This window comes from Motacilla alba, chromosome 9, assembly GCF_015832195.1.
Source record: "Motacilla alba alba isolate MOTALB_02 chromosome 9, Motacilla_alba_V1.0_pri, whole genome shotgun sequence".
NCBI classification, from domain to species: Eukaryota; Metazoa; Chordata; class Aves; order Passeriformes; family Motacillidae; genus Motacilla; species Motacilla alba.
Window position 1 is genome coordinate 14215158 of NC_052024.1, and position 144179 is coordinate 14359336.

Here is a 144179-nt window from a genome sequence, read left to right on the forward strand (position 1 = left end):
TTAATAACTCCCATTCCAGGACAGAGGATTTCTATTCATGATAATTGCATAATGAAGTGCTGCATGCAAGAAAGTTGGACATTTTCCCAGCCTGCCTCCTCTTGGAGTTCAGGCACCTTCTCTACGGTAAAGGAGGTCTAGGCCAGCACGGCTCCATCTCACCACAGCATCCACCAGGAATTGTGGTGATGACACAGGGAGCTCACACAGACTCCAGAGCATTCCCAGCTGACACAACCGCAGCTTCAGTGCAGAAAAATTTGACCTTCCATGGTCAAGTGTCCTTTCTGGAAAGGACAGGTTCTCTCATCAAACAACTGCTTGAAGAGAAAGAAGGGAGTTAGTTTTATTCAAAATACTCTGGCGCAGGCACAGGGATAATCCATCTGTGGAAAATGCCATTAATGTTTACTGAGCAATACAAATGGAAAAAAACAAGGCATTATTAATTATTTAAAAAAAATAATTTCTGTATATGGGATCAGAGGAATAGCAGAGGATAACCCTCCCAAGAGTCTATTAAGAATAGGTTATATATTGTTCCATTTTCCATGCTCATTACAATCACTGCCCCAATAATAGCTGCATGCTGTGCCTTTCTCTATTCTAGTACAATTCTCCCGTGGGAACTAAATAACTCTGTTTAAATACTGAGCAGAGCTGATAGAAGAAAGCAGGATGGTTCTGCTGTGCTACCCTTAGGTGCAATCTGCATCTTAGGGGGCTGGTTATGACCCTTCTTTCTCATAGCTTGATACAAGAATAAAGGGGCAGCACTGGGGAGGAGGAACATGTTGGGCAGTCCAACTAAATGACATTGTGAAGGAAAAATTATGTCAGACTTAATAATTTTCAGAAATTAAGGCTTTGGTGAATTTTAATTCCTTGAGCTCTAAAATAATTGCAGGGAGAAAAGCAGCCAGTGGGTCCATGTTAGTGCCAGTCCCTAAGCAAGGACTTGGTGACATTTAAGTCTCTATATCCAGCTCCTGGCTTGTCTCCTACCCACAGTGATGCCTCCTTCTTTCCTTTCTCAGAGCTCTGAGTTTCCCTGGGGGATGCTCCCCACGGAGTCCTGGGGGCACCCTGGCCCAGAGAGGGCAGAGCAGCTCCTGCTGGGGCAGCACTGGGAGCCCAAGCTGAGTGTCCTGCTCAGGCTTTCTGCTGGTGCCCCAAGGCAGAGGGGCTCCTCCCAGAGGCCTCCCCAGGGGCCTCATGCCTCCTCCAAACATGCCAGGAAAGACAGGAAAACAGAGCTCATTGTCCTGCTTCCCAGGACCCTGAACTGTGCAGAGCCCAAAGCAAGAACCCCAAAATCTGCAATGCACAGATGTCACTCCCCTGCTGTGCTGTGCCCAGCCTGGGCTGTGGTGCCAGGAGCAGCCCTGAGCAGGGGTTTTGGGGATCACAAAGCTGATGAAGTGATCTGATCACATGATAACAGGACACTGCAAAGGTGAAGAGCTTCTGATTCGACTGTGCCTCACGGGGGTCACTTACACGCTGTGACTCTGACACTGCCACTTATTAATTTTATTTTCCAACTTACTGCACAAGCTGGCAAATCAAATAGTTTCACTCAATTCACCATTAAACAAAGAAGCAAGACAGTGCATAGGGAACAAGCTTTACTTGACATCAACTCAATTTGAAGATCAAAAAGAGGTGTGTTTAACTTTGCATTATCTTCATTTTTTAATTTTCACTGGGTTTTGTTCTTCCTGCTATCAGACAGCACAGAAAGCAGAACTAATAGGAAAAACTGACTTCTGTTGTGGGAGCAGAAAATGTTATCTCACAAGCAGATACTCTGGTATCCCAGCTTAGTTCCTTTGGGCTTCAGATGAGGAGTTTTCACATGAGAATGTAATGAATTTTCACAAGGTCCCAGTTAGGGCACTGTGAGACTTGTCCTTCACTGGCAAGTTCACATGATTCTCCCAACAAGGTCAATGGGCTGCCAGGTAGGACCTAAATCTGAATTCAGACAGTGCATTCAGGGTGTGGAACCAGAACTTCCCAAGAGAAGCTCCCTATGGGTACACAGAGACCTAAATTTGCCTTGGAAAAGGGTCCAGTTCAAATTACCATCTTTGGATTTCACTTTCACATTTGTCCCTGTAAAACCAAACTCAACTTCCAAATTCTATGCTCACCTCTGTATTCTTTAATCTCCAAATTGAAACACTAGACTGTTTCAGAATTTTATTCCATCTGTAGGATTGAATAGGCCTTGTACAAATTGGCAGCATTTAAAATAAGAGAAACACTCAGTATTGACAATATTTAATGGTCAAGGAACACAACAATCTAGCTCTAGACATACCCAAACTGTGGAGTCCACATATGTGTAGAAATTTAACTTCAACTGCTGCAGTTTGATCCCACTTTATATTAATTATGTAAAACCAGTTTTCTGTTCAGAAATATGTTCTTCTGGACAGGCTACTGCAAACACATCAGCAGGTGGTGGCTTCAGAGAGAGACAGAATGGCTGCAGTCCTGAGAGTCAAAGCTGTGGGTACTTTAAACAGAAAGACATGTTCATCAATAAAAGGAAATCTTTCTAAAGTCAACATGAGCTGGTTCCAGGTGAAGGCTTTATCTTTTCTTTGTAAAATAGTTATCTGCTCCTACAGATTTGCAGGAATAATTGTACATCATGTGTAGCTTGTACTAAAACAACTGACCAAAAAAAAAAACCAAAACCAAAAACCACCCAAAACCCAAACAAAAAAACCCCATCAGTTCCATACTGCTACCCACCTGGATTCTGCTTTGTTTTGAAAACTTCAAGGAGTTGAGAATCAAACTCACCCTCAGGGCAACTCCAATGAAATCAGTGTGCAATCCTGGGAATTGATCTGGCCCAAGCCTCATTTTCTCTTTAACTGCAGGAATCAAGGTCATTTTCCCATCTGGATTTTGCAGAGGCTTCTGCACATACTGATGAGTTATACCTTTTATCAAACCTTGACCATCGTTTTCAGGGCTAGAAAATGATTGCACAGTGTCAGAGGATCACAGGAAATAAGATGAAGACTCTTGGTGTTAACATCCAGACCTTATATTTACTACGTGCCACCTCTCCTGTGTCCCCCAAAGTCATATCCAGGATCCTTCCAGAGTACAGTGCAGGAATCTGTCCTCCTTTGTCTCCAAAATGTCACACTTAATGCCAGATGACACCACCCATCCTCTATCTTAACTTCAGGGAAGTTACTCTTTTCCACATCTCTAGGTTTTATGCAACAGGGTGACCAGCATTTTTCTGCTGGCTGAAGGACTAAAACACCAAACTGTAAGTTTTTGGTTTTGGAGGGGAAGTGGATCTATCTGTCTGTCTGTCTATCTATGTCTACAGGCCTGTACCCCTCTTCCCTCCTCAGTAATCCCCTCTGTGCCAGCACATGGGGTGTCTGGGTGGATCTGGCCTGCAGGAACCTCTGATGACAGCAGAACATCATGTAGTCAGCCTGCCTGAGATCCTGACTTGGTCAGCACCTCAAAAACTGCTTTTGAGAATTTGAGGGCAAAGACCTCATGGGAGCAAGCAATTAGAGCAATTATTGCAAGTTCCAAAAATGGTAGGTGGGTCAATAAATGCACCAAGGATTGGCTGCAGACACCCTCTCCTTCTCAAGGTGGTCTGTGTCAGACATGCTGGCCAAGGCTCCACCTGATACATCCAGCCTCATCATGGGAACAAAACATGCCATTCAAACGTGGCAGTGACTGCAAGACAATGTATTGGAGATAAAGGGTCTGCAGAAGCAGTTCCTGACTAGAAGCAGACTGCACAAGGCTATCTGGACATCCCCTTTCAACCCAGACTTGATAGGAGCACATCACCTCCTTGCTCTATAGACTGGCGTGCCAGATGTCTGCTACAAAATAATAACACTGAGAAATTTGTGGTTTGGGATATTTTAATATCCTGAGCAGAGGATTATTTGCTGTTTAGTGTGCTTTCAAATGTTTTCCTTCTGTGCAATTGATAGCTTTACTGCTCCTGGACAGAATAACAAACAGCTGTGCTGCTAAATAAAGGAGATCTTTTGGATCATCTCAGAGCACCATCTTGGCAGCCTTGGAGCCCCAGTGACTTGCAGAAAGGGTGAATGGTCGTGGGGCAGGTTTGCCAGCTGGTGCAGGCACTTGCAGCTGCTTAGAGTTCATGTATAAAAGATTTCATCACAGATTATTAAAGGCAGAAAGGACAGTTGTAAATCAGAGAGTCTGACCTCTTGTGTAACACAGACTGGTGATTTCAGAGCAGAAGTCGGAGAAGAGCCCGACCAGAGGTACTCAGCTGGGCAATGGAAATTCTGCTCTTAGTTCACTGGAATCTCACATGCCTGTGTTGTAATTCCATAATGCAGCAGAGAGTTCATTCAGAGGCTGCAGACCAGGTAATCAGATTCCATGCAGGTTTACTTCTTGATTATTTATTCAATAAGGATCACATTAAAAGCCCACTGGAGGCAGTGAGAGACTCCTGTTGACTTTGCAGCAGCCTAAATCAGACCTGAAGCGTTTGGAGTTTTAATATGCACAATTGGAATTTGGTAGCTTCCAGAGGTCTGTATCAAATTATGAGCTCCCTTTGGAGTAACGTGCTCATCACACTTCTTTACTTGCCCGAGGGTAACCTCTCATAACTTGTTCCAAACAGCTTTCCTGCCTGGATTGACACTTCCTCGGAAGACCTCCGAACTTGGATCACCTACTGACCTCCTTCCATGCAGAAAGGATTTCTTGGCTGAGGTGAAGGAAAGTGTGGCTGGTGAGAGACAGAGCCAATGCTCAGGAGTTAGGAGCAGTTGAGGCAGAGTTGTAGAAAGGACTCCAAATAGCTTTGTGTGAAGCCTCAGCTAATGTTGCCTTATCCCTCTATTTTATTTCCCCTTCAAAACAGGGCACCACAGGCACTCCTTCCCCCCTTTCTCCTGCACCACCATTCTTCTCCAGCAAAACCTGAATGCTGCCTTTTGTCAGAGCTTCTGGGGCTCCTGCAGAGCACAACAGACCACAGAAACTGTCCATATTGGTGGATTCGGGGGTCAAATCTTTCTGGGTGCAGGGCCACATAAGCCAAATAAAAATGTGGTCTTTGATGACCCTTGTTATGTGTAAAAGCACCAAAAAGAATGATCTGTCAATACCTGGACACGTCAGATGTGGAGCCAGATGTGTTATATTGTCTGTTGACCGCTTTATTATCTTCTATCCCATCTGTAGAAGATTAAAAACCTATGTAATTTTTTTTTTTTGTGGAACAGTATTTTTCCAATGAGAAAAAACACAGCCTCTGATTTGTATTCCTCTGACTTGAAATCATTCATTTTAAATGACTGTTTGTTCTGCTAATTTAGAATCCGGGCAGGCATGGAAACAATTTATTTTGGTTTGCAAAAGGAGCTGAGCTTGGTTTTGTTAAGTGCATATGTACTTTGTTGCTTTGGGATGCAGCACAGCTCCCTGCTGGAATTAGAGTTCTCCAGAGGCAGGAGCTCCATAGTGAGCTCCATGATACCCTCAGAGAGGAGCTGTCCTTGACTGAACATCAGATCTGTTGCATTTCCTTTGTCTCCTGCACAAGAGTTTTTTCTAAGAGTCACTTCATGAACTAACCCCTTCATGGCCACCCCGACGGGATGCAGCCCAGACAAGGGATAAGTGCTCACTCAGGAGCCCAGCCTGGCATGGATCCTCTGGCCAAACTCAAATGGGGATTGCTCCACTCCAAAATCCGATGTGACTCGAGTTCCCTGCTCCCATGGAAAGTCCTTGTACTTCTCACAGCCTCATTAGAAACTTGGAGTCTCCTACTGCTGGAAGCATGGAAACCCATTCAAAAAACCAACTTGTGCAGATAAAAAAGGATTTTGACATCTCTAACAACGGCACTACCCCAGTAAATAAATTATCAGCACTCACTTATAATTACTTTTGTTATACTTGTACTTGCTTCGCAGCAAATTTCCCAAGACTGATGTTCTGATGTCTACTAATTTTATTTTCCATAACGTCTAAGCAAAACCAATTTTTTTGAAAAATGCTTCTTGATATTTGAAGCAGAAAAGTAATTGGTATTGAACCAATTCAAAAGCTGGATAATATTATCTTTCATGATATGTTGGGCAATGATGTGGACTACAGCCACATTACATGAAGCAAGAATTTTTAAAAATAGCTTCCATTTTGGTTTGCCACTAAACCTCAGTAAGAGCACATTAAAGACATGTATTTCAGTACCCCAGCAGAGACATTTTGTTCTGTAACTTGAAATGTTTCATCCTGTTGCTCTGAGGACTCCTGCCAGTTGGCACTTTTGCTCATGAGCTAAGTTGCTAAATTTCTAATATTTCCCCACTTACCTGGTTTGACGCTGCATAGGTATGTGAGGCAGAGGGAATTGGCCCTGGGAGTGTGGGCACTGCACTTTTGGGGTTGTCACCCTTACATGGGCACTCTGGAGTCAGCACAGCAACGGGCTCCTTGCAAAAACTGATAAACAACAAAATATGTTAGAAGCTGTATGGATTGAAGCCATAGCCCTCCAACAGCAAAGTAATTTGCAACAGAGGTGGCACCATCAGGAAGAAAAGAAGCCAAACCCAGCTGATTTCCTGCATAAATCATCCCTTTTCCTGCAGAAACCTCATCCCTTTATCTGTGGGAGCAGAGAGCCTTTCCACCACCTCAGCCACAGTGTCAGGCCATGACCTCAGTGCCTGCTGCCCTCACTGCAGACACAACAGGAGGATCCCTTCTCACAGGCCCCTGACTGTGGGAGATTTCTTGCCACTGTCAGATTAATGAGAGTCTCACAGTCCTAGGGTGGCTTTTGCTCTGAACCAGAGGCTTTCCTTTCTCCATTGAATGGTACGAAATTAATGAAAATTAACAACAGCCCATGAACAGAAGCACATTAAAGCTACACAGCTGCTATAAACACACAGAGACAGGGTCATCTCTCCACAGATGGCTGCTCTGAGTAGTTCTAGCACTGTTGCTAACTAATCCTATTAGAGAGAGCCAGGACTGTCCGAGATTTGCCAGCCATGTGTCCATGGGCAATGTGCAGACAGAAATGCATGGCAGACCCCAAGATCCCCTGGCCACGTGTCCACAGGCTGTGTGCAGACGGAATTGCACGGCAGCAGCTGCTGACAGCCTGCCTGGCCTCAACTGCCCGAATTTCAGAGCAGTGTTGTGCTAAGCTGCCAGCTGTGTGCTGCTCTGTTCTGGGTTCACCAAGGATCTTGTTCCAACCACATCTGTCCTGCCAGGTTGGTGCCAGAGCAGGGAGTAAATCCTGTCCAGAGAGTGGCCCTGAGTATCCAAGGCAGGCAGCACAGGCTCAGCTGTCTTCAGAGAGAGGAAAATTGGCTTCTAGAGCCCCTTGCATAAATAAATAAATAGATAAATAAATACAGCTCTTAATTCAAAAGTGAGAGAGGCTTGTGGCCAAAATTTCACATTTTGCAGTATTTCAGAGAACTCTGGTGTTTGTTCCAGGCTGAAACTCCAGCCCAGTTGGCATAAGTCCCATGCGTTTCAGAGCAGCTCAGATTTCTCTAACACACACTGCTGAAAGCTTACAAAAGGTGAACAACTTCTAAGAAATGGGCTAGGGCCAGACCTGGCCTTCCTTATCACTGTCTCCTGGTGTTTTAGTGTGAATAGCAGGCAGGCAGCTGGCGGTGAAAAGAATCCACAGTAACAGCAGACTGCCCAGGACTGTTAGAGACAAAAAGCTCCAGCCCATCTCCTGGCTGAGCTGCACAACATTGCAGTCAGGCTGCCCATAAGATGCTTTACAGGGAAGGAATGGAACTGCACCTCTTCTGCTGAGCTCTTTACCTTTGTGATAATCCAGGAGAGTGAGTTTGAAAAGAACTGGTCCCTGTGTGCCAGACACCATGGCTCTTTCTCCCTGTGGTGAACAACAGCCTACTGAGGATGTCAAATGTCAATTCTGCTGCCTCATGCACCTGAGGGGAAATAAACTGTGGCTAACACATGTGTTTTTCTGAATGACCCCATCTACAGGTGTTTGAATGTTGGAATGAAAATGGCACCTGGCTCTGGGAGTCTGCTCCCACCAGCAGCACCAGGTCTGCCTGCCCTTGCTCTCTGTTCCCACCCACCCTTGAGGGAGCGATTTGGGCTGGTCTTGGCTCCAGACCAGGGTCAGCTGGGCTCTCTTCCCAGCCCTCCTGTGCTGTGCAGCTCAGATCCCTTCTGTGAGCCTCAGGCTCTCTTTCTGCAGCAGAAGAGTGAGCCATAAGTTTGTTTTTGGAAGCTCCAGACAAGCAGTACAAGAGCACAGAGAGAAGTATTGGGGCTCTCCAAGCTGCTGCTGTCTGTGCAATGGCCTGAGCTCAAGAGTTGATGGCAACTGGGCTCCAGCAACCTCCAGCTCTGGGTTTGGAAATAAATTTCCACATTGATGAAGAGGCACAAATCTAAATCTCCTTCCTCCTGTACTCCTGCCCATTCTCTATGGTGCCTCTGAAAATTACAGTTTTGCCATTTGAAAACAAAAGTGCTTAGTTGGCAAGAAAGACTCCATAAAGAAAGCAATGGAAGCTGTCACATCTGCACTGTCTGAACACCATCTGTCTCCCAAGTTTACTCTGAAACAAAGAAAATCCCATCCAGTCCTCCTGCAATATATCAGTAAATTGCTTAGCAGTGGCACTTGGAGAAGGAATGAACACATTTCAATTAGACAATGGCATCATTAAACACCAGCTCAGTAAATAAAAACCTGGAGGTTAACATTTGTAGAGATTAAGCAATCTGTTAAGTAAAGTTTACTGTGGCATGTTAGGGTTTTTGTTACACATGTAGCATCCAAAACAGCCTCCTTAGCTTACTTTTAAGATTGTTGGCTTTGCTTTAAGCACATGTGTTACCTGAGAGTTACCTGAAGTCCCAAGACTGCTTTGGAACTGTAGGTACCTGCAGAAATAGGTGTATCACTTATGGTAGAGAAAGAAAGGTCAGCAGAGTGATGGAGAGGAAAAGTAAAATCACAGAACGATTTGGTTTGGAAGAGACCTATAAAGATCAAAAAGGCAAAATCAAAAAGATCAAAGCAAATAAAAAAGATTGCTTTAGGGGCTGATGATAAATGCTGAAAATGGGATGTAACTGCTGCAAACAGGCTAGTTACCTTCAGAAAATCCTAATTCCAGGTTTGGTAGAATTGAAAGCTGGGATAACACCTAGCTGGAAAGTATGTATCACCTCTGATTTCCAAGCCTTCACAACCACTGTGGTTATGACATTTTAATTTACTGCTTCCTACCCTGGAAATCTCAAAATAGCCTCACACATGTCTGGTCCTTGAAGAACTGTATGCACTGCAAGCTTAAGCTAAGAGGAGGACCCACTGTTTCTCGGCTGATTTTACAAACATTCTTTGCATCCAAAGCAGAGTAAACCTGGGCAGGCTTCAACTTCTTCCTAAATCAGATAAATGTTTTTGATTAAGATAAAGCAGTGCAAATCCTTAAGAAGGCTGCTCCTGCAGAGTGCTCCTGCAGGTCCCTGCGTGCACAGGGAGATCTCACTGTGCTTTTCAGGAGTGGTTTGTCAGCCAGCTTCAAGGACTCTATGAACAAGACTTGGGGCAGAATTTGTTTTCAAAGGACTTTGCGAATACTCAGTGTAAAAAGTGACCAGCACATTTGCACTGCAGTGAGTTGTGCCTCACAAACAGCCAAAACCAGTGGTCCCACGTTAGGTGGGGATAAATGAGTGTCAGGCAAACACAGCCTGTGATGATGCACCTTCCACTGCACTCCCCGAGTGCTGCACCAAACCCACCAGGTACAAACAGCCCAGAGAGCTGCTGAAACCTGCTGGCTGCTGAAGCGCCCCTGGGCTACAGCACTCTTGCTCCTGTGCTGCCAGCTCTCCTTCACTGTCACTTCCCTCCTCTCCTTCAACATCACTGCCCCCCCCACGAGCTGGGAGATTATCCCAATTATTCCAGCTGCTGTGCCACACCTCACTGAACATGATTAAAGCTAACAGAGCACACCTCACTGGCTCTGCTGTCATCTGGCACTGAAGGCTGAGGATCCAAATGGGCAGGGCTCAGGTTGATGTCATACTTGAGAGAGTTTGGCAGGGGAGAGGGGGAAGAAAACAAAAAAAAGGTGTGGGTTTTGCATGGCTGTTTTTATCATTTGAAAAGTTCAGCGGAGTATTGATAGGGTGGGATGATACAGTGATTCTTGGAGTTTATTGGTTTTGATATCTTTCTGAAATGCAGACTTCTTAGACAAATATTTCTAGGTATACCTTGGATTACCAATGGAGATTTACCTGCAGCTGTGTTCATAAAAGGTCCTGGATAGACTTTCAAATCCCATCACTTGTGCTGATACAGGCAAGATGCAGTCTTCTGCTTTAACACCATGATTAACACAGTGGTATCATCAATGCATCCACCTGAAACAAAATGGAAAGAATAAGAAAGAAAAGACTGCAGTAGAGCCCACATTTTACCCACTTCCAGCTCATTTCCCTAAGCAGAGAACTCCAGACTCACCAGCACCAGGGTGGATGATAAACAAGGGCCATGGCCTTTGGCAGAGAAGTGCATTTGCTCACCCAGCTCCATCCAAACTTGCAGCAATCAGTGCACAAAGGTGATCAAGTAGGAAAGAGGAATGGAAATAATTTACCAACAACAGTTGGGACTGACACTGGATCCTAACCCAGTGCCCAGATGGTGAGAACAAGCACAGATTAGGCAGGACCAGCAGCTGAAGATGATCTATTCTCCAGGCCTTGCTTATCTAACCAGGCAGAGCTTCGAGAGCCCCTGCCAGTGGCTTACAGGCTATGGTCACAGTCCACTTCTACATTTTTGGCTGCTAAGTTTTGCTGCAAGCAACTGAGAATACACCAGATGCCCATAAAATGGCGCTTCCCTGCCATGGCTGGTTTTTCAGGTGCTGTTGGGCTCCACATCCCAGCAGCTGAGAGCAGCTCTCTGAGGGAGAAACGCTAAAAGGGGATGCTGAGGTCATCTCCAAGGACTAAGCAACAATTTCCAAACCACAAAGGACTGAAACTCTTCACACATGGCCCCACTCCTACAGACTTCTAAGCCGCTTAGTTGTTTTTAAAAATGAATGATGACATTCACTTATCCTCTCCTAATGCCAGAGAGGCCAGAAACTTTGCAGGTTTTCATGTGATGGCACTTCAGCAGGCTGAGAAGCATTTCTGGGCTTCTCAGCATGTGAACTGCAGCTAACTTCTCCCCATTTTCATCTTCAGTATTATACCAGGGATGTGCATTCCAGAGGCATTCAGAGCTTCCTGAAAAGCACAGAATAATTTCCAAAATCTAGGTTTATGCTGAATGAAAGAAGGGACTCCCTGTCCCTCTGGTACACAATCAAAGAGGCCAGCCTCCATCTCATATAGAGCAACACAACATCCACAGAGCAAGCTTTGTGCAAGATTCATATCCTGAATATACAAACTTCTCTAAGATACCATCCAAAAGTGATAACCACACGCAGAGCTCACGTAACACCCAGCACCTAAATTGTTAACACAGCACAGAGGAAACCATGTAATCCCTGAAATCAGGACAGTGCTCCAAGAATGGATCGATCCAGGGTTGCCCTTCAGTACCCAGCTGCTGACAGACAGCAAATTGATCAGTGTGGTTTGAATTCCTCTGCTGACAATTGAGGCAGGAGAGGGCCAGGAGCTCTGTAAATGCATAATCTGTGCCTGGCACTCGCTCGCTGTGTACCAAACAACGATAAAACCTTTGGGGCAAGCTGTTTCCCCTCCAGTTGGTTAACATTTGTATCCAGCTGAACTCCTGGGGTGATAACTACAGCAAACCTCCTCCTCTGAGGCAGATAAATAAAACATACTGTAGAGAAAAGTACAGGCTATTGGCACGTCTCTCCCACAGGCTGTAAGCAGCTGAATGCCGCATCCCGGTGAAGGCAAGGAGCCAGCGGGTTTTTCCGGGGAGGCTCTGCTCCCCCCGTTTTTCTCCCTGGTACTGATCCATTTTTCTGTTCCCCCTTCCCCCTGGCTGGTGCACAGAGCCGTGCCCCGGCACAGGACACAGCAGCACCGTTGCTAATTCTCAAAGTGCCACCTACAGTTTGTGCGAGTGCATGTGTGCGAGCAAACACAGTCCCCGGCAGAGATGGAGACATCCTACAAACGATATATTTATCTCTGAGTGCTGAGACATGATCAAAGCAGCCCGTAGCTCTCACATGAGAGGACAGAAATAATCTGGAAATGCTTCTGTTCTGGGAGCAGGTCTTCTGCCTGCGGGGGAAACCAGGCACGGAGCACACAGACTCTGCAGGGGCACAGCAAGCCTCGCAGGCTCTGACTGCACCTGCTGTGCTCTGGGAGTGGTCCTCCATCCCTAGCTCAGAAGAATTGCCACAAAACCGGAACAGGGATGCAGGACCTGTTTCCCCCCAGTGAAATACACCAGTGGATGTGGCAGTACCAGCTCCTCAGAGGTGCCACGAAAACGGTGGTAGGTGGGGGCAAGAGCTGGAGTGGAGCAGGGCAGTGGCTCCACAGTCCCAGTGGCTCAGCAATCCTCAGCACCACTGCCACCCCACTCCCCAGCCCTGGAAAAGGGCCCTGCACAGTGCAGAAGCTTTTTTTACACTGTAAAGAAGGCAAACAGGGCAAAGGAAACAAATGCAACAGCTGAGAGGCTTAGGGTTTAATCAGAGCTGGCTTTCACTGCTCGCTTGCTTTCTTCACTTATTTTCAAAGGAAAATGTCCATATCTATAGAAAATACAGAAAATATAGAAAACCCTCAAACCCAAACAACTATTCCCAGTTCCCACTGTGCAATTGAACAATTGAAATGGGGGGGGAGGGGTGTTTCTTTTTTATTAATTTTCTTGCAGAGGTAATTTAAAATAAATAAGAGAGGACTTCACTGGTCCTGTGTTGTCACACGGCAGTCAGGCTGGCTCGGGAGCTCACAAAATCCATGCCTAGATCCACAGGAAAACCAATGGCCAAACACACTCCCAGCTGGAGGCTTTCCTTGGAGTTTTGCCTCCCTCACCTGTTTTCTTTGGGGGGTTTTGACAGTTCTGTGCAATAGCTTTGTCTTTTCCTTGGGGTTTCATCCAGCCCATAGCAGTGTGTGATGGACTGCCACCATCAGGGGAGTCCACTGACCAGATTTCCACTGGTGTTACGTGCAGAGCTCAAACAAACTCCCATGGTTTGTTGAAGAGCCTGATCCTGGCTGGAAAAACCCCTTCTCAGGCTTGAGCAGATGTTTGAAGAAGGAGAAGATGGAGTGCTCTGCTCTGGAGCTCCTCATCCTTTCTGCCCCCTGCCCCAACCAACCCCAGAGAACCCAGCAACAGCCTCTGTTTGGACACAGGTACGCTTGAAAATGGTTGTTTACAGTGATTTCACTTGGACTGACAGGAAAACAGGAACACAGAATGGTTTTTAAATACACCCTGTGGCTAAAAGCCTGGAAGCAGCTGGCCTCTGGCCAGGCTGTGAGAATGAACAATGATATTTTGGGGCAGAGACGGAGGCGAGCCCAGATTCTTCCTGCTATAATTGGACTTTTTTGAATGTACTTAAATGGAGAGGTTGTTAACTAATCGGATGTCTTTCAGTTTGACTCTTAGCTTTGGCTCATGATATAGCAGATACACAAAGAGCACATTCCCTATACACCCTTCAGTCATCAGTTATTCCTCTTACCCATCAGCTTCTTTTCCTTTTATATTTTTTTAATGTTTCTTTGCTGTATGTTTAGACCTTTTGTGAAAAAGGAACATAGAAAAACTTTTCTTCCTTTCTGTTCTTGATAAACACTTTTATTCTGCATGTTAACTGACTTCTTGGCTTCTGAAGAAGTAAATAAAAAGTTGGGAAGTAAAAATCAAAGATGAAATATTGAGGTTATCCAGACTTCTTGTTTCCTTTACAACTCTACCACCAACCATTTGAGATTTTAATTTCTGTTCCAAAACAGCAAGCAAGAAAACAGTTTACAGATTCTTCAGAACTCCCACAGAAATGGGAAAAAACAGACTTAACCATCTAGACAACTATTCTGTCTGCTCCAGCTCATGGCTGTCAGACCCCAATCTTCTCCATCCACAGGTGATGGGACCACACTGACTCCCCACGAGGCTGTGGTGCTGTGAGACTTGTCCTGCACCATCCTGTGTGACAGAGGGCACAAAGTCACTGAGGGCTGGCCCAACACCATTGGGAATGGCACAGAAAGCTCCTTCAGGGTGGGTCTGGCAGTATTTAGGGTTGAAGGAGCACTTAAATCACTGCTGCTGAGACAGGCTCTCAGCTCTTTTTAACAATACAAGAATAACTAAACAGGCCTATGATTATTTTTAGGGTTTTTTGATCAGCAGGTGGTCACTCATCTGGCAGATCTTAGGTACACTACTCTCCTGATCCTGAGATGTTTGTTGGGGGTGGAGAGAAGGAAATTGAAAATGCAAAAGGAAAACTTGACCAGACTACTCCCACTCTTTGAAAACCCAAAGTACATGTGTGCAGGCATGAGCTGCTAGATGGGAGATAAATCCCAGCTGTACGTGGAGTCACCCAGTAATATCCTTGTTTGTACTCTTACTTCTTCCCTCCACTGAATTCTGTTGCCTTGGAGCCTTGCAGCAGGTTGAGGAGAGCCCCAGAGAATGGGGGGAACTGCCTGGGGATGGTCCCACAGCCCCACACTTGTCTGAAGGAACCTGCTGCCATCAGGAGCTGGACCAGGACTGGCAGGTGCCACAGGTGGCTCTGTAGCTGCAGGTCCCCTCAATGTTTAATTACAAGTGGGTGGGGAGCCTGCTTGTTGCCCGAGGGATAAAAGGCAGAAAGACAGAAAAAAACAGTCCTGTGGCAAGCTTGGCTGCCCTTTTCATGAGGAAAACACAATTTTGGCAATCCTGCTGCAAGCCTGTACCACTTTGTTGAAGCCAGTGCTGCGCTGTGACCAAGTATGTTTGAGTGGTAGAGGGCAGGCAGATGAGCCTGCAAATAACTCTCTGGGTATGAGAGACCACAACAGTCCTTCAAGCAGGGGACACACTGCAGAGATGTCAGAAGCGGGACACTGGGATGGACAACAATCAAAATGCAGTTTTTCCCTTAGAGACCACAGCCAGCCAGCTGTGGCAAACCAGCCCAGAGGAAACCACACCCCATGAACTCCAGCTGTCATGCAGGGACTCCTTATTCTCTACACTTTTCCATAGGTCTGAAACACCCTTGCAAAGGAGCAGGCTCAGGGGGTGAGGTGGAGAATAAGGTGTGGCACCACTGCAACAGCTTGATCAAAAGAAAGCAGGGGCCCAGTGAGCCCAGTGAGCTGGACTCAGACCCCCGTGGGGCCATGGAGCTGCTGTGTGGGTTTGCAAGGACCCTCCTCCTCCAGGCTGCCAGCTCACACCTTTAGCTCTAACTGACAGGGATGCAGTGTGCTAGCTGTGCCTTGCACAAGAAAATCCTCCTAGAAACTGCCATCAGAGCACTGCTGAAATGCAAACAGAACAACAGGGCAAACAGGGGGACAAGGAAATGGTTGAAGGGGCCCATTTTGCATCAAGAGGCAGCAGGCTCCATGCACTGCCTGCTTGCCACTGCTGGGCTACCAAAGCTGGCTTTCATTGGCAGACATTAGCCTGCCTCCCTCGTGGAAATGACTCCCTGTGTGCACGTGTCCAAGCAGCTGGCAGGGTTGTGACCCTGTCCCCTGCCTCCTAAGACACCTACTGAGTGTGCCCTGGGGAGCTGTGCAGATAACCAATACATGAGGAAGTGTGTGAGGAGGAGTGTGCAAGACAGGGGCAGAAAAGAAAGGAGAGTATGAGAAACCAGACATCCAACAAAGAAGGAGGAATGATGATCAGGGAAAGCAGTGAGATGAGAGAGAGAGTTGTTATTAGAGGCAAGAAGTGAAAAGAGGCAAATTAAACACTGGTTCAAACCAGAGTAAAAATAGCACAGGAGGAAAAGGAAAAAGAAAAGCCTGCAAAGGAATACAACTGATGTCTTTCAGTAGGTGCTATCACACTCACATACCTGCTCTGCCAGCTTTGCAGAGAAGCACACCCTGAAATTAACTGCAGGGCAGCAGGATGGCCCTGGAAACAGCACTGGCTGTAGCCCTCATGCCCTCCAGCTGGGCCAGCTGAGATTACAAACTTGGGGACTGCTGCTGGTCACTGCAGTTAGTTATTTACATCAAGAATTGACCAGTCACTGCAAAAGAACTTGGCTCTGTGGCTGCTTTTTGAGACATCTGCATCTCCCTTCACCCACAAAAGCAGATGGGGTCTGTTCCATGGAGCTAAATCCAGCTAAAATCCAAAGTTACAACCAGATACAAAATTAATTGGTGCAGAATTCCTCACGTTGCAGTGTCAAGAAGGATGTCACTATTAAGATAGGTCAGAGAGTTAAGACAGACTCAAAGTCCATACATTTATACTTGATTTCCATTCCGGTCACAAAATTAAAACTAGGGATGAGGTCAAGATCAAAACTTAATCTCAGGCCATGACCCCGCTCCTGTGCTCCCTGTCCAGCTGGATCCACACAACGAGCTGCATGGATCTCTGAGGACAGCAAAGAAAACTGAAAGCAGAGCAAAGCAGGAATTGATGTGTAAGAAAGAATCATATGACAGGGTCCAAAGCAATGATAATGCAGCACTGAAAAAGTCACAGCTGATAAGATGCATCTTGGGGCTGTCTCCCTAGCCCCTTCCCAAAGCAGGCTTTGTCCTTATCCTGGATGCCCAAATTCACCACCAAGGGTCACCAATACACATCCCAAGAATGCAGCTGGTGCCACAGTACCTGCTGCTGCCACTCAGACATCTGAGGAGGTGTAGGGCACTGGAAAGGTAAAAGTGAGTCACTCCACACCTGTGTGCCTGCCCTGCTCAATCCTCATTCCCCCCAGGATTATCCTCCAGCACAGGAATGTCTCTAAAGTTTTAGGAAAGCTGTCCTGCTCCCTTTCCCGCCTTCAGTTTTCCTGCCTGACCTTCCCCAGGTGACTGTGCAGTTCAGCTCCCTCCCTGCAAAAGAAGGATCACAGAACCACCCTGCTCCAAGACAGCACTGCAAGAATAAATGCATTGAGAGTTGCATTAGGCACAAAAGCAATGAGGGGTCGGATGAATATGAAAGATTACTGCACATTTGATTTCTGATGTTACATCCCTGATCAGACCAAGTAACCTGACTTTATCTAAGTGCCACTCATGCTGGCAGCCTCGGGAGAGCAGACAAGGCAGCCTCCTCTGAATAATCTCAAAACCTGAGTGGAAAGACCAGCCCTGGCCACTCTTTGGTTCTGCTGTCAGTTCTCTTACAGTGTTTCCCCACATTTCCAGGGGTGCACACACTCGGAGAGCTGGAGATCTGAGCAGAATGAAATACCAAGAGGAAACAAAGCCCTAGGGCACATATTTATATGCAGTCATAAAAACACAATTCTTGCTTTGATTGTGTATAATCCTGACAATCTCCAAGTGTAAGTACATGCTTCTCCAACTAATCTGAGGTGAATACAAATGTTAGTGCACCATTTATTTGCTTTAATATGAATATAGGTCTTTGGAGAAAAGAGAAGCTGTGTTTGTGTGCCTGTGTGATAGGTGGGTTTGAAACATTGACTAAACATTTTTGTGTAGGTAGGATTCATGCTATGAACTCTTTAAAGAATCATGGTTTTACTCCGAGAGGGTGTTGCTCTCAGTGTCGCTGCTCTGCTTTGGGAGAAGATTTCTTGATTCAGACAAGGAAGAGCTGAAATAATAAGGGAGCAGGGGAGGAAGGTCGAGCTGCCCTTGTGCTGCACACGCCGTCTGGGCTGGAGCCTGCTGGGGACCAGCTCCGTCTGCCTGACACCCCCGTGGAAAGCTGCTGCTGCTGCTGGAGTTAATATTCACACCCACTCTGTGCAGGACTTGCAAGTACCCAAGGAGCAATTAACCTGCCACAAATGCTTGTTTAGTCATTTTTAATCCAAGGCATTGACAGGAAAACATAATGTTTTTTTCCTGCTTGGCTCAGAGTAAGAAGCGATGATGTCTACAGATTTAGTGATGAAAAGCTTCCTAAAAGAAATCTTCAAACAATGAGCCCTCCAAACAGCCTCTCTTTACCCTCTGGCTTTCCTGCAGTGACAAATTTAGATTTCCTATGACTTATACCTGCTTTTGTGAGGGAAATGCCCTTTTAAAACATGCCAGTGCCTCTTTACTGGTGCAGTTGCCTTGCACTTAGAAAGAAACAGTTAAAAGAAAGACATTAAATTTTATGCCAGAGCCAGACCTGCTGTCTCAATTCCTTTGAGTCAATCAGCACATTGGTAGAGCTGTAAATCAAAGGCAATTCTGCAGTACAACACCATTTTGCGAGGCAGGTACTGCCCTGCAAAGGTAAATGCATATGCATATTAACTATCAGAATTTATTCAAGGTTCATAATCTCCCAGGGTTTTGCTTATAGTCCAAATACTCAAACACATTATTTTAACTGACACATTTAAGTGAAGTGCCAAAGACATATGTAAAGGGCACATACTATAGATGTGTAGATACATCACACATACATATTTATTTCACTACACAAGAAGATGGAATCATTGCTGTATCTCATGTAAGGCTGGGTGCTGTTTTCTGTAGATCATGATGACAGCCTCAGTTGGAAAACTACAGGAAATTAGCCTTGAATACTCTGCATAAATTCTCAGCTTTTGAGGAGCTGCAAGAAATCAACTTATATTCAAGTTAAAACTGTTCCTCAAAAAACATGCACATTCTGAAAAATGTGATTTTCCAAGCCAGTTTAACTAAAGACTGTGAAGCAGAGGAAATGAATGTGCAAAAGAAAAGACTTGAGAGCACCCTGAGAATATTTATATTGTTAATTACCAGATACGAACAAAATATTAGTGTGTCTTGTTATCACTGTATGCTTCAATATCATAACAAAAATGAAACAAGGCTTAAAATTGTAGAATGTTTTCTCTACAAACCAGTAGTTTACTATGAATTTGTTACCACAGTTCTTGTCCTTTTACTAGTAAAAGGGACACTCAGCTTTTCTGGAAAGCCAGAACATGGCTGAGATACATTTTCTGATTTAGAATTTCAAATGTTTTAAAAACTAGGTCCAATCCATCTCCCACTTTCTGCAGTGCAGGCATGTGAACGCACTACTTGAAGCCCCGTACACCCTGAGCACCAGCTCAGAGTCCTCAGAAATTCTTGCAAAACCCAGCAGGGAGTACGAGCTGGCTCGCCCAAAATGAAAGCGGGATCAGCTGCTGCTTTCTTGATGGAACAGCACAAGCCTCACCCCACACAAACTGGCAACTTTATCATCTACCAGGCCCTTTATGTGCTGATGAGCAGGAATAGGCACAGCTGTAGAAAAGCTATAGTGATCAAGAGATGGCTCTCAGAGCACCTCTCACTGGACAAAGCAGTGAGGTTCAGCTGGATAAGCTGAAGGTTCATGGCCCCAAGGATGAAGCAGGGCACTTGCCAACTTTCCCTTCAGTCAGTGCCTGGGGTGCTGCACTGATTCCTTGTACCTATCACAGGAGGCACCTTGACTGCCAGGAACAGGGGCAGCTGGCAATAAATCTCTGTTACAGGGGCTGTCTGAGGCAATTGGCAGGTTTGTAAGCACAGAGACTTGCATGTATGTGCTCTGTGCGCCTGCACTGTGAATTCCACACTGGATGTTTATATAGACATACATCCAGTACATAAACAGACCCAAAAGATGCAATTTTCAATATAACCCATGGCCATCTCATGTGACCTAAATAATTCAAGGGCAGGAAAGCTACATAACATAGCATCTTTGTTGATAACAAAGCAATAATCCCCTTTCTGTGAGGAAATGACAGGTTTGAAATTGCCTTGTGTTCCCAGACTTTAAACTTGGCAGCATGTCGCTTCTTGTAAATGTTTCACTCCAGAAGAGTCTGGTGATCCATTATTAGCAGCTAATTCACTGTCAAGCATGTGGGCAACAACATTTGGACAGGAGTGCTGAAGCATCAGCTGTTAGTCTGCTGCAACTCCCCAGGTGTTAGAGGTGGGGGGATTTTCTGACATAGGAACATATTTCATGTGTTGTGGGTCACTCTTCTGGTGAGAACAGCAATTCAGACAAAGTCTGGGCTTTGCAGAATTTCTTCTCCCTGCCTGAGGCGAAGTCCTGCAGTCCCCTGTCCCATGGACAGAGAGAAAGGAAGCTCTTTACAATAAAAAGAAAAACATGATGAAAATAAAAATGTGAGTGCTCAAAATTCATGTCAGCCTGAAAAATCACTGTTGGTTAAAAGTACATGTGTCTGCTACTTCCCGAATGTTCCCTGGCAGGCAGCTTGCAGGGGGCATTCTGATTGATGATAATTTCCAATGCAGTTCAATTCTTTCATAATGCTGTCTCATTTTTTTTAAAAAAAAACAAGTAATTAACAGTAATGAACAATTAAAAATAGCTTTACAAATATCACCATGCTCTTACACAGGAAATTACTAAACTCATTGTATGCTTATCTGCCACAAAAAAGATTCAGTCAGCTCTTCTATTTATAACAGCATCTCCCTCAACTAATTAGCAGCATTAGCATGCACAGGCTGCTCACCAGGAGGATCCAAAGACCCTTGTTTCCTGGTCTGGACCTGGATATTTTGCATCATATTCCCATTAGCTCATGGGGACTTTCTACTACCTGCATCCTCAATAAGTCAAGATTCTCTCATGTCTTGTCTGTACTTTTGTCACAGCCAAAGCAGATTTTGCCAGGAAATCACAGCTCTGCCTGTGGGCACAATGGCACACAGCACAAAATTCTGGCAGAACTCCCCCACTGTCACCAAGCCCTCAGTCCTGGTGGCTGCATTATCTCCAAGTCCCTTGCAGAGCCATCATAGCAGGAAAGAGCTGTTCAGCAGCAATAATAATATTATTTTTGCCTATGCCTGGGTGACAGAGAGAAAAGAAAAATCTTTCCAGAGCAGAGGGGGGAAGTCAGATTATTCTGAATATTTGTGAAGAGCGGGAAAGATGCTTTTTAAAGGGGTTTTGATACCAGATTGAAGAAAAGAAAGAAAATAAAGAGGATTATGCCCTAAAATACTTCTCCCTTGCTGGGCTGTTTGTCTTCTAGGAAACAGCAGACTGAGATTGCACTGGGAACCCAGCTCAAACTGCAAGGGGAAAAGCTGTGAAGTGAGAAAGGTTGGCTTGGGGAGAGATCAGACCCTCTGTGGAGCTGGCAGTGATGCAGTAAAGGGTGGGGGGAGGAGTGGGGGTAGAAATCCCATCCTAGATTTGACACTTAGGGAACTGCAAAGCTGTGCATGGAATAGAAGTCAGGCAGATCTTCAAAAATAGGCTGGGAAATCCAGCAAAGATACAAGCTGTGCTGGTGGCTGCTTCTGAAGCCAGGACCTGTGAGGAAAGGGCTGTGAGCATTTGCATTGCCAGGAGGTGTGCAGAGAGCATTGCACCGTGCTCAGACTATTCACACCATGATTTTCCTGCCTTTGGGAGGTGCTCAGACTGCCCCTTTGAGAAACTCATTTTGTATTTATAAGGCTTTATAAACTTGCAAAATCGTTCAGAACTTCTGCTCTGTGTGTAATTTCCCGAGCTTTTCTTCAAGTGCTTTTCTTCTCCATAACAATGTGTTATTAACTTTCAAAATCTTATTGCATGACTATAAAATTCATGTGAGGTTTCAGAGCATTGAGTTTCAATGGAGCAAACTGATCCATCAGAACCAAAGGAAAACATGTTCTGGGAAACAGGAGAGAGCAGGAGGGCTACAATAATTCTTCATATGAAGAAGAGAAAGTTGGAGTTGTTTAATAAAGGAAGCACACAGCCACGTTCTTTATTCACAGGGGGAAGGGAAAGAGAAAGAGAAAGGTACAGTGAATGTGAGGATCAAAAACGGGAAGAAAACTATTTTTTGCCTTCTTCAAATTGTCTCTCATACTGCAGACTGGGTGCTGTGAAACCCATCTATGCATGTCCTCAGGACATATTGTTTCACAGCCAAAACTTAATCTGCAGCCAAACAAATGCACACAAGCATCCAGACTTTCCTTAATATGTTGGTAGGTTCCCAGTGGGAAGGTTTGTCACACATCTTGAAATGCAGCCCACAGACTCACTTCTCAGACATCCCATGTTCCAAAGATTTGTGGATGCCAAAGGCAGAGCAAAGCATTCGCATTTTCTGTGTGATACAGACCACAAGATACCAGTTAGCATATTTTAGATCAGTAAAATAATTCTCACTAGTATCAGATGATCAGAAGGAAAGTCATGTAGTTGTAAGAAAAAGAAAAAAAATAAGCTAAGGAGAATCTATTCTGTCTCATCTGTCTCAGTATTAATGACCTTCTTGCTGAACAGTTCAGCTCTGACTTTAGATTCAATTTTTCTAGATTTGGAAATTGTGAAACTGCCTGGGTGAGACTCTCCAACCTTTGTGATAGAAAGGAGCTGACATTAGCTGATTATAACAGCATTTCTAGCTCAAGCATATCTGCATCTCTGAAAATACTATGAATTTTGACAGGTTTTCAATACATTTGTCCACCCACAGAGCTGATGTCATCTCACTTGCTGGAGGAAACTGTAAAGGATAGATTTCCTTTGGCTCAAAAGAGATGTCTGAGTAGTGCAAAGTCTGTTCTTCCACAGTCATTTCAATTAGCAGGGAGTAGCCTGAGAATCCACGGGCTGTTACAGTCAGTCAGTGGCCAGAAACAATTAGGGAGCCTGGCTGGGTGTTTCCTCATCCCGCATCCCTCAGACAGCCCAGCTCTCATGGTGGGAAGAGCCAGAACTGCCTCTTGCTGAGCTACATGATTTAAAGGCATCCTCTCTTCACTGGCACGAGGTCATGATGGCTGGGAGCAGGATGACATTCCTAGTGGACCAGAGGGGGTGAGGGCACTGGTGAAGCCCAGATCAGTGAAGTGAGCCAATCCCCAGCTGCTCCACCCCTGCCCACAGTGCACAGCCCAGCTCAGTCCCACTGCTGTTCCCAGCACCTTCTCCTCCCATCACATCCTTTCCCCTGCAACACCCCCCTGGAGGGGCACCCAGAGAGGCAGCTCTGACACCACGTGTGTCTGTCTGTCACTTGTTGCTCTGGGTGAGGGGCTCTGCATCTCAAAACAAACCCCTGCCTTCACCCCCACACTGCATCCTACCGTGCTCCTCACCTGCAGAAAGAACGGCAATACTGGGGCATCTCACTTTTTGTGACATTACTTATGGAACAAGGCAGAAACCCCAGCACTGCCACACACCTGGGGCATGCACCCCTGGCCCCAGGCTCCCGGGAGCCCTGCTGGAAGGCAGGTTTCCCAATTTCCCTGCAGATAACTCTTCCAGCCTGTTTGGGAAGGGGGGAGGAAAGTGGGGAGAGCTGTAAAACAAATCAGTTGGTGAAATTTTCCTCTGTAGGAGTCACAGCCAGTGGAATAAGCATTAGAAAAAGATGGATGTGGCAGGTCTGATTAATCCAGGTGCTTTTCCTGAATAACGATAATTGGGGTTTAGCGTGGCTATACGTATAAAATCAAATTTAATCAGCAAATGAACTGCCTCCAAACTCACTGCCAACCCACCCTCACATTTATCTAGGTCTACTGTTATAATTTCATTGAAATTGAAGTTTTCACCCTGAAAATTTATTCTTTCACCTTTGATGGCATTTTAATCCTTTCCTTTGCGAAATACAAAGTCGGCCTTTCACTCTAAGAAGTGGAGCTGCATGTTCATGTGCCTGGTCCTGTCAAGAGGCATGAAAGATCAGTGAACTTTACCTCACCTATGGCCACAGGACTCAGTTAATTCACAGCTTAGAAAGAGGAAACAGCAGGGCAATGCACTGAGTGTCAGCTGGAGCTGCCAGCAGGAAAATTTACCTGAATAGCCAAACCAGAGGAACAAACTACACCAGCTCCAGGAGCAGCCCTGTGAGCTGCTAATTGTGGTTGGCCTTTATCTCCATTGGCTTTCTTAGTTACAGCAAATGCAATATGGCTCGTTAGTACTGCAGCACACAGACACAAGTGTAATTACAGTAATTCCTTCTCTCAGCTATCCCAACCATAAGTGTCTGAGCACCATCCCTTTGGATAGTCAGAGGACCTGAAGAGGACACTTGAAATGCATCCTGCTCTTGTGATGACATGGAAGATCCTCAGAGATTCTCCAAGTGGTTGTGAGGCAACTTCAAGGCATTTAATATTACCTTGTTATTTATCTGATGTATGAGGTGCCATGGGTTAGTAACTTCTGCCTCCCAACACCAGGGCAACTCAGACTGTGCTCCAGTCCTTGTGACTGTGCTTGGTTATCCCCAAAGAAGGATACCCCAGCAAACCAGAGCTCAAACCTCCCTGGCCCACAGTTGGTAGCTGTGGTTGGACTCCAGCTCCCAGATCTGCTCAACAATATCCCTGGCATCCCAATGTGCCTGGCTTGGCTCTGCTCACCGACAACAGACAGAGCTTCTTGACCTCCAGCCAAGCCAAGTTATTGCCTGGCTTGCCTGGCTGGGATCATCAGTTCTGAACTCTTTGAGTTGTTGCCTGCCGAGGGAAATGTTTGCATGGTGGAAAAGTTCACGGGGACAGGCAGAGGCTTCCGTGGATTAAATCTGGTTTTGCCGTGCAATGGGGGAGCAGTTCTGCAGCAGGTACACTCCATGGTGGCTGTGCACTGGCACAGTGACACACACTGATGTAGCGCAGCTCTGCCACTGCTTGGCACAAGAAAAACCTGGTCCAAGCTAGGATTTCTACCCGAAATCAGAAATAGCATCTCTTCCACCCAAACAGGATATAAAATTCCAAACTACATAAGGGAAGAAAACCCCCAGGTTTTCCTTAAACTCATCAGACATTAATTGTATCAAGTACAAGCTGAACATTTTTTCCTAGGGCTTACAACTTTCACAGAGCCATTCCCGTGCTTCATTACAGACTGGCCTCTAAAATAATGCTAAAGATCAAACCACAAAGTCTGCATTTTCCTTTAAGCAAATTGCATTTCTGTTGAGGGGCCTGGAAGAGAAGAGGAGAGCTGCCAGCACTGGATGGCTTCATCATTTCCTGAAGCTTCTGCTGGGGGCTGCAAAGGATTCAGTGCTGGTTGTGTTCCAAGAGATTGACTTGTGCAGCACCCTGCCCGGGGCAAAAGGCTGGCAGTCTGTGCTCTCTAAAGGGCTTAAAAGCAAGAGGAATCCTTTATCATCTGCCCTCAGGGAAAGCTTCTTTATCAGGTGCTTCAGGGCTTGAGTCAGCTGTGAGAGCAGAGGTGGTGACAGTGCCTGGGACTGGAGTCACAACACTCATCAGGGAAATCCTGTGGCAGCAAGGATCCCTTCATGGAAATGCTGTGGCCAGTGCAGTGGAAAATGCTGCTCTGGGCTGGTGATCTCTGCTTTGTAAAGGGTGTCCTGAGCTGGCACCAGTGGGGGATGCTCCCCTCAGCCCATTGCATCTGCAGTTCAGAGCAAACCTCTTAACATTCAATCTGAGTTTAAATACAAGAGAAACAAAAAGCATGTGATGATGGCACAAGCAGATCCTGCCTAACAGCTGACAGAAACCAGGATAAAATGTTATTGCTTTGGTTATTGGGACAAACTGGCCCTGTCTGTGAGCTCAGCCACAGCCGATGATACAGAAGGATCACTTGAAAGTACTTCAACTTCTTGAACCTGAACTAAAACTGGAGAAACAGCAGTCAAAGGAAGGAAGCACAGGGTTGAATGATGTATGTTCAGATGATAAAGTGCATCACAGAAGGCAGCAGGCATTTCTCTCTATCAAAATGTCCACTTAGATGGAAAAAAAAATCATAAAACTGCACAATGTAGCATTGCTGAAAGAGTCTCCAAAAACCTTTAAATGCAGCTGGAATCTGACTTGATGATTCTTGAGCTCAGACCACAGCTTCTCAGAACCACTTTGCAGAGTTTTTGTTTATTAATGGCTGGAGATGCTGTGTTCGTCTTCTCATATTTTTTTTTTTTCTTTCCTTCTTAGTTTCTTTTTTTATTATGTGTACATATGTGTATATATATATATATATATATATATATATATATATATATATATATATATAAACAAAATCCTTGCCTTCCTGGATGAATGATGGGATGCCTGTGATTACAGCAAGAATCTTGCACCCTGGCAAAGACATACTTGTAACGTGGAGCTCCAGAGACACCATCATGCTCTGAGGGACCACATAAAGCTTCTCAGTATCACAAAAACTGCCAGTGGAGAGGCAAGCTCTTGTGATATGGTCCCTTCCCTGCTAGGAATCAGGCTGAGATAAAATCACCCTGGAAATTAATCTCTAAAGTTCACTTAAATTAAATAATTATCTGTGCTAAATTAGAACACTTGAAACAGTATAGCATTATAATTTTCCCTCAACTTGAGAATAAATATTCATCATTCCAAGATCTACAGAACACTTCTCCAAAGGTGCTATCCCCATATTTTAGCTTCAACTGCTGCAAAACGCATTTATTTCCTACTATAAAAAATACATATTTTTTAAAGCAAAACCCACTGGATAAATACTTTTTTTATGTTTTTCCAACCAAAACAAATTTCTCCTGGCTTCACAGATCTTCCCCAGGAAGATCCTTTAATTGTAAACCTGGACTTGTACAAGCCTTACTAATTCAACAGTGTCAAAGGACATGCTATTTGATTATATGAGTTTGCTCTTCAGTGGCACAACACTCAGCCATTATACAAATAGACAGAGATAAGTTATAATTAGAGACTTCAGGAATGTTCTGAAGATCACTTGTAATTGGCAACAGCAATAAAAAAAACCCTAATTCATTTAATTAGGCATGTGATAGATATTATGACTTGTAAAACCTATCTAAGCTTATTGATAAGAAATAATTATTAAAAGTGGCTTCTGTTTACTGAAGGAACAGCAGCAGATACATTATAAACAGTGTCAGATCTGCAAGTCTCTGATTAGTGTGGGCATTGCCATTTCTGCTCTCTTTTGTTCTGCTGCTGCACGTGGAAGGATCTGCATGGTGGCAATAAGGGTGACACTGGACTTCTGCAAAGATTACAGGCTGCTCATGACAAATCAGCTGAAGATCAGGTCCAAAAGCTCTGTCAGTCCCGTGCCACAATAACACCCACATGCTGAAAAGACAAATTAATGTGTGAAAGCCCCTGGGAGAGAGTTACCCCAAAATGCCAGGTATGATGACCCGAGCGTTCCTATTTCAAGTTACTGAAGGATATTATCATTTGCACAAGGTCTGGAAATTGGTCTCACACTGTGCTTTTAATGACAAGGGACTATCATGATTTGGAAATCTAAGCAACTCACCAGGAGGCTGGGCTCTTAAATGACGTTTAAATTGAATGGTGGGTAAGATGTTCTCCAGAGCATCCTCTATCAGCTTTATGTTTTGAGTTTTGCCAATCTCAGGGTAAAAACTATAATTAATTTCTCCTTTTCAAACATTTAAATTATAATTAAAGACAACATACATAATAAGAAAGTTTTCTCTTGATATTACATGCAATGTTGGAGTTAATTATTATAATTTTAGCTCGTGGTTTTTATCATTCAGAATGTTAATCTCCCTGTTACTCTGAGAGATTGAGGGAAAACTGGAAAAAAACTTTGTAATTGGTTTTTTAAAAAAAAAGCTTCTGTGCACAAGTTGAATGTAGCATGCATCTAATTATGATGAAAATATTTAATTGGCAATGGCTACAAAATAAACTTTGTTCTTGTTCTCAAGAGGTTTTCTCCCTTTTTAAGAAGTACTTTTGGTAATTAAACAAAGGTGAAAGAATATCATACACAAAATTGCATTAGCTCATCAACTGAGTGGTACAGATTCAGCTGGATAGAGCACTGCTGGATTTTAGCCTTGATCACAGAATCACAGAATCTGCTGAGCTGGAAGAGACCCACAAGGATCATCAAGTCCAACTCCCTGCTCAGCACCATCCCCAAGAGTCACACCGTGTGCCTGAGAGCATTGCCCAAACACTTCCTGAGCTCTGCCAGGCTTGGGGCTGTGACCACTGCCCTGGGGAGCCTGTTCCAGCCCAGCCACCCTCTGGGGGCAGAACCTTTTCCAAACACCCAACCTAAACCTCTCCTGACACAGCTTCAGGCTGCTCCCTCAGGTCCTGTCACTGGTCAGCCCAGAGAGGAGATCAGTGCCTGCCCGTCCTCTTCTCAAGCACGAATGCTCCCTCTGCATCTTCCTGCCAGGGAGCAGCTGCCCAGCCAGGGAGAGCCTCTGGGAAGCTCAGGTTAAACAAGTTTTCCAGTTTTGCAGAATGGGGACCATGGTTGCTCTCTGGGAGCCACTGAATCACAGTGTTTTAAGAGAAGCAGGTCGGGTTTTGCCCTCTTGGCAACCTGGGCATGGACTCCAGGTGTCTGGGCATTCTTAGTGCCTGCACTTTGTGCTGGTACTTCCAGAGGGGTGACAGACACGGCTGTGATGCTGCTGGGGCAGCAGGGGAGACGAAACACCCAGGCTCCTGCTCTGCAGTGGGAGCCCAGATCCCATCCCAGGAGGTGTGCAGGTCTTTTCCTCCCTCAGCATCAATCAGAATCTTGCCGATTGTCCTGAGCTGGCTCTGCCTTGGCACTGTGACACCACATCCCCCAGCCCTGCTCAGCTCCAGGCTGGCAGTGAGCCCTGTGAGCCAGCAAGGGTAGGCAGAGGGACTCAGTGCTGCCCACTGTTCCAGGCTTTGCTCCTGTGCTTCTGTGAAGTCCAGGGGTGCTCACAGAGAAAATTATAAAGGCAAGAACAATCAGAACCCATCCTCGGAGAAACAGCTTGTTTCTCCATTGTCACACACACATTATCATGCACAACCCAGGAAGCCTATCAACAAGCAGGAACAAACCCCATATGTTGTTTTATTCTAGCATGGAATATTATTCATCTTTTTTCCCTTTCAGTGTGAATACATCTTTGTCAGGAAAAACACTGTTGCAGCATCTGTGCTGCAAATGTCCGCATGACCTGGGTTGTGGAAGGAAGCTACACTGTTGCAGAGTCTAAAATCACAATTCAGAGATCTTTTTTAAGTCCTTCCCATGCAGAAGAAGCTTCTCCAGACAGAGGCAGGCGTATTTACTACACCACATTGGCTACATCACACGCAGCAAGGACTTAAATCTTCACACACACACAGGTTCTGCAAAGTCTCCCAGGATCTGAACCTGAACCAAAAGGATGGATATCAAGCTCTGGTGTAAAGACATGAGAGATAACACTCAGGAAGAGAAAAATAACTTGGAAAGAGAACCATGAAATATTGTCTTGAGCACAAGAGAACAACAACTTGCAATTCAAACACAATTACTTTTTCCAGCACTTAAAGAAAAATTGCTTTGGCAGTGCACAGTGCTGAGAAGTTGATTGACACAATCTAGCATTTCATGGACATAACCTGGCCCAAAATTCTTTCTTTTTTTTTTTTTTTTCTTTTAGAGCAAGTACCTATAAATCTACACAAATACACTTCGCTCTGTTTCATCCTATCCAAAAAAGTCCTGTCACTGGAGAAGGAAAGAAGAAGAATAGGAGTTCACAACTACCACAATTTACACCTTTGTTCTAGAAAAAATCCTGCTTCAACTCTACTGGGATTTGTGCAAAAAACCAGATTTCCTTAGATTTTGGTGCTGAGCATGTGCTTAAAGAAAAACCTATTTGAGGTTCTTGTCCAGGAGCTGAGCCACAATCAGCTTGCTCGTTAACCTGCCATTGCCATACGAAAACTGAGGATGTGACACAGCAAAGCCCAGTACATGCTGTAAGTTATTGAAAGAGATTTGCTGCAGGTTTTTTTGGGCTCTTTGGCTGATGTCAGTCAAGCTGTTTAAGGTTTGGGTCCCACAGTGACTGAATTATTTCTACAACAGGCTGCAAGGATTAACCAAGGCAGCAGAGATTAGCCATGCCATAAAGCTTATTTCCCCCCAGCCTTTCTCCACTAATGGAGGTGTTTGCAGTTCAGATTTTGCAGCATGGCCTTATGAGCAGCCTGGTCATGGCCATCACCCCTGAAAAGCTCTGAAATATCAGGATGCAAAGTGTGAGCCTATCTCTATTTTAAGCCTCACAGGAATTATTCCTACTTGACTTTCCTCTGTTTATGCCACAGTTGGAGTGGCCCATCATTCAGTGCCACCCTGCTTCCCATGGGAAGGAAAGGTCCACCAGAGCAGGAAAACACAGCATGGGTTTAGCAAGCAGGTTATGACTTCCATGTGGAGCATGGGACTGCCACCTCCCAGCCCTGGGTCAATGAAGCATATGTTTCCTCAAACTCTGAAAATCCAAGGTTTCCTAAAAACAAAATTGCAGTTTTGCCTTCTAACCTGCTGAAATAAACAAGGAGCTTTAGGGTCCTTCTCACTTCCTCCAGCTTGCAGGGTCACACATCCCACTCTTCACTTAGACTTTATTTAGCACATCGTCTGGCATCCATCCTTCCAAAAACAGAAGGGGACATGTTTCAGATCACCACTCACTCCCCTGCACAGAGAGATGGAATGGCTTGGGTTGGAAGGAACTTGAAACATCATCCAGTTCCAAGCCCCCTTCCATGGGCAGGGACACCTTCCACTATCCCAGGCTGCTCCAAGCCCCACCCAGCCTGGCCTTGGACACTGCCAGGAATGGAGCATCCACAGCTTCCCTGGGCAATCTCTGCCAGAGCCTCACCACCCTCACAGCAACTCCCCCCACTTCTGGGTTCAATCCCTCTTCGCAGCACCCTGGAGTGCCTTCTTTCCCTGAACTGAGCTTTCCAAGTCCAGCTCCATGCATGACATTTATGAAGCATCCTGGTTTATCTGTCTGAAAAATAATGTTTGAGGCAGTGCCTCTGAACTGAGTGATTTGTCAAGGTAACTGCAAGGGGAGGACAGAGCAGTGCTGGGAGCTAATGTATGGCTGTCCTGATAGATTCATGCTCTTAAACTATCTCCTGACATTGCTGGACCTCTCAGTGGAGAAACTGCCCGGACCATTGAGAATGCCATGTTAAAATACTAGTGTTTATCACTTGCAGGTTCTTTATAGCCTCAGATCTATTTACAAAAATTAACCAATGCATCTCCTCCCATTTCTGTGGTGAGAACTCCACATAGCTAACATTGCTCTCGTCTTACAGCAGGGAAATATGAAGGGCTCATGAACTGGCTGGGTACCCCCAGATCTGGCTGAACACTCCAAGAGTAACAAGAAGAGTGCACGTGAGACATAAACCCATAAACACCAAACTACAGTGAAAACATTGGTCAGAAACTACATTAAATTCTGCTTTCTCCCAAAGGAATGTGGAAATATGCCTTTTGTTTTTAGACATGTGATACTGTACCTCTCAGTTAGGAATAAGGGTGGAATTCTGAACTCTTAGTGTTTTACCTGGTGCCACAATACAAATCCTATTTCTGATGTGCTATTGACCTCTTTGCTTATTAGTACCATATGTTACAGCAATTCAGTGAAAAAAGCAATGCAGTATCTGGACAGAATTTAAAGTTAATTTCTCTTGTAACTTTTGTGTCAGTCCTAGAACTTCACAGCAGACAATCCCTTCTTTCAGAGATCTCACCAGTACCACCTTTGCAAGTAGCAAGCTTATTTTAAGCCTAGATTATAAACAAGCATCTTGGCAAAGCCCAACCTCCCTTGACTGCCCAGTGACTCCCTCTATGCAGAAAAATGGAAAATGAGTCTCCCTTGTAGGCTATCAAAGCACTGGCAGCGCTGCAGGGCTGTTTGTACGTGTTCCTCTCCAACGCCTGATTTCAAAGCTGAGTTGTGCTCCTGGGAACTCCCACACACCAGTACAAGTGCTGTTTGTATTACTTAGGAAAATAATGAGGTAATTTCTCCTTTGCCTTGTCCTTCCAGCTGTCACTGCCTGCAGAGGCCATTCCCTCCAGCCTCTGTGTGCTCCTGGCTGTTCACAGGTGCTACCAGAGCAGCTCTGCCAGCTGACATTATCATTGCCTGGCACTTCCCTGCTGTTTTCCATTTTCAAATTGCTGCATTCCTAATAAAGGTGAGGAATTGAAAGCAGCCAAAGAGGACATTGTACTACAGTCTAAGGGGTCTTCAAAATGAGAATTAAACAACTAAAATTCTGTCTGTGCTTGTGGTAAACCCCTGCCCCCCCAAATGAACTATTCAACACAGTGTTTTTGACATTTGGAAAGGAAAATACTGAATGGCCCAACCTTCCTCACCTTTAATGTTAATACTGACTTCCCTTAATCCCCACTCTTGAAAAATGCATCAGGCATATGTCTCTGTTTGCAGAGGACAAAACCTAAACCAATCAGCCCAGCATGGCTTTGATCTTATTTATTGAAGTTGTCTTTGTGAAATATGTTCCTTTTAAAACTCAGTTATTAGAAGTTCAGAATAATGAGACCATTAAAATAACTTAGCACAGTCTGGGATCAATTAAAATAAATGGGTAGGAATAAGGACTTGAAGAACAAGTTGCTTCATCAGGGAATTCAGCACTCAGCTGTGTCTACCTTGGCTTCAGTCTTTGCCACGTGTACATTCATAGTGCCTTGATGCAGAGCTACACACAGCTCGATGTCTTGGTTATTGATCAACACAAATGTGCTTTTTTTTCTTTTTTGAAGGTAGAAAGACTGTTTTTTCTGCTTTTTAAAAACAGAGTGTGTGTCAGTTCACTGTCAATGACTCTTTAGTGGTCTCTTTTCTTTCTCAGCCAGATGGAATTCCTGTACAAGATCTCTGTGTATATAAACCTATGCTTAAGTTTATTTTGATCCAGTAAATCAGGTATTTAAGGACAGACTATTCACAGGGCTGTATGCCTTTCTGTGGGATTTGGGGAATTTAACCTCCCTTTGTTGAAAATTGTAACCAAAGTACGGAACTGAATAGGGATCAACGAGCTTAACTGGAGTTTTTAGCTCACCAGAGGTGCTGCTTTCTTCCCAAACTAGTGCTACATCTAAAGAAGGGGAGACATTGCTGAATATACCTTACACAAAGAGAATTTTTTCTGATGAAACATAAGCCTAGATTTGAAAGCACTTATCAGCATGAAAAAGGAATCTAGAAAAAAAAATACAGCAGGAAAAGAAAAAAACCTGTAACAGGTTGACAGCCTGTCTTGTGGCATGAAAGTAGATAGAAGTTCTTTCTTTTCTGTTTACACTAGAAATGGTAGAAAATGGTAGAATGGTAGAATGGAGTGCTTCAAGATCTGAATATTTTCATATCTGAGACCCAGCACCTTTCCATTCTAGAGGTTAATGCACCATATGGGGATTCAGGAGAGCCCAGTAAGGCTTGATTTTAGCCAGTGATTTTTTTTAGCCAGTGATTTTCAGTGCAAGGAGTCAAACAACCAGACTGACCCCAGATTTTTTTCCCCATTTCTTGTGACTCTTTTTGTCTGTTTTTTGGTATAATCCTACAGCCCCATGACTGCCCTTCACTGAATTGCTGCCAGTGAAGAAATGTTGAGCCCAGGCTGCATGGGGCTTTGAGCCACCTGGTCTAGGGGAAGATGTCCCTGCCTTTCCTGTGTGCTTTTAAGAAGATACATTTGTTTTAAGCATATTTAAGCCTAATTTTACAAAGCCATTGCTTTCCAGCAGTCTCCAGCTGTCCAGCTACAGCAGGTTTTGTTGAAAGGGCTTCCAACCTTATTATCAGATGGTTTCCAGTAACTCTGCCTAAGCATGAATGTCATCTGAGCAGGAACTTTGCATCACAAGAAACTGCATCTCAATAAAAAGCTTACAGCAAGCAGCAGTTCTCCAAGGCACAGAGTTATTAATGTATTGGAGCATGCTAGTTAAGCAAGGTAATTAATATATCTCTGAGCATTAGGTATGCATGGCCAACTCTGATACCTGTCAGCAAAACATAATCTAGGCAATTTCTAGCATATAAATTGAATGCATTTTTGAAAAACAATTTCTAATTATGAAGACTAATTAATTTTGGGGAAAAGCTTGCTTTTGTTTAATTTGAACAATAAATTTAATTACGATAACAAACACCCAGTGGACAAACCATTCTGAAGAACATTATCTCTGTCCACAAAAAATCAGTTTTCTTTTATTGAAAACCTGATCCTGGAATGTCACCAAGAAAAATAAAATATCTGCTTACTGCAAACACCAACCTGATTTCCTGTGTCATATTTAGGGATACATCTGGCATTGCAAACTCACTTGCAATGGTGCCAACTGCATACACAGTGAGGTATCACAACCAGCTTGATGCTCAGAAGTGTGGGTGAGATATTCAATACCACAGGCAATTGATAAAAAACAAGTAGCTAGAATAGAAGGGGGTTTTTTTTATTATTATCAGCTTCCAGCAGCCTGGGTAGTGCACAGAAAGCAGTGGAACAAGACCAAGGGGAAAAAACTGAGCTGTGCCAGGCTTTCTCTTTTTCTCCTCAGGACAGCAGTCACCCTTAAAAACTGGCAAGGTAGGAACCAAACCCTGTCCTTCCTTGTCCCCCTTGCATTCAGTAGTACCCTGTTCACCCTCTCACAGCAGGTATTTTTGTGGTCCTAGTCCAGCCCCTTGAGCAGAAGTTGCTGGTGAGCCCATTTCAGATAAAGCTGAGTCAGTAATGCTCTCACAGCTCTCCCTGTGCTCTCTTGTTTTTGTCCATTTTCTCCTCTCCCCTGGGCGATACGTGTGGACTTTTGGAGCAGGAAATTCAGTCCTTTATCACAACACAGAACAAATATTCTGCTGAGTGAATCGGGCTGTGCAGGCCAAGGGAGGAGTTACACTGTGATGACCACGAGGCAGTTTCCAAAATAAAATATCCTGCTCTTGCCCATGGCAGAGAGTTGTTTTTATTGACTCTGAAGTGTCACACTCCGCCCTCGTTTGCTCGCATGGGATTTGAGATTAGAAAGTGAATTTCAAGCAGCCAGTTAAAATTGCTGAGATTTGGAAAGGGAGCAAGCACGAGAAACAAGGATTCCCCTGAAGAAGGACAACAAGCCTTTGAAGTCTTTTTCATTCGCTCAGCCATCTAACTTGTGTGCAATGCATGGCCCCTGGGGTTAAGATTTTTTCAAGTCTTTAAGAAAGACTTGAAAAGTAGCTGGTTTGAGGCACTCACACTTGGAATCCAGAGACTTCACAGCCTTCATGGAGAGCTGCATCACATTTCTGGGAAACCTATATAACCTTGGTGCTAAGGAGTTGCTCCTGTCACGAACCCTTCATACAGCGCTGAGTCAGGTGAAACATCAGCAAGGATGTGGCAAACTTGCTTACTCTTATTTTTCTTCATGATCGTTGCTTTCCCTTGCTGAGTACCTGGCTTATCAGGGCAAGTTCTTCTCAAAAGAGTGCTTCAGCAATGAGACATGCATTCAGATGACATAGGAAAGGCCACAAAACTATTAAAATAAAATAAAGGGAAAGAGAAAAGGGCATTTAGTCTGTCTGAATTTCTCCTAAAGGCAGTTTGGAAGCACATAGGTCCTTTAAAAGACTTGAGATGAAATGCAGTCTCGACTTTGAAGTACTGTGTATGTGAGCTAGGGATCATCCTGATTGAAAGATAAATACAACCTTCATCCTCTCTCAAAAACTTTCTTCTCCATTTATTGTTGTACTTCCTGCTGCATTAACCTCATTGCAGCTAGAAGTTTCTGAGCTGTATTCCTAGGAGTGAACTCAGGAAGAATTGTCTGGTTTGCTGTTCCCATGTTCAGTTACAGGGGCAAAGCAGGGGTTTGGGAAGTGCTTGTTACTCATTCCAGCTCTCAAATGGTCTCAGGCAAGTCACCACAGAGGGGGAATGTGAAAACCTCCCAGAAATGCCAGAGCCCAAGCAAAATAAGAAGTTTAACAGCTGATCAAGCCAAGCAAAACTTGTTTGGTAAAGAGGAGAATGAGATCAGTATGTGTCAAATCCAGCTGGGTACTTCTGCTGCACTGTGAAGCTGCTGAAACCCTGACAGGTAAACCTGTGGGGGCAGGCTGGGCAGCTGAAGAGTTGGCTGAGCAAACACACTCAGTGTCACAGAGCAGCATCACGGTCCAACAAGCCAGAGCATAGGTAGCTGCAGCAGTAAGATCAATCTAACAGAAATCCATTCTCAAAAAGAGCAAACGGAAAGAAAAAAAATTTTCTAACACTTGGCATAAAGCATCATCATCCTGACACCACAAGTGAGCGCAACAGGAACGAGCAAAATTTCTGTCACTCTGCAGAACACAGAGCCCTGCAGCTCCCAGCTTTTCTCATGGGAGCAGGGAATCCCTGCAGAGGCACAAATAGCAGCATCTGGCTCTGGGTTGAATTCCCAAGGTCACTTTTAAGCAGAGCAAGAATTTCGCTGCTGCTGAGACTCGAAATGCGGCACAAAGCGCCAGGCTGGGCTGGCAGGAGCCCTCGCACTGTGCCCCTGCAGAGCTCTGCCAGGGAGGAGCCGTGCCAGGGGCAGGGAGTGCCACACTCAGGGAAGCCCTCCTGCTCTCTCCCCTCACTGGAGCACCGTGGCACTGCCAGTTCACAGCTCCAGCAGCCCTGAATGGACTGCCAGGACACTGTTCATCCAGGCAAGTACCCAGGAGTACACTGTGGGGGTGGAAGGAGATGAAGGATGAAGATTTTATCATTAAGACTGTAATTGCATTTAATCATTTCACATTATAACTGAGTAACTGGCTTTCAGGTCATTGCCTTACAGAGGATCTGCTGCACAGGGAGTGCTGAGACTTGACTGTTTTTGATTAAAAGTCTCTGCAATTACAAGATTCCTGGAAAATATCTAGTTTCAAGACAGCATTTTCTGATTGAAAGCACAGTACAGGGCAATTCCAACCAGCACAAATGGTGATATCCCCTCTCTGTAGAGCAGGGATCCAAGGCATAGGAGGTGATTTTCACTAGGGAGTTTACAGCAAAGCAAACTGCAGGAGGAGAATCCTGACTGCAGTGTTTGCTTCAGGTACACAAGGGCGATTCTCATTAGCAACAAAGTCATTATTTAACATAATCTTTATCTTCTCCTTGAAGAGAAAATTGGTACGTGGCCAAAGGTTTTGTTTCCCACCCATCCACCTGGCTCAAAATCCATCCTAAATTTTCTCATTAGCTTTCCTGCCTGACTTTTCCACCACAGGATTTGTATGCTTCATAAAAATTAATGAATTAACTCTGCCAGCAGCTCTATGACAACAGAAAATATTACCCCCACTTTACATATTTTAAAGATGCAGACAGCACAGGCTTGCACTGGATGTCCAGTATAAAGGATGGGAGTCTGATGGATTTCTAGGGTGCCTGATATTTTTATGCTCTGAGAGGAGTTCCAAGAAAATTCTGTGAAAGATACAAATATAAAATACAGATGGGATTTATCTCCATCCTATCAGTCAGGCACCCAACAGAAACTAAATTAGACCTTTATTTGCTCTAATATTCCTGTACTGTCTCTGAAGAGAGGCAAAGCAGCTTGTGTCCACATGGCTGTGTAATACCCACCCTGGGTCTCCTCTCTCCATATATTTTCCTCATAATTGTGGAATGAGTTTTCTGAGATGGAATAATGAGCACATTTCCAACAGATTTTGTGGTTCAGTTTCCTCTAGCTCAGCACTGCTTTGTTGCTCTTACAGAGTCAACAGGGCTTCCAAATGGCTGCAGTGCAGCACTCCCTCTTATTGCTGTGGTGCACTTGTGCACCTCTAGTTTGGATATTGCACAAGGCTGCAATAAAATGTCAATCTGTGCTCCGACACACTGATAATTATAAGGGAGCTACTTATCTGTCTAACAAAAGAGTGATGAGGATAATAAGAAGATCTGGCCTGTGATACTGTTCATTTATCACAGAGATGTTAATTAAATTTTGTTAAATCTTTGATGATCTGGCTATTTGCAAAAGAGGGCCATCACTGTTTCTGGCCATGAATGTAAGGTGTGGTCTCTAGGAAGGAGTACCTTTTTCCTGAATAAGCATTTTTTTAAGCCTCTGGATGTGCATATGCCAAGCCTTGGTTTGCAAAAGCACGTGAGGGCAGCAAGTGCCTGTGTGACTGGAATCATTGCAAATGCAAGAAACTCAGCATGCAAAAGGAATGCATCAAAGAGTCCCCACTTCTTCCCTGGAAACACAGACCCAAGGAGCCACTTGCAAAACACAGCCTGAGATCTTGAGCTGCTGCAGCTGCCATCTGCAGACTGATTTCAAAATGTAATAAAATGCAATTTGAACAGGAGGTAAAGAATGTGATATGTGCTTTATAGCTAAATGATTAACAAAATGAATTGAAAAGACTGAAATATTCATAGCTTTAAATATTTATAAATTAATTTTTAAAGTCACTATGGAGTATTGACTTGTCTTTAAAAGTCTGCCAATCTAGGACCTCTCAGTTTCATTTCTGCTTGTTATTACAGTTATTAATGCTCAAAAAATGACAGGTGCTTGGCAAGAGAGATGAAATGCAGCTTCCAAAACAGAAACAGCAGCTAATGGTTCTGCACTAGTGTAGGGTCAGCTACTCTGCTGGCAGTCACTGGAGGAAACCCAGCTCCTGATCATCCTGAGTGGATGTGCCCAGAGCCAGACAAGCCATGCTGAGCTGTGCCAATAAATCCCCCAAAGCAACAATTCCTGGCCCCATCAGCATTAGCAGCAGCCTGTTGCTGACTGTCTGATACAGGGGCAGTAACAACCCCCCTCTGCCTGGGGTCCTTGCTGGCCACTCCTCAGCGTGGTGTGCCTCAGGGAGAGCAGAGAAAGAGCAATTCAACAGACAGCACTGGCTGAAGCTGTGTCTCGTTCCTCCTTGTCCCCACAAGGACAATTCCTGCGCACTGTAGCAGGAATTTCACCTGTCCTTATTGTCCCAAGATAAATTAAAAATATTAACAATGAGGTTGGTGACATTCCCGTCGGGCACCATATTACCACACAGGAGGAGAGCCCTGTCTGCTCTCCTACATCACTACCTGAAAACATTCCCCCTGGAACACAGCCAGTTTGCTGGACATGCACAGTCCCCTCATGCTCACCGATGCCACAGACTCAAGAGCACCTCAGGTTCCTCCTGCATGTCCCCTTTGCAAACACAGAGTAACTGTGGCACAAGAGCAATGATCCTTGTCAATACTTCTGCCTTATGTTTCTCCTTCACCTCCCTTTCATACTTATTTCTGATAAATACTCATATTCATGTAGCAGCAGGAGACCATTACCCTTTGACAAGAGTCTGCTTCCCTTGACATCTCTAAATTATTCTCATTTGATGTGACTCAGATGGGTTACACTTAAAGGGCCTTACATGGTAGTGACAACAACAAAAATTGTCAGACTATTTTTTAAAGACTATTTTTTAATATCACCTAAGGAAATCATTACTCTTAAAAAAAAAAAAAAAGAAAGAAAAAGGTATTTCAATATTTGTGAGTGTGCGAATATCTGGAGTTTTTATCTTTCCAGAACAAGAAAAATGAGAGGTCAGCTTATGAGTCACAGAAGAAATAGTTTAATCTAATTTTCTTAGGAGGTTCAATAGTTTAATCCAGAGCATTTCTTTAATCTTTTGCTTTAATTTAGGACTATACTTCAAATAGAGCTGAGTACCATAATGGAATGGATAATCCCATCTATGAACACTTCCCAAATGGGACATTATGGGACATAACCAGTGAATAGGATAGTTTTATAAAGATACTTCTCAAACCAGAAGATTATTCCTCTGATCAGCCAATGTTGTTGCATCTGCTCCTGAGCAGTTCGGGTCCATCACAGCCCATGCCATGGGGAGATAAGCATTTAAGAGATGCAGATCACCATGTATCTGGTGATGCAGATTACCTGAACTTCTCTGCTATTCACTCACACTTTTCTGGCAATTTCCTGTCTTGACTTAATCTTTTAAAAAGGACTCATTTAAATAATGATCCTTCTCTAACAGTCAATTGCTTTCTCGAAGTGAGCTGATGTAAATCGAGTGGGTGGCTTGTCATCACATCATAGAAACATCAGAGAGATGCAGCAAACTTCATCAGGCTGCAATTAGTACTTTCAGAGCAATTTATATGGTTCATTTTGTAGTGCCACTGCTGGTCCTACACAGTGAGAGTTTCTCTTCATGATTACAAATGTTACTCAAAACAGTTATAAAACTTCTTCCATTAGAATCACTCAATTTTTGGGATTATTTATTATATATATGGGCAACTGAATAAATCAGAAAGAATTTGAAAGGCAAAACATACCCTTTTCCAGTTCAGAAAGTGTCTGTGTAAATAATACCATCTTCTCAGACACTCTGCACAAAATTATTGGTTTGTTTATTTATAACAATAATGACAGCCTTGCAGCTTGTTAGTGAGAAGCCTGTACCAAGGATTTGGTATTTGAAGCCTGACCTTTGAATGGGAAACAACAGCTGAAGTGATTATTTCTTGTCTTTGAATAAATTAAAGTACTCCTTAGAGCTAGGACTGAAGAGCCCCAGAAGGTCTTTCTGCAAGTCTCAAAGTTTCCATCACAGCAAACACCAGTGGAGAGCTGCCTGTAGTTATTCTTGTAATAACTGTTCATTTCAGCCCAGGGGAGCCAAAAACAGGCGGGCACTTTGGGGCAGACAGTCTGCAGAGGGAGCTGGGGGAGCAGAGAGCCTGGGAAGGCAGGGCACAGGCACAGGCACCTCCTGCTCCCAGCCAGCTCCCCCCTGGGACCACCAGCACGAGCCCCCTGCAGCCTTCCCTGCCTCTCACCCTCACAGGCATCTCTGCCAAGGATGATTTCTTCCCAGATCATCACTGAGGAGGTTTTGATGCAAGGAGCTGTCAGAGGAGATAGTTTAGATGCTGGGAGGATAATCCCCATCTATCTGCTTTAAAAGGGAAGTAAATAAAAATGCTCTCCTTAAATCACAGAGGCACGTGGGTTTATTTGGCTGAACATCACAAAGGCATTTGCTCCTTGATCTGAAGGCAGAGCTTAAGGGCAGCAGTAACCTGGGGCAGGGGGAATAACAGCTACAATGGGCACTGATGACATTAAAAACAGCAATGCCAGCATCCTGCAAAACAAGCCAACACTTTATATCCCCCAATTTACTCTGCACTGATGCCTTACTAAGGAGTATCTCATAAAATAGCCACCTAACAGCAAATATTATCAGGGGAATGTGTGACCATGGGCTATTTCATTCTGCTGAATACTTAGGTGAGCTAGATTTGTGGTGAGACACCTAGCTGCACGATCACAAGTCAAAGAAATAACAAAATCACAGTTGCTGTCACTCAAGGAAAGAAAAAAGCATACTGAAGTGAGATGTTCAGGAGTTCAGGTAAATAACCATGGGAACAGAACACCTGGGGAACTGCAAGTGGGAGCTGCACAGCTTTATAAAGAAAGCCAGTCTAGTTCAAATGTGAGCTTACTTTTGTTTTAAAGTTATAAGTTTGAGGAAGGTATAAATAATGATAAGGTTTCTTCTGCTTTTTTTTTTTTTTTTTTTTTTTGCAGGTCAGACCACGTTGCTAAAGTGGCTGATCCTTTCTTTGAAATCAATGATAGAAACAACCATTTTTACCATCTAGTCTGACCTTGGATTTCTTTGATAACAATGGTATTCTTGGTTGGAATAAAATGTTAGAGAAGTTCCAAGATGTTAACATGTCAGAGATGCCTCAGAGAATGTGATCTCTCCCTCACCTGTGGCTGTGCCCATCTCAGAGCTGGGTCAGAGGCTGCTGGAGAGGCTGAAAACCTAGAGATGATGCCCTCTGAAATATCTCTTGATTTTCAGATGCTCTGTCTTTGCTGTCAGGCTCTTACAGCATCTTGCTGTAGTCAAACCTGACCTGACTCTGACTGACACTCTTGAGCCTGTCTTGGTGTGGAATTCCAGAGATGTTCTTGTGTTACAAGAACATTCCTAGATTAGAATTTCAGCCTGAATTTCAGAACTTTAAAAGGAGCCAATTTCTTGCAATTTTGCAGAACATTAAGACCAAGCTTTCAAATGTCCCAAGGCATTCCTAACACTAAGTTTTACTCATGCTCTACAAAGTTTTGCATTCAATGTCCATTCTGCCCCGATGAAAAGCAGATACAATATTTATTTGCTTATGTAAGACTGTCTCCTCTAGGCACTGGGCCCAAGTATAACAACCATCCTCTGTTGAGAAGATGGCTTTGAACCAAGCCATCTTGATGAAGTATTTCTCATAGCCTCATTTACAGCTGTGCATCAGCCAAACAACCCAGCTACAAACAGAAACTCAAGCAGGAATTGCTTAAGTACCCTGGTACTTTGGAATCTAGGTTTGGCAGAAGAATAAAAGCCAGAGAGAGATCCTTTGTGCTGCTGTCTTTTGAGCTCTTTGATGAAAACTGAGGCTTGCAGGGTAATTTCAAGCCATGCAACACACAAGAATTGCTGTTGATAATGCAGACAAGTCAAATTAACAAGCTAAGTAATATTAGAAACAAAGACATCCATGGGTGTATGTCTACTCCAGCCATCTAGGCTGAATACCTAATTCATGCCAGAGCTGGAGGAGGAATCAATATTATTGTTATTTATTTAATTTAACTCACATTATAGCAAAGTTCTTGGAATGAGATAGACAGGGGTGTTTTCTAGGGCATTTTGACAACATCAGTCATAGAATTTATTAAGAAGAAGCCTCCCATTTTTTGAAGACTATTTTAGACTTTTAAGTGAAGCAAATTTTTTTTTAAAAAACTATATATTTTAATTTTTTTCCCCTCCAGAAAATGGACGTTTTCTCAAATTTTTGTTCTAGTGGGCAGACACTGAGAAAAGTCTGGATGTGTGTTTAGATGTGTGTGACCCTTTGCTGCACTGCTTGGCCTATTCCTTGGGAACCTCATACTGCACAGCCTGCTGAGACACAAAAAGCACACCTAAAATGTGGAACTCAGGACTACTTTCCATGTCTGGCAAATATTTCCTGTGCCAGATGTAGGGCTCCATGGAAGGAAACCAGGGCCCACAGGCAGCACTACACAGACCTGGCCAGCTACCTGATTTGGATTTGAGAGAAGGCCAGTGCCTCATCCCTGCATAATAAAAGCTCTTTGACAGCTCTGATCTAACCTGAAAGCATTTGCAGCTCCCAACATCACACAGCTCCTCCAGCACTAAGCATTTCCTGAGAGGAGCCTGCAGAGCAGGGAGAAGGAGCAATTCTAGTGAGAATAAAGATGAAAAAGGCTGAGAGCGAGAGCACGGAGAAGAAACCCTGTGTGGGTGCCGGGATGCAAAACACAGCCCCCTGCTCTCCTTTATCAGACTCCTTTTCCTGGCGTCCAGAAACACCCAGAGCAGCAGCAGCTGGTGCCCTTCCCTCCCTGTGCTGGAGCAGCCCTGCCTGGCCGCAGCAGGGTGAGCAGGAGGCTGCTGCCATCTCCTCCCTGCACCAGCCTCCCAGCCCCTGGTGGCTCAGCAGCAGGTGGCAGTGGCAGTGCCACCGATGAGAGGGGATGCTGCTCATCAGGTGCTGCTGTGTGAGCTGCCACAAACCTCGCTGCGCTCCTGTGGAGTGCAGACAGGAGGGGTTTGAATTGCCTCATGCCTCAAGGACGCCAGTCCTCACTCAAAGGTCAAGAGCGTCCAAAAGCAACCCGTTCCTGATGCAAGCAGCTCGAAAAAGATGCAGAAGGGATTAAGCCACAGTGCCTGGCACTGACAGGCAGGGGAGGGGCAGGGTTGGGTGTTTGCTGAGATGTGGAAAATGCAAAATTGATTTTCTTCTTCATTTAACACGTTTTTCACTCTCTTCCCCCCTTCCCCACCCCTTTATGATTAAATTTAAAAACAACAGTGACTTGAAGAGGCAAACACACTTAAAAGTTTAGAGGGGAGGCATGAGGAGAGGTGTTTGAGAGAGGAATCAGCCTCAAAGAGAGAAACTTCTGGATGAGGAAAGCTGCAGGGATGCAGACATGGTATGAAAAGGAATTCCCTGAGGAAAGAGGAAGGAAATGGTCATGGTTTCTGAACACTCCAGAAGATCTGAGCTCCTGATTGCTCTGAGAGAAGGATGACATGAGCACAGCTGATAAGTCAGTGGAGAACACGCCCTTGGTTTATTTGAATTTGCACAAGCCTTCCTCATGTTCATTTTACTTCAGATACAGAAAACAGGAATTAATTAGACATCTTATGGAAGAGGAAAAATACATCATCAATTTTAAATTTAACAGACTTTTCACTTTCTTTTCACCTGGCAAAAAGCTGGGAATGTTCTGCAGGTCTGTAATGTTACCTTCATTTACTGCACAGCAGGAATGTTGGGGATGTATGTGTGTGAAATAGGATGGGAATGCTCTAAATTGCAGCTATGAAAGTGTGTCTTCAAATAGCACAGAGCACTTTCCAACTTTCCTATCTAATTTACCATTCAGTTCTGTTTGGACATGCAAAACAAAATGAGAACAAACAGGGTGGACGTAAAGTTTTAGCTTTTTTTTTTTTTATTGCTTACACACACCATTACTGATCAAAACATCTCGAAAACAGGAGAAGTTGAAAAGCCACATTCAGCTACAAGCCTGCAAAACAAAAACACCTTTTCCCTTTGTATTCAACACCTGTACTACTGGGAACAGTATTTTTAAAGCTTCCCTTAAACTCATATTTCCCCTTGCTTGCCTTCTTTATGGCGGTTTTTGCAATCTCCAAAACTTTTGTTTGGAGTAGCTGGGGACATCCTCACTCTTGTGGCAAATGAGCCCCCAGGCCTGTGCCATCAGTGCCTCTTTCCACACTTGGCATCCCTATAGATGCTCAGTTTAATCCAGTGCAGGTTTTCCCCAGCCATCCAAATTAGTCCAGAGCAGACAAGCTTTGTGGTGCTTATTAATCATCCAAATGCACGTGCACACTGCCAGTGCTAAGCTGAAAATCTCACCTACAGGAAAGGCAAGAAAAAGTGTAGAGGCAAGGGAGGTGACCTGCACTGTCATCCTGAGGGAACAATTTGTTGTAGGTCACTTCTGGCTGCCCAGGGGTGCAGTGGTCCCTTAGACCTGAATTAACACAGGTCTACCATCACTATGTCATCAGAAAATGATTAGTTATTTTAAATTTTGCAAGCCAGGCTAGAGTCCTCAGCTAGGTTTGGCTCTACAAATCTTCTAAGAAATGAACATCTCAACAAGGCTTTTCAGGGCTTTCAGCAGAGCATAGGTGATTATTAGAAAAGCCCACTTCCCAGAAATTTAGCACAGCACTGCCTGGTTTTTAACACCAGCATAAAACACAAACTGTCAAAAGTCTCATTTCATTTTTTCAGCTGCAGTTTAGAAACTATATTTCCAAAGGCCCCTGCACCATATAAATCATGCATGAAAAATTACAGAAAGCAGGGAGTGACTGGACATGGATGTGCCCCGTGGAGCCCCAGGACACTGCACCATGTCAGCCATGGCTGCCCTGGTGGCTCAGTCCCTTCCCACGTCACAAGAATTTGAAATAATCTGCAACCTGGAAATTGGAAAGTGATGCCATCAGCTACTTGTTAAACATGGAATGAGTCTACATTCTATTCACTATGTCTTTTGTGAGAACCAAGGTAAGGTCAACTTCAAAGCCCTTTTTACCTTGTTGGACCTAGAATAGAATTATATCAGAGAAAACCTGAATATGGCAAGACATAACTCATACAATGTATTCCACTGAGTCTGGTTGGTGGGGATTATGGAGCTAATCCTATGCTCCATCCAAATCCAGACAAAGATGAAGAAGTTTTCTCTTTGTAGATGTATAGTCTGAACTGGAACTGTCCAGCTCACAAGACTGTAATGAACTAAGCTGCTCTGGATTTTCAAAGTTCTGGTTTAGGAAATATTTCATAAAGCTTCCTGGGAAAAAGTGTTTTCCACACTGCATGAATTGTGTCAGTGCAGTCACAATGTTCAAAGTCTGCTCTGTCCTCCAGCTTGAATTTCTGTACAAGGATCAGCTCAGAGCTTATTCTTGGCTCTGCCTCAGGATCTGCCTTGGGATTGCTCTGCCCATATGCTCCCTCCTCTTTTCCCTTGAGAGCAGGAGACACACAGGAGGCAGCAACCTGCTCCAGTGAGCCAGCAAAATCCAAATCCAGTGAGAAGGTGGGAGGTTTCTGGCAAAGAAGAGCCACATCAAAGCACTCTCCAATATTCCCCTGCCAAAAAGGATTTCGGTACCCCTCCTCTTGCTCTGTGATGATTTACTTCTGCAGCAAGGGGAGTTTTCCATGTGCTTATTGACTGTCTCCAGGAGGCTTTTGGCAAATTACATTGCCATCTTCCTCCCTGAATGCATCCCTCTGAAATCTGTATTCCTGTCACCTGCCCCCACCTCTCTTGGTGGCAGCTACTCAGTTCAGCTCTTCTTCCACTCTGCATTCCCGTTAGACTAGCAATATCTGCATAATATCTTTGGGGGGAAGAGCATTTGAAACACAGCTTTTGTTTTAATGACAGAACAGCATATGCTGTCACTCCTCCAAGCATTTTCTAAGTGGTGAAAATGCTCTCAACTTATTTAAGTACAGTATTTTTCCACCAAGGCTCTTTGTGTAACAATGCTCCCACCTCATTTTCTTTCAGTAGCAGTGGTTGCAAACAGGGCACATGGAAGCCAAAACGATACAGGCTGTAATTCAGACAAGAGCTACTCGGGGATGGTAACAGACCCAAAAAGCTAGACTCAAAAATAAACCAGGAGGCTCTGATATTAGGAGTCTTTGGAACGGCTACAAAGACAACAAACTTGCTGTCCTTTTGCATTTTGTGCACACGAAATGCCTTTGCTAATGGATGCTGTGTGCAACATTCACTGAAGCTGCACGACTGCCTTTTGTGCCGCGTGGTGGCTGGATATGAAAGTGCCCTCAGACTCAGGGCAGATTCCCTGCCAGCTCACCAGATGCTGCCTGCCAGCCCAGAGTCCAGGCACAGACCCACCCGTGGCACTCTGCCCCGTGGCCGCCTGCCTGTGCTGCCAGCATGTGGAATCACTCCCAGAAGTCAAGCCTAGAGGTGTCCCTGGGTGAGTTCAAGGCTGAGACATCCACCCTGCTCGTAAGCCATACAAAAAAGCCCTGTGCTTGGGTTTGTACCTCTGGCACAAGGAGCACTTTCCCCTTGCCAGCACCTGCACCTGTGAGCTGGAACAAAACTCATGCAGCACAGAGATCAAAGGGCAGAGGTTGGTCACAAGATGGAAAAGCTCAGAAGCCACCTCCACACTGCCCAAGGAACTTCCCATGGCTCACTTGTGCGCCTCTCCTGTTTGACAGCATCTTTCTGCCTCTTCTGGCTGTGAGAACAACTGTGATTCCAGATGGCATCTGCTCCCATGTGAGTCCCACTCAGCGTGCTTGCACACGTGTTTTGACTTGTTTTGTTTAGATTTGCAATATCATCCCTGGCTGGACAAATGCAAAGTGACTTATTGGCAAAGAGTTTTTTTAAATTATTGAATTATTTACTTGCTCATTAGCTTTGATTACAAGTGACCATGAGTTATTTAAATCGAATTTGACCTTTGAATTCAAATCACAGAAATGACAGCAACAACAAACCCAGCAACAATGTTTGTCAGTCCTAGGCCTGGCCAAAGGAACACAGGGCATGAGTGACCTTTTCTGCAGAGGGAAAGGGCTTCCTTGGAGTTTTCATTTCCCATGTCAACAGATGTTTGCTTATTTCCCCAATGATTCCAGGAGTGAACAGGTAGAGCATATGCTCTAGAGAATCCCATTATAGCACACAAAGGCATCAGAGAGAAGGATATTCCTGCTTTTTCTTAAAATAAAGATGAGAAATCTCCATAACCAAACAAGCTCATTTATATTCCCAGATTTGTTTTTGAATGAAGGTGGTTGGTACCTGTTCCAAGAGACTGCAAATCTCCCAGCTCTGCTCGGGTTTGAAGCTGCCACCCCCTCTCAGACATGCAGCTGGTTCTAGGGCTTTTGTTTATTTCAGAAAATTGTTGAAGTAGGAAAGTGTAGACAGAGACTGGAGCAGTTCCAAAGGCCTCAAAATGTCACCCTTGTTATTAAAGCAAAAAAGAGAATGTAGGAAACTGGCTGAGAAAAAAGGTCAAAAGTTTTTTTGTGAAAGAATCAAATTGCTCTTTTCTTCTCCAGCTATTACCTGCAGTGTTGTTGACACTTTCACTAATAAAATGTGAGGACTACTCTGGATGTATCCCAAAGCAAAGCTATGTTTTGGGAAGATGGGATTTGCTCCATCTGATGTCCCAGTAAGGAAACTTTCCCACCCCATGGTCGTTTTTGGATGTGCTGCCCACATTAAAAGAGATGACTCAGGAGTGAGTAGAGGAAGGTGTGGAGTGACTGGAGGTGGTGCTAGAGTTGCCACCCCCAAGGCTCTCCTTTGCAGGCAACTGTAGGCTGATGAAGAAGAAACAACCACATCCATCCCCACCAGGGTGACTGGAGAGGCAGCTCCTCAGCTTAGAGAAAATATCCAGCTTGGATTTGCAGTCAGAAGTAGCAGTCTGTGCCATTAGAGGAAAGAAAAAAAAATTCCATGCTCTGGAAAGGATTTGGCTCAGACTGGTCCTGGCAGAGCTGCATGACCCAGAGATGCAGCAGTCAGGCAGTGCAGAGGAGCTGGCTAAAGTCAGGCAAGGCTGCTCCAAATAAGTGCTCAAATAGAGTCACTCAGAGTTTATTTTTTCTATTTGCTCTGTCTATCCCCTTCTAGGGTTTGTCTCCCTCGAAGAGTTCCCAGACAGATGAAAGAGAATAGTACAAGCGTTGCAAAGAAATCTGATTTGTTGTCTAGACCATCCAAAAGAAGGGCTGTATTTTTTCCTCTTTATTCATGGTACACCTTTCTCCAGGTGGGAGGTCTCCCTGCCTGAATAACACTCAGGTGGGACTCAGAGGTGGTGTGGCTCAGGCTCCTTTCCTCTCCTACAAATCTCCCTCAGCTGACACTGACCCTGACTCCCTGCGTGGGAGGCACAAGCACCAGCAGGTCCTGGAGATGCCACAGGTCTGCACTGGCTCACTTCAGGGTTTTACAGCTCCGAATTAAACCAAAGAAGTAAGCTGTAATATGATGGAAGCTAAGGCTTCCTAATGGCAGCTGGAGTCTGGCTTTCCCCAGGTGGCAATGCCTGCGGGCACAGCCCACCAAACCCACAGTGAATTGCCCCCTCCATCCACCCTGCCAGGAGAGAGCTTCCTGCACCTGTAGCTGAATTCTTAAACAACCCTGAGCAATGTAAATATAAAATAGACTATTTTTCCTGTTGTCCCAGCAATATTCCTGAGCAAATCCCAGATCAGCCAGACATTCCCAAGGGAAAGCTGCCTAGGTGGTTTCTACCTCACATAAGGCTGGTTCTTACATATATCCCCAGTCCAGGCCCTCACACAACACCCTGAGAAAGATTATAAATGCTTGATCTACTTTCTTAAATTCATGTTACTTAAATTCATGTCTCCCTGCAGACCTATTCCAGGTCTGTGATCACAAGGCATTGCCAAGCAGAAGAAGGGTACCATAAACCTGCCAGTTTCCAAAACCAGTTTTAAAATCCTGTATAGAAGTTTGAAACACATCTATAACAGAACTGCCTGACATAAAATATTCCTGTTCCATTAAATCTGTCCCAAACTGGACTCAGTGATTCAGTCACGGATATTCCATGTGAATCCTTACATGTAATTGTACACACCCCAGTGTTGTCCCTAAAGCAGAGGTCTTTTAACCTGATCTACAAGAGCCAGTCAACACAGAGTTAAGCTGTTTGGGGTTTTTTTATACCATTCAGTAGAACAGGATGTTAGGCACCTAACACCACTGACAGACCTTCTAGGAGACATGCACAGCGTGTTATACAAAAAGGTAACAGAGAAAGAATGATGCAAGGACAGATGATGGCACATGTGCACTTCTGTAACAAAATTCTTAATGCATGTGTGGTCTTGGTCCAGTTCATTCTACTACAATTTGCACCCAGAAATATTCCTGGGTGTGTGAATTTCATTATTATAATCACCTAATGTAACTCTAGGTTATATTTTCATCCTATCAGCTACCACCAAGCTATTATTTAACCTTATGCTTTATTAAAGTTTCTGCTCGAGTCTATTTGGACAACAAGTTGTGAACAAAACAAGGATTGTTAAAGTATTCTGTTCCTGTGGACTCCTCAGTCCTCCATTGCTCTGGCATGTTGTTGTCATGGTTTCAAGACCACCCCATCGTTGCTGTGAACCTTTTTATCTGGCTTTTTAACTTCATTTGACATCACGGAGGTAGCAGTTTCAATTTTGGATTGCCCAGGGTGTGGATAGTTGAGTGAACTCGAGTCCTTCCCCTGCTGCACAAGGCCTCTCCATGGCTCTGAGCAGCTGCTCTCACATCTATGTGAAGCTGTGCCTGCCAAGAGGACTTTGGTCTTCACCCATCTGTGCACATACACTGATTCCTTCTTCAACAGAAGCTGAACTGTTTGTATGGGAGGTACTTTTGTGGTTGCAGCTGTAATTTAGAAAAAACATAATGTCTCTCCCGAGACAGAGATCTACAGCTCTGGGGCTGTGTCTCTCGGGTGTCTTCTCCATGCTCTGAAGCTGTGAGCAAGATTCTCAGTGGGTAAAAGCAGATGTGCTGCCACGTTCAGGAGCCAGCAGAGCTCTGGGGGCAGGTGCTCACCTGAGCCTAACAGGTCCCAGGCTTGGTGCTGCTCAGTGGCACAAACCTGTGCTGTGCCTGGGCTGGCCCTGCCGCACAGGGAAACTCAGCTGTGCAAGACTTGGGGAAAAGAAGTCACTGGGGAAATTGTCCCCTGTGGGCAGCAGCCAGGGACCTCTGGCTAATGCCATCCCATTCCCTCCTCCTGGTAGGAACAAGCAGGCACACATCCCTGCCCAAAAGGTGAAAAGATAAACACCTCTCAAGTGGGTTTCATCTCGCTTTCCCCCTAGGCAGGAGCAGCAGTTCCAGGAGCAGGAGTCCATGCGCGATCGCAGTGTGACATTGTGAAGGGCACTGGGGGAGCTCCTTTTGTGCCTCAAGGGTAAAATCAAATGCCAGACCTTAACAGCAGCTTGTCCTTCTGCAGAGATAGGCAAAGGAGGCAGAGCCAAGTGGCTCAGAGGGGCTCACACCACGAGCAGATCTGACTCCCTGCAGGCTTTCCCCAGGTCACTTCTCCTGCAGTGGAGCCTCATTGCTCTGCAGCACTGTCATCTATCCCACAACGGGAAACTGAGGCATGGAAACACAAACTTTTTTGGCACCAGGATTCATTTCTCACCTACCTCCTAGCCCTGCCACAGTTCTCCTGCAAAACATCACCTCAAACCATCCCCATCCATGGGGAGCCAGGGACTGGATTTTGCAACTTCCCTGGGGACGTGGCTGGGATAAAAGTTTTAAAAGGTGAATTAGCCACCTTCCTGAATCATACCAATCTCCTTTTTCCTATGGTAGGCATCTAAGCCATTTTCCAGCCCTTTCTTTTTCTCCCTCTTGCAACTTCTGAAAAAAAAAGGACACTTATTCAGACAGACAATTGGAGGAACAGCAAGTCCCCGCTAGGTTATATGACAATTTGTCAGGGTCCCGAGGCCCCCAGGAAATGGTGCAGGGATGATGGATGAAGGTGTGAAGCAGAATTGTCACTCCACAGCCGAGGCATTAATCAACTGTCAGGGTGGCTGAGGAGTGTGGCAGGCGAACCTGGCAAAGGGGGCACCACGCTGCCAGCAGGGCCCTGCTTCTGGCACCTCCTGCAGAGGGAAAACACTCCGGGAGGGACTACAGCTCTGCACAGGCAGCAAATGGTCCTGACAATTCCCTGGGCAGTCATTCCTCGAGGAAGCACTCATTCGTTCTTGCGTTTCAGAGAAATTTGCTCGCAAGCCCCACTCTGCTCCCCAGAGCCATCAGCAGCTGTGGCAAGTGACGCCAGCTCTGCCAGTGGGAATGCTCAGGAGCGAACCCAGCACCCACTCCAACCCCCTTCTACTTATTAAATATTTTTATTTCCAGGTTGTTGTAAATTGCATTTTGATGGTAATTTTTAAAGAGATTTTAAAAATATTTATATTTTTTTCTTAGTTTAGGCAATTTAAAAAAAAATTAAAAACCATGTTTCAGCATGAACTGTGTCCTTCCTCTTTAAAAATAAACCAAAATGCTTTGTCACTTGGAAAAAAAAAACCCTTCCCTTTATTTTGTAGAGAAGTTATTCAGCAAGAGCTAATTTCACAAAGAGTTTAGTTCCTCCTCAGCTGTTAGTCAAGATCCCTATATCTCAAAAATATCAGCAGATATTCAATGAGATGAGTAGAAGGCAAGCTCAAGACAACTTGTGGCTCCAAGCAAGTGTTACCCTGATCACTATTAAGCTGCTCTTTTCTGTTTCTACCCTCTTCATGTCTCCCTACTATTCATATCCATCTTTCCCCCAAGCTCACACAGCTGTAGCTTCCCTCAGCAGCGGATGTAGTGCTCCCACCAGCCTCCAGACTTGGATCTCTGGTGCACTACAATAACAGTCTGTGATAGTATATTTGAAATTTCTTTTAAGACATTTGCATTCAAAACTCCCCTTTGAAGAACAGGAGGGAATGAAACCTCAATACATGAAATTCCAGCCTTTTTTTTCTGGAGAATTTAACCTGGGTTGTTAAGTCAGTTAATGTCCACTGCTGCAGGCTCAACCCTGCTTTTTTGATGTTAACAGGACTTAAGGGTGGGATTTTACTGGGACCTTAGGAACAGAGATCTCCTGCATATTTTATAATATTAAGCAGACATCTGTGCATGTACATTGATTACAAGAAATTGCCAGATCAAAAGCTGTGAGTCAGATTACTGAAGTTCTGGGTTTCATGGCACATCTGATAATCTCTGAGCAAGGAGAACAAGCTTGATATCCCCTCATCAAGAGATACTGGGTTTTCCTGCTGGGTCTCAAAACAGATTTGGAGCAGCAGATTGCCACAGCTGACAGGTTTAACTCAAACATCTGCTGAGCACAGCCTAGAGGGATCGTGTCAAAAGGGAGAGATTAGGAGCATCTCCTGCTCTTTGGCTGACAGTGGTTCTTATTTGGTGCAGAAATTCTCTGGTCTCAGAGCAAATGCAGCCCCCAGAGTGTGTCTCTCTCATGACTGTTTTGGAAGAGGTGTGCAGCCCAGTAAATGAGTTTCAAAAGCCTGACAGGAGCAAGGAAGGGCACAGTGCTCAGCCTTTCCCATGTCTGTGCCATGCTGGTCAGGCAAGGCAGGCCTGAATTCCTGAGCAACCTGGCAAAGGTTGAAAGGTCTTTAGTGGCAGCCCTTACAGTGTCAGTGTCCATACAAACTTAAAGCCCAGCCTGAGTGAAAATCTAATGAGGAAGGCACAGAGACTGAAAAACCTCTCCAAAGGTTCAACACAGCCACAAAAAAGTATTCAGGGACAAAGGGACAGCTCCTCATTGCAGTCCTGCTGGAAGGAAAACTGCTGCCAGAGGGATGCAAAGCCTGTGGGGATTCCTGAGGTTCTGCTGCCACCCTCCTCCTTTCAAGGGAGTCCTTCCAGAGCATTCCAGAGCATTCCATGATTTTCATTAATCATGTGGGTCACGACAAACAGCAGAATCATAAAACTTGCAGACCACACTGGGAAACAACTTTCAATTCAGCACTGAACAATTTCCCCCAAAATTAAACTTCAGCTTTATGCCTGCTTTTACCACCTCACCATTCCCCACCAAACAAAACACCATGGTCTGCATTTCGCCTTCTGCCTTCATCACGAGGCAGTGAGGGGGCAGATGAGGGCACATATTTTGCATGTATAATGCAGCCACTGAGCAGAAGGAGTCTCAGCAGTCCTGGTTCAGCTCTGCAGCCCTGTCAAGGGGAGCCTGCAATGCTGCTGCAGCATAAAGGCATCACAGTGTCAGGCTTATTCATTAACTAGATGAGAGATGGAAAACCCCTGTGCCAAATAAATGGATTGCATAATCTTGAGCCAGTCTGGGATGCCTGGAAGGCAAAGGAAGGATAGTGGATATTATAAAGCTGCCAGCAATCTTTTCAGCAAGATATATAAAGCTGAGAAAGCATGAGGTGCAAATAGCAGCATATGGTGGGGAACTCCAGGATTTCCATAAGGGGGACACAAAACTTGATAGGTATGATCAGCTCTTCCTACCTCCACCTTCAGCAATTACTTGCACATAATTCAGCACAGAGGTCTGCTTCTTCTCTCTCTTTGCTCTCAAACTAGCTATTAAATAAAACTCTAAAGCTCCAGGGTGAGAATCTGCTGCAACAGAAGTTTCCCTTGCTAAGGCATCTTTCCACACCACATAGACAAAGGAAGTGTCTGTCTGAAGGAATTATCACAGCAAGCAAAAGACTAATGGGACCATTCATTATCTTTAATTATATTCATCATCTTCTGGTGATTAGAACACAGTCATAAATTAAGATACATTTAAATTTGGTACATTTGAATGAACTGGATATCCTTTGAATATCTTATAGGAAGTGAATTTGCTAGGAGTAATGATGCTGTCACCTTGACAGGGCAGAAAGGATGCTTCAGTGTGTCAGGAAAGTCAGAGGGCCTTGAGGTACAGTAACAGTGGCATTAGGAGAGGAAGGGATCAGCCTTTGCTTTGGTTTCTCATAGCTGAAGATCCTGAGAGCTCAACTCCCAGTGTTCAGCAGTTTCCCAAGCAGTGCAACAAAGAGCACAGCCCTTCGTACTTCTGAAATATCTTGGGGTTTATTGCTCTCAGCACAGGAGCTTCAGGACAAGGCTCTGTGTGTGGAAGTAGCTCCCCTTCTGTCCCCAGAGTGGTGATTCCATGCATAGATTTATACTTGCACAAGGGTTGCAGACTTGGGGTTGTTAATACACTAAACTCATGTAACCCAGGAGCAGAAATCCCCATTAAAGCCTGGCCCTTCTAAATCCCTCATATTTTAGTGGTTGCACCATAAATTAATCCGGTGGGAAGGATTAAAAGCTTGTGACTTGAGCTGCACCTTCCTAGGGGATGAGTGAATGAGAGGGTACATCCTTCCCCAGGTTTTACTCCAGTTTTATGTCTCTATGTCTTCAGAGAAAATTTAAGCAAGTCATTTCCCAGAGAGAAAAAGCCACAGGCACAACTGTTATGCCTCTTCCATGTTCTCACACGTCTCCAGACATTAACTAGCAGAGCTCAGATAACAGATATCTATCAGGTGATATCCATCAGGAGCTGTGATGCCTCCTGCTCCTGGCACCATGACTATGCTGATCCCTTTTGTACATGGCTCAGAGACCAACCAATACATGTGCACCTTGGGCTGCCCTATTTCCCTGCCTGGCCTCTTAGTGAAAACCTCCTGGGATTGTAAAAGATGACCCCATTTGCCTTTAGAGGCAGAAGGTCTACAGTATCATCAGCTGTGTGTTGCTTTAGAAGTTGGCCAAGTATAAATGTTTTTGGTGTGGTTTAAGACACACAAGCAGGATATGTCAGGTTGGGAAAACCCTCTGAATCCTAGCTGATTGTCAGTGATATCAGTGGGCCTGGTTGTAATTGATGTGCATCATGTTACCCTGCATATGCGGTGGACAAAGAAATTGTGGCCAGCAGCTCCCTGTGGCTGGGTCAGTCTTCTTTTGTGGAAAAGTCTCCAGGGCTGTCCCATGTGAGTAAACAAAAGATCAACTGTTATTTGTTCCTGGATACAAGTTTTTGTTGGTCAGCCCCTGGAGCACCAGAGTGCTTTACACAATAACAAGAATGTACATCAGCAGCCAAACAAGCCATTGCTCTTAAGTAATCCACCTCTGCCAACACAAACGCCTCATCTCTGGCAGCAAAGGAAGACACTCTGTCCAGATTTGGATTTAGCTACATGCCAGAAATCCTCCATGACCAAATTATTCTGAGCTGCTTTAACTATGTTTTCCATCGGGGGAAAAAAATAGATAGGAAAAGCTTAGCCAGTTAAAAAAAAAAAAAAAAGGAAAAAGCTACATGAAAAGTGATAGCTGGTACATTACTTCAGAGAGATAAAATGGTCAATCTGACTGGAACTTTTATCTATGAATACATCTGTAGAGCCAGGATTACTTTGAAACAGAAGGAATTCAAAGCAGGAGCAATCCGCACTTTCAGAAGCTGCTAAGAAATTGCTGAGTGCCTTTAAAATCTCCTTTATTCACACCACCATCTAAACAAGATATGTATAGGTTGCACACATAAAAGATCATAATGCAGTCAATAGAAGCTGAATAACAGCACTGAACCTGAATTTAAATTATTTCAAACAATTAAAAAGAAATCTTGAGAAGAACAAAGTAAGCCATCCTGAAGCAGAAGCAAAATTTAAATAAATAAACAGAATCAATAGATGTTATTCTCTCTTATAACCCAGTAAATAAAAGGCACTAAAATGAAAGAAAAATGAGGTAAAATACAACCAGAAGAACAGGAACCTAGAAAGAAAATTACTCCAATGCATTTTCTAATGAAAATATTTGGAATCGATAAATGCAAATACTGCTTTTTGTGCTGATTTACATCAGGCACATCTGGCTTTATCTGATATCTCCCACTGAAGTCCCAGAGTTCCACTGCCAACCTAAGAGATGTAATACAGAAATAGAGATTCTAAGCTGTTGTAGGTAATGGGAAAAGCTTTAAGTGAAGATGGTGCTTTAGTCCTTCAAAAGCCCCAAACAAGGCTGTTTGCCTGGCACTCTGCAGTAGACTGAACAGACTGCCCTGCTCTTAACAATAGCCAGGGTAATAAAAAACATATTTGTTTTCAATTCTCCCTATTTACGTATTTTCTATATATTTTAGGTTTATTTCTTTAGTCTGATTTTTTTTTTCAAAGAAGGATTTAGCTTCTAATGAACTGTAAAAATAATTTTTAAAACACACGAAGCTGTTTCTGGAAGAGGCTATGTCTGTGTTAATCTGTGCTTTTCTTTACCCTAAATCACAATCTCTGCATGCATTTTTAAGTTTATGTTACTGAGCAGAAGGAACTGCTTCTGGAGGAAAGAATAACACCGATTTACCTGAATAAGTTACTGGATCTGAATTCTACCCCCGACATTGACACAGTGGTACCTTTCATCTGTCAGAAACACTTGACTACTTTCAGCAAAGGAGGTGGAGTAGACAAAGTAAAATGTCAGTTTTCATGGCATCATGCTGTAAAATTCTCCCTCCACTCCTCCCCCAAAAAGATCTCTCAGAGAGTGATTACACTGCTGCCATGACCATGAGTCCACGTATGCTGGATTGTTTTAGTATCTAAATATGCTCAAAGGAGCCTGAATAGCTACTGATTCTTGGGCAGCTTTAGGTAATAACTCTTTTCACACCCACAACTTGAAAACACCACTTTATTTTCAATTCATGTCAATAATCAAACAGTAGCTATGACCTAGCAGTATCTGAACATGAAACACTCAGCTAATCTAGGCAAAAACTTCCTCCACTTTTGTCAAGGATGAAAGCACATTTCTATGCCTTTGTTGTTAGGGCTCTGAATAAGTTTGGGGCTGTAGTTTGGTTTTGAACATGCAATTTGAGACTAAAAAATGCATTTATACTTACTATTTCATATTCTACATACATTTAGCCTCTGAACATGATGGCATCCTTAATTTTTTCCATTACATCTCATTGTTAGGCTGTTTAAATTAATTTGAAAAAGTCATTAGCTTTACATTAAAGATTGCTGTGGCACCTGGCAGATGATCTATAAAGTTGTGTTCATTAGTGTTCATAGACTGAGAAACATTATTTAAAAGAAGGATAGCACTAATGGTATCTGGCACATAAATACACATCTGTGTTCATCAATGAATCACCCAGTGCATTATCAGTGTTAGCACTCATAAGACCTCCAAGGAATAGGTAGGAGGAATTACTGAGGCTACTGGGATGGGGAAATGAGGCATAGATACTGTAGAGAAGAAATGGGATTACAAATAAATAGCAAACCTAAACACACAAACAAAAAGGGAAATTAACTCCAGTCTTTCTTTCTCATCCACGGCTGGAAAGACAAACCCATCCTGCTCATCCTGTCCATCTGACAACTGAAGTGCCTGAACTGACATGGAGGGGACAAACATCTTAGGATTCTCTCAGCTCCAAGGTTTTAAGCTTCACGTAGGCACCAACCAGCGAGGCATTTCAACAGGGAAGAGCAACAGCCACCCACGCCAAGGCCAGCAGAGCCCATCACTGTGCTCTCCCCTGGCAATAAGTCAGAAGCTCACTCTGAAGACTGCTTCTGACAGGGGGACTATCAGCAGCACTGGACTGATGAGCTTTGTCATCCCATCCATTGCAGCTGTGATCAGGAAACAAAATCTGCATCCTCCAAGCCCACAGACATACAGGGAGAAGACACAGATGAAGGCTGGCAAGAAAACCCTACTCTTCTGCATTACGAATTTTTATTTTGCATTTGTATTTTTATGAACATTGGGAAGATAATTCCTGACTATTTCATTCATCCATACTTCTGCTTGCTAAAAATATTTTTAAGTTAGCAGAGCGAAGATTATGGGGAAAAAATGAGACAGTTTAAATGCTCCATATTATGGAGAACAATAAAAAAATGTTTAAAGTTTCCTGGTTTTATAAAACACAATGGACCATGTCTGCTCCTGAGAACAGTTTAAGTACACTGCACCCTATAAGATGCTTTACCTAATCATCCACATCAAAGATCCTATTGGTGCAATCAGGATTGCAGTAACATTTTGCATTAATGCTTGATTTTACCTTCAGTTTGGGAAAGACACAAGAGTCTCTCAGAAGCAGCGATTTATTGTCCAACCCACCTCTAAGGAGTGGTCACTGACTTTCAGCAATGGGTAATCTCTGCATTGTCACTACAGCAAAGTTACCTGTACATCATTTCCACCTGAGATGGGATTTTCCCAGCAAGAAATCCAACAGGATACTTGAACTTGAAGCAAAAACCACATCACGCATACACCTACACTGCCTGATATAGATTTCCTTTTCCAGTAAAATTTCTCTCATTTTTTCCACCATCCAGGTTTGAGATTCATAGGAGCTAATGTTACCTTCCAAAATAAATCAGCTCTTGATAGAAAGCTTCTGTAGGTGAACTGTATTTGTTCACTAAATAAACAAGAGAGAAAACCATCCTCTGGGTTTTCACCAGCAGTTTCTGCCAAGGAAACAAACCTTCTACTAATGAATTATATGGGCAAAGAGCTCCTTCCCCACTAAAATTCAGCTTGTTAGGTTGGCAAGTATTATCAAGCTCAACACACATGTCTGAGAGTAGAGGATTACCCTGCATTTCTTCAGGGCCTCTCACAAAACGTCTTCTTGAAACATTACAGAGTTACTGAGCTGTGGCTTAGTCTGGAAGCCACAAGCTCAGCAGACAGTTCTGGAAAACTTGTGATGCTCTAAACCTAGTTTGACATTGGTAGAAGAGTCTTAGAAAAAAGTAAAAGCACAACTATTTAGGTGGTTAAACAGCAGTTCACTGCTCTTGAAAAGAGACAGGATTGAGAGTGATTGTTCCTTGGCGTGGGGATCCAGCAGGCAGAGCCACACCACAGAGCTCCAGCAAAATCCTGCTCCCATTCAGTTCAGCAGGGCAAGATCTGATGTCACAGCTGCACAAAGCAGGAAGCCAGGGTAGGCCCACCCAGGACTAATGTTCTCTCTTGACCTTGGAGGTGGCATAAAAGAGACAAGACCTGATAGAAAGCCATCGATGGCCTGACACCTTCTCTTTCCTAAAGGAGTCAAACACAGCAATGCAAACCTTGGCATTGCATCACTGTCAAATTATGCAAAAACAAAGGGGGAAGGTGAGCAAGCTTGCAGGTTAGTAATAGCTTTTGGAGGAGGGCAAGAAGAGCTAAACAAGCTGCTATAAAAATGCAGGGACTGTCTTGGTGTCAGGGTAAAAAAAACACAGAGGACTGCAAAGGGGCTGAGGCAGTGAATGGTTTTCAGTCAGTGAGGGACACAGTTTATTAGCCTGGCAATAAACCCTATTTGTTGACCATTTGTTGATGAGATTTAAAATCAAACAGACCAATAGTGTTCACTGCATACTGCTGCCACTTAGCTTAACACATCAGCACATTAAATTAACCCCATCTTTACTTGCTGTACATCCAAACACCTTTTACCAGCAATTACAAAGTCTGATCAAACAATGGAATCTGAATTCAGAATGCACAAAAACTGAAGAGCCCAACCAAGAAATTATTTCCAGCAAGATCACAGAGAGAAGCTACAGATTTTTAGCTTTTTCCTTTAGAACAATATTATTTTATGTGCTGGGGTCATGCTCACACCATCTTTAACCTGGAAGAGCTTTGTGCAAGACTAATAAGCATCAGTTTCATTCTGAAAATAGTGTGTTAGGTGAGACTCTGTAGGTCTTTGTAGGACTGCCTAATGGGCTGGGCAGGAACCTCCTCCTAACTTCTACTATTACAGGGATTTTGAGTTGTATGTACTGCCTGCCTCGTGGTGAGAAGGAAATTTTTTTACTCCAGAGAAAACACATACTCTGCTGTTGTTCTGGGTCCAAGCAGAAGCAGAGGCCAAAACCCACATTAATCTCAGTTTTCATCCTTGCACACAACTCCTCTGCCTCCTCTCAGACATGACCCAAGAGCAGAATCTTGCAGAGAGAAGACCTTGTAGAAAAAAGACCTTGCAGAACAAAGACCTTGCAGAACAACAGCACAACAGATTGTAGGAGAGACAAAAATCGGGCAAGTCTGGTTTATGGATGTAATTAAAGAGCTAGGGTGATTTCTACCAAGGTTACTTGTATTGTTCACCAGTGCAAAAATAAGCAAAAATTCAAGTTCTTGGAGGTCCAGGAGATATTTTATTCTTTAACCTATTTAATTTTATTTCTTCATTTTTTATCACTAAGGGAGGGAAAAGAGGCATTTCAGCCCTGAACTATAAGGCTGACTTGCAGCTGGTGGCCCAGTAATTGGTATTTATGGCTCAGAACGCATCACTAACACACAGGTTGGAGACTGATATTTTCATCACTCCTTCCTTTGCTCTCAGCTTTGCAGCTATTTCATGCACTCTGGGTTTGCCAATTACCTTCTCGAGGTGGGACGGGGTGATTTGCTTTTAATGCACGTACGGTGAGTTCGAATAGCCTGGTTTGTTTTTGCATTTGCAATTTCATGGGGACAGATTCAGGGACAAACACATAGAAGAGACAGCAGATAGCCTTGGTAAGCACCTCAGAGAGTTCTTGGAGCTTGATTTCACCCCAGCCTATTACATATCTGTCCCCAAATTGGCTCTTAAACCACCAGCCAGCGCTGCTCCCTTTGGTTTGTGGCCTCTGCGCCTGTAAAGCTGTTGTGCAGTTCTCATGCTGTGAGCTTTGCCTTCCTGGGCACTGGGAAGGATGCAGAGAGCTGGAAGCTGTGGCTTGGATAGACAGAGATATTACTGAAAGGGTTCACAGAAAGGGTGTGCAGAGTCAATCCAGAAAAAGATGCCTTACAGAATCCTAGGAACAGGGGATGAGATCCCAGCACGAACCAGGAGGTGCGAGGGCAGCTTTCATGAGACATGCTGCCAGTTCTGTAATCTGCAGCCCTAGATTTAGGATTTTTGAGGAAGTCAAATAGTATCTCATCTATAATTCAATCCTCTCACTCTGTTCTGGATTCCTAGAGTCCCAATTTCCCCCAGAGATATAACATGTCCTGCCTGAGGGCATGGGTACCAACAAATTGAAAGTGTCACCATTTTGTCATATTTGTCACTTTTGGAAGAAGCATACTCAGAATAGGAAAAGGAAATTAAAAGATCAAGAGCACAACCAGCCAGAGCCCATTGCATGTAGAGAGGCTGTCTGGGGTGATACAAACCCCTGGGTGAAATACCAATTCCTGAACACTGAAACTAGTCAGAGTCAGATAGCACAGATAAACTCTTAAATACACAGTAGAGTTTAAAAGATGGACCCTGTACAGATTTAATTAGCATGCTAGAAATAGAAAAGAGGTACTGGAAAGCTACATAAATCTGCATTCCTAGGATTTCTGAGTGTGAAGAATGGAAAAGGGAAGGCTTTCATATAGGAAAGAGAGGAAATAAAATATTTCAGTGAATGCACAGAAACTTTAAATGGGCTGCTGGAATAACACAGGCAGAATAAGCTTCAGTTTCAACTGAAGCATGAAAGTCAATAATCTCTGTAACCTTTCTAAACTCTTTGCTCTTCTATCACATATTCAGAGGCAGAAGGGAGTTAATCTATTCAAGGTATGTGTGTCTATACTCATTATATACAGCAGAGAACTCCTTCACAGAGAACCAGTTACTCAGCAGTCTGTCTCATGCTCAGCACTAGTAATAATCAAGGAAAGTGCCATAGTCATTTATGTTACTGAGAATTTTCCTAATCCAGAAAAGACCCAGTTGTCCCTCCTAAAAAACATGAAAAGTTGAAGGATTAAAGGCAGTCCAAATTACCTTTTAACTATCAATTATTTGTCTAAAAATTATTTTCTCATACATATGTTGCAATTCACAAACCATTTTGTAGATATATGCATTGTACATTAAGAATGAAATTTGGAATAGTTCTAAAAATGCCAAACTGACCCATGCTGCCTTTCTCTTTTAAGTTTCTTTGCAAGAGGAAACAGTGCCTGAGCAGAGCAGATCGGATCATGTTGTTTTCAGAGGACAGTGTCAAGTTTTGAGTCCTGAAATTACTTTGGTTTAGTCATTTTATCCCTGATGAAGGTTTCTCTTGCAGTCCATGGAGGGTACCTTTCCATATGGGCAACAATTAATAGATACTCCAGACTAAGACTTGCAATTTCAAGACTGCATTAATTTTTAGTTGACAGTAATGAGACTGTCAGAATAATTCTTACCTCAGTAGAAATAATCTCTCTCAATCAGTGCTGCACAAAATGTACAACTGTCATTCACTGGACTTCTCTTCTACAAGTGCCAGATTGTCAGTGATAGGATGAAATAGAAAAAGGCATTGAGGGTAGGCAGGCTTGGCCCTAACAAGGGATTAATGAATAAATAATTTCCAGGCCATTATTTCAAAAGAGAAAACCAAGAAGTTGTAGCTAGAGAGAATAGCAGAACAGACTCCAAATCTCCCAGCTCTCAGGATGAAATTTGGTTTCAACTAAAGAATAAGGATGTTTCTATCCTCTTTTGAATGCTCTGCAGATAAATTCCTTCAGTTGGTAGAAATACTAAGACATTGTGACAATGGGCTCTACATAAAATAGGCAAGTAGATCTTGAGAATATTAAGTTTATTGCAAATTGTGAACTTTAAACAAAGATTTATGCAATGAATGCAGTAGGAAAAGATCACCATTGCAGTACAGCACATGCACCCAAAAACAAGATGCATCAGCAATAAAAGGGAGGAGAAATTCTCCTCTAACTATATCTCCCTTGGAAAGGCATTTATTTATGGCTGGGCACTGGAGCATTTGAAGTACTGATGCAAGACACCAAAAAATCACATCAACAGTGTTCACTGCCTAAGGTAGCAGCTCTTCCACCAGAGGACAGATGTGGCAAGTTAATAGAAAGTTCAGGTGTATGTCTGGTAATATGCCAAATGAACTATTTCAGGCCTTTGGGGCAGGCAGAGGGAAGACAAGGGGGGGATAAGCTGACTGCTATTGGAGCATGCTCTGCACAAGATGCAGTGATGGCAAATAGCCTAGTTTCAGTGGGCTAAGCTGTGATCCATAGATAAATATAGACTCAAAAATGCAACAGCACCTACCATCAGATAAAAAATAAAATAAAATCAAACTTGTAAAGAATGAAATGCCCATTTCTGTCTTTGCTGTCAAGCACAAAAAAGCTGCACATAACCCTGTTCTTTGAACCCGTTATTTTTAAACATTGATACTACATAGGAAACAAAAACCCGTAGGGCTACTGTTTCCCACAACCCAGCAGGAATCCATGTGTTCCACTGGTAAGGAAGGAAGAATACACATAAATATGTAGTGCAGAGAATGCTGAGTGTGACACACTGACTGAGATGACCTCTGACAAACCTGCTCCATTACACATCACTGCAGTGCAACACAGCCAGACGGGGCAGGGGAGAGGCACACTCCTGAATTCTGAACCCAACCAGAAACAGGCAATTGCCTTGTCTCACGTGCAAAACCAGAGCCTATAGGCCCCACTGCTGTATCTGCTGACCTGATCTATGTAATTATTCCAGAGCTCACCTCTGATATTTTTGCATAAAGGTTTTTTGAGATTTAGAGCTTGATTCAAAGATAGCTGAACTCATTAGGAACCCCTAGCACCGGGTTTGAGATGGACTGCAAAGAAAAAGGCATTTCTGTGCCCAGGGCCCTGCACTGCAGACCCAGCCAGGCCTCCCACCCTGCAGGATGGACACAGCACATAAAGAGGAAACACCTTTTGGCTCATACCCAATTCTTTGCCCTATAACACCAGTAGAATTACCTATGTGACATAGCAGACAGTCAAAGCCCTCAAAGTGACAATTAAACTTATAAATGATAACTCTGTCAACAGCTTAAATTGCTTAACCACTTCTGCTTACTGGTACATTGCTCCTCAGGCTGCTTTTGCTGAGGTTTTTCCAATTCAGTTTCCTCTAGTAAGATGATAAAGCAAGGAGAAACTAAAAATAATGAAAAGCACTTTCTTCAGTTTCCCGTTTGACAAATTTCACCCTGTTTTACCAAGTCCATTACAGATGATGACATATTAATTGCACTGTGGGTCGGACAACACAAAGCAATTAACACTTCTGCTGTGCTTCATGGCTACTCTGTGCAGTTTCCAGGGGGAGATATGACATGAAATCTCATGACTAGCATGAAACCAACTGTAGTTGACACTGAATTTATATTTTTCCATGCCTGCCTAACACCCAGTTCAGTGCCTGCTGGGCTTTCTCTTATAGGCAATCTGGCAGCCTGGAACAGAAGACCTAATTTCCACAGACATGGCATAAGAACGAATTGCCCAAGTTTTGGGAGAACTGAGGATTTAAAGGAAACCAGAAAATGTTCAATAGTCTACCAAAACAAAGGGGAAAGAAGAATCCAAGAGTTCCTGACTTTGGACAACTCATTTCATCTCCCCCAAACCATGCATTCCTGGAATGCAAAGAATAATACACTGGCATTCTAAGGATGAAAGCTATATTTTTGAATTAAAGCATAAAAAATACAGGAGGTTTTCTCACATTTCAAGCTCTCAGCATTACTAACAATTTGATTTTATTAAAGACAATAAACATGGGCTTAAATCACAGCTTTTGTCTGTAACTTACCATTGCACCCAGCAGAATCCCCCACTGGAATTTCTTCTAAACTGCAAAAATGAATTTGTTCCCATAATTAATCCTAACAGTGTTAATGTTTGGGTTTAGGTATTGCAGCTCTTCCCCCAGGTCTATTTATTGCTCTTTGCCACCTCCTACTCCTCCCTAGCAGGCAGCAGGACTGAGGGGTTCAGCCACAGGCAAGGATGACACCAATTAACAGATGGGTTCATTTGATCCCTTGCACCAAGGCCCATGGCCACCATGCTCTAACCACAAACAGTGCCTGGTGGTGACAACCAAAATCCTTCCAGCTACTCTGGATTGTTTGTTGCAGATGTTTATTGTCAGCTGGTAGGGTGGGAAGGATAAAGACAGATGTATGTCTGGGGGTTTGCTCAGTGTGCCTCAGGCATGGCCAAAGTACTGACTAATCCCAACAAAAGTGAAAGGAAACTGTTTAAGTTTGACAGAGGATTTAGCAAACATGGGCACTCCTTCCAGCCTCACCAGGTGGCTCTGAGCAAGCCAGGGAACTGCAGGTGACCGGGGATGTTTAGAACAGCACTTACAGAGCCATCCTAACACAGAGTCCGAAGGCTGCAGTCCAGGATGCCTGTGAGGTGGTGAGATTCCTCAGGAGGGACAGACAGGCAGCCAATTTGGCCTGCTGCACATGCCTAAATCAGTCAGCATTGCATCATTGCTTGTGTAGGTGTATCCTTTACTTAGCATCCTGAATCTGTAGGAAACAAGTTACCTTGGCACTGCGATTCTGATTGGCAAGACTCATGAAATTTTAAGAAGGGAATAAACTGCTGGGGAATTTCTCTTACAAGATGTATTTCAGCCCTGGAAGTTGCAAAGTATTAAGTGTTAAAAGCAAGACCCAGAACTGTATCCTTTTGTCTCTTGTTTTGAGACTCTGCTTTGCTCTAACTTAATTGGCAAATTTATTTTATTTTCATATCTCAACAAAATGTTTATAATTCTCTGCAGAAAAATTGATTTAGAAAGGAAAGCTGGAGAGTCTTTTAAGCTGAGCAGTTGGCAGATGCATAGGACCATATATAATGTATGCCTATACCATAAAGACATACATCAGTAGTGGGTGGACTGTATATCTCCCTGTGCACTTATTTCTATTTTATGGTATTTTAAAATAAGAAATACCCTTTAAAGAAGCTGATTGCCTCAGGCTGGCAAAAATTTACAAGGCTCACTTGAAATGTTTTTGCTTAACAGCAGAAAAGCAAAAAAAAGTCATGCATTTAAAAGTGAAAATTTCAATCACCCCAATCCTGGTGACCTCTTCTGGGTATTAAGATGCTATTGGCAGACAGCTCTCTTCAAAAGATAAATTGTGCCTTTCCACAGCAGCAGAATGGCATTTGTTTTCATGTCAGGACGTATTGATTTCATACAAATTTTAGAGAAAATAACAGCTGGCCACATATATCAGTGATGCCAGAACACCCAAGTACAAGTGCCCTGAAGGGGATGGAAGCAAGTAGGTCAGTCACAGAATCACAGAATGGCTTGGGTTGGAAGGGACCATAAATATCACCTAGTTCTAACCTCTTTGCCATGGGACACCTTCCACTAGACCAGGTTGCTCCAACCCCTGCCCACCCTGGCCTTGAACACTTCCAGGGATGGGGCATCCACAGCTTCTCTGAGCAACTTGTGCCAGGGCCTCAGCTCCCTCTCAGTCAAGACCATCTGATATCTCACCTAAACCTACTTTCAGTGTGAAGCCATTCCTCCTGGTCCTGTCATTGCACACCCGTGTAAAAAGTCTCCTCTCAGCTTTCTTGTCAACTCCCTTCAGGTACTGAAAGGCTGCAATTAGTCACCCCGAAGCCTTCTCTTTTCCAGGCTGAACAATCCAAATTCTCTCAGTCCTTTCTCACAGGAGAGGTGTTCCATCCCTCTGACCATCCTGGTGCCTTCCACCTGGACTCACTCCAACAGGTCCATGTCCTTTTTCTGTAGGGCCCCCAGAGCTGAACTCAGCCCTGCAGGTGGGGTCTGAGCAGAGCAGAGGGGCAGAATCCCCTCCCTCCCTGCTCTGGCTGCAGCCCAGGACACACAGCCCAGCCATGTCCTGCCTCCCACCCACCAGCACCCCCAGTCCTGCTCTCAATCTGCTCCTGTCCTGCCTCCCACCCACCAGCACCCCCAGTCCTGCTCTCAATCTGTTCCTGCCCAGCCTGGACTGAGACCAAGGCCTGCCCTGACCCAGGGCATTCCCCTGAGCCCATTTCTGGAGCTGGTCCAGGTCCCTCTGGCTGGCATCCTGTCCTTCAGGTATGACAACCCCACTCAGTCCCAGGGCTGTGTCTCAGACCTGAGGACAGAAGGCATCCTGGGTCTGAGGGACAGACTAGCGAGCTGCAGCCATACACAGATACTGCAGGAGATATTTTGACTTGTCTTTGAGGGTTGTCTGACTTCTGACAGACGGAGAAGGGCCAGCACAGAGGCCTCATGCTTACACTGGGGCTGCAAGGTAGAAACAGAGAATTTGCATCCCTCTCCACCCAGACAGGTCCTTTACTTTTTAAGGATGGGAGAAGCAAGTTTTACCTCTGGGAAAAGGCAGCAATGGAATATTTCCTTGGAGTTGGGCAAACAGTTCAAGGAGTGCAAAGTCAACCAGCTGGAAGGACAGAGACTGAAACCCTGCTATCTCTTCTCCTGAAACCAGAGCTGTGTTTGGAAGTCTTCAGGAATGAAGACATATAGAAGAAAATGCCACCATGCCTCCAGGCCACAGAGCAGGACATTATGAATCCACAGATATTGGGAGAAAAAAAGAAGTTTGAACATTGCAATCAGTAAACACAGAGCTCATGATTAAAATTCAACCCCACTACGAGGTTCAGTAGAGCAGCCCAGAGCCTCTCATTTTCCCTGCTGAAGTGACTTTACCCCAAGTTCCAGCACTGGTAAAGCCAGGCTTTACTTTCCTCCCTCAGCACATCTCACACAGCAGGATCTGCTGTGCAGAAGGACGAGCAAAGCCTCTCTGGTGGACAATGAGATGTTCCTGAGACAGCAGCTGCTTCCAGCTCCTCTTCTACACTCCAGCATTTATCTACAGCATGGCTTTGTGGTATTAAAACACATGGGTTTTCCAGGCACGACTGCTTCTTCTAGGGATAAGAATGCCACTAAGAGCAGCCAGGAAGGAGGCACAGCTTGCCACCACCAAGGGGCCCGCTCCAGGATGAAACAGACTTCTTGCATAAAAACCCCAAACCTACTTGTAATGTCTGCCCAGTTTTGCCATCATCTCATTCCCAGTTTTACTAACAAATGAAATGACGGGGCAAACATTGAAATTAATTTGCGAGCTGGTTTGAGTATTTATTTCTGAAAACATCTTAATCTTCTGGAAAAGCTCATAATTTTTAATGCAGTTGTCAACACAGTCTTTTAGAAACTGGTACAAACACAGGCTTAAGGGTTTTTTAATACTATTCTTCTCTTTCATTTCAGATCAGAGGGCTAGAATTACTGAGGTTTTTAAGCATGACATGTATTTGCTTTTACAGAATGAAAATAAAATAGGACAAAAAGGCTTAAATATTTATTAATGCTTTTCTTTACAGATTGCAAATGGTTTTGTCACGACTGCACACCCAGAACTTTGCTGTGTTCCAGATGAAGTCATTAGCTGGGAACCCTGTGTCAGACTTTGGAGAAATTTTGACAGGAAAAAGGTTTTCTTCTTCAAGTTTGCAAATCTTGGACCAGAAAATATATATTTGTGGTGTACCTTGGTGAGAGCACTTTACTGATAACACCATTCAAATCACATTCTCATTCACGCTGATTTAGCAAAGCCATCCAATTCCACAGCTTCCCCACTGCTGAAATAATTTTAAGGAAGACCAGTTATAGCAGGGTTTTGGGCACTTGTCTGTAGGAGTGTTTTATTACACTCAGGTAGGAGTAGCCCAAGGGAGAGGAGCATCCCAGAGTTCTGCCATCAACCTGAAACACATACTGAACTGGTTTTAAAACATTTACAGAGCCATAGAAGTTCCCAATGACTTTCTGCAGGGTAAAGGAGTGAAGGCTCCACTTTTCAGGCCCCCAGTATAGAATGCACCATCCTCACATATCCCAGCCACTGGTCTTAACCTGGTACCAGGCCCCTTTACTTGTGAAGTTAACTCCTATTGTCAGGGTCAAGAGGATAGTTCAATATCTCATTTCCTGTATTCATACAATTTCCAGGCAAGAACTCACCAAGCCTGTGTGGCAGCATTAGATGGGCACTGATTTAATATCAGTGTAATCTCAAAATAAGCTCATGGCTGGCCTTTCAGCTCCTCCTGATTCCTGCAGGACAGAATTGGCATGAGAGCAATTGCTATGACCCGTACTTCTCTTACCACTCTTATCTCATACACTTGAAACATATCTCCTAGTGACAGAGAAAAAAGCAGAGCTGGCTCAAAATGTTGCTGTTTGTAGAGCAGGAAAAAGCGGCAACAACAAAAAGAAATGCCAATTTTTTCTGTCATTCATTAAAAACAAAAGGTCCCAAAACCCTTTAATTCAAGAATCAGACTGTTAGAAGCAAAATCAGAAAACAGACTTGAGCAACAATCTGGGAAAGAAAATGTGGTATTTTTCAGAAAACAAAAATCTTCTCACATAGCATGGACTCTGTATTTGAGTTGGTACAAACCACAGAGTCCAGGGCTCCTGGTACCCCAAAGGAAGTTCCCCAGCTTGATGCCAAGCTTCAGTGATTGCTAAAGAGCCCTAAAAAGCAGAGTATTTATTTCATCTTCTTTTCATGGAAACTAAACCCCAGGTATGCCCCATTACGATAAAGCACAGCCAGGGAGATAGTGATGAGAGCCCTGAGGCTTCATCCCTTCCATCATGTGCAGCCTAGAAGAGAGTGCAGGGTCCCATTCCAGACCTGGATGCTCTGATGCTGCCTGTCAACATTGCAGCACTGCCTCTGTTTATGTCACAGCATAAAATGGCCATGTACAGGAAAATATCTGGGAATGAGAATTAATATAATTTGGCTTCAAGCCAAGATGTTCTTGGCTCAAAGGGCAAAAACTTCTCCAGCTTCTGAAATAGCTCAGGCTGCTGGTCTATGGATTATACCACAAAGCCCAGCTTATGCTGCAGGTGCTGACTGAAAAAGCTGAGGAGCCCCTTGGTCACACACAATGGAGCTTTGTCCATCCTGGTGAGGTCAGGTTAGACTGGCACTTTACAGAGGAGGGAGGATGATGCCTTGGGAAGGAGCTGCAATTCAGTTCTGCTTTTCTGAATTACTGTTAGTAACACTGAGATTGCACCCAGGAGCCTGGCTGTTTGTTAGGACTGCAGCGTGCTCAGCAGCGTGCAAACACAAAATGAAATTACATTCTCTGAAGAGTCCTTTTCATGCTTTTAAATAAAGACACTAAAGTCATACATGAATTCCTTTGAATCTCATTTATAAATCAAAATAATTATTTTAGCAAGTGATGACAGGAAATAAGTGGCACAAGCTCTTGTCTTTTTCACTGCAAGAAGAACCACTTTCCCTGGGTTACAGTAGGATTTCCCTCACTCACTGTCCCCTCTCTCTGAAGATGCACTGCTCCTCTTCCTCCTGCATCCAGCACTGGAACACCAGCTGAGTACTTGACCAAAGAACTCATGAAGACAAGGATTATGTTATCTACAGAGCACTGAAGAGTCTCCTCACGGTCTATACACCAGTTAAAAAAAAAAATTAAAAAGAAATCTCATTTGCTGCAGCTCACAGCTTCAGCCTTTGCAGATACGGCCTAAATATCTGCTTGCACACACTTCTCAGCAAGGCATCCCACCAGCCAAATACATAATCCCTCCATTTAAAACCACCCACAAAGGAGGCAAGTATTGAATCATTTTGGGGGCTGGCACAGGAGATCTGCATCTTGCTGGTTTCATTACCTTGAATAATGGCACAACAGATCTGTAAGTCACATTTAAATCGATTTTAAATTAATCCAAACCCTAGGTGTAAACATAATAAAATGTTGGATGAGAGACTGTGTTTTAACCCATATTTAGATCCCCTGTATTTCTGGGATAGCAGGCGCTGAAAGCACAGGTGTCAGATGAAAGCAGGCTTCAGCATCTGAGCCAGTGCTGCAGCCTAAACAAGAGAGATGGTCCAGCCTTGAAAAAGAGAAAGGAGCCAAAATGCTGGATACAAACACTCAGCTATGGAGGACAGACCTTTCTGGGCATTTAAATCCTGTATTTAAACTGTATTTAAGAACTCCTTAGGACAGCTAATACACATACCTCCCCCCACCCCGCTGACCCACAGATCTGCTGATCTGCCCTCTACAGGGACTGCTCCATGGCTGACGTTGGAACAAGGCACCCTGGTGCTGTGTGGTTTTGCAATTCAAGTAATAACTAATGCTTCTCTTCCCTTGTTCAAGCCTTTTATGCACCAGAGGAACATAAAATGCAGCAGATTTCTGTCTCTCACTGACAGAGAAACAAGGTTCAGCTTCCTCTGTGCTCAAGAAATGCTGACACCAGTTGCATGATCTCTGCAAAGGGGCTGTAGTGAGCTACAGGGTAGCCCAGTTAAAGGTGTTTTTCTGAGGAGATTAAGGCTGAATTTGACCAATATTCCTAGTATTAAATATTAGGCTACAGATGTTTCTCAACTTTGTAAAAGTCTTTTGCATACAAAATCTAAAACCAAACAAAACCCAGTAAATCTGTGTTTGGTAGAGATCTCTTTCAGCAGGTCTCCATGACATTAATACCAACTGAGAGAAACAATGGGGAAAGTTAAACTTCAGGCTCTTCCCAAGCAATCATTCTGAAACACACCATTTTTTAGTCAAGGAACTATTTTGCCTCCTTCCAAGTCCAAACTCCTATACAAAAAGACAGAGAAAACTGGTACAAAGCATTCTCTGAAAACAACACTTTTCTAGGTGGCAAGAAGGTTTGTACTCCTGAGAAATCCATGTTTTCACTTCTCTAACCTTCAGCTGATCCCTCTCCTGCACTCTGACTCTCATCATTGCAGCCCACAGCAGCCATCAACAGATGGTACCCAAAGAGTTCCTACCCTGCTGCCTGCATCCAGAGAGCAGGCATGGAAGAGGCATTTCCTCAAAGCACATTTAAAATCCTTAGTGCTGCAGACGACAACAGTTGGAAGATGCATTTGCCATGTCAATCTGGAGCTTCTTATTCCCAGTAAAGCACTGGGCTGTCTCTCCACAGAGGTTTTCTTGTGATGTTAGTTGCTTGCAGCACAAAATAATTTCAGGTGGCTCTGTACTGGTCTGGGAGTGAAGGAGTTACAGGAATGATCTCAACTAGCTGTGCCTGTGCAGGTCCAGGAATCCCCTCTCCTGACACCCCTTCCCATCATACAGGAAAACAGCTGCAATTCTTTGTAATACCACAGACAGGACATTTCTCCAAACTGTGGGGTTCCCCTATGTAAAATACAAAAGAAAAGCAAATGAGATGTAAGAATCTCTGCAGCTCAGGGGAAATCATTCCACAGATTAAATCTGTGCTGTGCCATCAGCTGAGCTTTGCACATTTCCAGTGGTGCAGTAATTTATAGCCCTGGGGCTGCCACTGCCCAAGCACTAATGGGCATTTCCCAGCTGGGCTTCTGACCAGCACAGCCCTTTGGGGAGCACCTGTGCTGCTTCCAACACCCTGCAGCATCAGCAAACACTGGGATGTTCCCTCTAGTGCTTGCAAACAATGCTGCCTAAGGCGCAGCACATCAGAGAGGAAGGAGAGAATCAGGGAGCAGCAAGGGATACCCAGGGCCAGGGCAGCAACAGGGCATAGAGCAAACAAGCGCTGGAGGCTCTGCAGGACTGGCAGTCTGGGTGCCTGTGGAGGAAAAGGCCAGGAGATGTCCTGGCTGCTGCTGAACACTGCAGGGAGGCACTGGAGGCTGCCCACTTCCAGCAGCACTGAGCAAAACCCAGCTTCCAGCAGCTGCCTGGGCTGGGGCGTACAGCTGTGGGGAGAAACCACTGCACTTCAGCAGGGCTCATTCAGCCATCACTGCATTTACAACCACCAGCTTGGCACAGTCTCATGCCATGAAAGCAGAGGTCAAATCTCTTGCCTAGATTTGAGCCTGCTGGTCTTCAAATTTGTGGCAACTGTATCTGTGGTGTTTGGGGGCTTTATGTGATTTCTTTTTTCTTTTGTTTCAATGATCATTGTGGGTCACTTCCAACTCAGGATATTCTATGATTCGAAAATCCCTATGATTCTAAATTTGTGTCCAAAACCTCACATAGGCTGTTCTCTCCCTGATGTACTCTGAGACTGCAATGCTTAGGTAAGAATTTTCTGGCAAATGTCAGGTAATTCTCTTTAGTTTTGGATGATGTTTTTTTGTTAATCTGAAAAAATATTGTAGCAGTCATGGTTATTTTTATGTATATTCCTTCTCCACACACAAATAATCATTTGTACAAGGTCCTGTACTACTTTATGCCTCATTTCGTTTACTTCACAAGAAGAAAGGTGCTTTACAATAAAGTTTTTCCTTTATCTTCTCCAAAGAAGTGGTTTTCAGCAAGCATGAACTAATTTATTTCTTTTAATGCTACCCACTTATTTCTTCAAGACAAGGCCATCCACAGGAACTGCACATTCTACAAGACTCTAAATGCATTTCAGTAGAGAAGAAAGGTAGCTAGCTGTGCCTTGAAAACAATAATAATAATATTGCAACAATAAAATATATATCTAAGCAAGAGCCAACTGACTTGAAGCACCTCTGGTTGTAAAATCCAAAACACAAGCATCAAAGGGCAGGGATAAAAGGCCAGACTGCTCCAGGATCTGGAGTTTATTGTTACATCTCTGCATTAAGAGATGCTCGTTACAGCCTTGGGGCAGTCATCCAGACTGGTAGCACCTATCTCCCTAGGTGGGAAAAAGGCAAATAAGGCAGGCCACAATATAGCCTTCATCTGGAGGATTTAAAACACTGACAATTATTTGGATATGAGAACTGAAATATTTTTGATATTGCCTTTGTGGTAGAAAAATGGATGAAATGGAGTTAGAGGGAATTCCCATGAAGTATCTCCTGTTACTTTGTGGCTGAGAACTATTAAAGGTTCTTGAATTCAGATGAGTGGATAATAATATTAATCTTAAAGATTAATGACCACAGTTTCTCCTTAAGAAGATCACGACCACACTTCAGGGAAGTAAAAGCAATTTACAAAATTTTTACGGGTAATGATATAAGCCACCTAAATAAGCCAAAATACTACTTGCTTAGATGAACAATAAAATGACCTTTGAACTAAATCAGATTTAAACCATCCCTCATCCAGAAGTGCTACCAAACACGTACATTGAAGAGAGGAATTTCCCTTGGATACTCATCCTGTTCTGGTGCCAGCCTCAAGCCTGTGGCTCTGCACACCAGGAGGGAAGAAGGCAGGAGGAGATGGGTCACTGGAAATTGGCCTGGCAGCTTGTGGCTCCTCATTCTGGCACCCAGAGCAGCATTTAGCCTGGTGTGTGTGCAGGCAGACTGCCAAGCAGCTTTCCATAGAATCCCACAGGCTGGAGAGGGGTGAAGCTTACGAGGCTTTTCTAGGCTTTGTAGCTGGCAGGGCAGGGACAGGATGTCTCTGCACACGAGGGTGCTCCCATCTGTGGGACACCCTGTGCTCCAGTGTACAACTGGAGAAGCAAGAATTGCTCACCCTTGACTGAGCTGCAGCACTGGCAGAGCTCCAAATCTGTATCTTTAAGGCAATAAACTTCATCCCTTCGCTGGGCTCTGCAGCTCCTCATTCCCTTGAGAAAGAAGCTAAACTGAGAAGGAGCTTAGTATCAGAACAGAAGATAGATGGCTGTCTGGAAACAGACACTAAGGCTGATTTTATTATATGGATAAAGCTGAGATCGCTGGCAATAAAATGTTTAAATAGTCTGAAAAAAATCAAAGGCATAATTTTTCAGGGGGAGTTTGTTCTACTCAATTGGGTGCTAGTCTGGGACTGAGGAGATCCTGATCCTACTCCCAAGCTGCTCCTGGGGTCCTGGGCAGCCTTCACTGGATAAGGCCACAACCCCTCAGTTTGCTGCCCTGCCTCCACCTGCCTCCTCCCTTTCAGCTGTAGGAGCACACAGGTAGGGAACCATTTCTATGCTTCATTAGGTGGTTATCCAAAGCTTAAATGAAACCTATTGCCCTCAAAATAACAATAACTTATGACATACTCTGAGCTGAGCCAGACTAAGCAATATTGGATTAAAAATTCCCCAAATGTTTTATCCAGATTTCTTACCTGATTCTACCCAAGACACTTCTCATATCAATTGAATTACTCCTAATTTACACCAAGGAAAACATATTGAAATGCTGCTACTCATAATTCTCATCAATGTGGGGAAGACAGCTTGCTTTCAGCAAAATCAGGTTAAGACAAAGTCAGAGCTGGCCAGAAAGCCTTTCACTTCAACACAAACCGAGGACAGTGGGCTCAGAGCCAACATTCTAATTTTTCAGATTAGGTGCTCAGTCTGCTTCCTTCCCCCTCTCATAGAAAGATTTAATTTCATATCAAATGTGTTTAAAATACATTTACCACTACTGAAAGTTCTTTTTCATACATGAAAATAAGGAATAAAAAGATCTCATACACCTGTTCTGGTGGAATTTAAAAGTGCCTGGAAGAAATACAAGCACATGACACCTTTCCATTACCAGATTACTGCCTAAATACCTACTGGACCTACAGCACACGCTGTGTTTGTGTGCAAAGCCTCAACAATTATTTCTAAAAAAATTGAGTTCACTCTCCTAAAAATCAGAAACTGGGTCCTGATAAGATAAATGAACACTGGGAACATTTCTTGAGCTCCAGCTATGGAAACAATTTCTACACACAGGAGATGAATTACCCCAGTTAACTCAGTGAATGTTTTCTTAGCACAGAAAAAAAGGAAAACTACATGTAAAAAAAGCAAAATACCTGTCAGAGACTGATTAAAAGCAATCTCTGATCTCTCTGAAGAATTAAAGTATGTGTTACTTGGTTTCTGTCATTTAATTTTTCAACTCTTAAAATAAACAAGCACTATTGCTGATTCTCATCCCTTCCACCATCCTTTCCCTCCTTAATGCAAATCTCACTTTTCTCCTTTGTGTCCTAGGAAAAGCTCAGCAGCAGAGTCAAGCCCTGAGCTCCCGAATCCATGAACATCAGCTCCCAAGTGCTGCCACACCAAGCTTCTCTTGTTTGGATAGAGATAACAAGTGTTGGAGCATCTAATATGGTTTTAGGTGAACTATTCTACTATTTGGCTTACTAACAATCTATACATTATCTCTATCTTAGGTTTAACTGCCAGCTTCCAGTCATGACTCAAGAGCCTGGTTAGATCTGCTACCACTCTGAGTTCTCCTCTAAACACCAGTCAGTAAATTATGTCCACCCTTGATTTGCTCTTGAACAGACTTTCTTTAACCACTCTTGGAGACTCTTCAGCCTGGAGTCACCTCAACAGCAAATTTCTAGATGTCTTCCAGATCCTCAGGATCCCATGAAAACACAGACACCAGCACCAGGAACAACAACAGTCTCACAGTACCTGCAGAGATGATTTTGCTCAACATTCCCAAGAACACACATCTACAACCTCACCCCAGAAGAATAATCTTACTCAATACCTAATTGCTACTTTAGGAGCAGCAGGACTGGACATGTCAGGAGGATGAAGCAGGGCAACACTGAGTAACTGGCTGTAGTATTTTATTCCACAGCATTTTACTCCAGGGACTTGGGGCTTCTTTGGCAACACTTACATCCACTCACAAGGTGCAGAAAGAGAAGCCATAAACTCCTTTATTCTTTTGTTTCTCTGGAAGATTAAAAAGTTCTGCTTGTTTTTTACCCTGGAGAATAATAAATCATCAGGAGATGATGCACTCCTTTGACACATCCCTTGGTTCCCATGCAGATTGGTATCGGCAGGAACAGCAGGCTTCCCCAGAACATATGTGCAAATATTCAAGAATAGCAAACACCAAGGATAAACATAGTTGGACCAAACAGCTTTGCTGAAGAGAAGGGAATGTTTGCAAATGGTGCTTTGCAGTATTACCTGCACTGATGAGCCCCCTGTATTCAATAACCTGGTCTTTCACTCAAAGAAACCTTTCTGAGGAAGGGCATGCACCTCCAGCTCTCCCCTAGGGCTTTAAAAGGGGGCTCTAAATGAGCATCTCTGGGGCAAAACAAATTATTATGTATTTATTGCATATTATTCTCCAAAGCAAGCAGCTTAAACACGTAGCCTTGGTGAGAACTGATATTTAATAATTATTGCCGTTCATCAAGTGAGTCCACTGAGCCTTAATGCTGTGTTGGCATTAAAATTTGACATTGAACTCCATGGTTTCTAAACTTTCATAATTGAACCCAATCTGACTAATATGTATAAATGATGTGTCCCTAGGATGATCCACTGGAATCTGTGTCAGTTGAAGAATGCTAGTAATTTTTGAAGGGGACACTTCCATATTTTCTAAAGGTAAGCAAGAAATTTGAGTATTTAGAGTCTGGAAAAAAATCCATACAGCCAGCAATAGAAACTTACCTTCAGTACAAGAATAATAACATTTATCTGGAGGAGCAGTGGCTCAGAACAGATGCTGCCAAGATGAATGATTAATGCACATTAATTGTGGTGAGAAGTTTTCAATTTCAAGTGGTTTTGAATGTAAAAGTAGGAGATTGAATAAAAAAAAAAAATTCTGTTTTCAGTCATGTGCCTTTTAAATATCTTTTTGCCTTTTGAAAAACAAAAGAATTTGCATTTAAGTGACATTTTTAGTAAAAAATGGTTCAGTGAGCTGCAGTTGATTTCTGACTTTTCAGATGCCAATTTTTCCCCATCCAAAAAAAGACCCAAAAAAGTCAAGGAAAGGGAAATGGGAAAGATACAGTCTGGGAAGAAAGTAGCTTCCAGCCAGCTCTAGCATACTAATCATTAGACAAGGCAACCCAGAAAGACTTCTCTCTGACAATACTGGTTTGAGCCACACCAACAACAGTTGCAAGGAATGAAAGCCACATCGGGTACAGGAAGTTTAGAAGTGACCTTTGTTAATTTTCAGCTTTCAGAACTAAAAGAGACTAATGCTTGTCAGGGAAAAAAAAAAAAAAAAAAAAAAAAAGTTTATTTGGCATTTTTCTGTTGATGTGCAGTGGGGGAAAGGACTTTTTCAGTGCAGAAATTAAGATCTGAATGTCAAATCCCAGCCATCCTCCTCATACAGATTCAGCCAGAGCACTGAGTGCCAGAGAGTCCTGCCAGCTGTTGTGCAGCTGTAACCAGCACATGGCACTGCCTACCTGGAGAAAATCTCTAATTTCACACGTGAAAAAACTGCCTCATGTTTTCCCAAAAGCGCTGAAATTTTCATCTTGGCCTCTCCTTTTCTTTGATTTTATGTCAACAGAAGTCCTTTTCTATTAAGTGCTTCACCAGAAAGTCACACAAAATGTCACATAAGAATAACCGAAAATGCATCTTAGAGCTCCCTTAATTTGTCAGCCTCTGTTTTTAGTTCTAGCTGTTGTTTCTCAAAACCCTGCTGAGATGCAACTTGTTTTCTCAAGCAGGGAATTCCTCAATTTCACCTGGCCAATGCTGTTTCTTCCCCTGAGACAAGCAAATGCTTCTTAAAAGAGGGCAAAATAGAACAAGAAGTTTTTTTGGAAGCTAGCTAGTAACATTTTTTCCCACTCTGCAAACTGAGCACAAGGTCAGAGAAGACATTTCTGTTTTCATTTAGGTATCAGTCCCTTCACTGGGAAGTTGTTTGGAGATATTTTTTTTAAGAGGTGATTGATGCCCAAACCCAACCCCGGAATCTGAAGACAATTTCCTACCATTATAACCAAGTAATCCAAACCCCCAATTTCATTGAGAGTGGGGAGCATCAGTGCAAATCTCAGGCTGCTGGCTCCCCTCCAAGTAAATAATAAGGAGACTTCAGCAGGTCAACATACATTTTACTTCCACAGACCAAACTTTGGTGGGGGCAAAGGCTGACTCTGTTGTCAGAGAACACAATTATTTCATTCCAAACACTTTGCCCATCATTTCCTTATTAAAGGAACTACTTTATTATTAAGGCTTTTACACCAATTCCATCTAAGCTTTTCCTATCTCTTCATTTACAAGGCAACAGATGAGACTCAAACTGTCCACAAAGAGAGCAAAAAAGCCCCAGAAAAAGGAAGAGTCACAATTGCAAATATCAATCTCCATGAAATATATCAGGCGCCATCATCAACAAGAACATCTCAACAGCCTTGACAAGAATGCAGGAAGACACTGTCCCCATTCTCAATTCAAAGTTTAATCAAGACACAATGTTCCATACAAAGATTATAGACAGATGAATCTGCCAAGATACCTGGTATGAATTGTGAACAATTAAATGAAGAAAACTTGAATTTACTTTGATATCAGTAGCAAGTATTCCCTGTGTAAGGTACAAAAGCTGAAATTGCCCCAGATTTCAGATATTTTGTTTCCATAGAGACTCTTCATAGCTCTGCACAAACTGCAATACTATTTCCTCAGCACAGCATGTAAAGAAAACTATTGATCAACATTAAAAAAAAATGATGGGGCCTCATTTAATTAGCATAAGTCAGGAGAGCTCCCACTGGTAAATGGGCTGTATGATCCCCAGGCCTAAATTTTATACCTGGGGCAAAATATATATATATATATTTATATATATATATATATATATATATATACACACACACACACAATTCAAACACAGAGCACCCAGTAGCAGAAGTTTCCAAAACCTGAGTAACTCCTCCAAAACACTGCAGGGAGAAAGTGCTCCAGAAATATCAGAGAGGGGGATCAAGGCTGGGAAAGTGAGGCAATACCTGTGTAGAAGGTGAAGGAGCAGCAACTGTCAGGTCAAAATGAAAGTGGATAATTTGAAGCAGAAGGATGAGGTGAATACAAAGCCTAGCTCCCCTGTGACCTATGTCCAGCTTATCTAAATTTATCTCCTACTAGTCCATATTTCTCCATAATTATATGGCTGGATATGCTAAAAACAGAGAAGCCTGAAATCTGGGGTCTAAACCAACTACTAATTCAAAGGAGGGAATGGTACCTTTATTTAGCTGACTGCACCAAGAAATCATCTTCCAGAGTGGAAAGAAATGGGCACAGCTGAGAAAAACTAATTAAGTTGAGAGGTGAGCCCTACTCACATTTGTAATAAGGAACATTTTTGAGCAAGCAGTATTTTCTGTTATTTTCCTGAGTTGCTTCCTTCCAATAACAATGAACAAATAGTAAAGGGAACTGAGAGTGTGTTATGTAGAGCAAGCAGCATTCCTTCTGGAGCAGCAGCAGCTCTGGGAAGATAATGTCATCAATCAGAGAGAAGAAACAAATATGTTTTGTCCAAAGTGTCAGCACTGGACCTTGCTTGATTTTTCAAATGAATATTTTCAAATTAAATCTTCAAAGAATTCAAGCAGGATATTTATTGCAAGCATTACTCAAAGTCTTTTGTTTCTGGAAAACAGATTTAATTAAAATAGTGAGCATCAATAAACAGATCAAGTAAATATTTTTTATTAGAATGACAGAGCCAGAAACCAAAGAAAAATAAACCTAAAAGACTCAGAGAGAGCCCTTCAAATTCCATTTTAATAATCAACTCTTACTTTCTGAGCCTTCTTGCTTCTTTTTTTTTTAAAGAGGTGATTATTATTTGGACCCATTTCCTACAGAAGCACACCATAAAGAACTTGACTCACGTGACCCACCTAGGCACAATTTTCTCAGTCTGAGGAGGTCAGAGCCAATGCCCTGACCCAGGCCATGCCCAGAGGAGAATATCTTGAGGGGTTACACCAGTGGTTGGATGCTGCTTATCTCTGGCTGGGTTTAGGACTGCATTCCTGGTACATCAGGAGTTTCACTTAACCTTCTCTCCTGTGTCTTAGCTAATATTTTGGTTAAAATTCACCACTTTACCAGCCCTAAATGGTATCAGGGGAAAGAAGAAAGGAAAAGATGAGTAAGGAGAAGAGCCAGTAACTCCTCTTTACACACCACAGCTGAGCTAGTGCTAGAGGTGCATTAAATGTGGAAGATTAAACTGATAAAAAAATTCCCTTTAGTGGAATATACATGAATAATTTGTGATATCCTCAAAGTCTTAGGGCCCCGAGTTAGGCTAGACTTCTAAAGCTTTCCAAGCAAGAGGAATCAATACTCAATTTCACAAAGATTTCAGTCTCCCCTGGCTCTGCTTTTCCCCAGGGCACTGCAGCTGGTCCAAGCACATCAACATTCCTTTGTGCACTAAGGTGTGGATTTCAGGCCAGGGGCACAGCAGTCCCCAGGCAGGCTGGCCCTCACTCACCCACCTCTGCACCCCCTGGGCATGCCAGGTTTTAGGAGCTGCCCCTGGGAGCATTTAGGGGGCCACGACCCACTCACAGCACACAAGAGAAACACAGAGGCTCTGCTGTTGCTGCCTTGCCATCACAGAGGATGCAGGAGACCCTCAGTGGGTCATCTTCATGAACTTCCCTCAGGCAAGAGATCCTTGATGCAGAGCAGCCAGACATCATTCAGTGAAGTCTTTCTGACCTTTTGCTTCATATATATATATACATATATATATATATATACACATATATATATATATATATATACACATATATATATATATACATACATATATATATATATACATATATATATATATATATATATGCATATATATATACATATATATATACATATATATATATATATATATATATATACACACACACACACATAGAGCCTCCCTAACAGGAAAGATTGCCAAGTCCAGCAAATATTTAACTGCTTTTCACGCTGGACACAATAAAGGAGTTGAAGTGACATTGATTTATTTATGCTCAGAGTACACAGGTTAGGACCCAAACCCAAACGGATTACAAAGACATCATCACAAAAATACAGTTTCCTTTGGATAAGTCTTGCTTTGATGTGTTTTTTAAGTATGTGAATAAAAAAATATAATTCCCGATGAAAGTTTTATTAGTCAAATTAAAGGTTTTTAATCACTGCCCATATCTGTATGCCAAGGAGAAGGGAATATTGTAAATACAGCCTGACCTCACAAAGCACATGGAAAGGGTAATGGGTGGCAGCGGGATGCAAAGAAATTACTACAGTTAAAATGGGTCTAAGATAAAAATATTCCAGTGTCACAGTCACCCCTCCTAAAAACAGTGCCAGAAAAAGATGCAGCTCTTATAACAAGAACTTTCAATAGCTCCTGAGTTTGCAGATGTAACCTCATAGCTGTAGAAGAGTGTCTATATTTAATAAACTATGACGAAAAACACATTCATTTACTAATGGTGAGAGATCTATTAGGCTGACTTCAAAAGTCTTCCAGTCTTTACAAGAGATTTTGAAGCCAAGTACGTTGGGAGTGAGTGGAGACCAGACTGAAAGACAGCCTGCATTACCTACAGGGGGTCCATTGTGACAGACCCAACACCTTCACTGCCAGGAGAGGCAAAGGAGACCTGGGCCCCAGAACCTTGACTAAAGCAGGTTGCACTTACAATAATCCCTTCCCAGCCCACCGTCACAATTACCTCCTAACCATGGGAACAGGAGTACATAGATGATGTCTTCAAGTGACACCAACTTTGCTGGCTTTAACAAGACAGGTTTTAGCAGAGGACTGGAGCACCATGTGGGCAGGGATGACACTGACTACTGAATTAACGGAAGTGGTATTTAAATTAAAACAAAAATAGATTCATTTTGGAATAAAAACTGAATTTTCATTATAAGCTACAAGCTTGCAGTTGGAAATGTCTGAGGAGGAAAAGATGTGGATCCCATGACAACTGAATTACCATAATGAAGCCACAAAAAAAGGTCACTGTGCTCCAGAGAGCTTCAGAGGAGAGCCAGCCCCTGCAAGTGCAGCAGCACTAAGTGCTGATCACCTGCAAGGTATTTATCCAAGGAGATGCATATGGTTCAAGCACAACTTAGGAAAGATGAACCCATTCTAGTAGTGGGCAGGAGGAAGACTCTTGGCACGAGTTCAGTAATGGAAATACTGCTTTGAGGGAACTAAACAGAGTGGCTTGATTTAGCCTGTCAAAATGAAGGCTAAGAGGGGATGCAAACCCTTTGCTTCAGGATTAAACAGTAAGAAGGGAAGATCTATTGGAGCTGAAAGAAAATTCTGTATGAAACCATTGCTGAAATCATGCGGGCTGGAAGTCAGAATGCAGGTTTCAGCTCTTGGAGGAGCAGGACTCAGGAGTAACAAGCTCCTAACAGGACAATTGAGGAAAGAAAATCCAACCTACCTGGCGACAGCCTGCCCACATGGCAAACAAGCTCGTGCCACTTGTCTGTGTCAGCACAGAAATCTGCTCACAGGCCTCCATTCCCAAAACATCTTCAAAAGAAAATATTTGAAATGTGTACTAAACTTTAAGAGCACTACAAGGGGATTACTGAATTCCCCAGAGAGCAATCTGCATCTCAGTCCCACAGCCAGTGTGGGCAGTCTTAGAAGCAATTTCCTTTTTTTTATTTTGTCAGCTTGCCTGAACATCCCATAAAAAGAGGAATTACTACAGTGAAAGGGAGAAATTGATTATGCACGTAGTACTTTCAAATGCAGGAGGAAAACAAACTAGAAAAAATAGAGCAGAAGAGCAGAAGAAATTGTTTCTGCAATCTCAGCAAGTTAGATTAAAAAAAGAAAGCCCTGAGAGATAAGCAAGGTGGTTTTGTTTTGCTTTTTTCCCCCCAAATTTCCACTGTTTTATTTTTTAATCAAAAGACACACATACTTTTATTTTTCTGCACAAACATGAATATCCTGGGAAAACATAGTGAAATCGCCCAGACAAAAAAAAAAAAAATAAATAAAAAGAAAAAGAAAAAAAAAGAAAATTAGGCAGGAAAGACTGTTTAGATGAAAACCCAATCAATAAAACTGCTCAGAAGAAATACTTATCTGCATCCTGTTTGAGATTGACAGGGGAGGTATTAATATTGTATGTGCTTGTCTAGTGGATAAGGTAATCGAGCACCATCAAAATGCAAAGCGGTTCCTGCAACTCCTCCAGCAGTAAAAAAATATATATATAAAAAAAAATCTCCTTTTCCATCTGAATTCCCTTTCTCCTGCAATGCCATCTAGAGGAAAGCAGGCAGAGGGAAGGGAGGGCAGAGGCACAGGGTGCCTGGTGAAGGTGACGCTTCCCCCAGCCCTCAGCAAGGAAATGAATTCAGCTGGCCAATTTCTGGAGCCATTGGAGGCAGCACAAGCCCTGGCTCGGGCACAACAAATCGCATCTGAGCGGCAGGGACTCGGCACTGGGGTTTCCTGACACCTTCCTAAGGAAAGCACGCTGTATTATAGGTCTTTGCTGAAGAAACCCTCATAAATTTCATCCCTTCTCCCACTATTTGCACCTGCAAACATATGAAAGGAGAATCCTTTAACATCCCAGCTTTGACTGGAGGAATAAAGGAAAAAAAAAAAAATCAGGAACTAAAATTTACAGTGCGTCACAGGCACCTCCAGGCAAACCAGCAGAATTTGGTTAGGGAAAGTTCAGAGCCCAGTTTGCCCCCTCATCCATAAGAGTGTCCTTGCCAGGACCTTGAATGCTCCCTTCAACTCTGTAATTCTGCTCCTGAATCATTTCTCCTCAGAGGGGTTGTAAGTGCCTCTGAAAGGCTCAGGCTGTGGCACACTCAGAATTCCAGCAGCCACTTCTGCATGCCCAGGGTCACATTTTTCACCACCAGCTTCAGCCTTGCTTCATACAGCAGCAGCAGCCCCTGGCTCTCAGCTCCACAAGGACTAACACAACATCATTTTAGCAGTGCTAAAACCTCAGCAATAGCTTTGCCACATGCCATACAGAGGATGGTTGGGAATGCATCACTTTTTTTACCCTGAACAGAATTTAAACAATTCCTCTCAGATCACAGCTCTCAAATACTGCTAATGTAGATGTTTCTATCTGAGGGCTCAAGCTTTCTCCTCAGAGTTCCCCTGGCCTTTAAAAATTAATCACAGTCAAGCTGTAGGAAGAAAAAAAAAAAGGAGAAAAAAACCTTCAAAGCTTTTAGGGACTAGAACAGTTCAGAATATTTTGTTTTGACAATCACTGGCTGTAATTTTTTTTCTGACAATTAAGAGGATATTTTTAAGCCAAAAAATTGATGAAGCTAACAGTAAATAAGACCTTGTTAAGAAATCTTGATGATTTTATTAATAGGGATGAGCAAAAGAAAAATAAAAAGATGTTACTTGGGTCTGGACACTGCCTGATTTTTTCAGTGGTATAGCAGCTTTAAAGGACCTTTTAAGCAGCATGCAGTTTAAGTGAATTTGCTTTTATAGCAAAAGGTTAAAGAAAAGACAGCTTCCTCTGGTCAAGGGAAGGGAAGAAAGTGAGAGCTCTGAACGCGCTGCTCAAACACAAATCCTTGTGACTGATAAATCTTAATTCTGAATGAAATCTATTGTTCAAAGCTTGGCTTGCAGACAGCTTAAAAGCAGAGAAGTTTTACCTTGTGCTCAAGGACAAGCATTATCCAGACATCAAAAACTGAGGGAATGAACAGCCCTGGTACAGCACATCCAGAGAGCAGGAGACTCCTGGGGCCTGGGGATGGCTATTTAAAAAAATAATTCGTACTTTCTGCAAGTTAAAATACTTTACAAATGTTTTGGTAGAATCCATCAGTCACCTTAAGGAAAGCAGCCTCCTGAGTGCTACTCCATGGCCACACCTAGGCAAGGCTTCATCACAGAGGTACTGGGGGTGCGTGCTATTAAAACTGAGAGCTGGGTACAGAAACAGCTTTATAAACAAGACCTCAGCCTGTTGGGAAGTCTTGGTCTCTGCCAAAAGTGTGACAATCCAATGCCCAAGCTATACATAGGGAAGATCAGTTTGTACTTCAAAAGGTGAAAATGGTAACTGAGTTAACCCTAGTTTTCAAGAACAGCGATCAGAATTTTTGAGTGACAGTCACCAAAATAACAGTTCCTTGTTTCTCCTCTTCCATGTAAAACTTCAAACAGTTCAATTTATCAGTGCTGAAGGGTTCTGTACCTGCTGATTTTGAGCACTAACAAATACTATTTCCAAATCTTTCTTACAACAATCTCCAGAAATGTTTCCCATTCTTAACATGGAGTTTCAACAGGTCTTAAAGAAATAACCACCAAGAATTTGAAAAATATAGTGTCAGACTAGTCAACACCCTCTAATTTCTAAACTCATAGATTAGTTGCTGGGTCACTTCCACTTCCCCTCTGAGCACAACAGGAACCCTTCAATGTCTCTACTTGGGCAGTCAGATTTACTGACCGAGTAAATCAGAGGATGAGCACATGCAAACCCCATCACCTTTTGGACAAACAAACCCCACCATGGGCTGGGTGCAGCAGCAGGGGTGATGGTGCAGTGGCTGTGTGCTGACACTGTCAGACCATACCTAAGAGCACAAATTCCCTATTCCTGCAGGGCTAATTGGATAATTTTTCTTTTCTCACAGAGGCACCTCTATTTCCTCCTATTTATTTCTCTACCTTAGTGTGTTAGTGGTAAAAAAAAACCCCAAGGAATTCAAATAGACTCCTGGGCCTCAGCAGCTTTGGTAACCCCTCACCAGTTTGAAGGATGTTTTCCCCCTGCTCTCAGCTTGACAACGTTCATGTCCCTTAGCTCTCCATCAAGAAAACCCAAAGTCCTTTCACCCTCTGCCTCGAAGCCACTTTGAACCAGTGGCAAAGAAACAGGCATCAGGACATTGCTAAGTGCAGTATAAAGACAGATAAATCTCCTTTCATGAAGCAGCTCCTCTGCTGCACAAACCATACTGGGAGCTCTCCCAGCAAACCCTCTCCTCCACAGAAGAAATCATCTCCTCAGCTGCTACCCCAGGGACAGCAGAGGGTAAGTCCTATAATAACATTACAAAACTCACAAATTATTATTTTTTTTAAAGCCAAAACAACTCAAACCAGATAATTAATTTACAAAGAGAAAAAAAATGCTGCCTTATCCCTAAATAGCCCAAGTTCAAGAAAGGGAACAGCATATTTGTTGTCTGCCACATGAATGGCTCTGACCAGCAGATGCACACAGGCAGAGGATTTTAAATCTCCTGGGACCTGATCCTGTAGCAGCAGTTCACTCAGGTATGCACCACAAACTAGTGCTGACAGCACTGTGGAGCTCTGAATATTTAGTACCACCAGCACACTATAGTGCACCATTCCCACAGTGAGCTGAGGTCCTGCTTTGATTTGCTCTGTCTCTGTGTACACAACAAAGCTACTGCTTAAAGTGGATAAAATTGGTTTTGATTTTTATCCTTTGTTGAGTGGTTCCCTATCAGAGAATTTCAAATTTTAGACTACACATGACATGGTTTTAAAATCTGCTCTTGAAACTTGTCTTTATGCATCTGCTAAACTAGGGAAAGGTGGGCTCTGGGAGCTCTGGGGCCTTGAGATGGGTTCAAAAGAAACATGTTGTCCAGGAGGAGAAAGCAGAAGCTCAGCTGCAAGAGCTGGGAGCAAGTTTGCTGCTGGTTCTCTGCCAGCTGGGCAGTGGCCCCAGGGACAAGTAGCATGCTCATGCCAGCAGGAACCATCTCCTCCTGAGCAGAAAAAGATTAGAGAGATGCCTTGGCTCTGGGGACACCGGACTTTTTAATGCTAATCCTTTATCTACCAGCAAAGGAGAAGGCTGCATTCCTTCACTGGAAGCAAGAGGGACAGCAAAGAAACATCAGATAAATGATACCCGACACTGCTCTTAATACATCCCTCTACAGAGATGGCTACACCAAAAGATGTCCATGTACTAACCTTGATTGAGAGGTTATTTGTGCCCAATATGCTAAAAAAAAAAAAAAAAATAAAGTCAAGAACAAATCATCCTGTTAGGCTGCCAACATCAGAGCATGCCTTGGATTTTGACTGAGCCAGGACAGAAGCAAGAAGGCAGTGTAAGTAATTCAGAGCAAAACTTCCTTTTGGAAAGTTACTTTAAAAAAAAATTAAAGGTCACAGTACTGTCCTAAGGAAAAAGTTTCTTGTAGCTTGTGCTCTGTTTTTATTCCATGAGCCTCTAGGCATGAGATTTCTCTGGTGGCTCAGGCTTTTCTCAGTACAGCTCCAAACTTTCTAAACAATTTCCAAAGTAAGTTGGGGGGAAAATTAGCTTTGAAATATTTTTTGACCCAGCTTTTAATAACTGATGGGAAAAAAAAAAGGTGCTTTGTAGGGCATAATTCTCTCTGCAAATCCTTGTCTAGGCAATCCTTGATGGCAAAAAATATTGAATGAAACTTTGCAAACTGACTATAAGAGAGGACAGGGTATCAAAAGTTGTGGGTTTAGGGATTTCTTGCCTGGCATTAGCACTCTATGGTAAGGTCCTCTGGGGAAATCTCAGCATGTTTTGCAAGATTTCCATTTCATCTTGAAAATGCTTTCCAATCCCCACAGCATGCTAGGTTAGAAAGGGAAACACTTGCATTTTAGCACTGGAAGAAACGAAGCCAAGTGAGAAGAGCCACTTATTTAAGAGCTACCCTTAAGAAGAAAAAAAAAAAAAGACAAGAAAGAAAACACAGGCAGTTTTCTCTTGAAGGTTGATGGCTCAGCAACACTGTCCTGGGTTGGTATCATTGTAAGTCTTCCTTGGGGCTACTTTTTATATCAGCCAACATCCCAGAACCAAGGAACAGCAGCTGATGTAGCTGTACTCTTAAAATACTGGGGTTCACAATGATGTGACTGGATGGTAGTGGGGCAAAGGAAGTCCTGGTTTTGTCTCCTCAGTGCCCAGGGCTTCTTGCAGTGCTTAGGGAATGTGGGCGAGTGCAAATACATAAATTGCTGCCCACCAGCTACTGCAGAGGAGCCACAGGGCACACAGCTAAGGAATTTGGTACTTTGTTGATACACTAAAAAACCCACTGGCACCAAAGACCACGGTTCAGTGCAATTCCAGCTTCCCCAGCCCCATATGAATGTTGGAGCAGCAGTTCAGATCCAATGTGCTTGAGATCTGTTACTTTTAAAGAGTGTGTTAAAACCACCCAAACCAAGCCAGCGTGGTCGTTTTCCATGGGCACAAAATTTAAATGCAAGTAGTTAGAAAAGTGTCATTGTAATGCCTTTGCAAACAGTCCCCAAGGCTGATTTGTCACACAATACTGGCCTAAAAGCAGCCTCTATTCAGAAGAGTTATTCCTTAGGGATTGCCATAAAATCTTTTCGTGATCTCTGATTCAGTGTGCTTTTAATCCTATAGGAATGTCTGTCATTATGGGACCTTATAATGGATGAGAGGAGAGCCTATACTCCATCTTTAGAGGGAAGGAAAAAAACTAAAACAAACTACCAAATTGCAAGCCCCAAGACTGCAATTCACTCAGGAAGGTTTATACTTTAACATTCTACTTCACTGTGCTTCATTGTCGTAGAGAAGAATGTTAGGAATATTTCCCTCAAACACCTCTTTCTAATAATGATTGTTCTGGAGACAAAACACATTTTTCTGTGGTCATAACATAGCAGACTGGTTCACCTTCCCATCCCTCAAAGCTTCCAAGCCACCCTGGGCATTCATTTGTAAGGAAGGGCAGCATGTCCTTGAGCACAAAGAAAAAGCAGCATGCAAATAAATAAAGCAGATGCAATATAGTTCCTATTCCAGGTAAAAGGTAGCAGCTGGTCATGCACACAGGGGATTCTCTTTCATTTTAGGGCTGCCTGAAACATTTCAAGACACAGTTGATGCTTCTCCTTTAGCTTTTCAGTTTGGAGAAGGGATATGCTTTGGAAGCAAATCTCCCCACCTCCATCCTTCCATCCCCCACTTTGTTATGCATCATAGAGGAGTCTCTGAATGCAAGAAGTGCTTTGCTTCCAGATCAAACCAGACTGCAAGATGCTCTCCAGGTACACCCATGCGCTTCACCTGCTCACAGGTGTGCAATCCCTGGGGCCAGGTCAGAGCTATTTCAACACCGCTGCTGCTGCACACCATGAAACGCATGAGGAGAAGCTTTCAGCTCCTGTGAGACTGGAAAACCCCCTGAGCAAGTGGTGGAAATCCCATCTACCTACAGGCAGAGATCTGGAGATCACTCCCCCAAGCAATCTGGTCAGAGTTAAATTCCATTCAAGTATATTCCTGAAGACTTGGGATAAGGAAAATTCAGTCACATCTTACATGTGCATCACAATCCTGTGAAACACAAGCCTAGCAAGTTCACAGCTCGTGCCTCTAACTTTAACAACTTTCAGTCTGTGTCTGTCCTGTAGCTGTATACTGGGGTATAAAAAAGTTTTATAAATGAAGGAATGGGAACTAAATTCTTCTGACTAGAGGCAGCAGAACAAACCCCTTAAAATTACTGTTTATTATCAACAATCTCCACTACCAGAACAAATTGCCTATTAGAAGAGTCATATATACACAGGGTTTTATCACTTAGTGATGTTGCACTCTAGGGCTGTAGTAGTTTTTTCCTTATTAAGGGGATATAAGAGAGGTTTAGGGCATGTCCTGCTGTTCAAACAAAAGAGTTAATGGTTTGCAATAAGCTCCCATTACTAGGAGCTGAAGCTGAGGTCTTTCTCTGCAGGACACCTCTCAATGAGGCTGTTTCTAGACTGAGCCTTTGGAACAAGTGATCTTAAATCTGCTGACTCCAGGGAAAGCTGGGGACATTCAGTGCCCCCAGGGGTCTCACCTTTGCCACTTTGCAAGATGCCTTCACTTGTCCAGTGGGTGTGATTGCACTGAGTTCCCTGTCTGGGTTCTTCATGCAAAGCCTTTCCTGAACCAGCCCAGTCATTTCATGCCTGATCAAAAAAATGGCTCAGGAACAGATTCACCAACAGAACAGTCAGGAAAGTGAGGATGGAGGACAGCACAACATCAGAGCTCAGTGAAGTACACACCACATCTCTCCATCTCTCACCACAAGGGCAGGAGCAGCCTGACACCCTGGGTGCTCAGCTGAAACATCCAGAAACTATTTCAAGCCCCAACTCCTGACCTGTTCAAAGGGAGTTTGTCTTTCAAGTAAAAATACTCAAGATGCCACCAATCTAAAATTCAAAAGCAATCAAACACTCATTGTTGGCTTGACTCAAGAAAGGACATTAACATCATCTCTGAAGTATTCAGAAAAAAATAGTGGAAAAAAAAGTCAAGTAACCATCCTCAGGCTGGGCTATGAAAGTCACAATTTAGCTCAGCCTAAGGGTGCCATATATAACAAAATTAGACTTTTTCCTGTGATATAATTCTGATAGTCTTAATGGATTTTTCCCTCCTTTTTAAACAGCTGCAGCAAAGTAACTTAGAATTATCATATCTTCAGTTAAACACGCTGTGGGGCTTTGGGGGACCTAGCATGAAAATGTTGCCTGGAAAAAAAAAAAATTACAAGCTGCTAAGAGTTAGTGGTAAGTTAATTAAGTGAAGATTGCCAGATTGCAACAAACTGGCCTGGGATTCACAGACCCTCTTCTCTAGATAAAGTGCTTTGACTCACGATGAAGGCAGCACACAGGAGAAGGAATCAAAAGCTGCTGTATCTGGAGAGTTCCTGTCATGTGAGGAGCTGTCAAAGGAGCCAGTGCTCTTGATCTCCTGTTATATTTAGTAGAGAAAATTATGTCCTGAACAAAAAGCATATATTGTAAGAGAAAGCAAAATGGAAGAGTTTTGTGCACTCAAAAAGGTATTCCTGACCAGTTCCTGCCCCCTCAGTGGTGACACCAATGTCAATGCTTAAGCAGAGAGAAATTTCTTCAATGATCAGTCTCTACCAGGTTCTCTGTTTTTAAACCTCCTCAGCTCAGCTAACGCAAAGAAGATGGCTGAATGCATTTCAGGGGACTGCACTCAGTCATCAATCCTTTCAAGGCATAGCTGTTTCTCAAAGGCAACAGTTTACCAATAAACAGAGCAGCAAAGTGCTCACGAAATCTGCACATTAAAGAAACTAGCCTGCTTAAGACTGGACTACTACCATGCCCAAATTCGCTCCTGGGAATCCCAGTAAGAAGAATCCCAGCTCTGTTTTCTCTTAGATATTCAATTTCAGCTTTTTTCTTACTTCCTCCCACTCAAGCAATCGAAGCATTTATTAATTTAATTCCATTTTGGGCTCCTCACCATATTTGTGAGCTTGCAAGGTAAGGGGCTCCCTGTATGTTCTGCAAGGCAGCCCCTTCCACCCTGGGCACAAGGTGGAAAAGTGGCCTCCAGCACTGCCTCCTCCTCCAAGAGCCACCTGCAGGAGCACACGCAGCAGGAGCAGCTCCTGTCGGACATGTGCTGGGCACGGGGTGTGTTAAATCTGCCTCACACCTCGGAGCAAACCCATCCCTGCAGAGCATGTGCGGGCACGGGATTTACGCCAATGCAAGTCAGTGCCCAGGGCTGTGCCCCACCACCTCCCTGCCCCTGAAAACTCTGAGGTTTCTTGAGCAGTGTGCAGTTGCTCAGCAAAAGCATTCAGTTTTAATGAAAATCTAAGGAGGAGAGAAAGGTGTAAACCTGTCAAACAAACAAACTGGTTATCTCAGGGATCTAGCCAAAAGGAACAAGCCTATTAAAGGAATCGTTTTCTGCACCAATATGTCACTGCACTATACTCTGTGCATAATAATTACTTAAATCCAGCCATTCCATGCATTATTAATAAGACCATCCAACCTCAAGTCCCCATGCAGCCTTAAAGCAGATATATTAAATATTCCCAACAGGAAACAGGCAGCCATCCATTATCAGCAATAGGCTACACAGTTAAGTCAATGCCTCTTTCAAGAGGGTTTTGTTCTGGTGTAATCAACAAGGCTGCTCTTCCCCATCCTCCAAACTGCCTTTCCTGTCAAACCTGAGCAGCATTTCCTCATTTCTCTATGAAACATGAGAGATTACTCTTTATTGGGAGCAACAAAATCTTGTGTAGATAATAAGTGTTCCAGGAGCAGAGAAGCATCCTAAGCAAGTTGACAACAGAAAAAACAAGAGGCAGTGGGGATCCAAGGCTAAAGAATCAAGGATGGGAGAAGAGGGAGAAAGAGTAACACTATTCTTGCTGCTGAGGGCAATGGAGACCTTTGTCCACTGTTCATACACCTGCTGTGGCTGTAACAAGTTATCATATGCAGGCAAGTGCCAATCTACTGGCCTATAATTCAGCATTATTCAGATTTGGGCAATCTTGATTCCTGCCCTGCTGAATTGTCTCTCTGCTCCTCTAATCAGCCTTTCAAACTGCTTCTGTGCAGTTGTGGAGTACTGGTTTTGTTCAAGGCCACACCACTAGCAAAATGCTGGTTTTCCACAAGGGGGATCGGACGTCCTCATGGAGCGGCATGGAGCAGAGCACGTTGTGAAGGGAATTGCTTTCTCACAAGAGGATCTGGATCACAACACACACACAATCGCACAGTTTTTACCTTATATAATACATGACTGCAAAAATTGCAAATCATAGTTCTTCTTGCATACTCCTGGCCCTGCCTTCTTTCCAATTTCCCTATATTCTGTAGCCTCCCATGAAAGGTGTGATTATGGAGTGATTCAAAATAGCAGGCCTGGAAGTTTAAATGCTTCAGCAGCAAGCCAAGGAAATGCCCACAAATTATATATTAGGAGAGTATTTGCTATGAAAGCATTTGGCATGGGATTTACAAGGCATGAGCAACGACAGAAATGTGAAAATTTCTTCCCTTAAAAAAAAAAAAAAGACATGAGAAAAAGGGGGAAAAGTCTAAATAATAATGGCATGGTATTTAAAAATGCATTAGTTTTACTAGAGAGTACAAGGAGCAGAAAGAACAAGAAACTCAGAAAATATTTGTGTGCTGGAGGGGGACTTTTCCAGCCTGGCTGGACCGGCTGCATCAGAGGAGCAGCACAGTGAGGCACATGGGCACCATGGATTTTGTCTAACGGGTACAACGCAGCCAAAAGACAAAGCTATCAAGCCAGCTGGTTGTGAAGGCAGCCCCTCAGGCTCCTGGCTGTTGCTGGGAAGCCTGGAGCATTTGACATTTCTTATCAGAAGAAATGAGCCTGAAAGGTTCCTGGCTGGCGAGGGGAGGCAGCGCAAGCGGATGAGCGCGTTCTCCCTAACATATGGCTTGCTGGGGGAGAGGGACACCTAATGTAAGAGTTATCAATACCTGCATGTCTACTTCCAATTAGATAAAAGTTAATTAGCTCCTTCTCCAGTCCTTCCTTTATGTTGATAAGCTCTCAGAATTTTTTTATCAGTCTGTAAGTGGCTGGCAAAAATCTGATCCCAAAATCAGGCTGTTTTAGAATGTGAAGTCATTCCCACAGTGACACCCTTCACAGAACAGCTATCTTGAACTCCTACTATCATATTTTTAATTTACAGCAGAAAATATAATTTTCTGAATTCCTCTCCTGCAGCATGACGAATACCCCATTGCAATATTATAAGGGGGGCTGAGAGGTGGGGGAAGCAATCCAAACCAGGCTGTTTTCAATACAACGATTCTAAAGAAGCTATTAGCAGATTACCCAAGCAATATATTACTGCTGAACCAAAGATGTGTTAGAAAACACTGAGTCATGCTACTGAATTAATGAAATTAGTTTGAAATTATAAATTTTCAACTGAACTCAAGCAGTTTGGGCTCTTCATCAGTTGCTGTAGTCTTCCATACCCTTAGACCATGTTATTCGTGTTTTAATCTTGTTCAACAAGGGGTAAAACCTGAAAGCTAGAGAGGGGAGGGGGGGGGGGGGGGGGGGTGAGTGTCACAGAAATTTTGGGAAAGTAAAACAGCAGGTATCACAGTAACATTAAAAGCCACAAGCTTTCCTCACCCAAGGCAATTCCTGTCCAAAGATTTGCTTTTTGAGGGGTCTTCATTGAAATTGTCACAGATGGCAGGTGCTTAACCTGCAGAGGGTTTAGAAAGTTACTTGCTAGGGGTTATAGTGAACTGCGCAAAATCAGGTATCTCAAGGTAACAGCCACTTACACAACCAAAATGAGACAGTTTGCAAGCATTGTCAAGTTTACTGCAGGGATCTTAAATCTTGTGAGTTAACCTTACTTTTCAAAATGTACTTTTTAAACCCAAGAGAGTTAGACAAAGAGCAAAAAACAACAAAACAGCAACAAAAACCTATTCTGGTTCTGCTTTTATTTCTGTGGTTTGTTAGACATTGTGGGAGCATAGAGAGATAAGATAAGCCAGTCTCAAAGCCTCCTCTTTCTTATGTTTATATCCAGCCAGACCTGCAGCTTATCATTCTGTCATTTAACTCCCTCTATTAAGTAAGAAGGAAAGATGAGGGAAGAATTAGTCTGGCCAACCCTCAAACTCTTTCCTGAGAGAAATGTGGCACAGGCAGTAAGAAGAGTTGTTGGAGGGAGCACTGTGAGCTGATCTACTTATCCAAGGTAGCCAAATCTTTGGAGGCTGAGGAGCAGGTTGGTTATCACCAGAGAGCAGCCCCAAATACCTTTGTTCCTTTGCCTGCCTTTCCTTCAGCTCCTGTTTGAGAGCTCAGAGCCCTGTCGAGGCACAAGTGACAATGCACATTTTTGTTCTGATGATTACCATGATCCTGCTGTCTCAACATGAAGAAAAGACATTTTGATCTTTAAGGCGGTCTTATTCTTGTCCAGAACTGAGGTTTTGAACACACAGGATGCCACTGCCTGTGTACAGAAGAAACCAGTCTTTTGGGAATGTTTCCCTGTATTTTGCTATCCCAACAGCCCTCTTGGCTAAATTTCAGACATTTCTGGAGAGACTTTGGCACAAAGGCAGAGCCTGTTCTAGGAACAGCTTTCTCCTGAAATGCATCAGCTTTTTCTAGCACAGCTCAGTATTTGCACCATAAATTAAAGTCTATCCCCTCACCCCTGTCCCTGCCCAAACAGGAAAAGAAACAACCTCACCACTGGGTATGGTCTCTGACCAGAACCTGTTCTTTGCCATTTCAGAGTAACCAGCAGCAGGGAATGTGGTGAATGGGATGCAGGAGAGGGAAAAGACTGAATTCTTCCTGACTGATTCCCAGTCAGGAATTCTGTTTCTAACAGAGAGACTTAAGATAAAGATCCTGCTTCTTTGCCATGAACTCAGCAGAGAAATATAAAAATTATCAGTGACAGAGGATAGAAAACCAAGTGGAAATTAGGCAGAGAACCATTAACCTTGGTGCACCCCTGTGATTAATGCATTGCAGAGCTAGTGGACAGTATCTGCTCCCACAGCATTTGGGAATGGGCACAAACAAGGGAACACATTTGGGCTGCCCTTTTGCTCAGTGGCAAAGGATAGATTTTTTCCAATGTACATCCTCACTCTTAAATAATTCATGACATCCCCAGAAGCAGCAGTTTGCTGCAGACATACTTTAGAGCTCCAGGACTTATCCAGAGCCGCACACTGTAGTGCAGAATGATGGAATCATTTCTCTTGGAAAATACCTCTGAGATCATTGAGCCCAACTGTTAACCCAGCACTGCCAAGAAAGTCACACTCCAGACTTGATTCCCATTTTCTCAAAAGGCTGAATGAGGAAGCCATCCTTTCTGGGCACTGACACCAGCTGTATCTCTAGTACACCTGGTGGAATTTGCCTGCCTTTCTTCTTTCCCTGCTTTAGGTTTTATTCCTCCCACAGTTACTTGGTTTCTGCATGAATCCAATGCCTGCTGGCAAAGCTGTGTGAGACTGAAACCCTTTCAGGAAAAGGCATGGAGAACTGCATGTCTTATGAAAGGGACTTCTGGTAGTGCAGGGTCATTGCAACCAATTACACCGTTCAATTCTTCACCCATCCTGCCCTTAGCAACAAAATGGAGACTGGTTTCATCCTCCTACAGTCTCTTATTCCACTTAGGTTTTTCAGAGGCAAGAATGCATAGAGCATCCCTGCATTATAAGTCTTTCTTTGTGCTGTGCATACTGAGCTGCTCAAGTTATTGTAGGTTTGCACCTAATCCAAATCACTGAGGCACAGTCTGGGAAATGGTAAATGAGGCTGACAAAGAAGTAAGAAAAATACTGTCCAGGGGAAACATTGGCTGCAGCTTAACTTTTCTAATTTCTCTTTTCATCTTGATGGGAGCAGTGGGAAACAGGAGGTTCTTGTTTCTCACACCCTCTCCAATTATAGCAATTTTTCACACAGCACCGCACCTGAAAAAGTCTCAGGGCTGTACTATCAGAAAAAATAAAGCAAAGATGAGGGCAACAGTTCCAGAAGCAATCTCAGGTGAGAATTAGTGTTGCAGCAGCAGAAAATAAAGAAACAGACATTTTAGTCACAGTATTCAAGTACAGATTTCTCACTAAATAACTGTTCAGAAATCACAATGTGAAAAAAGCACAGGACAACTACCCACAGGCACAAAAGCACACAGCAAACCCTGGTGTCAGAGGAGAGAAAGCCTCAAATCCATCATGGCAGGACATTCAGACTGGGAGCAGGGGCTGTGGGGGCTTCAGCCTGAAGGATTTGAGCCATGTTTCTGCTTCTGGAGCACACTCCAGCCCCTCTCCTGCCTTAGTTTCTTTTTACAGCAGTGGAGGAGATAGCCCATGCCAACAGCCAAGCAACTCACTGCTCCCAAACACTGCACACAGCCTCCCAAGTGCTACAGAGCCACGTGCTCTACCTGGCCTGGCATTAAAGACACCTTCCATGCAGAAACTGCTCTGCAATTCCCAGTTTAAAGATATTCCAGACCTTATACTCATATTGTCCCCTGGTGCAAAACACTTTTTTTTTCTCGCCCACCAAATACAAACACCCATTGTTTGATCTTTTCACTTCAGTCTCACTGCATTTCAGTGTCCTCTATCCCTCTCTGCCCCACACCCATTTGAACAACTGGCAGATGGAAAAAGAAGTTTGGTTGGATTTTTTGCACACATCCTAGAGCATTTCTGAGGATTGCCTCTTACCTTTGGCTGACTGACTTCAGCTGCAGGAGGACACGGCCAGGCTGGGTAGCAGAGGACAGATCCCACCAGTGGAGATGCAGTGTGCCAAACAGAGATCTGTGCAACTTCCCCACCAACCACTTCCAAAGCACAGAAGAAAGGGACAACGGCAGGACTAGGTTTTGTGGGGGCAAAAATGCTGCCATCCAGGGATTAACCACTCCCAGCACTGCAAACGAGACTCAAAACAGCTGAGGAGGCACAGCCAGGTGCATCAACAGCCCAACATATCTCTAAAAGAGACATGATTCTACTTTTCTTTTCTTAAAAATGTCCCTGGCATTTCAATTAAGGTCTTTAAATGAAATTAACTCTTTCCTAAAGTCAGATTTGCAGCTCTGCTGGATTGTAGCAGTTAGAAAGGCCTGGAAGCAGAGCAAGGATGGTTGGTGCAGGTTGTAGCCAGTTTTCTCAATTGCATTGTGCAGGCGTAGTCCAGGGCAAAGGAAAGGGCTCAGCACACAGGGATAGATGCAGAAGAGGTGATGGAAACCTGTTTAACAGCTACACAGATTCTCAACAGCAGTTGTCTGTTGACCTTCACCTTAAGGGAGCCACAATCTGTGCTTCCTCTCACTGCAGGCAGATAAGGGTGGGGTTTCTGTTTCTTTCAGGATCAACTTTGAGTCATTCTAAGTTTGTTTTAAAAGCCAAATAGGAAAGCCTAAGGTGAGAAATAAGCAAAGCCTACAAGAGTTTAAAACTGAGCACTTTGACCTTAGCTATTTGGAAGAATTTTGACTACTACAGCTGCATTTTGATCCCACTTCTGATCTTGTCTTTTAAACATAAAGTCTTATTTCTAACTCTTCAGCACTAACTTAGGCTCAGCTCACAGCCCCACCTGAAATCAAGGTCAGCATGTCTGCACTGCTACAGTGCCCCAGGTGCCTGCACCTTAAACACCCCATGCCCTGGCCAGGAGAAATTCCCCACACTAAAATCAACCTACTTGTTTGGGTTTTTTGGTTTTTTTTTCTGTGAGCTGAATCTCATACCAGATTTTTAAAAGATATTTCAACATTTTTATTTTGAAAAGCATTTATAGAAAGGCAGGTTTTTTTTCCTTCTCATACTGTTTCCCAAATCAGCTCCTATCATTACAGGTATCTCACACACCTGCTCTTTATCAGGGTTTTTAACCCAGTTGTCCTTCTGCCTTTTTACCATTTTCTGCAATACAAGACTTTTAGGCTGATTCTTCCTTCATATTACAGAAGTATTGTGAAGGAACTCTGCAGTGGAGTTGTCCTGGATTTCTACCATTATGAAGCAGGATTTGTCCCTTTGAATGTTGGGGACAATATGCTGCCCACTATCATTAAAATAGGGCAGAGAAAAGTAAACTGGGTATAACAAAGCATTTTAACTAGGTCTCCTTATCTGCAAGACCAGAAAGAAAGAAAAAAATATATGTAGGCTAAATTGGCAAATAATCCTTTCCCATTGATTTACAGTTACTGGAATTTGTTTGGTTTATTGATAAATTATCTTCCTATTGAGATTCTGTGGGTGATTTAGGGGTAAAATAAATGTCTGGCTATGACTTAGGACTCCTTAATGTTCAGTTAACAACAAGGTAAAAAGTGCTACATGAAAAAGAATTACCCTTGTCATCACAGACTATACATCATCAGAAGCCTAGTCCAAATTAATATCCACACCAACACAGCGTGAACTTGTACGTGCTGCACAGCCCTTTTGGTTACCACAGCTGGCCAAACACTCACTATCCAACCATTTTGATTTTTTGCTCCACAAAGGGAGAGAACTTCTCAGTTGCTGGGATAATGCTTTTATTACACAGGAAGGACAGCAGTTTCAGATTCAGTGATGAATAGGGGCAGCTGTGCTGGTCATGCCATGGCCTCAGCATCACCCCGTGCAGTGCAGTGCTCTGGGAGTGCTCTGGGGTCAGGGCTTGAACTGCTCCCAAAAATTGCAGTGCTGACACCCCCACACCTGGGTGAGGACAGGAATGCTTTTCCTGTGGGACTCAGTAGTCCCAGACTCAATACATAATCCTATTTTTCCTACAGTTTTGCCCTGTGTGGCCTATCTGAACAGTGCCACAGATGAGTGTTGCTACAGATCTACCCCTGTGACTGTTCCCAGCCACGCTGCTGCTGTCAGCACTGCCATCTGCATGGGATTGCATGGACCTGAGCCAAGCAGAAATCCCCCAGCCCCAGACCTATAAACTACAGGGACCATTTTGTCCCATCCTCATTAGTGGCTGTCAGAACATCTCTGAGTCCATCAGGAGCCATAACTGTTTGAGGGAGACTGGTTGTCAGACCTGTTCCAGAGGTTACTTTCCAAAAAGCAGCTTCTGCTGATTCATCCCCTACTGACACTGCTGACTTCCTGTAAATGCCTGACCTGGGAATATAAATTACTATTAAGGCTGACAAGGATATACCCTCTGCAACAATAACTCAGGCAGCTGTGGTTTCCTAGCACAAAAGCACATCCGTTTTGCTTTGGCACAGTGAGCACATCCCTGGGGGTTACTCATGCAAGGATCTCTCGCTGACCTTAGTGAGGCTGGTGTACTCTGACATGGGGGACAGCCATGCTCACACCACAGGCTCAGAGTGGCCATTATTCTTTGTGGGGCAAATGATATATTGCAAAGGACTCAGCTCCTCATGTCTTCATTCTCACCACAAGCCTATAAATGACATTACTCAACCCTCTCAATATTTGAGATACCCTAGAAAAGAGCCACTACTGCTGGACAGCATGGAAATTATAAGGGCTATTCATTCAGACCCAAGGTTTTGGGGCAGGAGCTGACCACCAGGTGAAAGCAGGAAGGAATCTCTCCTCAGCAATAGCATTATTGCAGAAAGTTATGGAATGAAGTGATCATGGAGCTGGGAAGGCAGCAGAGGGAAGTGGTTTTTAGTATGAAATGGGACCATGCCAATAAAGGAGCAATTGCACTAATAGTCACAGGAGCCCCTTCAAAGACACATAAAGAGTGGTGTCTTCATCCTTACTAGAAAAAATTTCCACAGTGCTCCACTGACATCTGTCATAAAACAATCATATAATTCAAGGTTACAGCTTCAAGACTCTCTTAAAGGTACAAATTTGTTATAAAATGCACTACGTTAATTACAGCTAAAATTATTCCCAGCATTTTTACTTTGGTACTGAAACATCTGTTTGCATCTGCAATGAGCCTCTCTTATCCCACAGCAACTTGCATAATGTTTTCATTAACACCATCTAGCAAATGACGAGACAATATTCCAGCAATGTTTCTCCCTCTAACAGATGTGATCTTATTGAAATCTCTCCCTTTGGCTCCCTTTAACTTCTTGCTCCCCTGGAATGATAGGATATAGAAAAAGGGGAAAATAAAATCTACAATGAAGGGGAAGTTAAGCCACCATAATGCAAGCAACCTAGAGTAATAAATGATCTGAGCTTTGGAGAAAGGGAGCTTGCAGGTTATTTGTACTTGTTCTTAAGACCAACAGTGTGCCTCAACCCAAACTCTCTATTTTAAATGAAGTAAATGTAGCTGTCACTTAGAAGTGAGATGAGTGGCTGCTTTATGAAGGTGTTTACTATGTAGACTCAACCATATCTGCCAAGTACATGTTTTCTTTCAGCTGAATTTCTAGATTGAGGATGGGATCACACAAGATTCTTTCTCACCTCAGTCTTTGGTTGAACTGTTTGCAAGTCACTGCTGCTGCTGGATGCAGTGAGAGTGCTGCCTAGTGCCCAGAAATCCCTTCTAAATTCAAAGTGTTTCAGGGCAAAAGAGATCCCGCAAGGAGCACGCAGGATATTAACACACTTTGTTCACTGGAGATCAAACGATTTCTCAGTAGGAGTCTTGACACAAGCAGGCTCCTCACAGTCCTCTGAAACTTCTAAGGTCTGGCTTTAAGGTCTGGTAAAGCCAATATTTTCCTGCACAGACCATTTCTGAAACTTTCTTGTTTTGGAACTCTCTTTAAAAGCCTCTCAGCTTTTTTTTAATATTGCTGCCACCCCGGGAGTTGTCATGCTGTCTTGTGACCCAGCTGTCTCTTGACCCTGAACTCCACCAAGCTCCTCTGCAGTTTCTGTGGCGGCCCAGCAACCTGGCCCAGGTTTGGAGCCAGATGTCCAGCTCACAAGGAGGGAAAAGTGAACTTGGAATAAATCTTCCAACCTGTTCTCAACAGAATTATGTTTGGTGTCTGGATCCTTCCTGTTGCTCTCTAGTCCCCTTACTTTTTAAGCAAAGACTTCTCATCTGCATGAGAAACTCTGATGATGGATGTAGTAAAGAGTAACTTTATGCCACCAATCAAACACTTAATAGCATCCCTAAAATTACAGCATAGTACAGCATAGTAGTTCCATAGCTGTAAGAAATACTTCTTTTTATTATTATTCTCATTTAGCCTGCAGTATATCAGGAGTTCATTTTCTGAAATCAATAAGAGAGAAGAAAGTCCGATTTAGCACGTGAAAGCAGCAATAAAGTGCAAGTATTTCTTCTCTTCCTGTGTCCTGGTGTTGTCCTTCAGCGTTCACTACTAAAGGATTTGCCATCCCATGCTCAGTTTCTCATCAGAGTTTGCACAACATCTCCTGGGTGCCTTAATTGTCCTGGGGAAGACATTAATGGTCCACAGATTGCTGGAGTGAGACTGAACTTGTGTACCATAAAACTTTACTCCAGCTCTTGCAGGGTTGTCTAACCTAAAATATCCCAAATGTTTGTTGTAATGTACATGACGTTGGGTTGAAGTTGTCACAACAGCAAACACTTGGGTAATTTTTACCTTTTCCTTGCTTTTAGCCTTTGGTACCCTCTTTTAAAAGCTTCACTCCCAAATCTTGAAGGCTATAAACTAACCAAAAGCTTAAATACTCCCATAGTTAACTGGAATTAAAGAAAATTTTTTCTTCCCATAGGAGGTAATACGACACTCTCGTGCACCATCAGCAGCCATCTAGTAAACAGATTCTATCTCCAGCCAAGGTTCTTCTTCCTTGTTTATCTTTATTTCTGGAGATTCCCTAAACATATTAAAATCACATTGCTTCTCCTGCATGTGCAGACCTGCTCTGTGGGTGTGCCCTTGCTGCAGCCCTCCCTGAGAAGGTGACGCTCTCACTCCTCACTCCCTGATTGCTGCATTGATGCAACCTGCTCATGGTCTTCCTTTAGAGCTCATATTCCCCCAGATTCCTGGCTCTTGCAATGCATCCTAGGAATGTTTCTACAGGAGGCACTGGGGAACTTCTGCTCTACATCATTTGAAATTTATCCAGAAAAAAACAGACTCGTGCCAGGCTTTGTGTGAAGTTGTTTGAACCATATTTGCATTGTGGTTCAAAGACACCAACCAAATTATAAAACTCTTGAGCTAAGGCTTGACACTCTTCAGATAAACAAAATGATACAGCTGTTTCAGTTTCAAACCGGGCAGCTGAGGCACAGCAGGGCTCTGAGTCATTGTTACACTGCACCAATTGTAAGGTCTTAGCCTGACTTTGCTTTTCAGGCGTTATTTGGACTCATCCTTTTTTTGCTGATTATCTGCTCCCAGAGTGGTCTGTACCCTGTTTCTATTTCAACACTCATTGCCTGTCCTTGTTTTCTTTCCTCCTTCTCGTAACCTGGGCATCTGATTGATTAACCATTTTTATTTTGAGAATGTTGCCAAACTTTCTATTCGCCTCTAACTGTGTTCTTGTGTTTCTGGATCATTAAGCATGTAAATTAAATTCAATTGCAAATCGAATATATAATTGTGCATATGCAGGGTCTTGAAGAATAGGGAGGACTTTAATGAGATAAGATATTCCCACATCTGTAATTCTGACCTACTCAGTCTTTCAGAAAGAAATTGCTCAACAGATTTGAAATTCCATCATTTCAAATCATTTTGGCAGCTTTTATAATCAATTATCTTCCTCATATTGAAGTTTTCTGGAAAAAGAAGGGCAACCCTTTCATCTCCTGTTCCTGGCTGTGAATATGTCTACTACTAGATTGCTATCCCTTTGACTTAAATTCAGATATCTGAACTAAACAGATAATATACCTTGCTTTTCAGTGGAAAGAAATACAAATGTTTGGATCCTTGAGTCCAGGCAAGGATGGGGTTTTGCCACTCCTGGTGCTGGATAGAGGGGACCCTGCAGCTAGAATCCCTCAGCAGAGTGCCTTCATAGATGCCAGTTTTTTCTGAAATTCACAAGAAAACACATCATACAATCTGGTTAATCTTTTCTTCTCTGGTGTAGGGTGTTCTTTTTTGAATTACTTTTGTATTTCTTTTTTTTTTTTTAACACAAAGGAAAAATTCTGTCCTGTTATGAGGCTTTTTCTCCTACAAGGAATTTGCTTTAATTTTGGACCATTCATGATGCAATAACATAGGGCTTTGCCAAGGATGTTTCCTTGTTGGATCAGATTTATACACATTTCTCATTTCTATCACCATCCTTCACCTGTAGCTCCCTAAATATCAACTGAACTCACTGAGTGTGGAACTAAATGGGAAAATGAGATCATAAACAGATTATCTGGGATTAGTGGTCAATAAGGGCTTACTGGCACCTTTGGCAGGAAAGAGATTTTATCCTTATAACCTTCTGGATGCAACATATCACCTGCCTTGTATATTTTTTCATTATTATTAAGCCATTTGAAATACTGAAGAATAAATTTGATAAAGCAGCACTTATTTAAGCAAACCAGCTTACTCCAATGCCCAAGACATAATCACCATTGCAAGTCTTCTAATGAACAAATAAATCCATCATGTCTTGGCCAAATTACAGCCTTGCTAATCATTCACAAGCTGAGCAAAAAATAACTTGCAATAGTTAGTGTATAGTGTGAGATTTTCTATTTTTCCTTCTCAAGGGATATTTGTGATCTGATATTAATTGTTTCATATATATTACTGTTCAATTCTATAAATTGCATCTACTAAAATATTTCATTTCTTGGAATGAGGTTTATGGTGGTCTTGCAAGCAGGTAATGCTGGGGATTTGAAATCCATGAAACTCTAATGTGCTGCTTTGCAGCATCTAGACAGAACTGCCTCAGTATGGGTTCCATGTCTGGGGGAAACAGGATGACAATCACCCTCCTGGAAATTTTAATTTCAGTTTAGTAGTACACGTAACTCTAAAATTTACTTTATTGAAAAATTTATGTCAGTAAAGCTTTATTGCCAGGAAAGCAGAATTTGGACATGGGAGGTTCATAAAAATTGCTACAGTTGTCACATTTTGAAATTTATGAAAACATGGAAGTTTAGTTTGCAACATTTGTCCAGTAATTATGCTGCACTTGCCTAAAATTACAGTCTGCAAGACACTGACTGAAGAAGTTATCTTTGACACCTTATCTAAACTTTGTGTAATTCCTTCAGCACTGCAGACATCTGCTCATTTCACTGTTGCACAGTGCTTCTTCATTACCTGCCAGAAGATTTGTGTGCATGTGGTCTGCAGAGTGCTCAGCACTGCTGCTGTGGGTGAGACAGAGCAGCAGCAGCCAGCACTTCCTACTCCCCCTTTCCTCAGAAGGCTTTGAAATGAGCATCATATTTGCCTCTGCCCAGATTACTTTCCAAGGTAAAATATGCAAATAGCCTAGAATTAATCTGCAAAGAGGTATGTATGTCTTTTCTTTTAAAGGTATCAGTTTACTCAGCTTGAAAATGCTCCATTTCCAGCTGTCAATTATGAAGAATTAAAATCAACAGCCTTTATTATTTATTGTTCTCCATACCTACTAATAGCCTCTTAATTGTGTTTTGGATAGGGTATTTTTAGAGGGAATCATTCAGTTTTCATATGCTGGCAGACTAGAGAATTAATGAGAGGCTCTTAATTTAGCCATAAAAAAACTAACTTTATTTAAAACATTCAGTTTCCTGCTATTCATTTTGTTGCTCTAATCTTCACATCCTGTCCTGACATACTGCTGCTCTGGCTGTAAGATTTTTTCCTGTATCTCCTCCTGGATATCATGGCCCACCTGGTCCTGCTGCTCCCCTGGATCTCAAGAGGAGCAGGGAGTCAGCCTGGGGGCAGTGCTGAGGATGCCCACTGTGGAATGTTGCTGTGTTATTTGCTGGCTGTCCTTACTGCCTCACTCTGCTTTATCCCTTTGCTTTCCCCAGTGACCACCCTTATTTTGCTGTGGCACCCTGGGATGTAGGAACATTTTGTTGTTTCAGCAGCAGAAGGGTTTCAGGGACAGCCTGTGCCAGTGGCTGCAGGTACCCTCCAGATATTAAATGGCTTCTGCACACAGACAGAAGCTCAAGGCATCAACGTGAGGTTTTCTACCACATAACTAGAGTGGCTCAGCCCTGCTTTGGTCCCAGACCAGTTTTAGATCATACTGCATTAGAGTGGCCTGCATAAGTCCTACCATGCAAGAGATAAAGAAAGAATATAGCTGGATACACACCTGTAAGATGTTTCCAGCTAAGCCTTGAGGACAAGAAAAGTTCATCTGATTGTGCCATATCTTTGATCCCTGCTCTAGGATTGACTCCTTCCCTCCTCACCTCCTCCCCCAAACCCTCCCAAAAGGCTTGGCCAGACTTTTCTAATTTTTTATTAATCTGGTATCTTATTTTAAATTAGTCTGTATCTCCATCACTAAACATAGCTTCTAATAGTCTTCTTCTAATCCCTCCCACTGTAGAGTTTTTCCACACCAAAAGAAAAAAAAACAAAAACAACCAAAGATAAAACCTCAAAACATCTGAAGTAATTTTCTAGAGGCTGCAGAATAGCTGCTTTCCTGTCCTATGCCATTTTCCTAGGACTTTCTTTATTTGTGTGTAAACCAGAAAGTGACAATTGACAGAAATAAAACATCCTCAGAGGACCTAATTCCAGCTTGTTTTTGCAGCAATCCATTGCTCTGATGAGAGCTGTGAGGCATTTTTTGAAGGACCAAGGTCTTCATGACTCTGTTGATTCAAGAAATACACTTTCTCTCATCAAGTGGAGAGAAGGGTTTGGGAGCAGAGGCCACACTTTGTACTTCACTTCTTCTGTTGTATTCAGTGTTTATTCCCTTCCTTCACAGCACAGAAATCAGGCAGGGGACTGCTGTAAAGAATGCAGATGGGAACTGCCTGCTCTGTCCCTTCAAGCTTGCTTTATTCCTTTCCAGATGAGTGTTGTCAGCTGCAACCATGCTCAGTAGAAAAGAGAAGTGCTTGGTCAAGAGCAGAAGAGACAAGCAGGGACCTCTCATGAGATCACTAACCTATTTTTCTGTGATAAGGAGCAGCTAAGATGAAACTTCTTGCCTTTACACCACATATTTATAACAAAAATAAGATTTTAAAATATTCATTTAATGCTAGATGTAAGGGCTGGACTGAGTTTTCAAGAGAATAAAGCATTGCCTTATCTCAAATACCAACATGATCTGGTAAAATATGGAGAAACCCCCATTTCACTGCTTCTGCAGGGTTATCAGTCCTGTCCTGGGCTGACCTCTGCTGAGTTCCCTCACCTTCACAGCCCTGCTGATCCTAAGCCTCTGCAGGAATACCACACCACTCATTAATTAGGCCAATTCCTCACACAGCAGCTGGTGGAATCTCTTTCCTGCTGGCACACCTGTGTCCATGCTAGGTTCTGGCTGACATTTGGAGAGCAGGTAGAGCGTGTGATTTTTTTTATTCATGTCCTTAAAGGATGATGTTAGTCTGGCAAAACACAGACACCAGGGACTACCTGCTACTACTCCTCTGTGTTTAAATGCCATTGCCATCCACCTGTTCTGGTTCTTGCATGCCTGAGGTGCTGAGATGGAGCCACTTGCCTCTCAGCCACCCACACTTCCACACAAACCAGGAGAAAGCTGAATTTCATTTTTGCAAGAAAGCACATGGCAGGATCAGAGAGGAAAAAAAAAAGAGATTCAAAAACAATTAGTGTGGGTCATCCCACTAGCACACAATAATGTTAAACCAGGCAGATGGAAAATCAGGAGGAATCACAAAACTGCACCTATAGGCAACAATTGGAAATGCAATTCAGAGACAGGGTGGAGGATTGTGTTTAAAACTGGTTATCCCTCACACACCACATTTATAACTCCCTGAGTGCTTTCTAAGAATGAAGCAGTTGTACATAAGAAAAGCCTTAGGTAAGACCTTGACTCCTTGCTGGATTTCCACATTGCACATGGGGACTCCAAGCCCAGTTTTCCCAGAGTGGGCTGGAGGAGTTCATCTCACCACGCAGGCATTGGGGGGAAGGTGGCACATTGTGTCTATGGAACAGTTCTATGAAGGGAAAATGGTGTGTTGAGAAGCACAGGCAGATGCTGGGAGACAGATACAGAAAACCAGAATGACCCTGACTCAGGAGCTGAAACAAAGTGCAGAGGGAACAAAATATCCTGGTGTGTTTTTCTAGAGGAGAAATGAGTCCGTTTTCATAGGTGCCATGACAACTGTGACATCCAAGAACATGGCAAAATGCAAACAAGGATGGAAATTTTTAATGTTAAGAAGACCTGGCTTCTAATGGTTGTTGTAAACCAAGACTTTTTTGGAAGAATAAACCTTTTTACCTCAGGATTCAGACCATCATAAGGGTGACACCTTCTGAGGAGAACATGCTTATTCCCACCAGAGGGGCTGGAACCCTTCTCACCCCGGTGGGGCTGTGCCTCCTGTGGCAGCTGTCCCTCCTGCAGCCAGGCCATCCCCATGTGAGCCACACCAAATCCCTCTGTGTCAATGGCACCCTCACCAGGTCATCCTCCCTTGTCCTCATGTGAGGCCACAACACACCCCCCCTTTTAATGATATTCCAAATCAGCTGCCAGCTCCTCCTGGTGTCCCTGGAAGTCACAAATTGGTTGCCTTGCCTGGCTGATGTGAAGGGCAGTGTAAAGCTGCTACCTGAGAAGGACAAAATAAGAAAATCTGTGTTCCCTGCTCTGCCTTCCCCCCACTGCTTTAATCAAGCTGGTTTTCATGGGGTTTGTGATGAGGGAAGCAGGCATTTGGGGACCATGTTACAGACATTCAGGAAAAGAAGAGCAAAGGTCCCAGGGCCCCTCCTGGAATTGTGAGATAACAGACTTTCCTCACGGTGGGGAGAATAGGGCAATCTATTTAAATTCAGGTAATAAAAAAACACGTTCTTCCTCTATCTGTCTATTCTTGCAACCTTTAAGATGAATAATAAATAAAAAACAAAGGAAGACATGGTATGCTTTTCTAGAAAACGTTTCCCCTTCAGCTAATAGCAATATATCTTCACACCTGCTCAGTCAATTTTTAATCAAAAGTAAAAATACCCTCTTTGACTTTTTGTTCAGAATATCAAAGGCAATTTTCAAAGGTCTTAATAACACTTAAGCACCTAGACTCAGCTGAAAATTTGTGTACATTGCCTACTGAATTGCTTCTATGTACACCTCCAAAAATCTCATCATACATCCAGAGATAGATTGTGTGATGCAGTGAATTAGCTGGATATAAGCAGGAATGTAATGTTAGTTCAGTGCTTCACCAGGGCTCATTTATCCTGTTTAGAAATATGCTTGTCTGCTTATCCACCTAGTTAGGATGTGATATTACTCCCTGAAAATACATCCTGCAGGTAACAAGAAACACACAAAAAGCAATTTCACTGTAATTGATTCCTTTGTCAAAATGATGTAAAAACAAAGTAACTTCATAAATATCTATAGAGCAAATCCACACTTCATCACAAAGATAAGCATTAGATCTCCTAAGTTATTGAAGATTTATGCTAATGTATATGAAAAATCAGAATTCAAAGACCAGAATATGTGTCTGTTCACAAAAACAGAGAGATTATGCCAATACAGACATTACATCTCACACCTTAATCACTAAAGGTATAGCTGTGAGCAATGCCTTGTTCCACAGGAAAGCAAGTACCTATATTCCATCACCCAGATCCTCCAGTAATGATGTTTCATGTACTGAGAGTGCCCCTCACCACAAAGACAATCATGACAGCACAGCTGAATACCTCTTCTCCATCATGCTCGAACACTGCAGACATGGCCTTCCTCGAGCTGCTGTTCTGGAAGGTGAAAAATGTTCTGGAAGATTCTTTCAGCTCTGCTGTGGGTTTTGGTGCTGATTTTGGGGTTTTTATTTTTTAGATTTTAAGAACCAGTCCCTTAAATGTGAATCAGTGATCTAACTTTACCCACAGTAACCAACAACCCTCACTGTAACCAACAACCCAGTTGAGTAAATGATTCCAAGTAGCAACAAAATGTCACAAGTTTTCCTTTTTTTGAGGCAAATCGCTTTTTGACTTTTCTAACAGAAGGGATTTAGGATTGACCACATATTCTGCTCAATCAGACCTTGATCTCAAAAGCTCTTTTATACATCATTCATATTTATCAAGAGGTCTTTCTTTAATTCCTTGAATAGACCTTAGGAGAGCATTTTGGTTCCTTTATTCGTGCTTTTACTCATTAGGCCACTGGTGCACAACAGCCATCCTCGTTTCACAAAAAAAGTAAACCAGAACTTCTCAGAGCTTGGGGTTTAAGGGTTTTCTAGCAAGTCTCCTACAACCCTAAAGCAGCTTCTGCAAACTTTCATTTTGATCGCTCTGCATGAGAAGTTTCCAAATTCTGTGCATCTGTAAACTCCTACAAATGTTCAGATGGAAATGTGGCCCCCCTGGGGCCACAAATTTGAGTCTACAGATGGGAAGCTTTTGTTTTCCCAAGTTATTTTCCATGGGCTTGTAAAACCTAATCTTTAGATCGACAGGGTTCCATGGACCACAGCTTGAAAATCTCCAAAGTAATTCACAAAAAGGTTCCTCTCTCCTGACATGCAGGGACAGGTGCTGCTCTACAGAAGAAGTAAAATACATTCTTACTGTAAAACTGCACAAATGACACACAGGATCACAAAAACATCCAGGTCCACAAATCCACAGAGAAGACAACAGAGATCAAAGTTGTGCTGGCTAAAAGACTAATGTCTCAGCCTTGCAGTTATTCCTGCAGGGAACTGAAGGTTCAGACTTCCCTTTGCATCTTCATGACATCACAGTATGGAGTGCTCAGAGAGGACAGGGTTATTTCCCTTTCCCTAGGGGTTATTTCCCATGGTCCCTATTCACATAGGAATATTTTTACAAATATATCCTCCATGCAATAAAATTTTAGGAATGCCAAGAAATGGCTTGAAGGAAAACTAAATAGGAAATTCCAGAGGGGAAATGTCCGTCCTCCACTAAAAATTTTAAATTTCAAGTATTTAAAATTTCTTCCTTTAATCACCTGTAACATTGCTTCAAAATAGAGATTTCCATCCAGCTATTAGGAAACACATTCCTTACAGCTCTAAAATTTCAGAAATCATGAAATATGGGAAAGAAAAACCAAACAAGCCTGTTGTCCTGTCCTGCATGTCACAGATGAGCTGTATGGCCTTCTTTGGAGAAAGGTAATAAATCAGTGTTGTCCAAAAGCACACCTGAAGCCAGCAGAAATCCCCCTTCTCAGAACTCAGCAGCACCAGTGTCACCTTCTGCATGGATTGTCTGGGTTCTACCTCAGAGCCCCGAAAATCATCAGCTGGGTGACATGGGTTAAACCACTTTACACCACAGCTACCCAACCCCAGTTTGCCAGCACTTCCCAGCCTGCCAGGAAAGAGTGGGAAGGATAAACAGAGGAACTTTTGAGGTCTTTTGATCCTACATTTAATATAATTATGCAAGTTAGATTTACAGACTAGCCCAGTTTCTCCAAAATATCATGGCATATATCCTTCATCCTCACATTTTCCTTTCTCTTGCACCCAACCCCACACTTAACCACATCTTGCCTTCCAAGAACAGGTCTTCCCATAAGGACTCAAGCCTAGTTTGGGAAGGTTTTTGTGGCTTCTTCTCAAAAATCCCTCACAATTCTGGAACTTTCCAATTAATTTCTCAGTGGTGTCACATCTCTGAAGGAAAACAGGTCCAAGACATGAATGACATATTTAGCAGCTCTGCAAGCTTTCCCTCTTTTCCTTCATCCCTGCTCTTTATTTGGAACACATCGCTTGTTCCCTTTCAGAATTAACCTGTGTTAATCTGTCGGTCATCTCCCACCCTGTCCTGGGTTGTATCTCCTTCCCAACATTTCCTTTAATCAATATTCCCTCCAGACACACTAAGTGCAGTTCTTTTTATAAACGAATCTGTTCTCACCCGGGAGATTTGACATTCAGACAAACCAAACGTCCCTCTTCATCTAAATAATTTAAGGGATCTGCATCCCTTATCAAAGACTAATATATCAGGCACTGCCAACAAGGCACCTTCATTGTTCTTCAGTGCACATTTAAAGTACATTCCCTGCTCGGCAGAAGAGCTCTGTCAAGAGCCATAGTGACTCAAAGATTTCTTCACAGAGCTGTTGCACCATAAAATCCACCAGCACAAGTCTCCCAACAGAAACAGTTGATGTGATCACCTGCCCCAATGTGCAGCCCAGCAAAAAAGGAAAATCACCCAGAATAGCCATGACCAGACACTGTCTTATAATTGAGCTCATGTAAAACTTCCAATACTTAAAGCTCCCCTCATCTGCAGATAAATTTTGAATTAGCCTCCCTGATGAGCTTACATTTTTCATTTAACCAAGAATTTATGTCTTCAGCTTCCAGTCACCAAATATTACATCTGCTCAGAAAGTGATGCCTTTGTTCTCAAAGAATCTCTTGCCCATTTGAACTCTGAGAACATCACCTCTGACCTCTTTTTTTGAAAAGTTTTAGCTCAAGGCAGGTTTCTCCTTGCTTGTATTTCTGCACAAGCCGTCTTTGGAATAGTGTTTTTAAATGCTGGCTATCAGAGCAAGAACAAACTCCACCTACACAGATACACCCCACAGAGCTTTTCTGATGTCTTTCCCCCTCTCCTGCAAATGTGACCTCCAGGGCACAGCCTTTTGATCCTCTGTCCTTTCTCTGGTTGTGGATGGACACCAGCTCTGCACGACTGCTGCTGTCAGGGGAAGCTGAGATCTGCAACAGCTTCTGAGGACGAACTTTGAGGCTGGTCCATTGAGGATAAGAAAATAGTCAGAACTTATGATATAGAGAGCAGACTTTAGATCCAAAGTTTTCAGCATGGACTGATGTCCATGACCTCTTTTTAAAGATAAGATTTTCAGAAAGGAGAAGCCATTAGTGGTGATCAGAGCTGTTTACTGTTCACAGAGCTACAAGTGAAGAAAAATGAAATTTCTCCTTTCAAATGCTGGTACCCAGGGTAATACCTCTTACTTATAAAAACAACTTGCAAGGTGCAGGGAAAATCTTCCTGTCTCCTCATCATTCCCCCGGCCTGGGTGCACCACATTCACTGTAATAGTATTGAAAAAGATAACCATGAAACATTATCCTGTCTTTAACAACAATAAATGTAAGTGCTGAGGAAGGTAGTCAGTACCAATCACTTTAGAAGAAGCATTAATGGAATGAACTGCACTGAAAGCTGGTTTTTCATACATTTGCTGAAGCCCTGAAGCAAAAGGGTATATTTTCTTCCAGAACTACAGGGCTGAAACAAAGTATTTTCCAGAGACAGAACAGCTGAACCAGAAGAATGAGAAAATTTTATGGCATCTTCAGCTCCCACAGCCAATCTGCCCCACCTGAGGCCTTTCACTTCACAATTCTTCTACAGAAACTGAAGCTCTCCCAGTCAATGTCATGGAAACAGAGACTGGATGCAACTTGCATCTTTCTCTTTGCCATGAAGAGGGGCCAGGGAGTGCCTGATGATCCCAACATGTGGAAACATGGCTTTTGGTGAAATTATCTGCTATTAATTGAGAGGGAGACTTTCCATCATGACCAGGCAGTGCAAGGACAGTACTACTAATTTCAACCCTTTAATGTTAATGAGAGAGAACTGTTGCTGTCAAAACTAATAAGGGATTTTTTCACTATGCCATTTATTTAGTAGAAGGAATTGTAAAATAGCTTAATGATAGATAACTGTACTGCTGGAGTTTCCTTAGTTTGTCATTTCATACAAAAGGATCTCAGCCACCATAAAATTAAATTTCTCCACATTGCAATTGTTCAGCAATGAGACAAACCAAATTTTCTGCTAATTGAATGCAGTGAGCTACTTATATATTCATAGCGAGTTGGCGCTTTCAGCACCATTGCATTCTGACTCTGCGGGAGCCTTCCCAGCAGCAGGGTTGAGCCAGTAGAGCTGGTGTGGAGCTGGCACAGCCACCAAGTCACCCACAGAGCTGTTAGCATTGGCTGGGGGCCCAAGATTCCACCTTGGTCTTGGTAGGGGCGTGGGTTTGCTTTCCTTCCTTGAGAAACCCCAACCTGTTCTCTTGGGAATGTTTTCTAGAGACTGCTTTCCTTGCTTTGCAGAAACAGGACTAGACAGCCTGAAACACCTCCTGATTCCTCCAAGTCACCACTGGCTGAAGGTTACATTTTGCTAGATCATTATCCTCCTGAACTTCAGAGCATAGCTATTCAGGAACCTCTTCCTTGCAGGTTCCTAAACACCATTCCTCATTGCCTGGCACTAAATAAAAAGAACAATTCAAGGTAAGACACACTTCATGAATGCCTGTGCTTTGCCTTCCTTGCTGCAGTGGGGATGCTCTCTGGATTGATGTGAGCATTCCACAGAGTACCATGTTCCCCTCCCAACAGTCAAAGCAAAACAGCCCCTTAAATGCTAAATCTCAGCTTCTCTCTCTCTCTCTCTACATACTTGATTAGATTTCTCCAGCATTTGACAGACTCTGATGTTAATTCCAGACACCCTTTCTTTGAAATCCCATCCCTCTCCTTGAGTTCTGTAACCTGTGTTTGTCCAGTTTTCCTAGCCCAGTATGCCCTGGAGTTGTTGATATGACGAGGTGTCTGCGGTCAGACCCAGTGAAATACCAGTGCTTTGGTCCTGTTTTGTTCCAGGTTATCCTTCTTCCTTCAACAGTGAATTATTCTTGCACATGAGTCTTTCAAAAGGAGAAAATGTGCCAGCTTTCATCTTTTCCATTATCTAAGGACTAGAAGGTAATGAACAGAAGAATAAGACATAAGAAATGAAGCTGGCTCGGAGCTGTACAGGGGAGTTTGCATTCTGCCAGCTGACAGGTAACCAGGGTCACACAACTGCATTCTGCAAACCTGTTTCTTATTCACTGTTGTCAAATTTGCCACATCAGTCTAAGTTCCAAGACTTCTTAATAAGCCACTTAACGCCCCAGCTACTAGAATTATCCTGTTCAAAAATTTCCGGCTTTCATTTTCTGAAAGTACTTTTCTCATCTCCATGGTTGCACAGAGCAGCTTGAAGCAAGTATACATTGAACTCAAAATAACATATGTTTAAAAAAGCCTTATAATTTCAATCCTCTTATGATCTCTGAGTAATAGATTTGATATTTTTCAGAACTTGCATTTGGACAGATTGGATGTTAAATATGTGTCCGTGAGTCTGTACATACATGTGTACACGTACATGTGCACATGCCCATCTTTTCAGACACGATGTATCCAAAAGGACATAGATGAAAATGAAGAAAAACATAGCAGTGCTTTCAAAGATTAATTTGGAAAGACACCCATTCCAGTTCTATATATTGCAATGTTAAGAATAGAAGCAATTCACAAATGCCTGAAAGCCCCAAAAACCAGGCTGCTAAGAAAGTGCTGTCAGAGACAAGCAGAGCAATTTCCAGTAGACTTACTGTGTGAAGAATCAAAAAGCAAGGGTTAAAGGCTGTCAGAGGCCAAAGCATGAGCTTTCTGTCCTCTAACAACTAACTTGGACAACACATTTGAGCTAGGTTTCTGCAGGTACTAAGGGATCCAAACTTTTTCTGATGGCAATTTCCCCTGAAAGACTGATGCTGCTGCACATCTACCCCTACTCTCCCTGTGTTGAGAGAACACATACCAATATAATGCAGTTCTACTTTCCCTCCTGTTCCAGAAACTATCCTGCTGCTTGGTCAGTGGGTTGCCAGAAGGTGAATTGGATTCCTCAGAATGGAAAGCATGGGTCAGTTATTAATGATGGAATTAATTTTATGCACAGCATTTCAGGGAAGTGCATTCAGACATTTTGCAGCCCTTCATATCAAGATCAGTTTTATTCTCCACATACAACAGTGAGCTTTGCTGAGATCTGTGTGAGCTGCCAGCAGGACTCTGCTCACACTGGCTGTCCATTAATGCACTGATTAGTTTAGTCACTCACAACATTCTATTTCCACTTTATACTTTCACTATTGTCTTTTATACTTCCTGTGTTCCAGGAGTATTATGGGGATCTTTCATTAACACATACACACAGGGATGAGATTTAATCTCTTAAATTTATTATCTATTGTATTCCTAGTAAACCTTCCTTTGCAATATCCAGGCAGCACCCTGATGGTAAATCACTGCTGAAAGGCAATACAGAACTGCAAAGTATTCTTTATTAAATGTTTTATTTTATTACCAAAACTCTTCAAATGTCCTTAATATATATTTTCAAGCTGTTTTCATTTGGCAGTGAAATGGCTGATCCTTGAGAAGCTTTTGTCTTAGTGCTTAAACCAGTGAAATCTGTACTCACTCCTAGGTGAATTTCCCATGGTTTCCTGTAACAGAGATTATTGACATTTTCACTGGTTGCTATGGAGAGGGTCACTGCACACATTTAGTAGCCTGGGAATTGAACATGTCCAAAGGGTCTCATGAAGGATGGCTTGGTCTTGCAAAAGGGTTTCGAGCCTTGGCCAAGAGCCGACATAGAATCTGTCATGGAGGGAACTGCATCTTCTAAAGGTAAGAAGAAGTGAGTGAATCAAGGTTTTATGGACAAAGCCACACATTTCTTGAGCAGTGAAATCTGGGACACCACAATCAGTGAAGTTCTTGGCTCAAGAACTCCAAAGGGGCTTTACCCCTGCAAGCCTGGCTCAGTACAGAGCTTTCCTCCAGGACAAAAAAGCAATGCCCAGGAGGGCATCCAGCTGCAGCACAGCTTCACCACAGCCTGACCTGCCATGAGGTGTTCACTGCACCTGCCCACAGCTGCTTGTGCTGTGCAACTCCTCAAGCCCAGTTCTTCCAGAACCATCTCAGGAGCTCTCTGAAAACTGGACCCAGAGCCAAGCTGCCAGCTTGTTTATTGATGAGCTGCTCCTCAGAGGGACTAAGTGAATATCTGTTGGGAAAGGCCTCACCAAACTGAGAGCATTAGCTGGGCTCAGTGTGGTTTTCGTCCCTTCTGGTACCCATTCTGACTGTCAGTTTGCTACAATGCAGTATATTAGTGATGTATTTCAAGAAAGCGAGCTGAAAAATACTGGCATTATTCTATACTGTTCCTGGATTCTTTGGAGTGGAATTGTCTTTTCAAACTGCCGAGACCTTTTAGTTTGATGTAGTACCATTTAGCAACCCTAAGGATTAACACCTCACAAAGGAAACAAACCTCCATATAAATGTCTTTAGTTTTAATATGGTTTTTAGGCCAGGATTTTTTTTTATTATATGGCCAATATTTATCATCTATGTACACTTCCAGACTAAGTTTATCTAACCTTTTCAAGCTCCAGTTTTCAAGATGAACTGCTTGCTTAATAGCCACCATCATAATTTCTACTAGAAATTCTTATAATTCATACATTTAATTTTTAACTGACACAAAGTTACTAAATGTCTCTTATGAGGCCTAAAGGCAGCCAAATTTTTACAGAACTTAAACCCAGGAGTCCTGAGGCTTGTTCTATGTCTTAGGCTCCAAGACCCCAGCAGTCAAACCCAAGAGAATCATTTTGCCCTCAGCTTCCCCATGAGCTGGCAACTGTTCTAAGATGCCACATTTTTAGCAAGCTTTGTTACCAGCATGTTGTCTTCAAGGTTTCAGAAGGTTCAGGAAGGCAGTGAAGGGCTCATCTGTGCCTCCCAAGGGTGTCTGTGCTGCCCCTGCCTCCCTGCAGGCCTCTGCTTGGAGTGAGGCAGAGCAGGCTGCAAGCTCTGTGCTGTGAAATTCAGCAACAAGACTCACTTTCAAGTGACACAACCAGTTCTGAAATGTCAGAACAACCGAGGAAATTAACTTTCAGATCAAGAATATCTGCTGAGGGTGACCCCCTGCAAGCTGAAGCTGTGGCACTCAGGAGTAGGTCATGTTCCAGAGACACAGCCAGGACAGTTTCTCCTTTTCCCCTCCAAAGCTCACAGCCCACATGGCTCAGGGTACCAAGGAGCACTGAGGCACAGAAGGACTCCCTACTGAGAGCAATGAGCTGAGAGCCTTCTTTTCTGACCTGTGCCTTTTCAGCCCCAGCTTCCTGTTCCCTTAGATGAGAATCCCAAAAACCCATTCATACCCAGAAGAGGGTTCACCACAGAGACTGGAGAGTGACAGGAAGACATTTGCTTTTCCTCATTTCTAAATTTTGGTCTCCTAGTTCTTTTCTATGCCTTGGCACCCCTGATACTCCCCACTGCAACCCTGCTGTCCAGTCCACCCATATGGTCTCAGCAAGCAGTGGCGTGGGAGATGCTGCCTGTCTGTCTTCACCTGGAAAGCGCTCAGGTGAAGTGCAGGTTCACTCTGCCTTGGGTGATGGCAACTGAACACCCCTTTCCCATTAAGGCTATGACTTCTTGGTGACTTCAAGTTAACTGCAAGCTGTCCCTTGCAGTCAGGTCACTGCAGCCATCTCCTACAGGCTGTAGCTGCAGCCCAGAGTGGCTGTGGCACATGAACAGCAGCTGGTGGGAGGCACAGCTGTCTGACAACTCCAAGAATTGGGCAGCCCTGAGCACACCAGGGCTGGAAATAAGGTCCCTTCTCTGTCACCACTCTGGAGGGCCATTTTTCAAAAAAATCCACAGATGGAGCTGTGGCTATATCAATGCCTTCATTTCCTCCTGCATAACACACCCTGTGCATACACAGGGGCTCTGCTGCCCACGTCAGTGCAGACCCCAAGGCCCCCAGCAGCTGGGAAGAAAGGTTCATCCAGCCAGGGGGCCCAGTGGGGACTGACCCTCCCCAGAGAAAACCAGGTCCCTTGGATGTCTTCTCCTGTGTGAAAAACCTTTTCCCTGAAGTCATTTCAATTGTGAGCACTGTTTGTGTCTATTCTTTTTCTCCCCACAGAAAATTCCTGCTTTTAACAAAGACTTGAAAAGGGAGAGAGAAAAGGGCTGGACGTGTCAAAGGCTGCTATTATTACTGCCTCCTTGTGACAGGTGCAGAGGAAGGCGGCTGCTTTAATTCCTAAGACAGACAGACAATGATAGGTAGCAGATGGATGGACGGGCTCCTGCTGGGAGCAGACAATGAATTTCATTTTGTTACAGCACATCTACTGCAGAAGGGGGATGATACTGCAGTATGTGTGCCAAGTTCCCTTCACTGGAATGGATCCTGCACAGACCAGACTCGCAAACAGCAGAGATTTTATATATTAAACAGGAAAGAAAAAGGGCTGACTTACAGCTTTTGTCTTCACCATCCATTCACAGTAAAAACCTAACGGGGAAAGGAAGACTGTCCCACTTTTTGCAGCGCCAGGAGATGCTTTCGATATAACCAGTCCCTCAAGACGCCTCACGGGTTTGCCCAGAAATAAATCGCTTTTCTCCTCAGCGGAGCCCGGGACTCAAAGTCGGGAGCGCCGAGCGGCCCCGGCTGATGGCAGGCGGCACAGCTGGCACCCGGCAGGGACACCCCCGGCAGGGGACACCCCCGGCAGGGGACAGCCCCCGGCAGGGGACAGCCCCCGGCAGGGGACAGCCCCCGGCAGGGGACACCCCCGGCAGGGGACAGCCCCCGGCCCCGGCAGCCGGTGCTGCTGCTCCGGGCTGTGCCGAGCCCTCAGGAGCCTCGGGGCTGCCGCCCTCCCGCTTTCCAGCGGTCCCCTCGCTGTCACAGCCGCCATCCCCTGCTGTCCCTTCCTCCCCATCTATCACATCCCACCACCTGCAGTCAAGGTGAGATGTGAGTGACACGGGGGAAGGGGGAGGGAGGACTTTTGCTTGAGTCATCTCAGGCACTGCAAGGCCTTTTTTTTAAATTATGTTGCCGGTTTGAAAATGGGTTTAGAGCCTTTCCATGGTAAATTTGAGTCTGAGCACGCTGCTTTGGCTGTCTGAAATACGGTGTGTACACACACATAAATATCTCCAGGCTGCAACCGAGCCCAGCCATCCCCATCCCGGGGCTCCCTATTAGCTCCAAAATCCTGGCACGCAGCCTAAAGACCTTTCAAGTGATGCATTTGGGAATGATTGGTTATTATCTATAAAAAAAATAATTCCCTGGGCTGGGGGAGGCAACTCAGCAATGAAGACTAACATAATCCACCTTTGCCTGCTTTTCAGCTTCAGGATGTTCCCTAAATGACATACCTGCACAGCACAGAGATGGGCAGTGTTCCTGACCAGTGCCTCATCTGGAGAGCACCTCATCCTCGTTTTAGCCAGCCAGACCATCCTGCTGGGGCTGTTGCTCCTCGTATAAAAGCCCTTTAAGCACTCCTTTTCTGTGTGTTTTGTGCTATTAGGATGCAAATCACCTGTGCCTCCCTTCAAACCTTAGAACCAAATCCATCTCCCACTGCAGCCCTTGCAATGTCACTGATGGCCCCCGGCACTGGAGGCTTTCTAAGTCTCACTACTTAGGACCAGCTAAATATCAGCTCTGTGGCTCTCACAGTATTCTGTGTCATTTAAAATATAAAACAATAAAATAAAAAGGAGAGAGCTATCCTCAGTGTAAGCAGTTAACTCCTTCAGCTCTGGAAAGTATTTTAATATTAAGGCAACTCATTCTAATAAGCCCAGAAATGCAAAAATGTGTAAGGCTGAAGGCAAGATGTGGGAGGGTACAGAGGTAAGGAAATTAGCATGGAGCCCCTTCTGAATTCTTTTGCAACCTATTCCAAGCAAGATTGATCCCCTTCCTTCCCAAGAAAGGCCCAGCCCTTCTTTTCAAGTCCCCAGACCAACACACATGGCAGTATTTGAAATCTGCATCCCAGTCCCCTAACCTGGGAACAGCAGCTCTTGCTCCTGATTCCCGCATGTGAATTAGCAGGGTGCTTTCTGCAGGGAGTGCCTGAGGGGAATGAGCTTGGAGATGCACTAACAGCACTCTCATCCCACAGGGTGAGCCACCAGAGATTGGGCATTCCCTGGAAGGCTCCCACCACATCACAGTGAGCACTGAGCAGCCCAGGGGGGAACCTTGAGACCTTGGCTGGCCCCGTTTGCAGGGAGGGTGGTGCAGGTCTGTGCTCTCAGCTCCCTGCAGACACATCTCAGGGAGCAGCCACAGTCTCAGCTAGGATGGATCTGGTGACCACCACTGTGATCTGCCCCACTCCAGTGACAGCCTGCACACCCCACAGTTTAATTACCAGCAGGTATATTGTTCTCCAGAGACCAAAGGCAGCGGCTCAGCTGCCAATGGCAGGACTGCTCTGGTTTGCAGCAGAATTGAGTTCTCCATGTGCACATCCTTTGAGCATATGTCCCAGTTCCTGTGTCTTTGTCCACATTCCTGCAGAAATCTAACAGGCACTGAATACCAACATCTAAAACAGCAGAAGGTCCATTGCTGCTCAAAAATTTTTGCTCTTCTTTCCCCTCATACATTGACTGATCATTTGATCCCACTTTTGCTTTGTAAAAAGGAGAATAAGGACAATGTTAAAGAAATGAGATGTGACGAGTGACCTTCCCTATAAACTCCATGGGCAGAAAACGAGGTTGAGCAGTAAATTAGAAAGTACCTGTCAGAGCTGCCCTTCCAGATCACTTGGAACCACAAGGGAGGAATTGCAGCTATCACCACGGCAACTCTGCAGACTCTATTTTATATTGACCTTAAGGTACTACTGAGTGGATAGTGCTAGAAGGGAAAATGGGTATGGATGGAGTGGAACCATATGTACTGTCACTGATTACCCTTCCTGAAGAGACTCTGAGATTCAATGGGGGAAAAAAATCCTGCTTTTTTAGTGGCAGTGACCCCTAAGGACAGGAGCGGATCCTCCAAGTAGTTCTCATTCTCACTAGAATGACAGAGGAGTTTGGTGTAGCCGGGCAAGTAAAACCTTCTACAAGACATCCATCACCAGTCAGTTTTAGTTGTCAAATTACAATAGGCGCCTCACTTTTCCATGTACAGCAACTATTTCCATAAAAGGATTAGAAAATATGAACTGAAGTTGCAATACTGCTTGACTTTTGAAAGGGTTTTTTTTAATTTTCTTGCTCGGCACAAAGATCTTTTAACTTGCAAGTTGAAGCAATTTATCTTCATGATGCCACCTGCTGACCACAGGGAAAAGGTCACTGCTGTTACCAATGACAGCATCCCAGCAGAACATCCTCTCTTAGCATTTCTCCTCCTCCCTTCCCTCTTTCAAGAGAAGGTCAAGCATCACCTCTCCTCCAGGGAGGAGTGACTTCTAACATTTCCTCTTTGCATTAGAAGCAGTTAATGGAAATGGCAATAAATCACCGTTCATCTTCTCATAAAGACAGTTACAGCGAGCAAAAACCATTTGCTTCTCTGGGCTCCCAACAAGGAGCCATAAGATAAGGGGGAAAAATCATCTTCTTACACTAACCTCAATTTTCAATCCACAGCACGACTAAAACTCCTAGTCCAATCCTCTTTCCCTCCTGTCCTGGAGGAGACGCTGGTGGAATCTTTTGTGTGGCATTGTTAGCTATGTCGCAGCTGTGTGTCACTGCTCTGGACAAAGCCACTGCACTCCATGCTCTCACAGACCCAAACAGGGCTATAAAGAACTTATGATCTCAGTGTAAAGGACGAGGTGGGAGTAGGAAAACCCATTTCAAATGGTTGACTGAAATCCCAGTGTGAGGCCACACCTGAGCTGGACACAGTCATACCAACCCACAGCCGTGTCACTGGCCAGCCACAGGACACACTGCCACCCCCCAGACTGCAAAGCTCATCAGCTTTTCTGGGCTTAAACCTACAACAAGGTATGGGGGGCAGTATGGAACAGTCCCTGCCTCTGCAAGGGGGTGCAGAATGGGATTATCCTGTTAGTCTACACAAAGATTGTACAAGAACACAGGGCAAGAAGATGGGAAGTGATAAAGAGGAGATACATTCAGTCCCTGCTTCCTTTTTCAGACAGATTTTGAACTCAACAGAAAATACAGAAGACAAATTCAGGTGCCTGGTGAAATGAAGGAGATGTGCGAACATTTTAAAGTCTCTGACAAAGAGCAGTAATGGTAGTGCAGTACAGGTGCCAGCTGTGGAGCTCTGTTAATGAATTTCCTTTTCTCTCAGATGTTAATGGATGCCACAGACTGGCAGTACAACATATTTGAAACCCCATATGAGTGTTCATTGCATTTCTTTAAGCAAAGCTGGTGGTACTTGTATTTTATCACCTCATTTTTTTATTATAAGTAATTTCATTTACAAGATATGTGGCATGAAACAAGATGCACATGGACTCAGGTGAAGGCATATTTAAATAGGTTATGTTTAAATAGCATCTAAGTAGGTGACAGGTTGTGCTTAACATGTTTAAATAGGCTATTTACTTTTTTCAAGTTTGGCACTTAATCAAATGGTTTGCTTGGCAAGTACAGAATGAGCGTCCCCAAGGCAATAGGAGTCAGACAGAAAGTATAAAGATTGCCTTTTCTGGTGCTTCTGTGGTGCGAAAATTGCACACAGATTTTTCACACACATTGGCCATTCAAGCAAATCAGGAACCTCATCTGTCCTCACATGCTTGCTTGCTTGGTTTCTTTATTTATTTATTTTTATGTGGCAAACCATTTGGAAAGCCAGCTTCCAGTTGAGCACACCCATCCCTTGGCCCTGGAGCCATCCTGCAGCTGTGGTGCTGCCTGCTCACAGCCCAGGCACCACACAGCCTAACAGAGGGAACCTGGCCTTCAGCTTTGTCACCACCCTGCTGCACTGGGGAAGGCACAGCAAACATTAATATTGCTCCTGCATTCCCAATTTACATATAGCTCTGATGCAGACCATCTTCAGTCAGGAAGAGAAGACTCAAATATTGAAAAGCATCAAGGCTATTAGGATCTGTGTATCCCACATCAAACAAGATCCCCAAAATTTCAGCTCATGAGGAATTGCATCATCATACATTGGTGCACCCTACCCCTTCTTTGCCAGAAGTGTTCACAGACTTATCAGTTACCTTTGTATTTATCTGCCAGCACACTAGAAAAACATGGGATTTTAGAAAATTAGTTTCTAAGCAACACCAGCAAGTGAACAGTGAACTAGCTTTAAACAGATGGCACATTTGTAGGGTGAATATGAGAAGTGATCACTGACCAGCAAAAAAACCCTCTCATATTTCTTTCCTTTTCCTGACCATTCCCAGAATTCTTTGAGACTGGACTGGCATATGAAGAGTAAATCAGGGTGGGGGAAGACTAATACAGGTCTGCCTTTCAAAAATATTGGAGTTAAAAGTTATTGGACATTTGTTCCTGCTGAAGTCTCCTGAACTCTTTATTAGATATTTTACCACCTCCACCTGTCTAAGGTCAGATGACCTGATGAAGTTACAACTCCTCATTCTGTTCTTTTCTAATATTTTTCTGTCCTTAAATACAGAAGAAGGGTGCTGTAGGAAAACTTAAAATAAAAAAAATCTTAATGATTTTCAGTATGTACCAGGAAAATATAAAGAACTGGTTCACTGATACAGCAGAAGTTGATAATTCCTCTGTTTCCTCTTTCCTTCTACAATCTTTGTCATACTCAAAAAAGGCTGTTATCCCTGACATCCCATGTTCAATGGCACAGCTGTGACCTGCAGACTGAGGAAGAGGCAGGAAGGATATTTTGACTTACTAACCAAATAGGAAATTTTGCTGTGAACAGCCTAATTTGTTTCCCTTTGTGTCTATAAGACACCAATGAATAATCTGCTGTGTTCAATTCCATCAAGCTTTGAGGGTTGATGTAGGTTTCCTCTTGTTTTCCTTGAGTTGCTTTGAGGGCTTATACTAAAATAATGAGGCATTTAAAAATTTTTCAACCTACCTGAACTCATCCATTTCAGACACTTACCTAACTGTGTCCCTTTGATCCCCTCACACTGGGAGGGGAAGTGAATTTGAAAGACAATAGAACTTTTAAAAAAAGAGATTATTTTCTGAGGCCAACTCACTTTATGTCCTACTTTGTGGAGAAACAGCCTCTAAAACAGCAGATAAAAGCCTGAGCTTCCTGTCTTGCTCAGGGAATTCTGGTTTTATGGTTGAATTATAAATAGTTTTTCTTATTTTAAAACATGTGAAAGACATCAAAGAGACACAGCCAGTCCTACTCTCTGTGGCAGACATCAAATTAGTAAACTGAATGGACTACAACATGAGCTCCACAGCATCTTGGTCACTCGGGGCACTGGGAGGAAACCAAACCCTGTTTCAACACTGCCAAGTGGCCCTGGATGAGCCCTTCCCCTTCCTGTTTCCCCTTGGTTTAATCCACATTACTGTAATTCTCAGTTTCAGCAATACAATAAATTTACAGAAAAGATTGGCATTGACTTCTGATAATGCCTTCAGATATCTTCAGAAACACCTTTTGTAAGCATCCCTCTCACAGAGCCTGGCTTTGTGGTTTTGCTTTGGGGAAGCTGATCCTTGTTCTTGCTTCCAGGCTTTGATCCCATCATCATTCCTCCTCTGCAGGCTTTGCCTGTCCTTCTACTTGCCCAGAAAGGGCTTAGAAAAAGAGACAGCACCTCACCTGAAGCTGCAGTTCTGAGACAGAGGCTGAGTGAGAGCTGCTGAGGACACCCTGCCCTTCCCCCTGCTCAGGACCCCATGCAGGAGGGGTGGAGGTGCCATCATCCTGCCCTTGCTCCCATCACAGCCCCCCTGAAGTGGTGCCACCTTTCCCCTGGGCATGGAGGCAGAGGCTGCTGTGCCACAGGGCAGGAGCAGGGCATTGCTTTGCTTTGCTGCTCAGAGCACCTCAGGAGTGCACTTTGTAGAGCTGCCCTTGGAAGGTGAATCAGGCAGAGCTGCTGCTTGCCAGCACCTCTTGTGAGGCACCTCCTTTAGTCTGAATTGTTAGACAGTTTAAGAGCTATTGGACATGGGGCCAGGTTTTGGCAGGGCTGCTGCTGCTCAGGCCATAATCTCTCTGCCTCTCATTTGTTCTCATTTGCTCCAGCCAGCAGCTCTCATGACAACTCTGTGGCAGCACATCCTTCAAAGGCCAGCAGCCAGATAAACAAACTGGACTACCAGGTATTTCAGCAGCAAGTCTCAGCCAAGGAAGGAAAGACCTTGAGTCCTTATTACAGGGCAAGAGAAGGTAAAGCTTCCTACCTCCCTGCAAAGTTTTGACTCTTGAAGGTAGTTGCTGCCTCAGAGAGGAGTCAGGGTATTTGGGATTGCCTCGACAGGAAGGAGTGGAGTGGGGTGAGCAACAGTAAGCAGTAGGAAAATTATGACATTGTAGGAAAACAGGAAAGTTAAGTACATAGTTAAAGTTAAGTATGGAGTTTAGTAGCAGGGAAAATTCCCTTTTCCAGCCCAGCTGTTAGATCAGCATGAGGCAAGGAGAGAAGCAGCTGCACCACTGGAGAGTTAGGTGAACAATATCTGCATTCCAAGGTGCTGGGGAGCAAACACACCTCGGGATTTATTCTTGCTGTAAGTTCTGCAATTCAAGTGTGAGGCTTCCCCAGTGAAAGCTGCCAGTGTGATCTGCTGTGATTTCAATTCCAGAATCCCCTCCAGGCAGGTGTGATCAGTGACCGAGGCAAGGCTTTGTTTGCACTCAGTGCCTGCTGCTGCAGGACTCCTCCCTTCCCTGGGCACCTCAATAACACAGGGCACAAATGAGAAGATGTGTTATGGTTTTGCAATGTAATGCATGCCTGATTACCAAGCAAGTTTGGCCTTGGTGTTAAGGCAACCAAAGCACTATAAATTCCTTGGTGAAGGATAAGTCCTTTTTACTGCAAAGCATGGGTGTTCAAATATATTTGTCCCAGTTTAATTAGTTTTCAAAAGTGGCTTAAAATGTACTTTAAGCCTCCAAACTGCTGGGGAAGCCAAATATTTTATCTCTGGGCAATGTGACAACAAATAACCTTACTGCCTATTCTTCCCCACAATTCCCCCCTTCCCAGGGCCAAGCACACTGTGTATTTATGTTACTGATTGAAACAGCAGTTTAGTCCAATGCTTGGTTTTACAGGATCTACCTGAGAGCCCTCAGTGCTGTTCAGCTCCATCTCCCAGCCAGGACATGACTGCCACCAGCAGTGACAGCTGCACCTCCCTCCCAGGAGAGATGAGACCTTTGGGATGGCAGTGCAGATTTAGGCACATGTCCAGACAAGTCCATCACTGCCTCCAGACCACAGGGCAGCTCTGTGTGATCCCCATGACCCAGCAGGGGAAAATAATCATAAAGGACAAGCAGAGGAGGGCTGCTGCCCTCAGGAACACCCTTCCTGCAGGGAGAGCACAGCTCATAGGGATCTCCTGATGCTGACAGGGAGAGCTGCAGAGCTGCACACTTGCACTCCCAGGCTGGTCTCAGCAGTGGGATTTTGATGGTGGGGGAATACCTCTGATCAAGCCCATTATTCTCCCCATTTCATTATCTAATGCTCCCTGGCTGTGCAGCAGCTGTATAAAGACTTTGGGGCTGATTTAATTTGCCAGAGATTTCATCTGGCTAGCTGCAAACACAGGGCTGTGATTTCTGTGACATGGCACAGCAGCAGCTGCTCAGCCCCAGCTCTGAGACAGCTGTAGCCCAAAAGAAATATGAGGTGCTCACTTACATCAGTTGCAGTTTTGCTTTGGAAAGAAAATAAATTCAACTAATAAAACAGGACAAATCCCTCTGACACATGCACAGAAACAGCTGCCTGGGAAAAAAGAGCTGCATGGGATTGTGAAAGAATAGGAAATATTGCCATGGTTTGGTAAGGTTAGTCTGCCACTCCTTAAAAGCAAGTCAAATTAAGTCATTCTTGTAGAAAATACTTGTATTCTAGGTAACCAAAGCACTTTGGCTGTGTTATCACTGTTCTGACCTCCAAGAGGACCCACACAAAGGCATAAGTGGGGAAATGTGCCCCTTTAGGGGCTAATTCTGACCCAGTTACACCCTCTGATTTGTGTAACAAGGAGCCAGTGATGGGCCAGTTCATTCCTTCTCTGTTACCCCAGAGGCAGCTCCCTGCCAGCCCCAGACAGACCTGACTGAGCACAAGTGCCACCCCAAAGGTCTGAACTGGGCAAGCCAGGTAAATTGTCCTTGGTTCTCAGGCTGTAACCTCCACTGAGGGCAGGCATACTAAATCCCTGGCTTTCAAAACTCTCTGCAAAAGTCTTCAAGATCATGGATTTCATTTTAAAAGAGAGAGAAACTGAGGCACAGCAGTGACCTCCCTGAAGATATGTGACAGTCAGGAGCTCAGATCACAGCTGATAGCCTTCAGCACATCATGCAATACCACCTCATAAAGAAGAGTTCAGAGCACCAGGTATTAATTAAAGCCTGCTGACTCTTGTGTTCTTTTTTTTCTGACCTCCTGAATCCCTCAGGCCAAGCCGTTATCACTCCTGCCTCAGCTCCCTCTGAGCCTGGAGCAGGTCAGGAGGGAAAAAAGCTTCATTTCTTGGTGGGGCTGCGGGAAGAGGGAGAAAGACAAGAGGAAATCAAAGACGTCTTAGTTTGGAACTGTTCAGCTTTTCCTTCTATATTTGAAAGTAATTTTTTCATTGCTTCCAGTTTCTGGGCACGTCACCTCTCATGAGACTACCTCCAAGGGAATCAGCAGAAGATGAAGGGTCGTTTGAGAGAGATGAAGGAGGAGCTGTGGTGTTGGAGATGTGCCAGCTTTCACCAGACCACCTAAAAATCACAGAGCCATGGGAGATCAGCTCAGATGGTCAGAGCATGGTGCTAATAACACCAAAGTCATGGGCTCGATCAAGGCCATGTACTTAAGAGTGAGACTTGATCAACCTTGTGGGTCCCTTCCAACCCAGAATATTCTTTAATCCTGTGAAATGAGAAACACTCTAGACCAATTTGACAGTTGTCAAAACTGAATCACTTAAACACATTCTAATTTCTTTCTAAAGGAATAATAATATCTTGTGGGTGAAGAAGCACAAATACCAATGAATCCAAATTTCTTGAGGTGTTGCCATAGGCAAGCTATGGAAACATGAACAGGTAGAGCTGTGATGAGCACAAGGGGCTGGGAAAAAGCCAGACTCCAGGAGCCATCTCCATTGCCTTGCTGACAGACCAAAAGGCAGCAGACAGCAGCCCTGGTCTGCTGCTGTTGAACTCTTCCAGCACAGGAGGGAACAGAGAAGGGACAAACGTGTTTACTCCACCTCTAGACACTGCTAAGCTGGGAAGAGACATAAGCACGTTGTGGGATGTGGAACAATTCAAAATCGTTGTGACAAATAATGGCAAAAAGATTCAATGAAGTGTGATTCAATAAAGGACAAACAAACAGTGTCTGAATTTCACCTGGAATAGCTCACTGTCATCAAGGCAAACTGAGTGCAGCTGATTGGGGCAGGTAGGATCATGAGACAGGGAGGTCAGAGAGCTGCTGGAAAGCCAGAAACCCTCCAGGGTGAAGAACTCCCTCTGCCTCCCAGCAGACACAGTTAGAAACCCTTCCTCTTTACCCAGCACTGCCAGAGCTGTGCCCAGGCCTGGAAGCACAAGTCAAAAACACATGGATGAAATGCAGACTGAAATGTTCAGAGGTACAGAAATTTCAGTAAACCAGAAAAAAATGAAACAGGAACTGTTTGGCTTAGAAAAAGGAGAGGGGAAGCACTCAGTGCTCTGCAAACAAAAGGTTACTGCAGAAAATAAAGTTACAGGTTCGTCTGTGGTGGTCTGGGCAAGAAGGGAAGGGCTTGGACTGCAGTAGGGGAAATTTCAGTATTCTTAATATTTAGCCATGGAAAGAAAAATGGAGAAGGACTGGAAATTCCTGTGCATGAGAGATCTGGATAATCCAGACATAAAAATCTTACATGAACAGTTTAGAAAAGGATCTTTCAGAGGCACAGCAAGGTGAGTCAATCCTGTCTTTAAACAGAAAGAAAGGCACAGACTTATGGCCTTTCCAACCCAATTTTCTCTGACTCCTGTGATTTCTATTGTTAGTACTTGCCCTGCTAAAATGGAGAAGTTTCTCATCTTCCTCAAACATACTTTGCCAAAGACAGAGCAAGGAAAAAAAGGCATTTTAATTGGAATCTTCTCCATTCACCTCCGGTACATCTCCCACAAAACAGAAAAACAGTTAAGTCATCTCTTCCTAACCACATTCTCCCATGAGGTTTTTGCAGAGAGGAAAAAACCCAGATCCATTAAAAAAGCAATATTGCTTTTTTTATTGAAATGAAAAGAACTAAAATAGTTCTTTTCCCCACTGAAAAATAAAGAGGTGAATGGAGAAGCAGCAGACAGGCTTTATGGAGGCGTTTATCTCTGAACTCATCAAGATATCAGTGGTGCTAACATTGGAGAAGGACAAGGTCCTGTGTGCTTAACAACCCAGAGCAACACTGCAAATTGGGGAAGGCTTTGAAGTACAGCAGACTCCAGTGAAAACTGTGGCAGGGGTGTGGGGGTGGATTTAGCTAAGGAGAAAGTAATTTCCTTCTCAGGTAAACTCAGCCCAGGTATTTCTGAAGGCCACAAAATTGGCTCCAGAAAAATGCTACTCTCTTAAGTAGCAGCTTCAAATGGATTCTTCAAGCATTTTACATTAATACTACAGCTTGCAACAAGTAAGGTGGTTTAATATTGTATGTCTTTATTCCGAAAAGAGAGTTGCCAAATTCAAATTAGGGGCCAGATTTTCCTAGAGGAAACCAAAAGATGAGGCTTTTCTGTGGGATCATACTGAAGTAATTCTGAAATTTAATCATGCAAACTCTTTGCAGACATTGACTTTGTGTCTCCATTCTGCATCTGGCCAGGAAGAATGCTTATAAACTTTTGCATACACACATACACATTTATAATTGTGCATTTTTTTTCCCTAGCTGATCCCACATAAAATCCTTTTTGCTAATATTGATCTGAGAATTCTGGTAAGAAACAAAAGCACTAAATGAGGCAAATGGAACTATAACAGGAAAAGTATGGGAATAGAATTGGAAAGCTGCATGAAATTTCATCTGCCATCTCTCTTTTAAACTGCTCCCAACAAAATTCATGACTCTGGAAGATATTGAAAACTCACATGCAAGCACAGCCACAGTGATCAATCCCAGTATTTTCTGTGCCAGGAGAGTCTTGGGCTGTAACATTTTTCTCCTCCCACCCATGTTTTGACTGGTGAAGCTATCAATCTTTGCTTGGTCTTCTCACTCCTTGGCAATGCCCAGAAAGAAAGCACCAGCTATCAGGGAAGACAGTCACAAAATAGAACCTGCCTTTGTCCAGAGAAATCCGGAGGATTTTACATCACCCCTACTTCACTGAGTCCCTCTGTCCAGAGGCTTTTGGTACAAGTGCTGAGGAGGCCTTGTCACTGGTGCTTTACAGACACACAGCCAGGCAGCCTGACTGGGGTCTCACAGCATCCCAGAGAGCAGAACCCAGGGGAATTCCAAGGACCAGAGCACACTAAGCACTCCTCTTGTTTCCCTCTCACTGTTTTATAATAAAGGTCACAGGGGAAAAAAAGTGCTGCCTCTTAAGAAATAAGTTATGAAGAGGAAAGGCTCCAAGAAATCCCTTTGCAGGTTCTCCTGAGGACTCAGCTGTCATAGCTGCCCAGATGGATGAATGACACCCTGCAGAAAGAGACAAGAGTCCTCAGGGAAGCACTACAGGAGCTTTATTGATGAGAATTGAATAATGTCTGATATAGGAAAATTGTGATGAACTGATGGATGACAAGGGAGGAGGTCAAAACACAATATCCAAGGTTTTTAGTGTGAAGGTAGTGAGACACTGACACAGGCTGCCCAGAGAAATTGTAGATGTCCCATCCCTTGCAGGGCCAGATTGAATGGGGCTTAGAGCAACCTGGTCCAGTGGAAAAAGTCCTTGCCCTAGCCAGGGGCGTTGGAACAAGGTGTTTCTTCAGATCCCTTTCAATCCAAACAATTCTAGGAACACAGGACAGACAACGGCTCTCTTAGAGCTGGACAACAATGTACATCCTCTGAGGCAATGCTTATTCTCTTTGCAACTGCCTCAAGAGATTTTTAATTCAACTTTTTATCCTTTTCACTAGACATGTTCCCAGCTGGAACAAAATAAATTACCCTTAGCTATCCAAATGAAAATTAAAAAGCATCAGTAGGACTTGACTAACATCTTAACACATTCCAAATTTCTTCCAAACCCATATTATCATTCTGAACAGGTCAGTATAATCAATCCCCTCCTACATTCTTTTCACTGTTCTAAGTAGCCTTTTCCTTTACTTATAGCTGTGGTGTTGCACACTTGCAATCTACCAGAAAAACCTTAAAATAGGAAAACTATTTTTGCTTTTCCCCCTGTACTCATCAGGCACAAAAACAGGACCAAAAAAAAAAAAAATCCTGCAAGGTCACCTTATTCATGTGCCCTCAGACTGGTCTGAATAGTCTGACTCCCTGTTATCCAAAGCTTCATTTTTTGAGAATGGCACTGATTTCAGTAAACCTATTCCCACACGTTAAGGGCAGGCCAGGGAGATTATTTGAATGACAGCTCCACATACCCAGACCTTCATCCTGAGAAAGCAGTCAAAGATAGTTGAAATGGTTCCAGTCTAAAAAGATTAGGTTTCTTCAATCCTGAAAAGAAACTAAGGGAAGTATAAAAATATCCATAAAAATCAGGAGTGGCATGGAGACAGGGAACAGGTACAAGCTGCACATGCAGTATCTCCAAATCAGAACTAAGGGCTATCAGACAAAAACATAAGAACAAAACAATCTAAAGGAGGTGGTGCTACATAAATGTGTATGGCAACCACAGAGCTCATTGTTCTGAATGTTGTGGATGACAGAAGTTGACACAGGCTGAAAACTGGAACATTTCTCTGAAGAATAAAGTACAAAGACAGACACTGCCTTTGCTGTACAAAAGCCCTGCACCATAGACTGCTGGAAGCAAGACTGTTTAGAAAACTACCACTGTACTTGCCTGTATGCTGCTGTAAATGAGACACTGGGCTAGATCCAGCATGTTTACTCTTCCATTCTTATGAGATATTTTTGAACAAGACAAAAGATTGCTGGGAGGAAAAAACAAGGTTAAGAAATAATGTTACTGAATGCTTTCAGTATTGTGCTAAAAACAGGAGAGAAAGAAGTGTTACTTTTCCAGAAACTTCAATGGAAAGTGGTGCCTACAATGTTTTTTCCAAAATGCAATCATGCTTTTTGTTCCAGTAGTAACCTTGGTGTCATGCCACGTGCTCCTCATCACAGTTTGGAATGAAGCTTGCTTTGAAGTGTTACTGTGCCATTCAAAATGCACTTGCTCTTTATGTGTGTTCTCACACAAATCTGCTGGCTTGAGCAACAGAACACATTTCTGCTCCTCCTAATTCCTGCTTGCCCTAGACTTGAAGAGCTTTGCCCTCTTCTGTGTGTCACCAAGAGCACTGATCACAAAGGCACAGTTGAGTACCCAGGGAAAGCCTTCCTGAGGGGGTCAGATGGTGCATAAGGAGTTTACATTCAGCTTGCAAGAATTTTATTGATACAGGTAAGTCACAAGGAGGATGAGACCCAGGACAGCTCCCACACCCCTGGTATGTCTCTGGGATAACAAGCTAGCACAAAACTTGTAAGGAAATACATTTCTTGTTATAAGATCAGCCATCACTAAGAGATTTTTTGTGCATGGAAAGTTCTTACTTGTATAAAAGCATGTTCAGATTTGCAATGGCATGTACAAATGTTATCAAAACTGAAGTGGGCCTGATGCTGCTCTTTCCCGAAGAACAGGTCTCTGTGGGATGAGTAGGAACTCCATCCCTCACCACTCATCACTGGGTCTCTCACACAGAGTGTGAGCTCTTAATGAGGCATTAAAAACAAAGGAAAATAAAGCAATTCTACCATTTGGCAACACAACTTGGGAGAAATCTCTCAATTTCATATCAAGGAAAGGTTCAGTTACATTTGGATATGGCTCTTGGCAACAAGTCAAAATTCTGGCCTACTATGTCTCCAAGGTATGGGAAGATAGAAAAAGTTAAATAATCCATGAGACTTCAAATTATATTTTTTTATAACTACTGTGGGATTTAGAAGACTTAACCCAAATCTAAGGTGTCCAAATAATACTTCATTTCTAACCACATGTCTGCAACATAAATGATATTCACAACCCTATAAAAACCCTCAACTCTTCCTCTTCTGATTTTCAAATTTATTCATAGGAGAACACTTCAGTCATCACTGAGCTGTGATTGCCTCTTGGGTGGCAGGCAGCACTTAAACTGCTCAGTGCTTGAGGATACAGCCAGATGAGACAGAGCCAAGAGAATTATACCTGGACAAAACAGCCCAAACCCCCAGGGGCACGTTGGCTCTAACTCTCACTGACACCCATGGCAGCGTGGCCCTAAATAACTGCAGGGAGCTGTGACAGTGCAGTTATCCCAAACAGAGTTTGGTCAGTGTGCAGCAGCAAATGCCCTGTCCTCCCCAGGAGTGATGCTGGGTAATGGGAAGTTGAGGCACTTTCTGTTCCACTCCTCCTGCCAACAGCAGCCTCTGGGCAGAGCTGTGAGACAATCATGACAGGCAAAAGTTTGAAGGCAGCTCTGCTGGGTGGGTGACAATGCAGAAGGCCACCCCAGTGTCCACAGCAAGTCTAAGCAGTAGCATCCCCACGTCTGTGTAACTCCAGCTCTGAGTAACCCACAGCAAGCTGCCAGCCCAGCTTCTGCAAGCCTGAAAAATTCCACTGACAGAACAAAGTGTATAGACAGACATCATGGGAAGCAAATTATCAGGATTACTATGGTAACAACAGGGAGTGAATGATGACTTCAAGGTCACAACAACATATGCATCTTGTAGGAACAGCTAATTGTCTGACTCCACTCACTGACACCACAACATATTTTTCACTAAATACCTTAGTATTTGAATTTTGCTGCCTCCAGCTACTATTAACATATTTTGCACTCATTCTTTGAATAAATCCCCACTAATGTTTCCAGTTAAAGTTCACAAACATATATTCAATTTATATTTAATGAGACAGTGTGAGTTAAGTAAATGAGTGCTAATTAATTGAAGCATATGTATAGTGGGCTGAGAGGATTAATTAGTTAATGTTTGCAGAGAGCTCTAAAAATGTGAAAAACTATCTAAACATGAACTGTGCTTGGAAAGAAAGAAGGAGAGAGAGGAGATGAAGAGATACAGAACATTATATCTAACATTTAATGGACACCTCAAAATCATGCATGGTTTGTCATCAGTGTTATCTGCAATGAGAAACTAGCCCCACATTAGTTAAAATCTGGTTAATCAGTTGTTACTTTTCAGTTAAAAGTAAAATAGACCAAATTCTCCAGTTCTGTCTTCACTGGGACAGTGCACATAACATGACTAGCCAAAGTTATCCAGAGCTACTGGACAAGCACCAAGAGGGGACAGCATGGCCCAAGGGCAGGAGCAGTGTTTGAAGAGTTCCCTGGGCTGGCTTGCTGAGTCCCAGTGATTTCCAGCTAAATGTAGAACACAAATTTTTCTAATGCTCCCACCCATTTCCAGCAAATGGCAGCCAGCAAATCCCTGAGCTGAGCACTGGGGCTCAGCTCCTTCCTGGCTTCAGGGTAGAAATCACCAATGCTCAAACCTTCTGGCTGCAACCCCTACATCTTCCCTCTCCTCCTTCCTCCTCTCAATGATTTTGACTCGTGGGCACTGTCTGTGTACTTGGAGACCTGCCTTGCAGCATGAATGAAGAAAAAGAGCACTTAGAGCTTTCTAGCACAGTCTGCCACTGGCAGGGAGAAGGCAGCTTGGTCAGAGTTACCTCCACTGCTCCCTGGGCTGTGCTGAGACAGCTCAGACCCCACAGCCCCAAACCCATCCAAATCCACACAGCCCCAGGGCTGAGAGTCTGCTCTGCAGGCATCGTCTCAGGGAATGATGGACCCCTGAGCCAGAGGCAGCCAAAGCTGCCCCATGTGCTTTCCCTAGCCCTCCCCAGCGCTCAAAGGATAAGCAGGGAATATTTGTGGGCAGACAGCCAGAAAGATTGTGTTTCTTTGACTTTTGCCAAGGCAGCTCATTTTGTATAAAGCTGGAGAGAAGGGGCAGAACAAAGTCTTTGGGAAGGCTTCTTTAGACAGTGTAATTTATGCAGGGCAGTATAATTGATGTAGGTTTGTATTAAAAGAGCTTTCCAGGACAACACACTGGTAAACCTTATGCTCCTGCTAAACAGCCCTAGAAATTAATTTGGTTGTCTGCAAACATAGCATAAAACAATCTGTCTGACCTCAAGGTGAGTCTTTCAACCAAAACAGGGCAAGGAATGTGCTTCCCCTTTCACCTCCTGAAAATTTAATAAAATATGATGAAGCAAGAGAGCCTACCTGTGACAGGCTGCTCAGCACCTGGGCTGGGCTGTGTCCTCAGCAGACCCAGGCACAGAATGCACACGAGCCCAAATTTCTTCCCACCTTCACATGAGGCACTGAATGAAAGGGAAAACCAGCACAGTATCTGTGAGGGGTCCTGCTGGGGCTTAGGTGGCACTCGGGTGCTGTGGCAGCAGCTCCAATGCACAACTTTCCCAGGCATTGTCCTGGGGAAGGCTGAGAGAAGATAAGAGAAAAGAATGATAAACAGTTCTTATCTTCACTTGCTGCACCTGTTATTGTGAACATGTGGAATGTGTCATGGAGATTTATTTACCAAAGGGGGGTTTCTTATTAGCCAATGGAGATGGTGTTTGGATTGAAGGATCAACTGCGTCCACTTGTATCATGACTGCCCGTAAGGGCAATGGGTTTCTTAATAAGCATAGGATAAAAAAGTGATTGATCAGCTTCTGAGACTCATGGAGCCAATGCTAATCATTACCTGGGGCCTGCAGTGACATGGTACCATGTGCCCCATGCAGGCGAGCTCCATAACCAGCACCCCAAATCCTAAACCAATCATGTACCTATTAACCCCTGAAGTCAGGGGATACCTCCCAGCTCTAACTCCCACAGGATGGAACAGTCTATTAAACAGTTTCTGGGCTGCTGTGATTTACCTCGAAAGCCCAGACCCAAAGCAATGTATCCCTGGAAAGATTTGGTTAGTTATAAACTCAACAAATGGCAGCCTCACCTCCAGAGGTGCCTCCTGCCTGCTGCAGAGAAAGGCAGCTCAGTGCAGTCTTAGGGAGAGATTGTGGCTGCTGCCCCAGGCACAGCTCCCCACAGGTCAGCAAATGCTTCTGCAGCTTGTCTGGATACAATTCTGCAGCAGTACCAAGGAAGAGGAAGGCCCTTGGGTGGCAGGGGCAGAGAAAGCAGAAAGCTCAATTGCCAGATGCAAGGAGGCCCTGAGAACCAAGCAGCACAGGACAGCTTCATTTCTAGAATTGTCTGCCACTGGGTTTCATTATCCCCCAAAAGGGCTAATGACCTGCTTGCATGATGTTTCTGCTGTCCCATCAGCACCCTGCCAACTTGAGGGGCTCTCTGGGCAGCATCTCCCAAAAAAAAATCCATGTAAGCACAAGTCTTCAAGCAGCTGCTGCCAGCATGCCTGGTGTGCTGCTCAGAGGACAACCATGTCTTCTTTCAGGAGAATAATCCTCATTTGTTCAGTAGATTTAGGAGGGTCTCAATGGTAAGGAATGCTGCATGATTTATTCAGCAGTGCCTTTCTCCTGGAAGGACAGAAGCCATTCTCTTAGGAGACCTACAAAAATCACATTAACACTAATGTGTTCTTTGATGATTAGAGAGTTTCCCTGGCAACACTCCATCAGTGCAGGCTGGCAAAATATATTGTCATAATTGGAGATAGACTTTCCCCCCTTTTGCATTACAAAGTAATCCATCTGAAGGACTCCAACTGGATTCTTCCACATATGGTGCCTATTTTCAAATAAAACCATCTCCTCTGAGATTATGGAAGAAGCAAGTTTTCAGGAATTTCCCCACACTGTCAGTTGTGTGCTCATGTGGTTTTGCTTAACACAAAGCAAGAACTGGCTTGCCCATCTGCTGCTCCATGGCTCATGCAACATTTAGCTGAGTGTTTTGTATTAATGGTGGTCACCATTAAATAGAACAGTTTGTAGATTAGGAATTTATACCACCTTTATAATTAATAGGAACCTCTTGCTAAATCTCCTCTATGGTACTTTCTGTCCTAAATTCTCAAAGCACTTTCTCTTCCTATGTAGATCCCACTGGCAGGCCATAATCTACCATGGGGCACTGGCTCAGCTTCTAATTGGGAAAAAATGGAGACGTGGCAGGGCACCAGCTGGTGCAGCTATTGCAGGAAATCACAGCTATCAGACTTAATGAGAGAGACCACAGCAGCTATTAGAGAAGCTGTTGCCCCAAACTTCAGTAGAATTTCTATATTCTTCAGTAGATAAGTGCAGTTAAAACCTCAAACATTTGCTAGAAGCATTGATTAAGTTTGCAAGCACCAGCAGCCACTCGGGGATACCAACCTGACCATAATTATCTGTGTGACTAAGTCCTGACAAACACTTCCCTGGGAGAAGATAAGAGCCTGCAGGAACTGATACCTGCCAAGACCTGTTCCATATTCCCAGTCTGGCTACTGAGAAAATTGAAGCAGCTTCAAGCCTCAAAGAAAACTTGAGGCAATCACTGGTGAAAAGACAAAGCCTTGATCTCTCCCCAGAAGTTGGACTTGAAATCTAATAATGGGTCCTGAAGAAACAGAAAGCATAAATTATTTCTGTTAAAAGTACAGAATTAAAGTTATGTTAATAGAAGTCATTTAGCCATCTGAGCAGTCTCCTAGCAATTGCATAAATTACTGACAGAACAAGGAGTTTCAACCAGCACATTATTTCATGGACAGACCCTGACTGATTTCCAGGCAAGCAATAACAAGCACTCTGGAGGGAGCTGCTCTATCCTCAGATGAATGGAATTAATAAGACACAGAAAGCTGTTTAATAAACAAAGTCCCCCTTTTTCTCATGTGAACTGTACAGGAACAGAGGATGTGAACAGGGAAGCCTTTGCTATTTCTCTGGATTTCCCAGACTGTTTCCTCGTCAAACCTTTGCCACTCACTTTAAGCCCATCACTTCTAAGCCCCAGCTGCTTTGATCTGCAGCAGAGAGCCCATGGCACTGCTGACACCTCCTGAGAGGGTTTGTCACCTCTGTAAATCCATCTGCTCCACTCAAGGCAGTATTTTGACTGGTCTCTCTCTGCCTCCGGGGACAGAATGGCAGAGTTTTGGTTTAAATCTATTATTCCCTTCTAAGACTCAGCCATTTGTAGCTCATAAATTGCAGTTTAGCAGATAGTTTGAGATGTTCACGTTTATCTTCCCACACAAGTAACAGCAAATTGTAGTGTGAGCCCTGTGTGCAATTTTGCTCAAGTGCCCTGAGGCTGGGAAGTAGCTCAGGGAAGCTGTTTTGCTGGAGATGAGCACTTTCCCAGGCACCATCTTTCCAACACAAAGCTCTCTTCCCTCTGAAGCGGCTCTGGGAAAAGTGATGGATACACTGCAGGCAGAAACTTTGTAAATGGCCCAAACTGAAAACAGTGAGCTAAAACTGCTTGTTTGAGAAAAACATCTCAGAACTTCTCACTGAGCTGGAAAAAAAGGCCATTGGACTTCTTTTTAATTGTGCCTAAAAAGGTTCTTTACATTCTTGGGGAGCGGCAACAGTCCTGCTGAATCACCATGAGGAAAAGTCTGTATCTAGGCAGATATGGCTTTGCAGACAAGAAGCTTCAAATTCCTTTGGACTAGAAGGATTTGAAAGAAGAGCCAGCTGTGCACACATTTAACACAGGAGAGCTGGATCCTCCAGCTACTATCACAGTGAAGTTTATCACCATGGGCAGAAATGAGAATGGGAAACTTCTTTTCCTGAGGCATTTCCATGTGGAACCACGGCTGTAATCACATTCAGTTTATCTATAAAGTGCCTAAAGCAATCTCAGGCCCATCCATGTCTCCACAGCTGAAGGCACAGAGATAGCACAGTCTGGCTGATATCACAGCAAAGGTAATCTAGATTTTAATAAGACATAAATGAAAGACTTGTGGCAAATGTTATTTTTAGGACCGTGATGGTGTCAGACTGGAAGGAACATTTCTGTCCCACCTGAGTTCTGTGCCCGTGTCTGGGGTGATCAGTCCCAGAGGTCAGACTGGATCGCCTGCAAAGCCACAGGAACATCTCAGGTCTCCTTATGACCCACTTCCCCACAGAGTGTTTATGGCAGCACAGCAATTCCCCCATGCAAGACCCCACCAGGCAATGGTGAGGATTTTGGTCTCACATTTGCTAAGCCTCATCTTCTGTAGGGAGACACTGCAACAGTCTGGCATCTTGGCCCCCTTCTGCCCCTGCATTTCTGGGGGAAAGCAGAGAGAGATGGGGCTGGCCAAGACTGCCTGTCCCAGATTTCTGTGGCACATTCCAGACCTACAGCACTGGTGGGTGCAGAGCCTCATCAGCTCCCTGTGGAACTGGCTAACCAAATCTTCCCGGTTTTCCAATTGTCTGCAAATCTGCAGCTCACTAACCGGAACAAGCAGGGAAGGGGAATGGCACAGTGCTCTATCAAAGGCTCATCTCTGAGAAGCAAACCCTGCTGCTGCTTCCATCCAGCTCCAGCATGACCTCTATTCATTCACCCACGGCTCTCCACAGCCCACAGAGACATCAAGTGGCCGAAGAATCCAGTTGCACATACTGAGCAGACTGCAGACTTGCTGAGGAAGGTTTGGGAGAAGAGTGGAACATCTGAGCTTAAGCAAAGTTGGGCCATTCACTGGCCCAATTCATTGGCCAACCCAGCAAGGATTATTTTCTCCACATTTTTACTCAATGTTATTTCATTTTATTTTTCCTTTCTTTCTTTTGATTATAAGCCTAGTAAAAACATGCAAAAAACCAAAAGAAAACCCCAAAAAAACCCAAACAAAACCAAGTAAAACCACTGAGAAAACACACAAACCCCCCCCCACCAAACAAAACAAACAGAAAAGAAACTAGGTGATCCCTGAAGACTGAGTGTACACACCCACCAGTCCACACAGACACTGCCCCTGCAGGGTGTGTGACAAAGCCCCTCAACACAGCAATCTGCTAAAGGAGACCCTGGCACTGGGACCTGTGCTCAGGCAAGGGAGGCATCACAGTAAACAGGTTGTGCAAATTTATTTCCTGGAATTTTCCCTCCCTTCTCCTTCTCCCTGTATAAAGTAAATTGGCTATTATTATTATTATTATTTTGGGTTTGTTTGAGGGTTTTCCCCCTGAATCCCTGCTCTGATGTTATCAGCAACACAAAGCAAACAGAATAGAGGGGAGATGTCTTTCTCTCAGAGAGCTGGAAAAAAAAAACATTTCAAAGCTAATCCTAGACCAAAACTCACATCACTTGCTCCTTTCTACACCTTCCCCTCTGATAGTGACAGACTGTGGCTGGGGACCTCAGCAGGAAGTCCAGGTGCCCCAGAGGTGCTGGTAGGTGCCACCCCTAGCTGATGATGCTGCCAGGAGCCTGCCAGTTTCTTCTGGGAACCAACTCACTAAATCTTGCATTAAATCAGTTGATTCAGTCTCACACCAGAAGCTGAGAGGGTGAGGAATTTATGGGACAAGTGTCATGTGCAGGTGTCAGAGGTGAAGGACAGTCACAGCTTTTGCAAGCCAGCCTTACAGGTTTCCTGTGCTTCAACTCTAAAACACCACAACAGGGTTTCTGCTCCCAGCAGTGCTATTGCAGAAGAGACTTTTGCTTTCCCACTCCCAAGCAGCTCCTATCATAGTCTGCAAAAGAGCTGAGACCATGCTCATGCCTCCAGGTCCTCAGCTTCCTCAGGAACCTTAATTAGATGCACAATCAATCCCTCCTGCTAAAAGCAAGTAACTCCTCAAGTTTTCAATTTCCTAGAAGGAACAAGAAGGAAGAGTTCTGGGACAGAGACCATGGGCTCTTGAACAGAGAGGCCAGGCTGAAGGCATGAGGAAATCTGTCCCAGCCACAGAGCAGAGGAGAAACCATGCACCAGGACCCACCAAGGACGTGGCTAGGTCAGCTCTCAACTTCCCTGCTGCTGTAAGCTCGCCAGTGTAAAAGGAAAGCATGTGTGATGGGATTGTTACAGAAAACCTGGATTAAATCTGCCAAGAGACCAGTGTTTCACACAGATTCAGGCACTCATTTGAGCCAGCAGCCCTTGCAGTCCTGAAACATTAAATCATGACAAATTTCCCCTTAAGACACACCTTCACTTCTCCTCCCACTGTTGCCTGTGGAGGTTTAATACCCAACTCAAATTCAGCTGCCTGGCTCTGGGGAGAATCAAATATGCATTGCTTCCTGGGCAGCAGAACATGCCAAAGCTATTTTCCTTCACAAGCACCACTGTAGATTCCCTTGTTGAGCACCCACAGCCATGCCTAAGATGCCTCTGCCCAATTTCACTACAGCTCACCTGTTGTAGGTTCAAAGGGTAGAGGAGCAGTGACAGAGTTTCAGCTCAAGCCACAGGAAGCCAGGCAAGGGAAAAGGTATATCCCAAAAGAATTGCCACAGAGGAGAGTTCCTCCAGCTCAAACCAACACCTCCACAGTAGCTAGACAATAACTGTGTCTGACAGAGCAAAGCTTGTTTTACTGCGCTTTAAATGTCCTCTCTGGGGAGACCAGAGCTCCCCAGGGCTCCCGGCAGTGCCCTTTCATACATGTTTGAAAATAACATCCAGATCAACTCTTTCCAGCTGGGTTTGTCTTTCCAATTCAGGTTTAGAAGCTGTGCAGTCTGTAAGAACTGACATTGCTACAGTCTGAGCTGCACAAGGAAATTCCACTTTTAAAATGCAAAATTTGTTTGCCATTACCCTCAGTTCAGCACAGGTTCCAGGAGTGCAGCTGGGACAGATATCACCCCTGCGTGTTCCCTCTTCTGGCAGTGGCAGCTCTCTGAAACTGTCCCTGGTGTCTGTAAGTCAGGACAGAGCTGCACAGAGCTGCTCCAGCTCCGTGGATGTCAAACAGACAACTCTATTAAACCCAAAGGACAGTTGTCCTCTCTGTGTTTCAGATTGGTCTAAAACTGTGCTATGGGGGACAATTAATCTTCAAAATCATTTTTTTTGTCAGGAGGCTAAATTTCAGTTGTCTCAGGAATGGTGGTGCTGGGCTGGTAATAACTGTCTGATG

The 144179-nt window shown here is 43.7% G+C and overlaps 1 long non-coding RNA gene across 3 annotated transcripts; it reads right to left on the bottom strand.

Annotated features, from left to right (window-relative positions):
• Window positions 1–1338: 1338 nt before the first annotated feature.
• On the bottom strand, window positions 1339–121092 carry LOC119704528. Of its 3 annotated transcripts, none has more exons than XR_005257987.1 (6): window positions 120223–121092; window positions 10348–10473; window positions 6381–6510; window positions 5166–5235; window positions 2818–2992; window positions 1339–2524 (listed from the first exon to the last, which is right to left on the bottom strand). It is a non-coding gene; the product is annotated as an uncharacterized LOC119704528 (long non-coding RNA). The 3 variants fall into 3 exon arrangements; XR_005257989.1 differs by lacking the exons at window positions 10348–10473; window positions 120223–121092 and adding exons at window positions 7870–8000; window positions 8928–9131; XR_005257988.1 differs by lacking the exon at window positions 5166–5235.
• Between the last annotated feature and the right edge of the window lie 23087 nt (window positions 121093–144179).